This window comes from Ceratotherium simum, chromosome 15 (genome assembly GCF_057802395.1).
Source record: "Ceratotherium simum simum isolate JZ-2026a chromosome 15, ASM5780239v1, whole genome shotgun sequence".
Classification (NCBI taxonomy): Eukaryota; Metazoa; Chordata; class Mammalia; order Perissodactyla; family Rhinocerotidae; genus Ceratotherium; species Ceratotherium simum.
The window spans coordinates 45,026,839-45,171,017 of NC_141914.1; the positions used below are offsets into that span (position 1 = coordinate 45,026,839).

Genomic DNA, 144,179 nt, shown 5'->3' on the forward strand with positions numbered 1-144,179 from the left:
GCAGAAAGCCCACAGCTGTAAGATGAACCTTCGGATGATCCAGAATACATGCACGGATGTGTCTATGTATGAGAGTGTTGTGAATGCATGTGTTTGTATATAAAAATTGCTGAGCAAATTGAAAACATTAAATTAAAATATTTTTGTGTAGAACTCATGATCGCTAACAATATTTTGATAGTCAGATATTTGGGGAAACACTCAATTGAAGCATATGGGGGTTGATAGTCACCCTCCACATTTTGAAGTTTTAGAGCAATAATTATCCATTTAACATCTAGAAGAGTCCAATGTAGGCCCTATTTGAAGTCGAGGAGTTTTGCTCTGGGATATTTCCATGGCCTCTGCAATCAATTTCTTGTGGCCTGTTTTTCACACTATGTTCTCAGTGGCTCCATGCCACCCCAGTGCTCGCTGTTCCAAGTTGGGATTAATTCCTGGTCAGGCCCTTGTACAGAAATTATTTTTTCTTATCTTCATTTATCTCTTTTTTGATTTTATTCTGCAAAGATTTCTCTTTTCTGGAGTTTCTATAAATGGAATCATAGTTTTATTCTTTTGTGTCTGCTTCTTCTGCTCAGCATAATGTTTTTGAGGTTCATTGTTTTTTGTGTATTTCAGTAATTCATTACTTTTTATTACTGAGAAGTATTCCACTTAATGACTATACCATAATTTGTTTACCTATTCAACTTTGGGTTGCTTCTAGTTTTTGACTATTATGAATAAAACTGCTTTGAACATTTGTGTACATTTATTTGTGTAGACATATGTTTTCATTTTTCTTGAGTGGTACCCAGAAGTGCATTTTCTGCATCGTATAGTAAGTTTATGTTTAACTTTATAAGATGTAGCCAAACTGATTTCCGAAGTAGAATACTATTTTACATTCCTACCAGTGATGTTTGAGAGTTCTGGTTGTTCCAAGTCCTTGCCAAAACTAGATATTGTTGGTTTTATTCTTTTAGCTATCCTGGTGTGTTTGTGCGTTGGTATTTCATCGTAGCCTTAATTTTTTTCCTTTATGAACAATGATTTGTAAATCGTTTGTTAGATTCTGAAATTTTTTTAAATGGGCAGTTTGTCTTGTGGTTATTGAATTGTGAGAGATCTTTGTATATTCTAGATACAAGTCCTTTGTCAGATATATATATCATGTATGATGTCTCCAAATCTATGGCTTGCATTTCATTTTCTTAACAGCATCTTTTAAAGAGCATAACTTTTCATTTTCACAGAGTTCAGTTTACAAATGTTCTCGATTGTGGTTTGTGCTTTTATGTTCCAGCTAAAATTTTTTTGTCTACCACAACCTCATGCAGATTTTTCCCCTATTTTTTCCTAAAATTTTAAGAGTTTCAACTTTTGAGAAATACTAGTCAGGTATATTGTAGGATGCCCCTCTATTGGAATTTGTCTGACGTTTTTTCATAATTAGGCTGGGGTTATGGGTTTCTGGGAAGGAGATCACCGAGGTAAATTGTAGTTTCATCACATCATATCAAGGGTATTTACACACTATCAACAAGATTTACCACTGTTAATGTTGACTGAATCACCTCTTTTTTCCCTCTTTCTATACTGTGCTCTTTGCAAGAAAGTCACTATGCTCAGCCCACATTTAAGGAAAGATGAGTCCTGATCCCCTTCCTTTAAGGTGAGTAGCCACATTATTTGGAATTTTTCTGCACGGGAGATTTGTCTCTTCTCCATAATTTATTAGTTAAATCATTTGTTTATAATCAATATGGAGGGCCGGCCCCGTGGCTTAGCGGTTAAGTGCACGCGCTCCGCTGCTGGCGGCCCAGGTTCGGATCCCGGGCGTGCACCGATGCACCGCTTCTCTGGCCATGCTGAGGCCACGTCCCACATACAGCAACTAGAACGATGTGCAACTATGACATACAGCTATCCACTGGGGCTTTGGGGGAAAAATAAATAAATAAAATTATAATCAATATGGACTCATGAATATTTTATTTTATATGTCAGGTTATAATTCAATACTATTTCCTTTATTTTGATGTTCAAATTGTTCGAGCTTTGGCCACTGGGAGCTCTTTCAGTTGGCTTCTGGGCCTCTTTAATATAATTTCATCAGTGTGTGTGTGTGTGTTTGAACACTTTCTTGGTTATTTTATGGTACTACAAGATGCTACAGGCTTATCTTATCTAACTCCTGCCCCAGTCCTAAAATCAGCCATTTGTTTAAGGAGCCCTGGTCCTGTTTAACGGAGAATGGTATTAGAATCCAAGATCTGGGTGTTAGGTGTGCTCATTGATACTGGAGTTTTATTTCTTTTAGCCCCTCTCAGATGACAGAGCAAGGAAATATTTGTGTGTGTACTAACCAGTATATCTACAAATATTTCTGTATGTAACCATCTATACCTACATTAAGTTAACCACATAGTTAATCTCATACCACATAGATCGCTGTAGCCTGTTTCCCTTGCTTGTCTGTAACCACCCCCTCCAACAGTGAGAACAGTGTTGTTTTAATATTTATCTTTGTTAATATAGACCCTGAAAGCACACACAAGGTGTCTGGAGCGGAGCAGATTGACTATCATTTACTTTACAGCAAATGACAAGCATGTGGTTACCCTGGGCTTCAATTCTTACCCCCAGAGCAACATGATGAGAGCTGGATGGACAAACCTACACATAGAGTCCATATGGTAGGTGAGAACTCCCTAAAAAATGAATCTGAGTGCTTACTTACTTGCTGTCTCCCTCTCTTCCTGAAAGGAGATAGAAAAACCTTTGTTCTTCTAGAAGTATTCTGGGTTCTTACTCCAATCATTTGAAACGTAAATAAATCTCTCTGAGAAAAAGATAACAACTGTTTCCATCTTTACAACCAGGGATGTATCCCTGGTCCCCAGTCTCAGCCTGTATTGAAATGTAGACACACAGCCCTGCGAGATAAATCTCTCTCTAGCTAATCAATCATAAATTACCTTCCAATGCTTGCTTTTAGCTCTAGTTCCAAGTTCAATAAAATTTGCTCAGACATCCCTAACTCTGCAGAAAAGTAAAAATATTTTCTCTATAGCCCCACGTACAAATGAGGAGAGTGAAGCTCAGACAGGTTAAAAACTTTCAAAACTTAGGAGTGCTGAAAGTGGGATGGAAGCTGAAATATAACCGAGTCCAAAGCCCATGTTTCTTCAATCAGTGGCTTAGTTTCGGAAAAGACTATCTTGTCACCTAGATAGTCCCAAATGTTTCAAGAACTTACTTAACTTGGTCCTTTGATCTTGCTTTGTCCATATTTCTTTCTTGGTCTGACCTTTCTGGTCATATTTCTTCATTAGTTTGCTCTGCTGAGTTTTGTTTTCTATTTAATTCCAATATTTATTCAGTAGTGACTTTGCATTTTTAGTACTTTGGTGCATCTCTTAAAGTATTTTTGAATATACGTTGCTTTCTAGAACTTGACAAGGTATGGAACATCTTCTTAAGATCCAGGATATCTTAGGAAAGATTAGATAATACTGGAATGATGCTCTGATAAGCAAAACTGTTATTGCTGTCTCTGAGAGGAGATTTCCCAGTTTAATGTAAATAAATAGCTCATCTTCAGTTTTAAACATACCAGCAGTTTTCCACATATCCTTCTTCCTTGATATTCCAATGCATTTCATGTTTATTCTAACCTCATATTGTGTTATTCTTGTTTCCCTGAATGGTTTGTACTAATGCGATAGTAATAGTTAAGATCAGGGTGTGAGGCTGTAAAGAGTTATTCAGAAGAGTGTAAAAACTCCAATGGTATTTCCAGGCAATGAGGTACAAGACAAACTCCACAGTTGACATTTTTACTAGTGTAATCTCTTCAATCCTGCTACCATATAGGAGACTAAGGAAAACTCTGTAATGTCATAAAGTTTTTAACGCTGCTTTAGAGGGTTTTGTGTGTTTCAATTATAACTTGTATTCAGCACCACTATTTAATTTATGACAATTTCTTGGATTTGACAATTCCTGATTTGGCTGTTATCTATTTTCTTGTGCTTTGAAGAATGAGATGATAAGGCAGACTCCTTTTATAGAATATGAAAGGGCTCTGGACAGTTCTTGTAAGTGTTCACCTGCGTGCTTAATTTCCTGCAGTTGTAGCATGAGAATAAAAGTCCAAGCTCACTAGTCCTGGTTTAGCTAGTTCCTGGAGTGTGCTTTGTCACGGGACATGAATATAGATGGGTAACTAGGGAGGCTCCCTTCCTGCAGGTGAGAATGGCTAACAGACTATAGTGGAACGAGAAGTCTTTTCAAACAGTATATTCAGGCTCCCTGAGGTGACACGGCCCTCTGGTTAGCTGCAGTGGCCATGGTGCCTGTAGTTAACACAGTTTCGTTCTTTGGAGCTCAGACATTTAGAAAGCGGCGTGAAGCCTTTACTCGAAGCAATCCGTAGTCATCATTGAGCACTGTATGATTGTATGGCTGCCTTTGCTGCTGTTTCCAGGAGCTGCCATGCTGATGGGCATCTGCCTGTCATACTTCAGTAAAGTCCCCTCAACACTATTCTGACAATAAGTGACTTCTTGGTTATTCTTTTAGTTATGACTTCTTTCTACTAAAAGTTCAACTACACTTCATTGCCAACTGACTGAATGCTGGTTACCAAAGATAACTGTTAATTTCAGATATATTTCCATCTATATACCCACTGTCACTTTATTTGAAAATCTCACAGTTGTTGAAGGCACATGAAACATATGAGTGTTTCCCAATTTAAGATCATACATAGAGGTAAAGCAAATGGTTCTTTTGAAATAAAATAAAAAATAATACAACATTAAATGTATCCTTTGTATAGAAGAGGAGTTCCTTGGCTGACAAAACTATGTCCCTTCTCTCTACAAGTTAAACACATGGCAGAAATAAAGACTATGAGGAATTTCAAAAATGGCTTACCTTGTTCACAAATTGATAATGACTCAATTTGAATTTATCCTAACAGCTTGGAAGGACTCTGCCAGTATATCCTTTTGGTTAGGGGAAGGATAAACCCTTCTTCCTTATTGTTTGTCTATTCATTCATTCATTCATTCATCAATCAACAAGTTCTAAATGGAAATCCACTAGGCAGGAACTCTGCGAGTCTCAGTCTACAAAGAAGATGAAGACACGGTCTTTGCATTTAAGCATACCTTGATGTTCATGAAATAAATGGATGAATGAATGAATGAGTAACTGAATAACTCTTGTCTCTTGTTCTTTCTGGTAATTGATATTTTGAATATTGGGAGAGGAGAAATGTTGGATATTCCTTAGGATAAGCAGATCAGAGCTTCTACATAAGATGATAGCAACTTCTACATTATATCTCCGTCTGAGTGTATCCATCCACAGAGTCAAAAATAATAATAATAATAACAACAATAGTAATAATAAATGGCAGAAACAGTTTCACAAGGCAGAGACCTGTATAAGTAAATACTCTTTTTTTAGAGCTGTAAACACCTACATTTAGAAAGTTAAAGCTGTCACTTTCCCATCTGCTGTAAACTTCAAGTTCTTACTTAGGATATATCCAAAGAGCAAAGCATTGTTCTTGGTGTCTTTATGATTTTTATATTCTGATTTTGTTCTACTGTAACTAGGAGGAGGAAATAATGTTTTTCAACTATCCAAGGGGTTTACACTTTTATCAGGCAGGTTGACTATGTACAATCCAATTCTTCTCAAATAGTTTTTGAGAATCTCTTATGGGCAAGGTGCTATGCTGTGTTTTCTAGGGGATACAAAAATGGACAGACAGGAAGCACAGTCAAGTAGGGGGAATAAAGAGTGAGTACAGGTGCCTGTAATACAAGATAATGTGATGAATGCTTTGAGAGAAGGGAAAAAACAAGACCTGTTGTTATAAAGAGGAAAGGATATATATTCCTGGGCCTATCAGAGAAGGATTTATGAAAGAAGAAATATTGACCTTGAAATCGAGACTCTTTAGGGTTTATTCAGTTAGATATAAAAGTGGAGGCAATTTGAAGCAGGGCAAACCTTATTATCAAAGATCATTTGTCCTTTTATTAATCAAATATTTATTAAGCACCTACAGAGCATAGTTTCCATCTACAAGTAACTCTTAATTTATCTGAGAGGTTAGACACTTACCTAATAAATACAATGGAATGGGATAAATTTGGTGAAAGTGGTGTGTACTGAGTACATTGGGAGCAAAGAGAAAGAAGCAATTTACTCTGACTAGAAGGGGAAGGAGATTACATTTGACTGAGGTCTTGGGGAATAAATAGGAATTTGTGGTCAATGAGAGAGGGAATGGCATTTCAGAGAGAGGAAAGATCACATGCAAATCATCCAAGCCAGTGTTTCTCATAATGTGATTCTTGAACCTCCTCTGTCAGAATCAACTGGTATGCCTATACATGCAGAGTCCTAGCCCCATGCCAGATGTACTGAATTACAGTCTTTCTGAATGGAACCCAGAATTTGCCTTCTAAACATATTTCTGAGCTTGATAAAGGTTGAAAGTTGCTGATCCAAGGATAAAGTGACGTGACTCATTTGGGGAATGAAGAGCAGTTTGACATTGCTCAAGCTTAAGGAGTGTGTGGCTACATACATATGCCAGCCTGGCCACACAATGACTGTTTACCAAAGTGTGGTGGGTACCTTTGTGGGCCTGATACAGCATGAGTCTCACTGCGTGCCCACTATGGAAACCTTCCCTTCTAGTGAGAGTTGGCTCCAGGACATGTGAAGAGCAAGCACATCCTCTCAGCACACCCCAAAGCACGGCAGGAGGATGCTGCCCACAGCTTGCTTGGAGTCAGTGGGGGTGGAGTGCTTAAATTTTGCCAGGATAATTCACACAGATAATTGGACTTCCACTGTAATTGCAAACATTTTGTCCCTCATTATGGTCCCTGCTGTGCCATGAGAGGGGCAAGCCAACCAGCAGGCCTCTGTGAAGATGGGGAAGTTGGGTTCTGAGTGTGGCCTAGAAACTTCTGTCAAGTCACCCTGTGGTAAAAAGGCTCATTTGACAATGTCTGGAATGGAAATACATAAATTCAAAAGCAAAATGCTAGTCATTTGGAGTATGTAAATCTCTAACGATCCCGCCCAAACCTTTCGGAAGGTTTCCTCACATTTGCAAAACCATCAATGTTGAGAGTGGCTTTTTATGATTTAAACTTCCCAAGTGCTGTTTATGTACAACAAAAATAAATAAATAAGAAAATAGGATTTCTGTGGACAAAAGCCACTCGACATATGAAAACACATGTGAAGGGCACTTGCTTGCCTCTGACTAAAGATGGTGGAAGATGATGGTGGGGAGTTGCCACATGAACACCTTATATGTGAACTGGCAAGGAGTAGAGGAGCTGCCTGCTCTCTGGAGGCCGTGAATGCCCGGGGGATGGTCATTTGGGAAGTAACCGATGCTGTCCATTTAGCCCTTCTATGAATATTGCAAACTAATTGCTACCCTTGATATCTTTGCAGATTCTGAAAGGAGTGCGGAAGTGATGGAGCTCCCACAATGACTGGAATCATCAAATTTCCTCTCCGCCCTACAGGTTGGAGATTACAGATTAAATTTGATTTAGAAACCTAAAGGAATGGAGCATTTATTACACTCTGATTTGTGGCATTTATACATATTACATATATATCTAACACACAGCAATTTACTAAGAACATTCACATGTTTGATACAACCATGACTCACAAAGAGCCAGGAGAGCATAGCCCCATCTTAAGACTGAATAAAGAGAGACTCAGAAAAAGGTCACTTGACTTTTCTAGGGTCACACAGTTGTAATAAGTGCAAATAGAGGCCTGGGGCCCAGGATGCCTGACTAAATCCAGGTTTTTTTCTACCACATGTGGCCAATGCTAATATAGCACACTAAAATAAAATACAGTTATTTTACATGTGAGAAGAAAATCATCTTTGTGTGGGCAGCTCCTGTGCCTTACCAGAGTTGTCACCCTTCAGGGGGCCCTCCATTTGGTCTCTAAAGGATGGTTGTGAATCTGAGAATGTTAGATTTGAAAGCATCTGCAGAGAGCATCTGCAAGTTTCTCAGGTTAGAGTTGGGGAAAGTGGAGCCCAGGTGGCTGGAGTGACTTGACAAATGTCAGAAAGCTGGTTAGAGACAGAACCAGCGCTGGAACCCAAACATCTTGTCTCCAAGCTCAAGAGCCGCTCCATGTCACCGTGAACTCTCCCACCATTGATGAGGTAGCATGAGACACTACAAAACTGTGTGTTGTTGAACAACATCAGCAACCATAACAACATATAACAGAACCGTTGAGTGGGTGTACGAGAAAGTCTGTGCTTCCCTTCAGTAATCAGAAAACTTTCACATTAATATATTTCGTTCTAGAGATTCATAATTATTTATAAAACAAAAGTCAACTACTTAGCTACTTGCTTTGCTAATAATGGCTGTGACATTAGGACTGCCTGAAGAGCAAGCACTGAAGAGGTCTCTTCAGATCGACAGGCTGAGCTGCCCAATTCTTGACTTCTTTACAGTAAAATGTAATATTGATTTGGGCTCTCTCCTAACACATGTCACATTGGGACACTTCAGAGGAAAGAGCACTAAACTAGGAGACAAAATATCTGGGGTCAAATCCCGGTTGTGTCAGTCACTCCTCTGTGACTTTAGGCAAGTGGTTTACCTTTTGGAGCACCCCCTTATCCAACAAATGGGGATGATGCCATGGCTTCCCTGCCTGCCTGACAAAGAGAATATACTATGTTATATATTATAATGCATATGAAAGGACTTTGTGTACTCTGGTTTTAATAGGTGATTATTTAGAAATTCCATAATGTTATTTATTAGAGTGAATGGAAAAGAAATAAACCGGCCAGCAAAGATCTACCAAGCTTCTCTTCCGTGTTCAAGACTGTGCTAAGATTCTTTATATATAATGCATATAATTGTACAACAACCCTATGAAGTAAGTGTCATTACTTCAATTTTACAGACAGAATTTGAGGATCAGGTTACTCAGTTGGCCACATGGTCAATAGTTCTGAGTTATTTCCAGTGAAAGCTGTCCACATTGATGAGGAAATAGAATTTTTCTATCAATTATGAAGGAGGAAATGAAACTACCCAAAATACATTTGCCAAAGTTAGGCCTAAATTGATGTAAAAAATAATCATGCCCAATTCCTTATGTATTTTAATCCTCTTATTATTGTAACTGTAAGACAAACTGTCGTAATAGAAAACAATTTGTCTCTGCTCATTACTGCTGAAGCTATATACGCAATGATGCATTCCACTTCTTTTCATTTGTGACAAAGAATCATTTTCTAAAAGGTCGACAGCTGCAAAGCTTCTGAATATGTAACTATGAAATGATAAGTAGATGGAAAAGTTTGAGTAAGAAAAAGAATTGAGATTTGAATCCAATTTATTCCGAGTCCTAGATCCCTGCTCTCGAGGAGTCCACTGTCCCCCCCTCAGAAGAACCAGGGTGCCATCTGCCATTGGCAGGCCTGGGGTGCTATTCTCCTACAGGAAGGATAGCGCGTTAGTGATTGATTGGCTGACATTAGTGAATGGCACAGGTGGAGATGCTGTGCTACAGCCACAGTGCCCAGGCCCAGTCAGGTCCATGCTCTGGACTTTTGGGCTCGCCACGGCAAATCGCGCGCGTGTTTTTCCGTTGTTTTATCACAGAAACACGGCGATAATAGCCTCCCTTTTATAGCCCCTGTGAAATAAATCTAAGTGCAATGTTTACAAAGATACTCCACTTGATCAATCTACTGCTACAGGCTTTGAGTGCTCCGGCCCTGCAGACAGCACTTGTTTTAATGGCCCAAAGGAAAGAACCTTTTAAGAAGATCAAGTGTGACACCTGAAAAGAAATCTGGTGTCTTAGTCCCACAGGTAGGAAAAGTAGCTTTTACATTTCGATTTAAATTTTGAGAATTGTTTGCCTCTTCAGACTTCAGGGAGAAGAAATAGATTTATATTGGAATTCTGCCTGGAGATGAAACTGCATATTGCCGAATTAACTTAACTGCATCATGGAGAGTGGGGCTGTCTGGTGATATGAAAGTTGGAAAGACTTGGGTTCCCATCCTGGCTATCTCACTCACAAGGTGTAATCTCTATTTAACAGGTGAGGAAACAAGTTCAGGGAGGTTAGTTCACTTTTCCAAGGTCACATAGCTTGTGTGTGGCATGTATACACCCTTGAAACATATATTAAGAATTCAAAGAAGACAAACTCAATTGATTCATAATAGGCCATCAATTGACTTATAGTAGGCTGTCAATTCCCCTGGACCTGTGGACAGGTGACTATAGTTGTAGTTCCACAAATTGGTGTGTGACCTTGGGCAAGACACCTCATTTCTCAAGCTCTTTGTTTCTTAATTGGAAAGAAGGAAGAACTTGGACCAGAGTTTCTCTGAAGTTCCTTTCAGCTCAAACATGCTTTGTGTCTATAACTGATAACTTTTAGCCCTACGACCACAAGAATTTTGGTGGTTACTACTTGCCATACTTCAAAGGGAACCCTTTTCAATGGCTCTGACATTTTCCTGAGAATATTATATTGAGAAACAAAGATCCTATGCAGATAAAACATGAAAACGATACCTTCAATGTATTATCTGGATATTTCAGGTAAGTCTGCATATGACCATGAACTTCCTTGACAACGTGTATCTGTCTCACCACTAGACTGTGTGCAACTTGAGGGCTGGTATCTGTGCCTCACTCATCTTCATGACACATAACAGAATTCTTATCCCCCAGCGATTACCCAATATGTATTAAGTGATTGACTGTTTCAGTTTTTTTTACGTGCATAGTTATTGCAGTTAGACTTGCTTGGTCTAATGAGGAAGAAGCAGTTTGTGGCATTTCCCTAAATGTTTATATTTCTGTTAACTCTAATTTATGTGTTTTGGACTGACTTCCCAAGCATTACAATGGGCTAATAGCAGTGGATGGGCCACACAGGGTGCACATCTTCTCATTCCGAATGTCTCAGCAAGGGCCAAGCCTGAAACTATACTTTGGCAGGTAGGACATGGGTATCATGATTATATGACTACCTGCCCTTCCTCTTACCTCTTCTTTCCTGGCTCAAATTCCTTCAATAACTTTCTTCTTACTACTGTATCAAATCTAACCATCACTTGGCTTTGCTAACTCTCTATTTTGTATCAAACTGGTCTCAATCTTTGCAAAGAGCTCTTTCCAACATACTACATTTTCTCCTGTACAAGTTAGTAAGAAAACACTAACAAAGACTTGAGAACTATTTGGCTATTTTGAGGCTGTGATTTCTGTAACTGAGCACTACCTGAAATTCTAGGGAGAGTTGGAGAAATCACAGGCATGCAATATCATTTATTTTTTTTTTTTTTTGAGAGAAGAGTAGCATTCAGAAAGCTTCCAATGAGCTATCAGAGACAATAGAGTAAGACAGGTTTAGTGTTACACTGAAATGAGCCCTGGTTATTTTGTGAAATCCCCAAACTTAGCACAGATGGTGGTATTTGAAATCCACACAGACGTTGTCATTACAAAGGATGAGAAAGCACTTGACAAAGTCTTTGTGGTTACCATGCTACACAGTGTCCGATCGGGAGATAAAAGAGTTGCTTGTACCATTACAACTTGAGAAACTGAACAAATGTGTAGAGAAGAAAAATGTTGACTGGTGACACTAAGAGGAACTCTATTTTTCTCAAAAGGAACCCAAGAGATCCAAGATCAAAGAACAGACTAGATTTTGATGTTAAATAATTCTTGTTCTCATTCATTGAACAATTTTTTGAGCATCCACTAAGTGCTTGACATCATTCTAGCACTGTGGGGAACACTAAGATGGATAAGACAGAGTATCCGCTTTTGCAGTTAGAAGAACAAAAAATAACACCCCTTTATTCTCTTTTTACCTTTGGAATCAATTGAAAATAAGACACAAGTCATCTGGCAATTAAAATAGTAGCTTTATTACTGATAAAGCTGATGGGAGAACATGGGCAAATGGACTTGTTAATAGTATTCTTTCTAGGTGTAGACCTTTGGACAGCCTACTCTAAGAAAAGTTTTGGTTGGCAGAGTGGACGCACTTTCTTAGAATCATTATTGTCTTGCCTTGGAGCCAAAACTGGTAGTTTTTTAACTGATTAGCTCCATTTCATAAGATTCATAGCACCTACTAGTCAGATAACTTATTTATCCTTTCAGTGGGAAAAATGAGTAAGGAGCAACGTGGAGTGAGACCCGGACTGTTACATCAGTGGAAGTAGCTTCATGGAATCTTTGAGATCAGGGGAATAAAAATCTCCACCTAATATTCTCCAGCTTTTATCTCCTCATTCCTGGGCTTAATCTCTAATTTCATGGTGAAGTAACAGTGTATTTGTACACTTCAGCCGAAGAGATCCTCAGTACATCAGGAAAGTCTTGCTTTAGCCTTTGTGATGTCACTATTTCATTTTGGGTATCTTCCTGGGACCACTGATGGGAAGTTCAGTTTTGGTCCTTAGCAGGCCTTTGAAAAGGGTTAGAATAGTACCTTAGGCTAAAATTTACTTTCTATTTTATATCTCTTCTTAAATTGCATTCTATCATATTGTCCAATATCAGACATTGTGCAATAAATCTAAATAACCAAAGCTGACATCATGGAGATGCCCCCAATTTGGATATAACCCCGTTTTCACTGCTGAGTTCCTAGAGAGAAATAAAATTCCAAAAATAAAATTCTCTTTTCCTTTTAATAAAGTTCAAATTCATTGAAGTTCAAAAATCTGCTTGAGGACCTCAGTAGGTGAGATTTGAAAGTTTTGAACTCCATGTGGAGAGAGGTGACTTCTAGACTTGTACTTGCTTATAGAGACATCTTTGTACACCATCACTTCACCTCCCTGATGTGGTCAATTTGTGATTTTTTTCTACCAGTAGGGTAGAAGTCAATGTAGCTCACCTTTATTGAGTACTTTCTATGTGCAAGGCATTATGGGTAACAGAGATGACTGAAGAGGCAGCCCTTGTTCCTCAGAGGTTTACAATCAAGCAAACTGGGTAGATGGTTGGCATACAAGGCCTCTCTGGTTCAAAATAAAACACAAACATCGTTTCTCATTTTTTTCCTCTCAGTTCCAGCCACACTGAGTCTTCTTATGTTTCCAACACATTATGCTTAATAACATCCCTGTGTCATTGTATGTGTGTTTTCTTCCAGAAATGACCCCTTTTCTACCTTTCAGACATGTAACAATTAAAAGCCTGTCCAAATATCACTTCTTTGGTTAAAACTTTGGTGATTTTCTGGAAAGAGATCTTTAGACCTACCGCTGAGCTTCCAGGGTATTCGTTTCTACCTCCATTATAGCACTTACTCCCCCACCTTTTTTTTTTAGAATAAAAGGATATCGTCTTGTTTTCTCACTCTTCCCTGGTGGATTGTAATGATGGCTTTGATACTTTATCTTTCTTTATATTTGTGCCGTTTACCGTGTGACTTTAACGGTCCTCCCACCAAGAGGCAGAGTTTATTTCCTTGCTCTTTGTTTCCGAGTTTGGCTGTGTGACTTGCTTTGGCCAAGGGGATGTTGGCAGTCATGACACAGAGTCTGGAAAAAGTACTTGAGTATTTCTTGTTGTGCTTTCATGCTTCTTTCATTGCTTTGAGGATATGCCCAGGTTAGCCCCTTGGAGGATGAGAGACTTGTGGAGCAGGCCAATTTGCCCCAATTATACCAGCCAAAGCCAGCCTAGATTAGCCAACAGCCGGCTGACCCCCAGACATGTGCGTAAGCCCAGCCAAGTACAGAAAAACTACCGTATATACACTCCAGACGATAGCACTGACTCATAGGCTTATTGCTTTAATAAATTCATGCTTATTGCTTTATGCCACTGGGTTTTTGGGATTTGATGTCAGATAGCTATTTTGTGGAAATAAATAACTAATATCCCTTCTGTTTCCTCCATTAGACTGTGAGTTTTCTGAGAGTAGACATTATGTAAGATTCATCCTTTTTCTTCCCCAGTACCTAGCAGTGAACAGATATATGTGTTTGCTGAACGAAAGATAGCCTAGATAAATAAATGAGTATTATACACCCAAATTAGAGATTACTCCAAAGTTGATTAAATCTGGCTTTGAAACATACAATAAAAAATTTTTATGGTTGTAGCCCATTTATTTTCCTAAAGCTAACATTTATGGTGTTTATATACCTTATATCAAAATTCGAAGAAGAACAGACGTCTAAGAAATAAAGAAGCAAGAGAAAACAAGTTGGGGACGAAATGAAAATCTCACGGTTAATCAGTGAGCTGAACATATGAAATAAATAATTCACTGCTCCCCGTTGTTGCCCTTCATGTAGCTATTAACCATGATCTGAAAAAATATTCCCAGCTACCATTTTCATACTATTTAAGTGGCTATTGTTGGACACTGAAATAATTCAGCTTATTATTAGAATAAGCCCAAATATTTAATTCTTGCTTCTTTGTGTACAGTTTAATGAGCACAGAGTTGCCAGTTAAAGAAGTAGAATCAAATGATTTAATATTTGCTGGTCTTCTAGTGATGAGGGAGCTCAAATAGCTGGAAGTTGGGTTTTAGGTACACTTTGTCAGTTTTTGATAGAAGCTGAAACATAATTAGGATGTTAATTGGCAAGTTGAGAGAACACTGTGCATAGGAATCAGTTTTGAAGAACGCGTGCAGACAGTAAACCAGTAAACCTTTGTAATTCTTGCAATGTGAGGCTGCCCCTGGGTTGCAGCCTGCCTTGAGCTCTCTCACGCTGCACTCAATGACTAATGTGTCCATCCTGAACATGCCATAAAAACACAGATACTACAGGTTTGGGGAAAATAATCAAGAAGGATCTGTCCCTTCAGGAAAATTCCTTTCCATTTGGCCAACACTGAATAAACTTTGTAGAATTAAGATACTTCTAGCGTATCTTAGAGGTAGGGTAAAAAGAGAAAAGCCACTTTTGGTAAGGTATTAAGAAATATGAATTAGGAAATTTACCTAATAAGTTTCTTACCTATCAAATGTTGTCATGCTGGCTTGAAATGTTCTGATCTGATGAGTATGAACTTTTCAATACAGATGTTGTTTTGAATGTTACTGGGAAGAAGCGCTGGTCCATCCAAGGCCTCCTCCATGTCATTGTGACTGGGTTCTTGATTCCTGTCAAGAAGCCGGAACATCATAGTGTGGGCTGGCATTTTTTTGATTTATCGTTTTCTCACTTTTTGGTCATTTATAGTTAGATTGTACCCCATACGTAACCCATTTGTCAGAACCATAAAGTGAATTCTGTGATTCTTATGGAAAAGCTGTTTACTCCAAGGTTTTGGTGGAGGATGTTGAAAATGGTCATCACTTATTTGTTCACAGAGCCAGTTAGGACTGTTGGTGTTATGTCTTAAGCTAGACAGCAGTCAAATACAAAGGCAGTCTTCTGGGAAGAAACCTGGTATCATGGAAGGAGTGTGGGTTTTAGGATAAGACAGATCTATGTTCTAATCTTTGCTCTGCCACTTACTAATTATGCCATCTTAGCTGGTTACATAGCCTAATTGAGCCTCAATTTCCTTATTTGTGAAATTGGGTTAATATAAGTATTATGGATCAGCACAAGCGAAGCATATGTAGCAGGTATTCAAAACATGTTCGAGTTCTTCCCTTATTCTCCTGTTCTTTTGGTTTCCTCATGTTTAGGTCATTTAAACTGAAGTAAATCAAATAAAACCCTGGTCACGAATGAGAGAATGAAAGCCAAGAGCCCAGAATTAATACATACTCTCTACTGAACTCTGCACTGAGCTCGACCATCTATATAGCTCAATTACAGTTCTGGTCTCTGACTGCTAGGGTGCTGGGCTTGGATTAAAGTCAGCTGGTGAGAATGAAACCCAGAGGTACTAACTCATTAGTAATCTCAGACAGTCAAGCCTTCCACATTACTGTTTTTGCCTCTTTAGGCTCAAGAGGTTAATGACATTTTTTAAAAAATGAGTTTTCAAGGGCTTGATGATTTCAGCTGAGCTGGATATATAATCTTCTCCACCTCTGACTCGACGAAACTATAAACTGCAGAAATGTAACATAATGATTTAACCCCAACTCTCTAAGAGAAATTTAATAAAACACACACACACACACATGCATGTGTGGATGCGTGCACACAAACACACTTTTGTTATTTACATTCAGAAAAACAATTCTATTTTCAATCCGAGATAAGTGCTTCTATATGTAAACTTTATTACCCATTTCATTTCTTCTGAACGTTTAGCTCCACAGAAAAGGATATGGTAAAATCTGTGTTATTTGAAGGAGAAAATATGAAAGATATGGGAAGGAGTCCTCACAAATGGGGGACAAGGATTCTTTTCCTATCAAATTTTGCAGGATGAGATGCAAATCTAATTTCTAGCTATTGCAGCTCATGAGACTAAAAACTATATGGGATGCTTTACTTTTTCCACTTTCCTTCCTTCCCTTAAACTGTTGGCATGGATTCTGGGAAGCCATCTCTGTGTTGCCTCCCACTGCCTATTGTCTACAGAGTTCCCAGCCGGTAAACTGGTCATCTTGCTCTCCCCATCTGATTATGGAGTGCTGTTAGATCTAAGACAAGGACTATGGCAGTAGGACCTGAATGAAGACAGGAACAGTCTGTTTATAGAGGATTTTTTTTGTCATATGTGAAACGCATTTAAGTTCTTGATTTAAATTGTAAGAAAACCAGTAGGGGGTCAGCAAAGACCATTCAGAGAGAAGGGTGGGGCTTACTGTGAAGGGATGATTCTTTTCTACAATGACACAGGTATGTCAAAGTGAATAAACTTTAACTTCAGTATAAACTGACTCTTCAGCAGAAATTCTCCTGGTACAAAGCAAGAGAGCCTCAGGGAAAGGATTTAGGACTGCAAAGGAAGCCCTCGTATGCCATTTTCTTCTCTCTGTTTTTATAGTTATGTCACATTAACTTTAATGAGGCAAAATGTCTATCAAGCTTTAGAACTATATGAGAAATTTTAAGAAGAATGATTATAGATTCAATTCAGAAAAGATACTCTGGATAGTCAGTTAAATCTTTTTTCTTCTTATTAAAGTTGACTTTTTAAAAATAGGAGCTTTTTATATTTTGTGCTATGCGATATAACCTAAAAAAAAAGACTTAGAAAATCCTGTGATAAAATTTTAAAGTGAAGTGTTTTGAGAGGTAAAAAGAATATGATGTGAGAAATCTTTTGACAGAAAGATGACAAGCAGGTAGACAGCAAAGACGTATGCATGCTAGATGAAGAAAAAGACTACCAAAAAAATGATACCTCATATGACAATGGCCTGGGATGAGTCATTTCTTTTTATTTCTTAGGTAAAATCTATTTAATGATTTTAACAATTATCCATTAATTTTTTTTTTCTGCTTGGAATGTAATTCAAATCTCTATATCAATCCTCTGAAGGTTAAGGCAGGTATTTATTTTGAAATAAAAAAAGATTACAGATTTTCAACCACACAAGTCATAATATAGAAGAGACGTGCAGTTGGAGACTTTCTGGGGAAATGTTTTTGTGCCATGACTTCTTTTGATGAAGGCTTGTAATGATGATAAACCTCTTTTTCTACGAGAGAAGGAAAGCATTTCAGAACAAATGTAAAAATTTTCTCCCAGGTAAAAGCAGCCAGTTCTGTAATTTAATTCTACTCTAAGCCAATGTCTCGAATTTCAGGGGGAATGTGAAAAAAATCTCCATGGTGTTGAGTAATTGGTTTTAAAATTTGCCTGTGGGGGATGAAAGGCACTTTCCCCTGAGGGAAAGTTTAGATTATCTTTCTTACCACCTGACTTGGCTGAGTTTGTGACAATAGAGAATGGCATATAAAGGAGCAAGATGGTTTCAAACATTCATGGAGAGTTGTGATGTCAGGATTGCAGGTTTAAAAAAAAATTCTCCACAAAGGAAATATTTGTCATGATGTAGTTCATCAAATTATATTATATTATTCGAATATCTGTTTTTGCAAAAATAGATTTCTTTCCATAATCACAGGGGGTGTGCAAACTCAATGGCTATTCAGAATGTCATGGGCTGACATGGGCATCAGGACTCAGGGGCTTTGATCTCCTGGTCTGCACTGGACCACAGCACTTTCTTGTGATCACAAAATTACAGCCTGGAATATGGGCAATGGGGTTTGTAATTAAAACATGCTCGGGGGTCTCAGAGTGTTAGGCTGATTAAATGTTCAGCTCATTTTGTGGTAATAGTTTGGTATCTTGAGAGCTATAAGTTATCCCAAAACAACTAAACTGAATGACCCCTGGTTCTTCTCAGAACGATTACCATGTTATATCAGTTAATAGAAACTCATCACAGCCACTACTATTTATTGATCAGTTACCAACTACTCAGCATTCTAACAGGCTCAGTTTCCCTACTTTATCTAGACATGAGAAAACAGAGGCTCACAGAGTTTTAAGAATTTACCCAAAGTTATCCAGTAGAGTCAGGAATGGACTCAGGTCTACAGTTTTTCAAAATCTCATGATGTTTCACTGCAACACATTGTCTTCCAAACTGAGAAGAAACATAATAGTTAAGTTTGCCTATTCCAAAGCACCCCAAACAATAGTGACTAAAAGTTTATTTCTCTATTTTGTCGTAGTCCTGATTTACATGTCAGGATCTGTATGGCAACTCCATGGTATTGGGGACTCAGGCTCTGTCTATTGAGTTGCTCTACCATCACTAGGGTATGTTGTCTTTGCCCGTATGGTTCAACAGGACTCATGACTATGGCTGCCTTCAGCCCATGGAAAGTAGGCAGGGGGATGGAGGAGGGGAGGCAGGGCATGATGTTCCTGTTTAATGTCACAGACACTTTTACTCATATGCCATTGACTTGAACTTACCCATATGGTCATGCCTAGTTGCAAAAGAAGATGGAAAATGAAGTTTTATTCTGAATAGCCACAAGAGTAGATAAAACTAGAAGGTTCTATTATTATGGAAAAAGGGAAGAACAGTTATTGGAAGTAAATTAAGGACTGTCACAGGGACTTTTTCATATGTTGGAGTTTACCTGTCTCATTTTAGTGAGGATTCTAAGTTCCAGAGAGACTATGTAAACTAGCCAAGGTTACACACAAGTTGGTGGCACAGCAATTCTTGTCATCAGTTCTCCTGACTTCCAGGCCTCTGTTTTCTCTACCATATCAAATTGGCTCTGCAGCTTCACTGTTGCTGGTGGAAAAAAATATACTGACCAAACTGGACCACTAGCATCTGAATTATAGTCATCAACATATAAAACATTCCCAAATAATCCCAAAGATGCTTTATGCTCCTGTTCCATGAGTTAATTTGAAAAATACACAAATATATGTTTGCATCTGTACTTCTTTAAGTGAAGATTTTTTTGAGAAGGGATTTAAAAAAGCATTTCTGCACAGCTGTAGAAATATAGTATGGAGGAATTTAATGTAATTTTCTAAGGGGCACAGACAGAGAATAAGTTCTGGAATTTATTACACTGTGTATTTCACTTGGATTGCCTGACAGATCATTGGAATTTAATCTTAATTAAAAAATATGGTGCATCATAGCCTAATAATGTATAGCCTCATACTGCCATGCAGTTTTTGGAAAGCAATAGAAAATTGAAATCATTCTTGGGTATTAAAAATGTTTATGTGTTCAGCCCATGGGCCAATTCACAATTTAATTTTGATTCTTGAAAGACCCATGCTTTGTGAGCACGTTAGTTAAGAAAAAAAATTGTATTTGTTGTGACCATCATCAGCTTAGTGCAAAGCTGCCCCTGAAAAGGAGTGGTTGAATAGACAATAGGTTGTACAGGCATGGTGAGCAAAAACAAAAAGCAAAGTGGCACAGAGGACTAAGTCCCAGCTACTACTATCAGCTCCCCACTATCATATGCTTCTGTGCACTGAAGCTTCGCTTGTTTGCTCTTGCCTGAATGTCCTGTGAAAATGTTCATCAATACCAATATTTTCTGTGTATACTGTGCTTTATGCCTTAGAAAGTGCTTTCCTTTATGAGATGTAATTTCATCTGAAAAACAAGCCAGTAAGACAGATGAGGGAGGAGTGATAATTCCCATTTGTACAGATAAGGAAATCAATCATAAGATAAATTATTATGAGATATGTTGGTTGTCGCAAAAGAGGCATAACAGAGGGCCAGCCCCGGTGGCCTTGAGGTTAAGTTCAGCACGCTCCACTTCTGCAGCCTGGGTTTGGTTCCTGGGTGTGGACCTACACCACTCGTCTGTCAGTGGCCGTGCTATGGCGGTGGCTCACATACAAAAAAAAAAAGAGGAAGATTGGCTCAGGGTGAATCTTCCTTAGCCAAAAAAAAAGAAGAGGCAAAAGAGAGAGTCATGTTTGATTATGAGTTTAATGTTGCCCTTTTGCAAACAAAATGTTTTGTGACTACAAATGTCTGTTCCTGGGATGGAGGGGCAGGTAGCAAAGTTGGAGTGATCCCATGAATATGTCTGTGGAAATAGAAACAATATCCAGTCCAGTAGTTGAATGCTTTATATGGTAAGAATTTTGGTTCTGTATGTGAGTTCTATTTTTTTTAAATATGAGAATTTTTGAGAATTTTAGTTCTGGGAGGCTGGAATATCCATGCTAAGTTTTACTTTTCTGCTAGCATCTTTTACCGTGCCCAGAGCCCCTACCATCCTGCTGTTTCTTGTTGTGGTACCTCGTCTCTGCACTCTTTATCATCGCTCCATTTTCAGCTTGACAACTCTACTTTGTCATCCCGTCTCCTGTTTGAAAGCCTGAGCATGATCAGGAGATGTAGATGTAAACATAGTTATAGACAGACACAAACTTAGACATACGCATAGATATTTGGATGCTCAGTTAAGTACTACTTTTCTTTTTTTTAAAGATTGGCTCTGAGCTAACATCTATTGCCAATCTTTCTCTCTCTGCCTTTTTCTTTTCTCCCCAAAGCCTCAGTACATAGTTGTATGTTTTAGTTGTGAGTCCTTCTAGTTCTTCTATGTGAGCTGCAGCCACAGCATGGCTACTGACAGACGAGTGGTGTGGTTCTGCGCCCAGGAACTGAACTTGGGCCAGTGAAGCGAAGCACACCAAGATTTAATCGCTGGCCATCAGGGCTGGCTCTGACAGGCTCTGCTTTTCAATGGAAGGCCACAGTCTGTGTGGTCATGTGGTCAATACAAGATCTTCCTCTTTTTCTCTTGGGAAAGATTTGCCTTTTTCCCTTGGGTCCATTTATTTTGATATCTCAAGTGGTCACACTTAGCCAGATCATTGTAACTGACCAAATTCTATTTCAAACAGTTGGAGGATTAATTTGCTAATACTTTGTCTTCTCAGTGACTGGTATGGACACTGCTCTAACACATTTGTTCTGACATTTTGGCAAGTTTGAATGGTTACATGGACTTGGCTTTGCTTTGGATCTTCTTGATCCTCTTTGGCATGATATCTCAAGACTCTCTGTTTGGTTTGCTGCCAGACTATAAGGCTCAAGAAGTAAGAATTGTTTAAGTTGTTGTAGCCTTGGACAAAATTACTAGCCTTCTATGCTCTCTATCCACCCTTTTCTCCATGCTCGTATCTTTTCAAACAGAGATTAGAGGACAAAACCAGTTTTTCATCTCTATAGACCAAGAACTTCCATGGTACAGAATACAATAGGTCTTACCCTGGCTGTGGCATTGTTAGCTGGCTGGAATTCAGCCTTCACGGAGAGTCTTTAGTCTCCTCAAACTCTAAGGATCTAACTGGTCGCTTCCCTGTTTTACCAGTCAAGGTGCCTGGTGCCCTGAAACTATTCATGAATTTGCTGGTGACTTTACTCATCAACCTTTGGGATAGCAGTCTATGTTCTGCTCTCTGCTTTTTTTTTTTTTTTGTTCTTTTTGGTGAGGAAGATTAGCCCTGAGCTAACACCTGTTCCCAATCCTCCTCTTTTTTGCTGAGGAAGATTGGCCCTGGGCTAACATCCATACCCATCTTCGTTTATTTTACGTGGGACGCCTGCCACAGCATGGCTTGATAAGCAGTGTGTAGGTCCGTGCCCGGGATCCGAACCTGTGAACCTGGGCCACCAGAAGTGGAGCATGTGAACTTAACCACTACACCACTGAGCCGGCCTCTGCTCTCTGCTTTTTGATAAGAGGTGCTTGAATACCAGAGCTTGGCTCATAAGGAGCTTCTCAGGTCACAGCTGAGTTGTTGGAATTGGCACTTCTGGTAAGACTTTCATGGTGGAAACGTTAAAAGCCATTGTGTAAGTATGGAAGAAAGATCTTAGGGTGGATGGCAACTTTTGCCATTGTCTTCAAACCACCCACTAAAGGCTGACCACAGACTCAAGCCATAGACCTGGAATGAGAGTAGTATTTTAGAGTTATATTGTTTATTTTTTGCATGTCTAAGTAACTATATCTGGATATTTTTAAACATATTTATTCTTTCTGAGGACTCAATTTGCTGGCTTTGTTCTGAATTTGTCAGAGAAGGGACAACTCTGTTACCTCAATGAATGTAATTTGATAATTTGTGAAATGAGAGAAAGAGCTATTTTAAGATTTTTTTCTATATTGTGAATAAAAAGATTTTAAGGAATTTAGAAGGGTAAAACCTAATATTTCATCATCAAAGGTGCATCTGAGTAAAAATTGTGACCTGAGCAGCAGCACATATTAAGGGTTATTTTTAGTGGGCTTTTCTTTACAAACAAAAACGATAACAAAATAACAGCAAGAATTTTTTATGTGCTGTTATTAAAACAAAAGAAACTCTGAAATAACTTGTACTGTCTCCATATTGCACCATAAAATCACAAATATAACGCTTTGCAATAAAAGGTGACATAATTCTACCTTTTATTGTTTTAATAAATTTATGAGCAGAAAGTGGAAAATCAAAGAATTATTGCACATCTCTTTAAATTTAGTTCAATGATTTTTTCCCCTTTATTTCTCAGGACCTATCCTATCCGATTAGCGGGTCTACTATACATCTTTCCAGACACAAATTGTGATCTAACAGTAGTGCACTATTTACTTCTAATGATTCTAATTAAGCTTGAGAAAAAGCCAAGATTGAGAATCAAGAAGATTGCTTTCAAATCTGATTTTGGGGAAATCACTTAATTTATCTCAACCTTTTTTCCTCACTAATAAAATAAAGGGCTTGAATATAATGCAGTAGGCGAAACTCTTTTCCTCAAGTGTCAATGGGGAAAGCTGCATTTGGAGATATGATCCTTGCTTTACCACCTGCACTTAAAAGAAAGGGGCAGAACGACTGTGTACAAGAGGAACCTTGGCTTTGAGGCTCTGCAAGAATAGTTCTGAAATTTTAGTGTTCCCAAGAATCTATTCTCTGGGGAACTTATTAAAAATGACATACTCCTGGGGTTGGCCTGGTGGTATAGTGGTTAAGTTCATGCGCTCCGCTTCAGTGGCCTGGGGTTCACAGGTTCCGATCCCGGGCACGGACCTACACACCACTCATTAAGCCATGCTGTGGCAGGCAACCCACATATAAAGTAGAGGAAGATGGGCACGGATGTTAGCCCAGGGCCAATCTTCCTCAGCAAAAAAGGAGAAGGGGATTGGCAACAGATGTTAGCTTAGCGCTCATCTTCCTCACCAAAAAAAAAAGACATACTCCTGGGACCCGCTACAGAGATTTTGATTTGTGAGGTGTGAGGTCTGGGGTGAGGTTTAGTAATTTGCATATTCACCAAGTACCCAGATGAGTTTGATACAGGTGATCCTGGGACAACCCTTTGGGAGCTACTGCCTTAAAGACAGTCTGGCTATGAATGGAACAGAAAAGCATCCACAAGCTACCAGTTGATCAGATGTTTTCCCACAAGTCTCCAGAGCTCAGTAGATTTTGAGCTTACTGTAACTAGCAATGGGTTGAATTTCTGCTGGGTGTGCTTTTGGATGGCGTTTAACTCCAGGGGGAGGGTACGGCCTTAGGGGCAACATTGTATCATCTAGTTCTAGTTAAGGGCAAGTGTTCTGGTGATTCCTTCTAGGAGAAGCCTGGCTCTGTCACTTCTTAGTATGTGATGTGAGACAAGCAATCTTCCCATAGAAGCCTCTTTTTCTTCTTTCTAAAATGGGGGTAGTATAATACATTTTTCATAGTGTCATTACAATGAATACATAAGATAATGCATACAAAGCAATGAGCAGAGTGCCTGGAATGTGGTAGTGCTGAATAAATGTGACTGTTGTTGAAGGCAACAGATTATTTTGATTTAGTAATCAATTTTTAGTACAATTGACCCATAAATTTTCAATTCATTCTTCAAACATCTATTAATTGTTTGTTTGCCACGAATAAAGCACTCTGATGTGGTGGGGTTGGCTTACATCAAAAGAAGAGGTAAATAGAAAGATGACCTCAAAGGGATGTGCAGGTTGGCTTTGGCAGGCCGACATCAGCTAAGATAAGGGCATTGACACTATGGGAAGAGGAGGGAGGCATTCAGCATGGTTTGATTCTGGAAGCGTCTAGACTTAATTCCAAGCTAAGGCTGGTGGGTCCTCTCAGGTCTGAATAAACCCTGGTCCAGGGTTATGGGAGGGACTGCTAGGGAGCTTTCAGTAATTCACTTATAAATTCCCCAGATGTCATATGTATCATAATCTATTTTGATTTTGTTGGATAATCGACAAAATGCTTTTAAAATAAAATAAAATTGAGGAATGATTCTTGTCTTTTTATTTATTTATGACCTTTATTAACCCAAATTTTAAACAATCGGTGGGAATAAAAAAGCAAAACAAAGTCTTAACAAGGGTGGGCAGTGTTATTTATTTTCCTAACTGGTGTGGGGAAAAAGAGTTTCTTTGAATTTGGTGATGCGTTCTTATTGAGTTCTTGCTGCCGGTCTTCCTAATGAGAGAACACTTCCTTTGACAGACTGCTCAATACCTATATATGCACAACATATAGGAATCACTGCCTGGGCTAGAGACATAGACAACATAGATAATTTTTCATGAAAGAAATAATCTTTTTTCTATGTCTTTCAGAAGCCACTGGTGGAGGAGGAAATCATTAAAGTAAGGTTAACTAGGTCTGAGTTTTATGATGCCTGCAAAAATCTGCAACCCAGAGATAAAGAATCCACATGTTATTGTAAAGAGACACAACACTGGCTAAAGAATAGACACAATTACTTCAGTTAGAGACAGGGATCCTCAGAGAGGAAAAAGGGGAATCAGAACCATCTCTATTTCCTGACTGCTTCATTAGCAATGGGGAACATACTACTTCTAATTAAGAAGTCATTTAAAATAATTTGCAAAGAGCAGGGACATGTCAAGTGTGAAAAGTTCCTCATAGAGGAACACTTCAGGGCTAATGATGATGAGACTGACAGCAGTTTGGGACCTCAGAATCTTACTCTGGCAGCTTGAAAGAGCACCTAATTAGCACCTGTGGTTCTGCTAAAAATAAAATAAAGGAACCAATATATGGTCCCGGGCCAGGTAATTTTCAGTGGCGAAAAGCCTCCATGTGCTCCAGGAATCCTGCTCTTCTAAATAAACTAATCAATAATAAGGCCACGTTCTATTGACAGAGAATAAATACTTCAACTGAAATTGCAAAGATAAACGGCTCAGAAAGCAAAAGAAGGTGCCAGATTTTCAGGTAAACAGGTAAACCAATAGCAGGTATTCTCTGAGATCAACTTGGATTTCTCTATTTTGGCTTATTAAAGAATTTACACTGGGTGTGTATGATGTATGCTCGTTCATGGATAAAGAAGGTGACAGTGCCTATCACTTCAGAGTACTGTCATTGAAAGGTCTTGGGAGTCAGAGGGACCAGGGACCTCTGTTCAAATTTTTAATTTACCACTCACTAAATGAGTGATACTGACTTTTTTTTTAAACTTAGCAAAGTCTCAGCTTCTTCATCTGTATGACGTAAACATTAATGCTCATTTAACAGAGCTGTTGTGAGGACTGGTTATGATATATGGTAGGTACTGGAAAAACGTAGCTGTTATTATTCATGTTGTCCTACCTTGGGGATTCATTCACTCAACAAATATTTTTTGAGTGCTCATTATATGCTAGGCTCTGTGTAAGGTCATAAACATCTGTACCATACTGCTTTATCCTCTAGGTGATAATCAATGACCATATATGAAAATGAAGATGGCTATTAATTTTTAATATTTAGTCCAGGAAAATATTATTTTATGGAAGCAGTGAAGTTTCTTAAAATATGGCAAATATCACTATGTTTGTATGCTCCTATAATTCCTTTTCCCACATGACTCTTGGAAGGGTAGAAAATGACTTTCATCCTTAAAGAATAAGCTTTTATTAACACTGAGGGTATTGACCTGGATTGCCACGAATTCTGAAGGAGTTCTCCAGGATGAATTCTCAAATCGGGTTAGTCATGACACTCATTAAAATAATATAATCTTCTACTTGCTATTTTGAGCAAAAAGCCTATTTGGATCTCTATAATTTGTGTTGTTTATTTAAAACTCAGTCTCAAAACACAGCTCAAACCATCAGTGGTATTATTATGGGCAGGGACTCTACTCTGATTTTTGTCTTAGTGGAAGGACTTGGCAAGCAATATGACTCTGGACTAAATACAAACAGGATGACCAACAGCTCATTAGGACTTCTGCTAATTTTCTGGCCAATTAGAAGACTTGGTTATATTCTGCTTTCATTTCCTCATTGGTAATTGGGAAATGAGTATCATGTATCTATAAGGATTTGTGTTACCTGTGTTTTACCTTATACTGTATAGATAACACTCAGTAGTGGTTCTCAGACTTCTGTTGCATCAGAATGCCCTGGAGGGCTTGTTAAAACACAGATTCCTGGGCCCCACCCTCAGAGTTTCTGATTCACTAAGTCTGGGTGGAGCCCAAGAATCTGCATTTCAAACATGTTTCCAGGTGATACTGACCCTACTGGTTTGGAGACCACACTTAGAGAACCACTGGATAAGAGTAATCCAGTATAATTTTTGTTAGGTGCTACAATTACACTAGAAGTAGCTAGTGCTCATATAAAACATGATAGCAAAATGCTTTCCCATACAATCTCATTTTATCCTCCCCGGTAACCCTAGGAGGTAGGCAGTATTAAATTTGATTTATAGATGAGAACTGTACTGTAACCATTTCTGGTTTTTCTTTCCTAATAGGCTGTGACTTCTTTGAGGCCAGATTCCTATCATATTCAATTTTGTATCTTCAACACATAGCAGGGGTCTGGCAATAAATGTTTGTAGAATTGAATAGAGGCTCTGAGTCACAGAGGGAGTTCATAGTAGAGCCCAGTTTTGAATGTGGACTCCTTAAATCTTACTCTAGTGCTTTTCTACTCTTGGATATACAAATCAAACAGCAAATTTGCTGTGGCAGCGTCCCACATACAAGGTGGAGGAAGATGGGCACAGATGTTGGCTCAGAGCCAATCTTCCTCAGCAAAAAGAGGAGGATTGGCAAAGGATGTTAGCTCAGAGCCAGTCTTCCTTACACGCACACGCAAAAGTGGTTTTAATAATCAATGGGGAAAGTTACATGACTTTTTTTGTTAAAACATTAAAGATTATCTTACTGTCAATTATAAATGTATAGGGAAATGAAAAAAAATAAGACTGATATTCATTTAATACACTGCAACATAGAACATTAGAAGCATTGAGAATTGTTCAATTGAGAATTGAAGTACTCTATTTCTTTGTAAATAACTTATCAAGCATAGTCCAAATAGTGCTTTCATCTTTCTCATCATATAACTTATGATATGGAATGAACGTCTTTTCTATGCCTTGGGAAATTGTCTTACTCCTTTCTAAGTTTGGATCAGTTTCCAACATTTTATCCTTTTCACTTTCAACATTGTAAAATATCTCTGGGAGTTCTTTTAATGTGAAGTTTTTTGCTGGCATCACTTCCTCTGGGACATCTTCCTCCTTTTCATCTCAACTACTTTCCTCATTTATATTGATAAATTCTCCTTCATTAAGTTTCTCTGGCTGCATAGCTGGAGTCTCTTGAATGGTGGCAGCGTCTGCATTCCTGTGGTCAGCTATTTCTTCTATATCTCTTTGGAATCTGAGTGTAAATTTCACAAAAGCATCTTTATCTGACCTACAGCTTCACCAGATAACATTAATCAATTCATGCTGACTGATGAAACAGTGAAACCAGCCTTTACTGGCAGTAAATGGCCCTTTTTCAGTCTCCGTGTAATTATAGTTTTTTTTCAATGTGGCAACTAACTTCATTTCTTTGGCCTGAATGGTAGCCAAACTGATTGGGATTTGCTTTTGCTTACAGTGTTTAATCCAAAGTCGAATAAACACCCTATTTCAATCATAAGCGGCTTTCCGTGTCTAATGCAATTTAACTAAAGTACGTTGAAGCGACTTTATCTTGTTTTTTATACTCTTTGGACTTTTTCCAATGTGGGTTATACTGTGCGTTTTTGTAGGCCTAGGTTTCATTCTATCTTCATCAATATTTTCTAATCACACACAATTTCACTTCACTTTTGTGTCTTTGCTGCACTTTCATCTTTGTCAGCCAATTCCTTCTTTTGATTATCCGTTCTTGTAAAATGTTATGTGGATTTATCACTTGTTGACAAGGAGGCAACACAACCACACACTTTACTGTCTGTGTGTGAACTGAATAACAGATGTGGTTTGACGAATAATTGGCAGACTGTAGAAGAAGTGATGTAGTCAGTCATTAACCATGATGCATATTGGTTTCTATGTAGTGATTCGTGGGCTGAAGTGCTGGTAGTGAAGTTGGTACTTTATGCAATTACTATACTCACAGTTAATACATTGTGTTTGAAATTTGAACCACATTATTAGGAGATTAATATTATTTAACTAAAACATGGTAAATAAATTTTGTGCATATTGGAACTGTACAATGTGAAGACTGCCTAAAATAGAAAAAGTTTCCTAAAATAGAAAAAGTTTATCTGCATACTGGATGAAAAATATTTATATAATTTCAAAGCCATCCACTGTAAAATAGTGCCCCAAAATATTTTCTGAGTTGTTTAAAGAAACAACTTTCTTTTGCCTCCAGATGGACTGATTAAATTAAGAAAACCTGACATACATATTCTAATGTAGTTTAAATATATAATGTATTTGAGATAGAGAGAGAGAAAGAGAGAGAGAAAGAGAAAAGAGAGCTATCTATAAACTTCTGTTTGTTTTTTAAGTTCAATATAACTTAAATCAACCTCTGGAGATCATTTACAAGTTGGATGGAATATACAAGGACTATGTTAAGATCTGATTATTTAAGTTTTGTGTTACTCTAACCTTATTCCCATGATGTTTCTGCCCCATGAGTATTTCAGATGTAAATAAACAGACAAAGTGCCCAGCCAGACTAGGTGAGCTAGGCTTTCCAAAGGAAGGGAATTTAGACTGGTCTAAAAGATCATTTGTCTATGTCCCTGAGTTTTCATTTTTTTCTATGCAAGGATTTTATTCACCATGCTATGCACTGTTGTGATGGAACAGCTGGAGAGGTTTTTAGGCATTTATTCATTCATTCATTCACTGCCTAGAACAGTGCTTGGCACACAGTTGGCATTTCATAAACACATATTTTATTGAGCCCATACTGGGCCCTGGGAATGCAAAGATAATTCAGACACTATTCTTGTGGGCACAGAACAGAGCTCCCTGTACCATGCCTTTCTGCTGAATCTCCAGTACTGTACAATGATAATACTAATGGAATTTCTAATTTATTCAGTGCCTGCAATGTACCAGCAACTCTATTGGACTTTCGTTGACATTATTGCTTAGTCATTTGAAGCCAAGATTGGAGATGGAGGTCCTACTTTCAAGGTGATTCACTCACAAGACTGGCAAGTTTTGCTGGCTGTTGGATAAAAGTCTCTGTTCTTCTCTGCTAGGCCTCTTCGTAGGGCCACTTGAGTGGCCTTATAGTATGGTGGCGGCTACCCCCAGAGGGAGTGATCCAGGAGATCAAACCAGAAGCTGCAATGTTCTTTATGCCTAGTACTGAAAGCCACACATCCTCAGTATTCTATTGGTCACACATGGCTAGCCATGATTTCGTGGGGGAGGGCACTACACAAGAGTGTCAATAGCAGGAGTTATTTATATCTATTAGATATAAATTATCATCCCACTTTATAGATGAGTAAACTGTGGCACAACTAGTAAATGGTTGAACTGAGATTTGGATGAAAGCATTCTGGCTCCAAAGTTCATACTCTCCACCATCATGCTGTTGGGTAAATTATAGTTTAATATTGGGTATCATTATTAGATACTGTTTCCATATATGCTGGGTATCTCGGAATTCTTTATTCTGTTTTATTGGTCTATTTGTCATCCATATAGCAGCAGTACCACATTGTTTTTATTACTATAGATTTCTAATAACTTTTTATATCTGGGACAATTTCTCCACTTCATTCTTCTTTATGAGATCCTTAGCTGTTCTTGGATCACTGTACTTCTGTATACATTTTTGAATAGCCTGTAATATTCCGTGAAGAACCTTGTTGGTGCTTTGATTGTAATTGCACTGAACCTATAGATCAATTTGGGAAGAACTAATGTCTTTAAGATATTTTGTCTTCCTATCCTCAAACATTGGATTCTTGAATATGGGATATATGTCTATTGACCTGTCCTATCTTTTCACAGATCCTGGTGACTTCTGTTAGTTCACTTAGGACAGTATTTGGCTAGTTTAGCTTTCTTTTTGTGGCAGTTAATCTTGGAAAGAATTTTTTGCCACTTTAGTTCTTTGCTTGTCCTAGTTTCCCAATTTGGAAAGAAGTGTCGCTCCATTTGTATGTTATTACGTGGTAACCTGTAGTTCTTGGAAAATTCTTGTCATTTTTGCTTTTCTGTTTTTACAGCCCTTTGCATCCTGAAAATGCCCCAAGATCACTTCAACTTTCTGATTATTGTATCTGCCAACCCCAAGGCCCCTTCTCACCTGTCTAGATTATTGGGGGTTTTAAATATGTCTTATCAGATCTGCTTAGAGGAAGAGATGAGCGGAGGTTGGGGGAAGGGAGAGGTATGTTGAGAAGGGTTGGGCTCATGGGTGAAGAGGTAAAGTAACAAAAGCTATTTGGTGACTACTCCAGGAAGCTTCTTTTGGGCACACAGCTTGAGTGTCTTTTCTCCTTGGAGCTCATATTTGTCGTACTTCCCACTCCTCATCTTATGCCTCTTCAGTCTCCTAGGGTGCCTGGTAACCCATGGAAAGCAGAGACTTGATGACCACATATCTGTCTTGCAATATGAAAGCACATTTCTTTCGTTTTCACTTTATGTAAATGGACTAACGGTGCTCCTTAATCTGTCAACTATATAATCCATGCAATTTATTATTTATTATAAAATTAACAAATAAGAAACCCAGCTTTGGAGGAGGTGGACTGAATCCTTAAGGTGACATTAATGCTGTAAGCTCTTAGGTATTGTATAGGTCCCTCTAGGGGGTTATTTAGTTAATGGTACCTCAGTGAACTGAAAGAAGCTATTTAGATCTCAGCAAAAACTTTCTGAACCTTAAATCTATCTCATTCTCTATCGTTCATAAGAAGTCCCCAATGAAAGGGGTCTCTACACACACAAGGCTAGGGTATTTTAATCTTAATTTTGCAAGGGCTCTGATCTTAGCAAAGGTATTTAAAAATACATGTTAATAATGAAACACATATAACCTAGGGAGAGTCCTATGGAGTTCTAGCAGCATAGTCATTGTGGGCAAATTTTCTTGTGAAACTTTAATGCTTACACCGGGAAAGGCACTGAGTATAGTGCTGACTGAAGTGGAAAGTTCTCACTGTGTGAAGTGTACCCATTGCTGTTCGATATTTACTGGCATAGTAGAAGCACTTGGGAACTAATATTGCCTTGTATGTGTTAAGCCTCATTTAGAGCTAAACCTTTCTTCAAATACTCCATTCGTAATCAAATTGTAGGTGGAAATGCAGCAATTCTCTAAAAGGGCAAATTCTGTGTATATTTAGAGGTATTTGCAGAGTTTCAATTTTTTTTTCAAGAGTAATTTTTTTTACTTCTTCAGCCTCTTTCATTCACTTCATATCCTTAAGTGTACCTCTGGATACGTACAGAAAAGATGGAGCAAAGAAATAGTTCCCAGTTTCATGCTTTTGGTTGGATAATTGGCATCAAACAGAACTGAAACGTCAATGCAGCTATTTAAGCAGGGCTTTCATAAATTTGTGTGATTGGGAGCAGAGCTGAAGTTCATTCAATGCAAATTGTCTCTCTCCCCCTTTTTACTTTTGGAACACAGCCCACGAGTAAAAGGTGTGTTGAAGATTACCTTCAGTTTCAAAATTTTTATTTGAAAATCTTTTTCCCTCTCTGCTTCTAGAGATTTTTCTTCTGAGGGTCCTAACGAGATGAGTGAGTTAGGTATCTAGTGCTTCAGTAAATACAGCCCCCTAGATGTAATGCAGATGGAAATGGGGCCTAGCCTTGTCTACTGGTGCATGCACAGGCACCAGGGACCACCCTTGGAAACAAAGAACTACAGTAATTACTTTAAGTGGAATGTCCTTGTGGGACATTAAGAATCGGGATGTAGTTAGTTTTTTTCACTCTGGAAGATTATCTTGTTGCTTTTCTTATCTCCTTTAGGTGAGATTCCATGATTCAGAGCTGGGATATAGTTCATGTACCACAGTCATATTCTTTCCTCCTTCTTAAAGGGGAAGAAAGAGAAATAGGAGAAGAACTCCAAGGGTAAAAGGGCCAAGTGCATGACAGCCAGAATGGTGAAGGGAAGACTGCATGGGTGGGCAGGTGGGCAGATTTTGCGGGCAGTGAAAGATCTGCCTTCTGGTGATGCTGGACAAGTCAGCTAACCCTTGGCCTCACTTCCTCATATGCAGATTTAGGAGTTTAGATTCAGGTCCTTTCTATTCTAAAAGCGTATGCTATCTTAAGTCCTTCCCCGGCCTCTCTCAGATGTCCCCAACAGCCTCGCTACCTCAAATGTCATCTGTGGACCAGAAGAATGGGCATCACCTTGGAGCTTGTCAGAAACGCAGACTGTCAGGCCCCGCCCCACACGTTCAGAATCAGAATCTACATTTTACCAAAGTTGCTGGCTGATCCACTTGCCAATTACAGTTCCAGAAGCTGCTCTATGGGAAGTCTGTGATTATGTGGTTTTAGGTGAAAAACAGAAACAAACACCAACCAACCAATCAATCAAACAAAAGACCATAGAGATTCACCTATACTGAGGTCCCTTCTGTGTTGTAGGATCCTTGGACTGTGGGAGAAATTTTGAGTGCCTATAAATATTCAGTATGTCCCAATATTGTTTGTCCTCTACGCACTAGAGGCCCTCTGGGAAGGCTGTTAGGTTTAACATCCATCTGCCCCCTCAGTGAAAGCATGCAAAGACTGGTCTCTGGTTACCTGGTTCGTTTGTCCTCCTCAAAGTGGCACCAAGTACACAGTGCTAGGCTCATGTTCATCATGTCTTCCCTTTATGGCACTTCACGTTAATGAGCACTTTTAAACCTTCTGTTTTTCACAGGAGCCCAGAGCAGGACACAGGGCAAAGACCATTGCCTCTATGCTAAGAGCTTAAGAGCCAGGTCTCTGAAGGTCAGAGCAGTTGAATAATTGACTGGAGGTCCCAAGGTCTCCGCCTCCAGGTCCCAGGCTCCTCCCACTTCTAGGCCGCCACACCTTTTAGATAAAGAGCATGCACTTGCATCAGGGCTGTGTTTTCCTTTCAGGGGTTCATAAACCCTTTTTCTTGCTAGATAGGCGGGTTTCATGCATTTTATAAGATCTGAGACACAGAACAGATGAAGACCAGTATTAGAATGCAGGCTCCTGAAGATCCCAGGCCCGGGGAGCTCCGCTGGGCCTCACGTCTTCTCTCTTGATATCCAATACGCAGCAGGGGAGCGGACCGCGCATTCCCATCTGGGGCCTCGGCTCCGCACCCAGCTCAGCTACACCAGACACCCGACAGCCTCGGAGCTGGTGGTGAGGAAGCTGTTGGCTTTTTCCCTCTCAACTTGCTTTTCTTTTATCTTCTTTCATCTTAGGAGATATGATTCCCTCCCACACACAGTTCTTTCCCAATCCACATATTTTACTCGTTTTGAGAAGCTAGAATCAATATTTTGCTACCCACCTGTCAGGCTGTGAATACATTTTTATTTCCAATTCTTCCTTCCATATAGGATTCTGTAGGGGGTCTAAATTTTTTTTGCACCAAGAGGAGGAGCATGCAGAGCTGTCTTCTAATCCTATGTCTGTAAGACTGTGGCTGAGATTCAGTTCTGCTCCTTAGGACTGCAATGTTTTCTGGGCAGAGCAGCTGGAAATCGGTCAATTAAAGTGTCTTGTTGGCAAGATGTTGAAACGTGAATCATTAGCAGGTTTGCTGATCTTTTGACCTGCACCCCCTCTAAAGGCTGATTAGAAAGCTATTTTTGGTCTGCTTTGCCTTCATTTAAGCATATATTTCATGCTTCCTAAGTTATGATAATTTGGCATGTCCAGTTAATGAATCTGTCGACATGTTGGAGCAGAGTTGAAGTAGTAAGGTTATGTCAAGTTTTTGTTGCTGCAAAAAACAACAGCAAGATTGCTTTTGAGGCAGTATGAGAGCTGGTGGCTGCTGCGAGGGGTCTTCCCAAGGGAAATCTCATGGAATTCCTGCTGCATATCAAGGAGGACTATTGTAATCAGAACTACTGAATGATCTTGGGGACTAGATTTTGTGGTGAGCTATTTTCTGTGATCCATAGGGTGCTTCTCTGAATGAAAAGTAGACTCTCTATGGCAAGGCAGCATTATTTTCCCTCAAGGCAGTTGTGGGCAAAGGCAGGACAATTCTGTCGTTACTCTCACTGCATGCATGGCCTTGAGTTTTGGCAATTTGTGAGCAATATAGCTTATTTACCTGCCTCGAAGAGACAAATTTAGTGCTCTGTACACAATGGGCATTCTGGAAATGTTTCTGACTAATGATGTAGTTTGTTTCTGGGGCCAAGTTTGGAAAGGAGTTTTGCTAGCAGGGATATGCTATCTAAAAATTATTGTGTGTGCTAATAAAAATTCTAGGAAGCTAAGCCACTTTGGGACATCGTATGAAACAGTGGGTAGAGAAAAGTTTTCTTTTAGAGAATCTGTAGATGAACTCGCTTTAAATAGGTGTTGGCAAGATGTTGATATAGGATGAACCAGTAAAACAGTGAGTTCTCCTTAACTTTTTCCAAGGTCGAGAACTGGTATATTGAGTGAAGACGAGGGGAGACATTATTAGGCAAATATTTTCTTGCAGAATTTCTCATTCTTTTCCCCTGCTGGTCTCCAGATACAAGCTAGGAGACTATAGATATATTGGAGCTGGTGTTATCACTCTTTTGCAATTAAGGTAAAATCCAAATTCTGTAATATGGTCTACAAGGCCCAGTGTGATGTGGTGTTTTCTGACCTTGCAACCTGCTCCTCTACCTTTCTACCTGCTCACTTACTCACTCGCTGCTTTCTGTAGTGGCCTTTTTTCCACTCCTTGAATGGTCTCAGAGCCATTGAACCCGCTGGACAAAGGCAAGTTCAGGACAAGTATCACTTTTTCAGAAAGTATTTCCCAGTCTCCCGATCAGAATTAGTCTCCCTTTTGCACTATCTCAAGCTTCATAATTTTCCTTATAGAACTTATCAAAACTTACATATCTTTGTATAATTGTTCTTATTTCAGGATGAGCTACAAAGAGAAATGTGTGTGTGTCGTCGTGTTCTTGTCGGAGAGTTTGAACCCTGGGAGGTCACTCTTAGGAGGCATGGGAATGCATCGAGGTATTTGGGGCACAGAAGAGGCTGGAGGGCAGTAGGCTGACAGGAGGGTGGTGCTGAGTGCTACATTAACCTGCTTTCCTAATTCAACTCTCAGGCTGCCCCTGTAAAATAGGCCCATGCTAGCTGTCTCGTGAGGCTTTTGTGGGAATGTAATTGGATAAGATGTTTCAAGCATGACAGTTAGTAGATGCTCAAGCAAATTGTCATTTCTTTCAGAGGGCTAGCCCAGCACATTCCTTCAAACAGATGTTTCTTGCAAGGGAAACACAACAAAATACTTCCATGTTGGTACAAAGGTGAACCTTCCTGGTGAAAATGTCACACCTACCACCTTTGTGGATAGCAATTTGGTAATAAGCTCAAAAAGTTTCATACCATTGGTCCCTGTGATTATACCTCTGAGGATCCCTCTTAATTTTAATTAAAGATGTAGAACAAATTTTGTATTTGATGATATTCATTACCACATTATTACAATTACCAACTGAAAATAATTTAAATGTCCAATAGTAAGGAAATGATGATATAATGTGTGGTGCATCTACAGGATGGACTATTATGCAACCATTACAACTAATGCTTTCAAGGAATTTTTTTAATAACATGAGAAAATGATAATAATGTTAAAAAGAGTGGACTACAAAATTATATATATGATCCCAATTTTATTATAAAAATGCAAGGTAGCATACTAAATATTAAGAATGTCTAGCACATTTATTAAAAACTTATCATGTGCTGGGTGTTGTGGGGGGATTTACATACATTAGCCTCCAAACAGGTTCTGTTATCATTCACCTGTGCATGGAAGGAACTCAAGGTTTAGTCTTATTAGCAGTTTTCTCTTAGAGTCTTAATTACTAGAATTGGAGCTGAAATTTGGGCTCCTAACTGATTTTTTACATCCAAGTGTCCTACCTCCTCACCCTGCCGTTCATTCTCTGTCCATGCTGCAGCAGACAAATCACCTTGAGATGTAAATCTGACTATTTGATTTCCTAGTGCTCTTAGGATAAAGACCAAAATTCTTGTCTAGCTATATAGCCTAAGCTCTTTTAACTATGACTGTTCACTATTTCTCAAGATAATAGTGTTGTTTTCATTTTTTCCCTAGTGGGGAAATTACAGATGGTTTTTATTTTCTTCTTTATGTTATTCTGTATTTCCCAAGTCAGTTAACATACATTGTGTTTATAATGGGACAGGGTACGCATGAAGGCAATGGTGGTGATGGTTTCTTATAAACCATTTTTGTTTTTTAAAGAAAGAGAACTCTGAGCATCACGGCTGTGCCCTCGAGGGCCCAGGAGGGTGGTGTTGAACCAGCTACCAGGGGACAGGGGTACAAGGGGTCTTTTGGGGACAACACCAAATGGAAGCTACAAACATTTCACTGGAACTATAGCTGAGGCTTACCTGTGAAGTAAAAACCCCTCAGCCGGAACTGGCTAGTCCAGTCTCATTGCTGACAAGAACAGCAGCTTTAGGGAGGCTTCTGCAAGAGCACTCACTGGAAACCAGAGATGGAAAGCACCTGGGGAGTGCAAAATTGTGTTAGATTTAGGATTCCTCATTGCTGGGTTCGCTACTCTCTCTGTCTCGCGCTCTCTCTCTGGAAGAGGGTCAGCTTCCATTAAGCTCAACTCCCTGGAAGTGTCGTAGAGTTCTCACATAGACAGGGATTTTAGTAATCGCCCCATATTACTCTTTCTATTACAATCTTTCTCATTCAACAAATATTTATTGAGTGAATTCAAACCTGTCACCAATACCCAGATATTTCCCTTTTACATATCTTTTGGATCCACCTGTTACTCTCCATGCCGTAGGAGCCATTCCAATCCAAGGCACCTTCTACTGAATGCCGCGGTAGTGTCTTGCTGGACCTGCCTGCCTCGAAGTGTCCCACCTCCTCACCCGTCCATTCCTTCTCTGTCTGTACTGCTGCAGAGAAATCATCTTGAAGCATAAATTCGGTTATTTGATGATATGTTTCCCAGTGCTCCTAGGATAAAGAATACGATTCTCGGTTCTACAGGGCCTTTTGCAGGATCTGGTTTATGCCCTCTCTCTGTCCTCTGCTCGTAATGTTCTCCCTCTTGCGACCTCTGCTCTGTTTGCTCTAACCTTCTCAGAGTGCGTATGCCATCCTCACTCCCACCCCAAGGACCTTTGTCTGTGGTGTTCTTCTGCCTGGAACACTCTTCCTCATTCTTCTTTCAGAACTCAGTTCAACGGCTACTTCCTCAAGGAAACCCCCTGCTCTTTTCCCCTTTATTCTATTTCATTTTCCTCATTATATACCCGAGTCCTCCTCAGCATAACAGTCATCCCAGCTGTATTTTGACATTGGCTCATTTTGGTGTGATGATTTGGTGGATGTGTGCTTCTCTGTTAGTTTATGGGCCCCATGAGGGCGGGGATCATGCATGTTTTTGCTCACCATGATATACCCAGTCTAGCATGTGGCCCACAAAACATTAGACACTCAATACACATGTGACGGACAGAGGAACAAATGCCTACTATGTGCCAGGAACAGTATCAGATCCTGGTAATGAAACCTGAAGAAGACCTGGTGCCTGCTCCCGTGAGCTCACAGTCTAGAGAGAAAGGCTGTAAGTTAACGTGTTATTCTAGTTGAACATGCTGATTGCCGTGACTGAGGTGTGAATCAGGTGCTGTAGGAGCTCTGTGGAGGTCCATCTTAGGTGCAATGGTGGTCACAGAGAAGATGCTTGAGATGAGTTTTGAAGAACAAGAAGGATTTAATGAGGAAAAGGTCTGGGAAAGGGAGTGTGGGTGGGTGAGGGGCAGGCCCTATAGAAGAACAACACAGGAAACCTGTGCAAATCAGGTCACAGGGAGGGGATGTGCTGAGCAAGTGGCATCTGTTGCCTATTCTCAGGAATAGACGTCTGAACACTTCTGCCCACTGCGTCTTGATATCAGAGTCTCCAAGGAAAGTACAGCATAGTCAAGTACTGGATGGAACACGTGTTACTCAAGTAGATAAGAGACAGCAATATCAACTTAAGTAGTGTGCCTCAGTCCCCTATGGCCAGTGGGTCCCTCCCTGAAGTCGATGCAGGGCAGTTGGCCTGCATGCGCCCCTTTCGTGCGGCTACAGAAGGACCTGTCCCCTCCCCAAAGGGGACAGACATAGCAGTGGGATTGGCCAGATGCCATATGATGCACATGCTTAAGCAGAACAAAGGAGCGCACATTTAATCTGAAACAGGGAAAGGTATTCCCACAGGGTGACAAGACCAGCACAGGCTGTGAGGACTCTTCGTCTCCTGATGAGGGAGTGTTTTAGGCCCGAGTACCATTCTTCTGCGGCCCAGTGGGCTCTAAAGATTGTGTGCTGGGGACTGCTTTTCCCAACAGGATGATGTGCCCATCCCATATTGATCTATCAAATCATCGTTGAGGAGAATTCAGTGTCTTTCTAGGAAAACTAATGATTTTCAAAGACCAAAAATTGTGGAAAGAGCTTGAACTTTAATTCAACTGATTCTTGAGTGTTAGAAAAGGATCTTTGTGTATTTCCTCTGCATAATTAAAGTTTTATTTTTATTCAAAAATACGTGTTGGTATCTAGGTAAACAAACTTATATCATTCTCATAATTAAGTACCCCCTCAATCTTTTAAGTAATTGGAAACTGAATCAACCTCTGTCCATTAAGCTTGGTCTTGCTATTCTGCAAAAAGCAGGATCTACTCTCTCTAGTCTTTAACTCCCAGGTCCTGACCTCAGCTTTGACATCACACACAATTTCAAATACACTGGTTTTCCTGTATTGGTATCTGAGTTTCAGAGAACTTATCTCCTCCATCTGCGCAGTGATTAAAAGCATAGACTCTGAAGCCAGATTTCCAAGGTTCAAAGCTGGGCTCTACTACTTATGAGCAGCAAGAACTTAGGCAAGTTACTTAAACTCTCTGTGCCTCATTTTGCATTATCTTTAAAGTGGGAACAATAACATTACCATATAGAGTTGTTATGGGGGTAAGTTAATAGATGTAAATTTCTTACAACAAACCATGTGCTAAATAAACATAAATATTTAAGTAAGCAAAAGCATTTGTCAAATTTTAGAGATTGTGGACATCCCCACAATCACAAATTAAAGACTGGAATAAGTGTCAGTTCTATACGTAGTATTTAAAAGGATGTTAGGTTAGGTAGTTCTCTAAAAGAAGTTGTTGACAAAGCTTATTAAGATTGAGTTCAAGTGTCTCAAGGTTAGAAGAGGTATCTGTGGGAGGGGAGATTGGTGGGAGCTGAGAGAATAGCAACCCTTCTTGGGAAAGGCAGAAGAAGCGTGGAGATTCACGAGCTAGTCTCATGTACGGATGGGTCAAAATTTCAGGGCTGCAAGTTGTGTGCTGTCTGCATTTGTATCCCAGCATAACACAAGCACGCTGTGCACCAACAGCGTGCCAACCGCTGGACGCTCGAGATGATTAAGGCATGGCATCTGCCCTCACAGCCCGTAATTTGGTGGGGGACACCTTAACATTTACACGAATAACAATTCTAAACCACATACATTGTGTTACATTGTGCTAAACTATAGTTAAAAGCCGTTTGCTGGAGAGATTAATTCCAAGGGGCAGGATATGAGAAAGCTTTGAGAGACAGCACTTGGGTTCGCCTTCCCTTGGATGAAGGGAGAAGATTTCAGTGGGTGCTATCACGACAAGAGGGTGTTAGAGATGCAAGGTCAGCTGAGATAAAGGCCTGGTGGCAGGGAACCGAACAAATTCAGGGAACACAGGGTGAATCAGGCAGCAAGATTATAGGGCTGAATGAAGTTATAATTGTTTGTATATGAAGAGCGTCCAGTATCTCTGTTTGTGTGTGTTTATTTCTGGCACAGGGGTGCAAACCTAACTTGCATAATAACATCTTGACTCATAGATCTCCTTCTTCTTATCATCCGCCCCTTTCTGTTTCTCCTTTCCCTCCACTCACGTTTATGCTTTCCTGGCATCAAGACTGATTGTAATTCTCCTCTAATAGGAGATGACTGGGAACTGACAAGGAGGGCCTAAAAGATTATGTAATCAAAGGCAATAAAAAGATTCATTTGAATGGGTGTCTGAGTTCCCAAAGTGTGCTCTTCTGCAAATACAAAATGTGTGGCTCCTCTAATGTTCTGGGTAGTGTCCATTATCCTATCTGTCTTCCTTTATCACTTAAGTTCACTCCATGGGTAACCACTATTTTAAATCTATCTTTCTTCACTAGAACCGTTTTCTGTTTAACTGGGACAAAGGAATCTCAGCTTACAGCTTCCTGCGAACAGCATGAAAACCTTTTAAATTACACAGTGTTGATGGATTTTTCACCCCTTCCTCTAAATACAGTACATATGCTATCCCCAGGGTTCACGTAATGCTTCCTTACTGATGATAGAACTGCCGCTTGGCTTAGACGAGGGCCCAGCACACTGCATCACTGCGCACTCTTGTTCAGATCGCCGTCTAACCAGTGAAGCTGAAATGGAAAGTCTAAGCCCCTGATCCTGGCGGCACACGGCATATTAAATGTTGTGCTCACTAATGTTTCTCCTCTTGAATGTGAAATACATTTGCTCCTGCCTCCAGATCCCAGTGTCCTAAGTGGTTGGGTGATTCTGAATTGTGTACCGTGGACAAGCTGCAGAGGGCTCAAGGGAGAGGCTTTGAAAGAAAAAATGATGTGAATGCTGAAGTGTTCCACCTCCGGGAGAGCCTTTAACAAGAGAGCCTGCCTGCTTTGGGCTAGAATGAAGTTATGATTCTTTCCTTGCTCCTTTCTGAAAAGAATCGTAGCAGCCAGCCTGCAGTTCTTGTGCTGATTGCATACAATACTTTATGTATGAGAAATTTGACAAGAAATGTTATTAAATGAACATAGGAAATCTTGGATTGGATTGCCGAGAGCCAAGAAAACAAAACAAAACAGACTGAGGAAAGGGATGTATTGTGCCACAGACTCATGTATGCCTGACTCGACCACTTCCAACAGCGTTTTCAGATCCAATAGTATAATGATTTATAATTTGGGAAATGCTTTCACCCACTTTGTCTTGTCTGAGTCTTGCAAACATGTCAGAGAGAGAAGCCAGGCAGAGACATTATCTTCATGGGACTGGTGGGGAAACTGAGGCACAGAAATCAATCAATGGTCCAAAGTTACATGGTTAGTAAGGGGCAACACTATGCCTAAAACTTAGACTTTCTGATTTAAGTCCAATATCCGTTTATCACATTGCCTCCTAGTTGAAACACTACTGCCCCATGAGACTCTTATGAAGAGAAGGCACCCTTTCTAAGTTCTTTTCTGACCTTCCCTGACCACAGTAATCTCCATGTCTGGCTGCTATATTTATAATGTGAACCACCAAATTTGGCAAATATTGTGGATTCTCTGGTTTCCTATTTTTAAAATAATTTTTTGTGTTGACTTGTTAGAATACAAGCTTCCCCAAAACAGGTATGACATTGTTGGACACATAGCAAGCATTTAACGGACACTTCTGATTTCTTGTGTACTTTTGTTGTTATAGTGAAACTGTGTATAAGTGCACAAGGAATGTAACTTTACATTGAGTGAAGTGGTGTATTACGGTGATTTTTACACTTTTACCCTACCACTCTGATTCTCTTAAACATCATCAACATGATGGAATACATTTCCTGACATGTCCAAAGTTAAAAAAAAAAAAAATTGGATAGTGGCCTGTAATTTTTGGGGGGCTTTGAACATCTCTGAGAATATGATGAAAACTATGTTTGTATGCAATTCCAGGATGGGGACAGAAAGAGATCCATGGAAGCCCTTTTTGGGCCATAATTAGGGACTCCTATATTAGAAAAAATAACGTTGTTATGGTGCCCGATAGTGGCCACTTCCAAGCGTAACCCAACTCCAACCGAAGAAAGGAAAAACCTCACTTTCCCTGAGATTCCCATTGTGTTCAGTCAGGTAGATGTTCCTCTACCTTCCCTCTCCTTATGTAAACTCCCCAGCATCCCCAACCTGTTTCTGGTAAAAAGAGGTAATAACATTCATCTAAAAATTCTCCATCTGACCATCCTTTATTATGTACCTACCACAGGCCAGACACTGGGCTGGCTACAAGGAGATACAAATCACTTGAGACGTGTTCTCTGTCCTCAAGAGGCTTGCAGTCTAGAATGTGTGTTAAAAAGTCTGTAAATTCTATCTGAGGGAGAAGGATATGACTTCTAGGTAATCAGAGTTGGGGATGAAAATAAATGGGTGTCCTCCAGGGGAATAAAAGAACATATGGCATTCCAGCACAGCACTCACTAGCTCATGCTAGTGAGTGTCCAAGACACTGCAGGACACACTCCCTTCAGGGCACGGTGACTGGTTCAGCGTGTGCTTAGAGTCGAGTGCTGGGTGAGGAGGTGGGTTGGTGGAAAGGTAGTCAGGGCTCAGATAGTAAAGGGTCTTGAGACATAAGATGTATGTTCTTTGTTTTACCATTGCAAATACCCGGTGGGGGAAGCTAAGATCTGTTTGGAGATCCTTTGTGTTATTGCTGGCTACCCAAAAGGAATTATTGGATCTCGTCATAACCCAGATGCTAGAAACACAACCATCTGAACAAAAAGACCTTCCTGTTCATTGCTAGATGTGTGAACCCTAAAAGCTCTTCAGTGCAATAAGAACATTTCCTTGGATTCTGTGGATGTTAACACAGCTGTGTATAAACACTGTCAATCCACAAGTAGCAGGGGGAAGCCACAGAGTGATTTATCTGGCTGCCTGAGCATTTTGAAAAAAATGTTGGTGACATGGTAGACCGACACTCCTGCTGATATTTTAAGTAGCAGCCAGAATCTGTTTCCAGCTGAATGGACATATAGTCTCTGTCTCTGATTACTTATGCATCATATAGCTCTGTGCTGAATCCTTGCCATTTGCCTGTTTAATTCAGTAAAGGTAGCAGAACTATATTCTTTCTGTTCATTTATTTATTCTCCAGCGTTGGTGGCAGGTCCAAAAGGCCAATGCCTGCATATCAAAGTCTTGTGGGAAAGTGGGTCACACTTTACTGGAATCATCCTCGTCATTGCTTCTTTCTGTAACCAGTATCAAGTTGCTACATGTATTCAGGGAGTGAGTTTTATTCCCTCGCCATTCAGCTCCCTTAGGATTTGGGGGATACGAGTTACCACTGTGTCCCGTCAGCTTTGAGGACACAAGATTATTAAGTTGATTTACCATAGCTTTCTGGATACAGTGTAAAAAATGTCTTGTGGAAGTCAAGTCCCTTAGTCCTGTGGACCTTGTCTCTCCACCAGCTGATTCTGGGGTTAGTGGAGCTCTTTTGGGAGAGGGAGATGATGAAATAAGATTAATGGTCTGGCTTCTTTGGGAAAGTTTGAGAGTGAATCAGTTTTGGGAGGCATTGTGGCCTGGGTATCCGTTCTTGATTCATTTGTCAAACTTCATCTGTAAGATCGTAAGACTTGGAGAAAGCTCAAAAATATTGTCTATTTCACGTTTTCCCCATCTTCCTCTTTTTGTAGATCAGATTTAAGCCACATTAAATAAATGGGATGTTATTCTCTTCCGCAACTCAACAGAAAGGAGTCTACCTTGGTAACTCATTTTAATGTCTCCCTAGCACATGAAATATATATGTTTACTTAGATAGTTTGTGAAATCTCACTTGAAGCCCTCGACCCGGAATATCTTGTTAAAGTTGACCAAAGCCAAATTACTTTTAATTTTCCTCTCAAGCCTTGTTTTCATTTCTTTGTATAGATTTTTTTAGAATTTGTCATTTACTGAGTACTTATTATATGCTTTGCCTTGCAGTAAATACTTGAACATGTGTGCTCTCTTTTACTCGCTCAACAGGTACAATTATTTTCACCATTTTCAGTATGAGGACATTGAGACTTAAAGAGGTTGAATAACTCGTCAGGGTTACATGGCCAATGATTGGCGGAGACTGAATTTAAATCCAGATGTATCTTATTGCAGACGCTGAACTCTAATCCTTGTACTATATCACCTTCAGCCATGTGATTATTCACTGAGTATCACTGCACATGCTTTGCTAATACTTTGCAGATCTTTTTTTTTGCAGTAGTGTTTTTCAAACCATGGGTTGTGGCTCATTAGTAGGTTATGAGTAGCATGTGTTTGTTTTTTTAAATGAAATGGGCTAGAATAGAATATTACAAAATAGAAAACACTAGAATATATTGATGTAATAATAGTAGGTATATTTTTTAGGAAATATTTGTTAGGGGTATATGTGTCATTAAATCACAAGGAAAAATGTATTTATTACTGTGAGTCATGGTAAATTTGGAGAAACAATGTGATGCATGATATAAAAGCAGTATAAGTTCCTTGCTGTCAAGATACTTAGATCTCAGTGGGAAGGGAAAATATGTATATATTAATTAATGTCAGCAAAATACACAGCAGTAGATTATTCACAGCCAAAATATGCATATGTAGATAATGTTAAAGTCATAATCTTCTTCTGTTACTCACCATCTACTGTGATTATTATTTTTAAGAATATGTGAGACACTCTGAACATCTTGGACAAGGACACGCCTTGTTGTTTAGAATCCTCAGCACCTCGAACAGAGAAGGTACTTCATGAGTGCTTGTAGATTGGATGAAAGGAGGAATTAGGACATCTTGCCTCCTATGAAAAGAGCATTATTTTAAAATAGCACATCTCAAGTTTGGTGAAACTTATAATCAGCTCTCTCATTTTATGCCTATTTCTTCCTTTTAAAAATGAATTGCTTTGTACTATATGTGAAAGAACCTGAATAAGCCACAGAAATTTCCTGAGGAAGTGTGTAAGATAGGAATTGTCATGGTGGCTCCTTGTCTATCTTGACTCAGCTGGAGGCCTCTTCCATCAGCTTCTCCAAGGATGTGATAGAAAATGTATTTATAAGTGAATTGGGCCAAGTTTACCTACAAGAAGATATGCTGGACACATGTTCTTTGGTGTCTTAGTTACTTTGTGCCAAGCAGTGGTATTAAATTAAAAGCAGAGCTAATACTTTATGAGTCAAAAGACTTTTTAAAAAATGTCTATTTCTTTCCTTTGTAACAGAGTTATACAAAGCTGTTTTTGTAAAGTTTGCATGATCTTTCCAGATAATATCTTATGCAGTTTTGCCTTAATATTTGCTACTTAAATTTGTGTCAAATGAGTTATTTAACCAAAGTTGCATAAACAAAAATTTAAATTTTAGTTTTTCAGGGGCCAAAGTGTTGCTTTTTAAAAACTAGTGTAAAAATCAATGAGAAGGAGAAGTGAAGTATGACTCAGGGGCTACAATATCTGGGCATACTGAGGAATAGCACTTAGAAATTTGACTTGAGATTCTTTAGTTTATTTCTTGCTACCTAAAAGTGATCTTTATTGACTTTATTTTTTCAAACATCTTCTCTGAACAAATACTTATTGGTTGCCTGATATATATGAGCTAGATGCTGACGGGTCATGGTAAAGGCGATCCAAACCCGCCCTTGTGGTGCTGGAGAGGAAGCAGACAAGGAAAAGGCAGTTCTGGAACAGATGTGTGCACGTCACAGTCAGGGTGAGACGGAGCGTCATGGGTGCTCATGGGGGCACTCCCTCAGATTGGGCAGTGTGGGGCTGCCTCTCAAAGGAAGTGGAATTTAGATTGAGAAGTAAAGAATGAGTGGGAGAGTTCACTGGGGCAAGAGAAGGGCAACCCAAGGTGAGAGAGAGAGAGAGAGAGAAAGTGAGAAAGTTCATTTTGCTTTCTGAAAATTTCTGAGTAGTTCCATAAGGCCAGAACTCAAGAATGTGAGGTGAGAATGTGGAAAGATGTGGCTGAGAGAGAAGGGTAGGGATAAAGGGTTTTCTAAACCACATTCTGGAGTTTTTACTAAATCCTGAGTGGAATGGGGAAGCTTTGAAGGGTTTTCCTTAGAGGAGTGAGATGACAGTTAACTCAGTAGAAAGTAATGGTGCTTTGCAGCAGCACGGGAATCACCTTTCCCCTTTCACTCTGTGGGAGAGAACAGAGCAGCTGAACATTTCCCTCAGCCTCCTTCAGCTGCATTCTCCTGACAGGCTGAGGGGAAGGAGCAGACATGGTGCCTGCTAGACCTGGACACTCTGTTGCTGCAGGCAGAACAACAACAGTCACAACAACACATCAAATTAGATCTCTTAGCATTTTCTAAAACTTTCTCCCTACCTAGAGAAAATTGTTTTTTTCACTCTGATAGAAGATGAAAAATGATAACTGAGCAAGAATACAGTCCAGCGTGACAGCTGGGGAGCATTAAGCCCATTGGCCTTAAAAAATGGCACTGTGATTAACAAATATTTTCTCCACCTTCATTGAAAGTAGAATAAAAAGAAATGAGCTTATGTGGCAACCTCTTTCTTCCTTCTACGATCCTGCCTTGTGTTTCTCCTTATTTTTCCTGTGGCTTCTGTATTAGTCACCCTAGACTTAAAGAGAAGCATAAAATTAGACTCAGGTACAAACTTTTTCAACTTCTGTTATGGTTTTCTGTTTGCTTTATTCTGCCTCATCTGCTCCTCTGGATCACATGGTTCTTAATTGTTCTCACAGGCTTTTACATTCCTGCCTTCATCCATCATTCTTTAAGGGTCTTAGAACCTTTCAGAAAATGATTTTCATGTGTATCTTAAGGGTGCTTAAAAAATCATTAGAAGCCAACATTCTCTTTTGGAAGTAAAATGCTCTTTCCCTTCTTCTATCTTTCTGCACATGTTTTTGTGAATCTGCTTGAAATCTCAGGCACATACAGACCACTATGTGTAGGTCAGTGGATGTTACTCGAATGACAAAACAAAGAAGCAGTTCTCAACACTTGTTAAGGCAAAGGTACAGCAATACATTATCACTCTGGGGAATGAGAAAAGGTCTGAGTACATCATTCTGGCAGAAACCATCACATACACGCAAATGTAGTATCTTAATTAAGAAAGAGAGCTTATGTTGAGTGATTAAAGTACTAAAATTTCTGGTTTGTCTTAACACTCAAGGTCTCCTGTCACTTCTATGTGTCCTAACATCAGCTGTTCAATTCCTTTTGATCTTTTGACCTTTTGACTTGTAGAAGCTAGGTACTTCCCATAGAAGACTGAGATCATCAGACTCTGGTCCTTGCCTTAGGTCTGGCCTGTGCTTGGGCTAACTTTATGCTCTTCACCTTCAACCTTTCCAAGCTCTCCATGCTCTAGCTCCTAGCCCTCTGCCAAAGACTTACCAGTACCTATGGTTCTCATGTAAATATAGTGGCTGAGTCTTACCAAACTCCAAAATGAGAATTTTCCAGGATCTTTCTGGCATGCTATTAATGCTGTTTCTTTTTCACTCTCCCATATTCACATGGCTACTCCTTTCCATCATTCAGGCCTCATCTCTTAAATGCCATCTCTTATGATCATCCTAGTTAACATTTCTATCCCAAACCCACCTAGTTGAGGGAAGCTAAGCTGCTACTTAAAAAAGGACGCATGATGATGATCAATCAAAATTGGTTTATTTTTCATGTAATAGTACTGAGGTGATTGGTCCAGGTTATGGGAAAACTCTACTCGATGAGGTCATTCATGTATCCAGGATCCTCCTATCTTTTTGCTCTGTCATGCCCAAAGTATTGCCATCATCGGAATAATTAAAGCTAGGTTGTTGCTACATTCATTTTCTAGCCAATGGGAAGGGGAACGAGCATGGAGGAGACATGCTCAGTATGTTAAGGGCCAGAACCAAAAGTGGCACACATCATTTCCTTCCCTATTTTATTGATGGGAGCATAGTCACATGGCCATACTTGCTGCAAGGAATGCTGAGAAATGTAGTTAGCTGGGCAGCCATGTGCTCAATACAATTCTATTTTTATAGAAGGAGAAGATGCATTCTTTTGGAAAACTAGCAGTCCCCAAAAGACTAAGTCACTCTGTCACATGACCCTGTCTTATTTTTCTACAGCACTATCATCAGAAATAATTTTTAATGAGTTAATTAGTTCATTTTACTTGTTTACTAAATCTCTCATTAGAATGTAAGATCTATAACAGCAGAACCATGTTCTATTTTGTTTGCCTCTTCATCTTTAGTGCACAGAACAGTGCTTGGCATATAGAAGTTATTTACAAAGATTTAAGGTCCCTGAGACTGAGAAAACCACATGCTCAAGCTGAAAGCTACAAGATTATCATAAGTGGTGCCTCCTCTTTTATATCTGCTAAGAGGCTTACACATCAGGGCAGTCAGGGGGCCAACTTGAGATTTTATGCTGGAACTGCACTTAATTGAGTTCTTGCCCTCTTGGCAGTGACAGACCCCATCTTGAAGTGGGTGTGTTTGATCACTGACTTCTATATGAACATCCAGGTTGTTGGATGAATTTCATTTATCTGGGATACTTAAATCAGGGGAGTAACTAGAGGCTCATTGTATTGCAGAATACTGATGTCATGTCTTTGAAAGATGGGGACAAGATCTGAATTTCCACCATGGTTCATTCTGCTTTCTGGAGGCATCCACCTTTTTAGCAATCAGTTCATGTTGTTCCTGTTTGAAGTCTGCCTCAGGGCCTGCCTGAAATGTACAGATCCTGCAGAAATGCGAACTCTTTTCTAAGAGAGGGAGGAAATTTCTTATCAGATACTCTTCATTAGCAGCCTCCCTGGTTTCCCTACTCCTGTCTTGTCAGCTTTATCGTGACCTCACCTAGACCAGCAATTCTAGTTCTTTGCCTTATACTCATCTTCATGCTTTTCTCCTGGCTTATCCCAATTTCATCTGGTCTTAACTCTTCATCTTGTATTCATTCCCCACTGGTGATTATGATCCTGGTGTTGAAATAAAATTGCAAAAAGGAGGTTAATCTAGACTCTAAACCCTACGTGGGGACAAGGTCTGTCTTATGCATTATTGTATACCCATTACCTAGCAGTACCTGCCACATAGCAGGTGAGCAAAAGGTAAATGGAAAGATAACAATGAAAATATATGCATTATACTTTGAGAAAAGTACAATGAAGGAAACCCTAAGATGTTATGATGAAGTAGATAAGGTACTCAGAGAAGACTGTCTAAAGAAATGATGTTTAAGTTAAGATGCAAAGATCCTGGAGAAGGATAGAATTTAAGGTAGTATAGTATAGGTGCTTAAAGTGCAGACTTGGAATCGTCAGTTTGAGTTTGAAACTTTCTACCAGTTATAATCTGTGTTAGTCTTCTCAGGCTGCTATAAGAAAATATCATAGACTGGGTGGCTTAAACAACAAACATTGATTTCTTATAGTTCAGGAGGCTGGAAAGTCCAAGATCAGGATGCCAGCTGATTTGACTCCTAGCAAGGGCCCTATTCCTGTCTTGCAAACTACCACCTTTTCTCTGTGTCCTCCCACGGCACAGAGAGAGTGATCTCTCTCTCTTCTTTGCTTACAAAGCCACTAATACCACCATGAGGGCCCGCCCACATGACCACATCTAACCCTAATTACCTCCCAGAGTCCCCATTTCCAAATACTGCCACATTGAGGGTTAGGGCTTCAACATATGAATTTGGGGAGTACACAATTCAGTCTATAGCATGATCTATATAAAATTGTTCAAATCATTCCACTTCATTATGCTTCATTCTTCTCATCTATAAAAGGAGCATAATAATAGAACTTATCTCATGGGATTGTTGTGAGTATTAAATGAGTCAATATTTTTAAAGCTCTTTTAAAAATAGCCCAGACACATAGTATTTGCTCTTTGAAGATTTGTTAGTAAATAAAAATAAAGTGCATGCCAAACAGATGAAAGAGCATGTACACACCTTCTGAGGAGACAATGGCTTAACAGTTGATGAGCACAGAAAGGAAGCTGGTATGAGGAGAACAATGTGTAAGGGTGGAGAGAAGCTTGGGATGAAGTGGAAGAGGTGGCCAGGGGCTAGACCAACTTGAACTGTAAGGTCCTGATAAGGGGCGTGGGTTTTGTTCTAAATGTGATGGGAAGCCATTTTATTTTATTTTAATAAGCCTCTATTTTAATAAGAGGATTTACAGATTAGATTTATATTTTTAAAAAATTAACTTGGATAGGGGCCAGACCACTGGCCTAGTGGTTAAGTGCATGAGTTCTGTTCTGGCAGCCCAGAGTTTGCAGGTTTGGATCCTGAACTTGGACCTACACACTGCTTATCCAGCCACGCTGTGGCAGGCGTCCCACGTATAAAGTAGAGGAAGATGGGCACAGATGTTAGACCAGGGCCAATCTTCCTCAGCAAAAAGAGGAGGATTGGCAATGGATGTTAGCTCAGGGCTAATTTTTCTCACCAAAAAAAAAAAAAAAAAAATTAACTTGAATAATCTGTGGGGAATGGATTGTAAAGGGGAAAGAAAGAAAGTACAGATACCGACTAAGAGGCTATTCTAGTCCAGGTGAGGGTTATTATGTAGGCTGGAACAGAGTAGAGGGAACAATCTGGGGACAAATTCAGAGTCTTGAGTAGTAATTGGAGGTCACATTGATAGAATTTATTAATTGATTGGATGGAGGAAGAAGGAGATGTGAGAATCAAGGATGATACCCCAATTTCTGACTTAAGCTCTTGGCTGTAAAAAGGTGTCAAATGCTTAGTTGAACACTGGGAAATGAATAGATTTATTGTGGAGTGGGAATCAAGACTGTAGTTTTAGATTTGTCAAACTTGAGATGCATATGAGATAGCTAGGTGAAATAATTAATTGGTTATATTATCTATACAGGAGTTTGGAGGTGAGGTCTGAGCCAGAGATTATTTGCGGAAATGAATTATATTTGGATGATATTTAAAGTTAAATAATTGATGAGGTCCCCTAGAAAGTGTATGAGAGAAAATGTTGTTGGGGGTTGAGGTGTTGAGGGGGTGGTGGAATAGTAGGATGGGGGTTAGGACACCAAAAAGATGGTTAACATAAAATTTTTTTTTACCTTTTTCATTTTTTTTATTATGAGAAATTTCAAACATACAAAAGTTTGAGCAAGGCTACATGGTACAATGAACAGCCATACAGCCACTGCCTGGATTCAACAATTGTTACATTTTGCCACATTTTGTTTCTCTATCTACCTATCTCTGTATCTACATCTACATTTATATTTATATCCATGTCTATCTACACATATCTTTCCAAACTGTTTCAAAACAGGCTGTAGATATTATGACAATTTATCCCTAAACATTTCAGCAGGCATCTCCTAAAACTAAAGACATTATTCTGCATAACCACAATACCATTATCATATTTAAGAAATTTGGCAATAATTCACTAACATAATTCCTAATTCATAATCTCAATTCTCAGATTTACTCAATGTTCCCCAAAATATCTTTTATACATTTGAGAGATGAACAGGAGCTATGAAAGGGGATAGAGGAGTAAGGGTCTCCATAGAAAGTAAGGCAGGAAAACCTGGTTTCAGGAAGGCCAAAAGAGAAGTGATTTCAAGGATGCTAAATCTGTAGATACTAATGAACTTCTGCGCTTAGCTCTTTGTCTTAGAAAGGTTGGCTATTTAAAAGAGGTTCAACAACATGACTTACTGATATCCCTTCAGACTAATGATTTAAGACCAGCTATGTGTACTCATATCCCAATTGATTTGGTAAAGAATTAAAGATGAGAAGAGATAAAATCCAACGTTATTTAGTGAAGGAGTGTAGGTTGACCTTTGCCTATTGACTTGCACTTGATCATCCCATTTGGTAGTTTTATAATGCTTTCTTCTGGCAACTGATCCAATTTCAGTAATTCCTCTCTAAATTTTTCACTCATTGCATGTTCCATTAAATATGCCGCTAATTTAATGTTATTTATAATCTCAGTTCTTTATTCTTCTCACCAACTAGAATGACTATATAATTTATCTCTCAAATTGGAACACTTTTTAAAGTAAAAGGGGGCACATAAATAAGGTATAAAGTGGACTGTTCCAGGCAAACTAGTTTGTATGGTCACTCATCTATGGATAAATCACCTCCTTTTCTTCTTTCTTCCTCTCTTGCTCCCTCCTTAAGGCCTCTTAACACATCAAGAATGGAAGCCCCCTGGAACACCCTTTGTGAAAAAGCAGTCTCTCCATATAGCTTTCAAGAAGTCATAGAATAAAATTCTCATAACCACCACGTTTCAAAATTTTAAGCACTTTTAAGTGGTCTAGCCATACCTTACTTTTTCTAATATTTCTGATTTCCAAGGTTTTCCTCCCTTATAAATTTGTATTTAATACATCATTTATGGAATTTCTTCATAATTATTTTACTTTGACTAACCTACAAGAGCCTTTACTAAGCCCTTGACTAAAAACTACACAAATTAACATATATTTTATGTATCTGTTACCCTATTTCACATAACTTATCAATCATGTCCTTGCAGTAAAAATAGATTATATCCTAGTAAAAAAGAAAGTCAATTTAATGGAAGCACAATTGTCAAATGTATTTGAAAAAACCTTGTACATAGTAAGTTACCAATAACTTTGTTGAATGAACAAATAAATGAGTGAGCCAAATTATAGTGTTTTGGTTTGTTCTTAATTTGGTAGAATAGTAGGCTTAACTCTTCCCTTTTCTTATAAGAAAAGTATCAAAAGGCAAAGGTGAATACAAAGGAGATTTATTCTTTCCTTCATCCTTTCCGCAGTGATTATTCTTTTAATTTGAATCAAAATAAGTACATAGTAAGTACATACTAAGAATGTCAAAAACAGTGGATTTTTGGGTTTCTCCTAAAAATGGGTCATACTACTACATTCTGTTTTGAAACATGATTTTGTTATGTCAATATGAGGGTTTTTTTTTTTAACTTTGTAGTTTTCAGGTTTTTTTCTCTCTCTTTTTAAAGACTTTTTTAAAGAGTAGTTTTAGGTTTACAACAAAATTGAGAGGAAGGTACAGAGATTTCCCATGTACCCCTTCTCCCCACACACGCATAGCCTCCCTCATTATCAACATCACTCACCAGAATGTTACACTTTTTTAACCAAGGATGAAACTACATTGACACATTGTAATCACTCAAAGTCTATCTTAGGGTTCACTCTTGGTGTTGTACATTCTATGAGTTTGGACAAAAGTATAACAACATATATCCATCATTAAAATATCATACAGAGTATTTTCACTGCCCTAAAAATCCTCTATGCTCTGCCTATTCATCTCCCCCACTGTCCCCACCACTGCTGCAACCACTGATCTTTTATTATCTCCATAGTTTTGCCTTCTGAGTGTTTTTTTTTTAATTGTCAGCAATGTGTCATCTACAAAATAATTTTGAAGGACTTCAGTTTTGGAAGTTGTCTGTCAGTACTCAGCATCCGTTCCCATTGTCTTCTGTGTTCTCTGTATTGCAGGGGCTCGTAAGCTGAACATTACATATCCCCGCCTCCATTCCTATTAGGGTTCTGGATATGATTTAGATTCTACCAATAAAATGTACTCACATGAAATTTAAGAGACAGAAGAGAGCTAGAGGCCATCTTCTTGCTGCTGTGGTGGCCGGCAGCAAGTCAGATGGACATGTTTACTTAGCCAAACTCCATGTGCCATTGGGGAGCTACCATCTTCGTGGATGTAGAGGCAGCAGCAGCAGCAGCAGCAACAGCTTTCTTATCCCTGGTTTCTAGCTAGGGTGGTGTGACCTTGAAGCTAGTGCTCCACTGCTGGCCCCTTGACTTCTCCGCTCCTTCCAACAATTTGTAGGCACCAAATTTCTATATCACACTCCATTATGACTGACATACCTAGAGAAGTGTTGGTTTCCTAAATTGAATCTTAAATGATACTCATTTATAGTCTTCACTTATTGTATATAGCAAGATTTACTGAAGCAGTTCTCTATTGAACATATAAATTGGTTATAAGGTTTATACATTTATAAACTATGCTGTGGGGACCATTTCTTATTGCTAAACATTTCAGTTCATAATAGAAATTTTATAGTTAGCCCTTTAGATATATTTCTGGGTAAAAGAGTATGTGCAATTTAAGGCACACATATATACATATGCATATATATAGTCCATATATATTCATAATTTCCTAAATGACTCTCTAGGAGGGTTGTAGAAATGAATAATTGCAGCAACTTCATATGAGAGTTGAGACAATTTTATTTTATTTTGATGGATAAGAAGAGTAAGGGAGGTAAATGGTGGACCACAGGGTAGTGGATTGCTAAGTGGCATCCTGTGTAGGGCCAATTAAAACCAGGAACATCCTCAGGCATTGAAAATAGGATGGTATCTTCTCCTACCTTCTTTAAATATTTATCATCTATCTGTCTGTCTGTCTATCTATCTATCTATCTATCTATCTATCTATCTATCTATCTACCTACCTACCTACCTACCTGTCATCTATCTACCTCTGTCTCTGAATATATGTATGTGTGCATATATGTCTAAATATATGCATGGAGAGATAAATAGGTACATATTTCTAAAAATTTTTGCGTTTTCCCCTCCATGTTGACTACTCTGATGCTTCAAAAAACATATCAATAATCAAATTCTTTACTTGTCTCTCTTTTGGGCCCCTGCTTTGCTGGTGCTCTGAGCAGGGACATCAGATTGGGAGTCCTCAGTGCCTCCATTAAGGGTCTAAAACAACTTGTGTAGTTGGCGTGAGGGAAGAATAATGATGTATTGAAGAGAACTTTTTACCAGGTTCGCATTTTTGCCTGGGTCTAGCCTTGGCCAGCTGGGACTGAGCACATAAGGAAAGAAGAGGAGGAGTCCTTTTGAGAGGTCACAAATCAGATCTATCAAAGCTCTGCCTGCATCCGTTGCTTCTGGAGCAGGAGTCTGCAGTCTCCTCCTTGTTAGTTAATTGTACGCATCCCATTCTAACTTGTACTCGAGTGAGTTCTCTATCTCTCTTGCCAGGCTCTGACAGAATTCACCCTCAAGCACCTAGCAACATGCTGATTTCTTTCTCTTCAAAACAGGTTTATTGAATAAAGAAAGAAATGGAGATGATACATGCCACCCTACCACCCTGAAATTCCTCCTCCACCATCACATATATATGCCTAAGATAAAATATAGCTCAGTGTATCTCGAACTAGGCTCAGAGATGTGTGTGTACTATCATGAAAAACGTCCTTTTCTGGATTTCTGTTGCTTCACTCCTCATTTTATGTAGATACAGCTGGAGATAGACAGGAATGTGTTCAGAAGGCAGCAAATACCAAAATTATGTAGACATATCTATATTTCATTGTTTTAAAAGATCAGGAATCGTCCTAGTTTCTTGGCATTCATGAAAGCAGTTCCTTTGGTATAATTGGATGTGATCTTTCTAAAGCTTTCTCTTAGCCCTATGGAATGAACATTTATCTCCACGATTTTCTACTCCATCTTTTTTGAGTGAAACTCAGCACATTGTTTTTCTTAACTGAAAGGTCAGACTTTCGATCTGATTATTTCACTAGAATTATCAGCCAATGACATCTCTATTTTTCTACAAATATTGATTTCTCTAATTTCCTTTTCTCTAAATATATCTCAAAGCTAATAATTTTTAAGGTAGTCTTTCTTTTAATATCAGAGTTGCATTTTGATGATTTTAAGGTATATTGGGAAGACTTAGCTGATTCTCTATTTGTCTGCTACATGTTTATTTCACAAATGAAATGCTTTGAATGCTTATACAATAAGAAACATTTAAGAAATATACTTCCCAAATATATTATAAGCAGGTATAAATTTCTTAAAGATTTGTAGAACTGAAGGAGACTCAGAGGCTATTACTGCATATTTTCAAATATCTGGATATGGAACAGAGACTTTGCTTAGTAGGTTTTAAAAAAAAAATTGCAAATTTAATCAGGAGACAATCTGAAATTTTCACTAGTTTAATTCCCAGATTCCCTAACTGGTGCTTTGTAGCTCAAGGTTTCCCACAGTATGTTCTGAGGAACAGCAGTTTTAGGAATGTTAGTAGTGCTACACAAAGAGATGACTGCGGTCAAATAAACTTTGCGCTAAACAAAATTAGATGGGCTTCCTTACGTTAGAAAGTCTCAGAAACTGCAACATGCTTCTGTGCTCCGCATTTCTCCAAAAGGGGCATAAAGTACACAGATTTTCTCAGATATTACCCCTCAAAGAACCACCTTTCTCATAGAGCAATTTTGTGGAATTATATTCTACAAGACAAAATTAGTTTAGACCAAAAGATTGAGATGGACAAAGTGACTTTTGGTTTGATTTTTAAAAACATCTTTGCAAAATAATAAGGAACTTATGTGTTTCTCATCTCCTTTTAACTCTTTTAAAGATCAGATGTGATCACTCATGCATACGGCTCACAAGTAGCCGTGGACAGACAGCCCACTTCCCTGAGCCTCATAGAGGATCTAAATCAAATTCCCAGCGATCTGTTGCTGCCTTCATTTCTTGGTAGAGTCAATAATGGGGAAGAAATTGATCTCTCACAACATGGGACGGTGTTAGCAATATCAGGAGAGCCTTTCTTCCTGGGCTAGCCTTCAGGAGGGTGGAATATAGAGTACAGGGGTCTTTGTGGAATGAAGACTTCCCTAAATAAACTCTAAATTAATTAAGCATCTATCAAATGTAGGGTGCTATGTAAGTGCCGTGTGAAGTGAGTAAAAGTGTGGATGGTGAGTCCTTGTTTTAATCACCTGCTTCGTATGAGCCCTACTGTTCTATAAGGAAATTCTTTTTTTTTCAGCCCTGAGCTAACATCTATTGCCATTCTTCCTCCTTTTTCCCCCCCTTTTTTTTCCTCCCCAAAGCCCCAGTAGATAGTTGTATGTCATAGTTGCACATCCTTCTAGTTGCTGTATGTGGGATGCGGCCTCACCATGGCCGGAGAAGCGGTGCGTCGGTGCACGCCCGGGATCCAAACCTGGGCCGCCAGTAGCGGAGCATGTGTGCTTAACCGCTAAGCCAGGGGGCCGGCCCCCATATAAGGAAATTCTGATTACATTTTCCATTACTGGGATAATTTCCCTAACTATAGAGTTTCAATCCCTCACTAGTACTCTCTTTGTGTTGATTAATTAAATACAAATTAATTCAATACAGATACTTTATATACCTAAGAGTTGTTGTTTACTGGGATGGGAAACCCTAAAAAAGAAGCAGGGATATGGTGCAGGTGAATAAAAAATTCTGTTCTGAACATATCAAACATGACATTCTCCGTCAGATATTAAGATGCAGATGCTGAGGAGGCAGTTGGACACAGGAGTCTAGAGCTCAGGTAAAATTTGGGGCTGGTCATGTACACTTGAGAGCCATCAGTGTAAAGATGATGTTTTAAGCATGGGATGGCTGGAATAATCTATATATGTAGCATTGATAGGGAAGAGAAGAGGCTCAGGGGCTGATCTCTGAGGGCAAACCAGCCTTGAGAGATCAGAAAGAGGATGCAGCAAAGGAGGCAGAGAGAAGTGGCCAGGGTCTTGGAAGGAAGAACTACGAGTATGCTATATTCTGGAAGCCAAGTGGAGACAATGTTTCAGGAAGGAGGGAAAAATCATGTCAAGTGCTCTGGAGTCAAGTAGGATGAGGTCTAAGAATTTTCCATTGGATTTGGCAATGTTGGGGTTATTGGAGACCTTGAGGAAAGTAGTTTCCACAAAGGGAGTGTCCTCTATATATTGCTAGCAGTGGATGGTATCATATAAATTGCTGTTCAAAGGGGGTAGCCATACTGCCTTCAGCCAAAGATTGGCCCCTTATTTCATATAATTGCCTTTGGATCAAAAGCTGCTCATTTAGTCCAGGGAAACATTTTGTTCCTTGTTCGGTGACTACATGTAGATGACTAGAGATAAAATGAGTTTGTTTTTGTGGCTAGCATTTTTTTTTCTTTAACCTTTTGATTTAAGCTTGGTTCATGTACCCAGAGGATATACTGGATATGTGATGAAAAGCTGTAAAGTCAACATTTGAAATGAAACCCCGATATAGAGTTTTTTTCCCAATCTATTTTGTCACTTTAATGAGGCTTTTTTTGGGCACCAAAGCACCACTATTTTTTCCTAGGTTACTTTCTAGTTATCATTGTAGTAACAAAAAAGACTTAATTTATTACACTTTGTAATGATTTTTTTTTATATTGAGATGGCCTTAATTTATATTATTCCCATTCTTTACTCTGGGAGTTGATTTAAAAATTGCAAGAAGGGGCGGGCGGAGTCACGATGGCGGTGTAGGCAGACTCTGAACTCACCTCCTCCCGTGGACACAGCCAATTTACAACTACCTGTGGAAAAATTACCCCTGAGACAGAACTGAAAACTGGATAAGAGGAACTCCTGCAACAACGGACAATCCTAACTGAGGTGGAACAGGCGGAAACTCCCTTCTGGAGAGAAAAACGCCGCCTTCACAAGCCTCCAGCTTCACGGCCGCCCGGGAGCAGCTCACAGGTACGCAGCCTCCCTGGAGATGCGGGGCCCTGAGTGGGGGAGCGCCCCCGCTGTGGGCATTTTGTGGACCCAGCACAATCGAGACGAGCGGCAGAATATCTGACTTTGCCTGCTACTAAAGCATTGGGGAGCACCCCCAGAAAACCCGGTTCACAAAGAAACTAAAACTGGCTCTTAAAGGGCCCACGCGCAAACTCACCCATTTCAGAAAGCAACCTAAAATCACCAGAAAGAAAGGTGTACAGTGCTTTGGTGACAAGAGACTCACCTAATAGGCCCTGAGTGCATCTCGGTGAGGGGTGAGACCTCTCCAGGGACTGGGACATTGGCGGCGGCCATTGTTGTGGCCTGGTGTGGGCGTGCTGACACAGACGCCATTGGAGTTCTCCCTGAGACCTGCTAGCCCAGGGTCTGCCCCACCCGCTAGAGCACCGATTTAATCCAGCTCAGCCAGGGCAGGCAGCCCACCCTAGAGACTGGCCCCACCCAACGACAAGCCCTCAGGAAACTTGTGGGCCTGCATAGATTGGTGACTGGATTCTCTGCAGCCTGACAACTCAGCCGACTTGAGCGGGGCAGGGTGTGCACAAGGAGCGGATGGAGAGTGTGGGGCGGTGGTGGAGTGTGTGGGGCTCCTGCCATGGAGAGACTGGGTCCGCTTGGGGAGGTCCGGGCGCTCACACGGGGCAGGACTGTGTTGACTGTGTGTGTGGACTTGTGGGCGGCAGGGCTTGTCAGCTGCAGAAGACTTGTGCTTCTCAAAGACCCACATAGGAGGTTTGCCCCACCTTCCAAAGCCTGAAACAATTGGGTGCTCCTGTGCCTGAGGCCAGCCCCACCCAGCTGCAATCCTCTGAGAGCTGACAAGAGACCTAATAGGCTAGAGGCTTACAGCAATTGTAAGGCCCTGAGCCTAACAACCTGCCACACTGGGGGCCTACTCACTTAAAAGAAATACTGCAACACAAATGTGGTATTAGAACTTACAGCCAACTGTGCTGGGGCTCCCCACACCTGATAAAGAGACTGAAGGGCCCACAACAACTACAAGCAGCTGAGCATTACAACAGCTGGCCAGGAGCATAACTCAGCCTCCCTGGGTGCCTACAGGGAGACCAAAAAGGCCACAATAGAAGGACACACGTAGCCCACATAGGGGTCAACCCTGGAACATTGAGAACTGAGGGAAGCACACTGGAAGCCTCCTAAGGCATCACTTACATAAGGTCACCTATCTAAGAGCAGGAGACGTAGCTGACCTAATATGTAGACACAAGCACAGGGAAAGAGGCAAAATGAGGGGGCAAAAGAATACATTCCAAGTAAGGGAACAGGACAAAACCCCAGAAAAGGAACTAAGTGAAACAGAAATGAGCAACCTACCTGACAGAGAGTTCAAACTAAGAGTGTTAAGGATGCTCACTGATCTGGGGAGAAGAATAGAGGAACTCAGTGAGAATGTCAACAAAGAACTGGAAGATATAAAAAAGAACCAATCAGAAATGAAGAATACAAAACTGGAAATGAAAAAATCATTAGAGGGACTCAAAAGCAGAGTACAGGATGCAGAAGAACGGATCTGTGAGCTGGGTGAAAGACTAGAAGAAATTACCCAAGGCGAACAGGTAAAAGAGAAAAGAATTAAAAAGAGTGAGGACAGTCTAAGGGACCACTGGGACAACATCAAGTGCACTAACATCCATGTTATAGGTGTCCCGGAAGGAGAAGAGCGAGACAAGGGGGCAGAGAATCTATTTCAAGAAATAATAGATGAAAACTTCCCTAAGCTAAGGAAGGAAACAGACATCCAGGTACAGGAAGCACAGAGAGCCCCAAACAAGCTAAACCCAAAGAGGCCCACACCAAGACACATCATAATCAAAATGTCCAGAATTAAAGATAAAGAAAGAATCCTAAAAGCCGCAAGAGAATGTCAAGTTACATACAAAGGAAACCCCATAAGGCTATCAGATGACTTCTCAGCAGAAACCTTACAGGCTAGAAGAGAATGGCACGATATATTTAAAGTGCTAAAAGGAAAAAACTTACAGGCAAGAATACTCTACCCAGCAAGGTTATCATTCAAAATGGAAGGAGAGATCAAAATTTTCCCAGATAAGCAAAAATTAAAGGAGTTTGTCACCAAGAAACCAGTGCTACAAGAAATGTTAAAGGGACTGATTTAAGGGGAAAAGAGAAGACCACAAGTAGGAAAAATTATCTATTTCCATGATAAGAGGGTAATGGATACAAATGCACAAAAAAGAGGTTAGATATGATATCAAAAACATAAAATGAGGGAAGAGGGGAGTTAAAGAGTAGAGCTTTCAGACAGAGGTCAAACTAAAGAGACCATCAATTCTGTATAGAAGAAGCAAGGAGCAGAGAAGGACTACTAAAACAGTCAGAAAAAAAAAGTTAAAAAATGGCAGTAAGTACATACTTATCAATAGCTACTTTAAACGTCAATGGACTAAATGCTCCAATTAAAAGGCATAGGGTGGCAGATTGGATAAAAAAACAAGACCCATATATATGCTGCATACAAGTGACACACTTCAGACCTAAAGACACAAACTGAAAGTGAAGCGATGGAAAAAGATACTCCATGCAAATGGCAATGAAAGGAAATCTGGGGTAGCAGTACTCATATCAGACAAAATAGACTTTAAAACAAAAACTGTAAAAAGAGACAAGAAGGGCATTACATAATGATCAAGGGAACAATCCAACAAGAGGATATAACACTTGTAAATATCTATGCAACCAATGTAGGTGCACCTAAATATATAAAGCAATTATTAACAGACATAAAAACAGAAATAGACAGTAACACAATAATAGTAGGGGACTTGAACACTCCACTTACACCAACGGATAGATCATCCAAACAGAAGATCAATAAGGAAACATTGGCCTTAAATGATACACTAGAACAGATGGACCTAGTAGATATATACAGAGCGTTCCATCCAAAAACCAAAGAATACACGTTCTTTTCAAATGCACATGGAACATTCTCCAGGATTGATCCCATATTAGGCCACAAAGCAAGTCTCCATAAATTTAAGAAGATTGAAAAAATACCAAGCATCTTTTCTGACCACAACAGTATGAAACTAATAATCAACTATAGGAAGAAAATCAGAAAAGCCACAAATACGTGGAGATTAAACAAAATGCTACTGAACAACGACTGGGTCAATGAAGAAATCAAAGAAGAAATCAAAAAATACCTAGAGACAAACGAAAATGAAAATATGACATGCCAGAATTTATTGGATACAGCAAAAGCAGTTCTAAGAGGGAAGTTTATAGCAATACAGGCCTATCTCAACAAACCAGAAAAATCTCAAATAAACAATCTAACAATGCACCTAAAGGAATTGGAAAAAGAAGAACAAACAAAGCCCAAAATCAGTAAAAGAAGGGAAATAATAAAAATCAGAGAGGAATAAATGAAATAGAGACCAAAAAAACAATAGAAAAAATTAATAAAACCAAGAGCTGGTTCTTTGAAAAGATCAACAAAATTGACAAACCTTTAGCTAGACTCACCAAGAAAAAAAGAGAGAAGGCTCAAATAAGTAAAATCAGAAATGAAAGCGGAGAAATTACAACAGACACCTCAGAAATACAAAAGATTATAAGAGAATACTATGAAAAGCTATATGCCAACAAATTCGACAGTCTGGAAGAAATGGATAAATTCTTAGAATCATACAACCTTCCAAAACTGGATCAAGAAGAAGTAGAGAATTAGAATAGACCAATCACCAGTAAGGAGATCGAAACAGTAATCACAAACCTCCCCAAAAATAAAAGTCCAGGACCAGACGGCTTCCCTGGTGAATACTACCAAACATTCAAAGAAGAATTAATACCTATCCTTCTCAAACTCTTCCAAAAAATTGAAGAGGGGGGGAAGCTCCCTAACTCATTCTATGAAGCCGACATTACCCTGATGCCAAAACCAGACAAGGACAACACAAAAAAAGAAAATTACAGACCAATATCACTGATGAACATCGATGCAAAAATCCTCAACAAAATACTAGCAAATCGCATACAACAATACATTTAAAAGATTATACACCATGATCAAGTGGGATTTATTCCAGGTATGCAGGGATGGTTTAACATTTGCAAATCAATCAACATGATACACCACATTAATAAAATGAAGAATAAAAATCACATGATCATCTCAATAGATGCAGAGAAAGCATTTGACAAGATACAGCATCCATTTATGATAAAAACTCTGAATAAAATGGGTATAGAAGGAAAGTACCTCAACATAATAAAGAACATATATGAGAAACCCACAGCTAATATCATCCTCAATGGTGAAAAAATAAAAGCTATCCCTCTAAGAACAGGAACCAGACAAGGATGCCCACTGTCACCACTCCTATTTAGCATAGTACTGGAAGTTCTAGCCAGAGCAATGAGGCAAGAGAAAGAAATAAAAGGGATCCAAATTGGAAAGGAAGAAGTGAAACTGTCACTATTTGCAGATGACATGATTTTATATATAGAAAACCCTAAAGAATCCACCAGAAAACTTTTAGAAGTAATAAACAAATATGGTAAAGTTGCAGGATACAAAATCAACATAGAAAAATCAGTTGCATTTCTATACACTAACAACGCATTAGCAGAAAGAGAAATTAAGAATACCATCCCATTTACAATTGCAACAAAAAGAATAAAATACCTGGGAATAAACTTAACCAAAGAGGTGAAAGATCTGTACACTGAAAACCATAAAACATTGCTGAAAGGAATTGAAGAAGACGCAAAGAAATGGAAAGATATTCTGTGCTCTAGGATTGGAAGACTTAACATAGTTAAGATGTCCATACTTCCTAAAGCCATCTATAGATTCAGTGCAATCCCTATCAAAGTTCCAACAACATTTTTCACAGAAATAGAACAAAGAATCCTAAAATTTATATGGAACAACAAAGACCCCGAATAGCTAAAGGAATCCTGAGAAAAAAGAACAAAGCTGGAGGTATCACACTCCCTGATTTCAAAATATACTACAAAGCTATAGTAACCAAAACAGCATGGTACTGGTACAAAAACAGACACACAGATCAAGGGAATAGAATCGAAAGCCCAGAAATAAACCCACACATCTACGGACAGCTAATCTTTGACAAAGGAGCCAAGAACATACAATGGAGAAAAGAAAGTCTCTTCAACAAATGGTGTTGGGAAAACTGGATAGCCATATGCAAAAAAATGAAAGTAGACCCTTACCTTACACCATACACAAAAATTAACTCCAAATGGATTAAAGACTGAATGTAAAAGACCTAAAACTATGAAACTTCTAGAAGAAAACATAGGCACTACGCTCTTCGACATCGGTCTTAGCAACATCTTTTCAAACACCACGTCTGACTGGGCAAGAGAAACAATAGAAAAAATAAACAAATGGGACTACATCAAACTAAAAAGCTTCTGCACAGCAAAGGAAACCATCAACAAAACAAAAAGACAACCTAACAATTGGGAGAAGATATTTGCAAACCATACATCTGATAAGGGGTTAATCTCCAAAATATATAAAGAACTCATACATCTCACCAACAAAAAAACTACCAACCCAATTAAAAAATGGGCAAAAGACCTGAACAGACATTTCTCCAAAGAAGATATACAGATAGCCAACAGACACATGAAAAGATGTTCAAAATCACTAACTATCAGGGAAATGCAAATCAAAACTACAATGAGATATCACCTCACGCCCGTCAGAATGGCTATAATTAACAAGACAGGAAACAACTTGTGTTGGAGAGGATGTAGAGAGAAGGGAACTCTCATACACTGCTGGTGGGAGTGCCAACTGGTGCAGCCGCTATGGAAAACAGTATGGAAATTCCTCAAAAAATCAAGGATAGAACTACCATATGATCCAGCTATTCCACTGCTGGGTATTTATCCAAAGAACTTGAAAACACCAATTTGTAAAGGTACATGCACCCCTGTGTTCATTGCAGCGTTATTCACAATAGCCAAGACTTGGAAGCAACCTAAGTGCCCATCAAGGGACGAATGGATAAAGAAGATGTGGTATATATACACAATGGAATACTACTCAGCCATAAGAAACGATGAAATCCAGCCATTTGTGACAACATGGATGGACATTGAGAGTACAATGCAAAGTGAAATAAGTCAGAGGGAGAAGGTCAAATACCATATGATTTCCTTCATTAAGTAGTAGATAATAACAACAATAAACAAACACATAGGGACAGAGATTGGATTGGTGGTTACCTGAGGGGATGGGGGGAGGGAGGAGGGTGAAAGGGATAATTCAGTACATGTGTGTGGTGATGGGTTGTAATTAGTATTTTGGTGGTGAACATGATGTAATCCATGCAGAAATAGAAGTACAATGATGTACACATGAAATTTTTACAATGTTATAAACCAATGTTACTGCAATAAACAAAAAATTAAAAAAAAAAAAATTGCAAGAAGTTAAGGTAATGTGGTTGCCATCATGTCCATCCCCTACTCTCTAGACGAGCCACAATTAAGGAAATTGTATGAGCTAATTAAACATCCTAATATTAAATATCTCCAGGAAAGGAGATTAGAAATGTACTAGGAAATTGTAATAGCTTTTCCTGAAACATTCAAGCTTTTTCTTATAAAGATTGTAATTTCAATTTTAACTGATTTGAGGTCACATGGAGCAGTCAAAAATAGCTTCTTAATACTATTTGTATATTCTATGTTTCTTCCTAGCTCATATTTTAGTCTGTGTCAAAATGGAGAAAATCAGTTACCTTGTTTCTCCCTTTCACTCTCTCCTTTTTTCGAAAATAAGACAGCCTGCCGATAAACTAAGCTTTTCTTTTCTTTTTTTTTTAAAGATTTTATTTATTCAGTTTTTTTCCCCCCAAAACCCCAGCAGATAGTTGTATGTCATAGGTTCACATCCTTCTAGTTGCTGTACGTGGGACTCGGCCTCACGTTGGACGGAGAAGTGGTGCCTCGGGGCGCTCCCGGGATCCGAACCCGGGCCGCCAGCATCAGAGCGCGCACACTTAACCGCTAAGCCACGGAGCCGGCCCAAACTAAGCTTTTCAAGGTCAGTACCTTATGTGTCTCTGTTTCTTCCTTTGCAAAATGGGCTAAGAGTTTCCCCTTGGTCGTGTCATCTGAGCGTTAGGAAGTCTGATTAAATTATTAGACTCATTAAGTAACCTCCATGTCAGTTGTCTCCTTGTACTAGGAGAAAGATGGGTTGCTTTGTGATTAGAAATCTATAAAAGAAAGACTCTTTTGTTGCATTTGCTATTTGAATTCTGTGAGGGAGTTCATGTAACATACATCCAACTAGCTTCAAAAGAATTTGGTATCAGGTACAAAGCTTGATCCTTAATGTAACCAACTGTAAACCTCATCCTGATATTAGCTTTTCTTTCAGCTCCTTAGCATTTACCATGGTAGAGTCTTTGGGTAAAGCCCTGATGCAGTTCCCAAAGATAAAGAGGCTATGGCAAAGTCGACTTAATGCATTCTTCTTTTTTGGTGAGCTCTGAGATTACGAGATAATTTGCAAAATAGCAGTGCCTGGTAGGATAATCAAATAGGACTGATTTCAGACGCATACATTTTCAACCCCAGTGATTTCCAGTTTTGATTGCAAACAGATCTTTAAAGGAGTGGTAGAATTTTGTCATTTCATATCCTGTAGATGGCAATGTTGCACTTGAAAAATAAACAGGTAAATGCTTAAAGAAAGTCTATGCTTCTCAGATGCAGCATTGCTTAATAACCAGTAAACAGGAGCTTTAATGCCAATTCAAGGTATACTGTTTGGAAAATATATTTCAGATGGAGAGTACGCAGGGCATAGATAAATATCTGTGAGTGCCAGCATTTACATTTGAAATTGTGTATTGTTTTAGAGAATGTTTTGTTTAACTGTGCTCTTTCCTCTAAGTGGTCTGATTTTTCTTTTAATAATGCTTTCTTTGAGGTCTCAGTGGCTTTCACATTGCTGAAAGATAAAGAAGAATTGTCATTGCTAAAACCTACAGATTTTTAAAATTACGCTATTCAGTGATCCACTGTAGAACCAGGAAGACAAAGAAATCAGGGATAAACACACGGTGGTCATCTCCTTCGTGTCCAAGGAGAAACACATGGTGGCCATCTCCTTGGTGTCTAAGGGCATTATTGCTTTCTCTGGGCCTGAGCCCTGAGGAGTCAGGACTGAGGTAGGAGGCGAGTGCTTCCTCAAGCAGCTCATTTTGTTATTCCCATTCGGTGGATTTGATTTCAAAAGAGCCAAGAGAGAGCCAGATGAAAAAGTTTTAATTAAAATATAAATCTTCAGTAAGGCAGATATGCTAAATCACTTGCTTTTAAATAGAGACAAAAAATTCCAATGTATGTAAAGGTATACTGCAAACTCCACAGGAAAATGTAAACTGAAAATATCAACTTAAAATAGAAACCTAGTATCTTTCCATTTGGACCTAAAGGTACCTTCTTCCATGACTGTAGACTGAAGGCACATGAAGAAATAGAATCATGGTCTTGTTGTAGCCCACTTTCCTCCTTCACCATGAAATCCCTGACACTATTATTATGGCTCTGAATAAAAATTTTTTGGTAAATTTAATCCAGACAAAGAAGCAATTATTTGCTCTTTGGCAAGAATGGGAGAAGAAGAAAAATGGACTGGGATTGTGGAAAGAATTTTAAACCATGATTTAAAAAGTTTGGTATGGTATCAGATTGAAAGATAATAAGCAAATTTAAGAAGAGAATATATGCTAGTCTTATTTTTTTTTCCCCTAAAACATGCCTTTGGTTAATGAATATTAGTTTTAGCAGTTAGAAACTTCTGGTCAAATTCCACTTGATTGTATATTTATGCTCTTGCTTCCGTTCTTTTATGAATTCATTGACAGCGAGAGGAGGAGTTGTGCAGAGTGCAGCTGTTGAGGGTGGCCAGCCCTGAGGTGACACTTGGCTGTGCCCCCCTCAGCCTGGTGACTTGGTGAAAGTCACTTGATTGTGATGAACTTCAGTTTTAATCAATAAAATAGTACAAGTATCTGTACCCATCTCTTAGGTATTTTGGCTCATAATAAATATTCAATAAATGATGGCTTTTACAGTTTCTTTCTCTGAGAAATGAGCTTTTCTCTCATCATTTTTTTCCTTTCGGCAAAAGAAAAGCTATAGAGTAACTATTCAATAAATATTTGTTAAAATGAATAGCTGAAAGAGTGAATTAATTAATTACTGAAGAAAGTTTGTTCAGTGACATTCATCTCAAAAAATTTTCTTCAGCTTCTCTCTCTCGACTCAAGCATGAGACAGAGAGTAACCATGGCTCAAAGGTCTGTGATTAAATCATACAAAAGAGAGGAAGCAAAGCAAAAGAAAATCAATATATTTAAAAATTTATTATGGCATGTCAAGTAGAATCATAGGATTTTTCCTATTGAGGAGAATTTCTAGTGAAGTTCATGCTGGACTCTGAATGCTTTAGCTTATGTATGGGAGCCCATTTTAGCTTTTGCATTATGACCAGGAAAATAAGCAAAACCTCAAACTCAGTATCAAAAGAAAGGTTAATAATTTGTCTGCTTATTGTATGTATGTGTATTTTTTCACTTTAAAGTGAAGAGACTGCTGGGGTTCTGTTTTATATAGTATGTTTAGAGAGCCTCACTGAACACATAGAAAACACTACTGAAGCATCCCAAAGCTAAATGTTTGGGTCTAATAAGATTTCAGAGGATGCAAATCTTTGTAAATGAGTTTTTTACTATGAAGTGAATGCTTCAGCTAATGATGAAAAATAAATCTAATCCTATATAACTTGGGGTCCAGCTGAGAAGTCTGTGATTAAAAGTTGGATTCCAGATATAAACCCCACTTCCTTTCCCCAGTTCAATGTATTTTGTGAAACGGTCTACCAATAAAAAATAATGCATTGGGATGACTTGCTTTTAAAGCAAAAACATAAGGCAGGCCTTTTAACTTTTGAAATAAAACACTGTTTCATGTACATGCCTGATATCTAGAATACATTAATTTCTATCGATAAAGAACATTGAGTGTCTCTAGCGTTGAGAATGCTCACTAGGTATCTGGTGTTATGTTAAACAACTTACGTCGTTGATCTTTCCATGGTTACTTTACCCTGTAAGTAAATACCGTTATTATCATCAACCTCATTTTAAAGAGAAATAGACTGCTGGAGAGGTTAAATAGCTATCTACTGTTTCCAGCCAGGAAGTGATATGCTTGGGCATTAAACTCATGCAGTCTGACCACAGTTATAGTTTAGAGACTGGACTCTGAAACACTAGACCTCTGTAGCTACTTTTCTAGCCAACACTTTTCTATGGTGCTCTTGTCAGAACTCTAGCTGAGAGACTGTCCAACAGGAGTAGCATAGGTCTATGCTTCTTTATCTGGGGTATGTTTGTCTCTCTGGTTATGTTTCTTTTATCCCTCTGTTTCTACGTTCCTTAGTCTGGGACATACTATGCTTCTTCAGAGGTTATATTGTGACATAGAATGAATATGACATGCCTCCAAAATGAATCATTTTACTTTAATATAGTGGGGCAAAACATTATTACTATTGCATGTTTGTGGCATGAAATTATTTCCAGTGGAAGTAATTGAAAAACACTTGTAATTGAGAAAGTTCTCATCTTATCTTCTGTTTTAATATAAACTTGAAGACCAAAAAGAAACAGCGTGGCTATATCCCTCTGGTTGTCTTTAGAACTTTTATTATCGAACTCTGTTTAAGTATTGTAGCCTCAGCTTTCACAGATGGTTTAAAATAATAGGAAACTTTTCTATAGCATTAAAAAAAAAAAAAAAGAAAAACACCTGCTGTTGAGGTCTTCATTTATTACCTTATTCAAAGTTCCTTGTAAAAAATCCTTGTGACAAATTCTTCCAAGAGCTGGCAACTTTCGCAATGAGTTCCCAGCTTGATGATGAGAGATATGTAACTCATTGTGTTGTCCTTTGACCTGGATTGTGAGAAATTTAGAGCTAAGGTTTGAAATCATTTGTTATATTTTTCCCCAATCAAGACTTCATATAATTTTTCTCCTTAGATCTTCTGCTACAGTTCTTTTTAAATCTTTCATTATGAATTAATAGTCTTGGGTTTGTTTGTATGCTTTTATTCCAAATTGCTGCAAGTCTCTTGTGGAAAGGAAAAGGGTACAACAGGGGTGACCAAGAAATATATATAGAAAGAAACATTGTAAGGTGTACATTTATTTTTCCAGTACATGTAGGTAGAATTTTCTTCAATAGAGTAAACAAGGTAATAAAATTTCAATTCTTTTTTGCTATTTTTAAGTTTTTCCTATTATTTATTTCTTTTTTTTTTTTACTATTTTTTATTTTTGATGCTTGATATTATGGCTATAAAATGACCTTCCACAAACCAGACTTTAAAATAAAAAATATTTTTTATGGTCTATTAAAATTTTGATTAATTTTACAACCATGAAGGTGATACTGAATGTTTGGACAGAATAAGCATTAACTAGATGTGTTAATCCTAAAAAATATTCTAAAATCATGATAAAAGGAAGAGAAATGGAGTATTTTGTATTCTTTATTGATTGTGAAGACCATGTCTCATTCTATTAAATTTTCTTTCTCAAGAAGAAAGTATCCACAACTCAAGGGGGTAACCTAGCTTTCTACATGTTTTTCTTAGTTAAAAATTGCATTTCCCCACTCAAGTTATGGAAAATATGACATTTTTACAATATTATGAAGATCTGTTTTTTCCACAACTATGTATGAGATAAGGGCCAAATCTTTTTGCCTTTTAAACCAACTTACATTCTGAACTCCTCAAGATTCAGTTATTATTTTCCATTTATTATTTACATGTATATTTATTTAATTTATAATTAAATCCTACTGATTTTCTAAAACTCTTAAAGATAATGGTTTTCCACCTGTTGCTCGAATTGTCTAAGTGTACACTGTTTAGAAAAAAGTTATAAATATCCAAAACAAAATTTCAAAAGGTGCAACAGAAACCAATTCTAAAAGTGTCATGACATTGGGGGATGTTTGCAATAAATTGGTATTTATCTGTGTCATCAATGCTTCGTGAAACTCTGACTCACTTCATTAGTAGAAATATCTATCCAGAAAGTCAATAGTGCTGAGAGCATTTGTGAAATGCCATTGACTTTTGCAATTGCAAGAAATCCATCTCCCTAAACATGAATTGTGCTATGTCCGTGTGTCTTCCAATAACATCTCCCCGTCAAATAATTTCAATGTCAGTAAATAGAATGGAACATGAAAATCCCTTGTGTCTATTCTTCCTTTCAGAACAAAAACTCTGACCCTGCCACATCTATAGAAAGTTAATATACCTGGAAAAATTCAATACGTCTCTTTTGGCTAGAATTGTAGCTTTAGTTTACATTTTGGAAGCTATAAAAGGTAATTTGATGTCTTTATTTAAAAAAACCACATAATATTAATAATTGCAGGAACACATGTGAAGGAAGTAATCATTTTCAATCAAATTCTTGAGCTTTTATGGAATGCCTATTTTGTCTTTAATGACTTGGAACCATTTTCCTCTTCCTAGAGAGGACATTATGCTTTTGTTAGATTATGATTTTTTTCCCCTCGGTTGTTTCCTCCTCTCCTAAGCGCCAGAAATGTCCTGAAAAGAGAAAACAGAGTACATTGATGCCGTTTTCTAAGAGTATATTGTATAAAGCGTCTTTGTCATATGGCATTTTGTTATCTTTACTTAGGACAATATTCTTTTATCTTTACTATGTATTTATTTCCTTTAGTACATTTGGAAGTTGGCGGCATTATTTTCTTTATTTTACTGAGAAAGGATGTGAAGTTACAGAAAAAACTATTTAGAATGGTCTCCTATTACCTCAAAGTATAGAAGCAGAATAGATGGCTGAAAGCTTCTGGGGATCATTGGTTCATTGTAAGAAAAGATTTTGGACTTGACTAAATCTTGGCATTTCCAGACCCTGGGGGAATATAGTAAAGGGAACTCAAGTATCAGATTGGTGATATTGAACGTTCTACTCCGATGTCTAGAAGGCTCTTTCACAAATTCGTGTTATAGCTAATGTCTATTTTTCATTTACAGATCAGCTTGAATTTCACCCCCACTGGGAAGTTTTCTTGAAATGACTCCTCTCCCACCCTCAGGAACATCTCTGTGAGCCAGTAGTACCGTGTATTTGTCTCTATCACAACACATGTTACTCTCCATTGTTGTTGTTAAATTACTTGCTCATACTTGCCACTAGTCTTAAGTGGCTTGAGAGTAGGGATCATTGCTTATTTGATTTTGTATCTCTAGCATCTAGCACAGCTCCTGGCAATAGCAAAGTTGAACGAATGAATGAAAATTTTTGGACTCTTTCAAATATGTGATTTGGAAAGATATTTGAAGGAAACCTAGCTATAGTGTGTTAGTTTCTTCGGTTTCATTTTTGTACCTTCTACAAACTCATAAAAAGTATCATGTTACATGGTGAAACATATGTGTACAGTTGCTTCAAAAGACAATTTATTTGATAATCCCTTATTGATTATGAATACATCTGTTAGGATCACAGAAAAGACATTTTGCAAGTTTATTGTTGTTATTATGGTTGAAAAGTCACTGGATGTCAATTTTTACATCCATTTTGTTTCTTGTACCAAATATTTGAGTGGTAGTAATATTTATTTATTTCCTTCACTTCATTGTTTCCATTGAGGTTTTAGATAAGAGCTTAACAATGCATGGAGCTAAAATGAAAAAGATAGAAAATGCCAAGTGTTATTGAGGATGTGGAACAACTGGAACACTCAGGCACTGTTGGTGGAAGTGTAAATTGCTATAAAATATTTTGCAAAACATGTTTGCTAGTACCTCTAAAGCTGAATATATGTATGCCCTATGACCCAGTAATGCCACTGTTAGGTGTATGAGACATTGAAATGAAGACATATATTCATCAAAATATATACATAAGAATTGTTATAGCAGCCCTATTTGTAATAGCTCTAAATTGGAAATAAGCCCAATATCCTCAACAGTAGAATGGATGATTGTTGTATATAAATACAGTAAAATGCCTATACAGCAATTAAAATGAATGAAATACAGCTACATGGAACAACATGGATGGAATCTCACACACACAACAATAATAATGTTGAATGAAAGAATCCAGAACTGAAAGACTACATACTGCGTGATTTTATGTATGTAAATTTCAAACACTGATAAAACAAATCTATGGTGGTAGCAGCCAGGAGAATTTAGGGGTAGGGAGACAATAGTGATAGGAAGGCGGGCACGAGAGGGGCTTTCAGGGGGTTGCCAATGTTCTATTTCATAATCTGGGTGGTGGCTATCCTGGTGTCTTCAATTTGTGAAAAGGTTTTGAATTATACCCCCATGATCGGTGTCTTTCTGTATATTATACCTCACTAAATTCTTAAAAATGAAACGAAGTCAGAATAAAAAGTCAAAATCATGATTTAGCAATCAGTCAATACTCCAAATGGATGTTTTCTGTCTTGAATAGAAATTTCATGATTCCACCATTCTTTTATTAAACGTGTAGAATTTGGCTGTGTTAATGTAGCCGAATATTCCTGAAACTCTAGGCTTTTGGTATTGCCATTCTATTGACAGAGAAATATGGACATCCAAAACCCCTTGGACAGTAGTGTTAAAAACAAGACAACAGGCCCAAAACAGAGTCACTTATTCTAAGCCCCACGTCACCAAACCAAGACTTAACTTAATTACAGTTAAGTTAAGCTTCTTCAGGAATGGAATCTTAAACCAGCCAATCAGGAATTGCCTGATCAGCACTAGTTAGGTAATCTGCCTGATAGACCCCTGCCACCCTGTAAAGAAAAGTAATCTTTCAATAACAAACCCACTTTTTTGCCTAGTATAACTTCCTTGTTCGTGCTCCCTTCTGCCTATAAAAGTCTTTCATTTGTACAGCTTTTTGGAGCTCCTTTCCATCGGCTAGATTGGATGATGCTTGATTCATGAATCATTTAATAAAGCCAATAAGATCTTTAAGATGTAGTCAGTTGAATTTTGTTTTTTAACAGTAGTGATAACGTTTCCCCTTCCCACCACCAAAAAAATATTAAATAAGAAAAGAGTAAACGTATCTTATTGGGCTATCAAATAATTTCTGATCTTTTTGACACACATCTCTTCAGAAAGTCTTTAAGCTGCTACACAAGAGACCTATTGTTCAGGCCATGCTAAAAAAGTGGCTCAATTAGTGATGATGCTAACATAAAAAAACAGAGCTTTGTGTACATGGTAAATTGATTTGTATTTTTTTGAGAATATGCATATTATTTATAGGGTTTCTTTTTTAAAAAGAAGAAATTATTTCTAGTTAAATAGAGCAAATACATGTTATTTTTCCCCAAAGTCAAATTTCTGTGTTCATATTTTATGGACAGGTAGCAACTAAGAAAACAATTAAAATTGTAAAAGACTGACCACCTTTAAGGAAATTGATAACATTTGTATTTACTAGCTAAAAAAGAGAAAAAGGTAATAAATCTGTTCCTTCCTTATTTGTCAGGGTCCAAGGAAAGAAAAGCTTTCATTAGCCTATTTGTCAGACAGGCGTGAAATGAGGCAGAAAACACTAATATAGAACAACTAGGAGCAACCTAGAATATGAAGTTTTGGCAGGAACTTAGATGGCTTCTCTGTGAAGGCTTGAACAGCAGCTTCTGACAAAGAAAACAAAAAAAACAAGTTAGGGAAAATTATGAAAGTGGTAATGTGAAAAATGATGATACAATCTTTGCAATTTAGCTTGGCCTTTGAGATGTGCCATATTGCATAGTTAAATTTTGAAAGGCCATTTAAGCAGAGTTAATTGCCTCTGTTAAAATGGATAGTCAACAAGGTTGTTCAAATGCTTGGTGCACTTTGGGCTTCAGAATTAAAACGAAGAATTTAGTCCTTCTTAGAACTGGCCTGATATGCAGGAGTCATAAATGCTTCCAAGTATTACAACACCAGAGAGAATAAAAGTCTAACAACATGACCAGATAAATATTGTCAAGGGATGTGAGTTAGAAATGCCTACCGTTATAGTAGTTTGTAAAGAGAGAAAGAGAAACGAAAATTATAGTTATGGATTCAGATTTCTACACGAAGTATTATATTAGATATACATAGTATTATGTTAGTATCTCCCAAAGAAATTCTCTGTTCAATTTAAGTTAAATTGTTGAACTATTATGTTGATGACTATTGTTTCAACTACATAACCGTTGATTGGAAGATACATGCTTAGTCCTGTCATTGGTTAGCAACACAGTAATTTATATATTTGCATATATTAGGGGCAGTTAGGATGCCTAATGTACATTCAATACATTAAATGTATTCATATATATCCTGAGTGATGGCAATATGGGAATTTCCAAAATCAGTTTTAGGAAAATGTGGGCTGCATGGAGATCATTTTCCATTATCTGTGATAATGAAGATTCGGTATAATATAAAAATAACATTTGTGTTTTAGTCTATGGTTTCAGCCTCTTTACTAATAAATTTTTCCTACAGGCACTAACAAGTGACAGATGTGGTTGACTCGTCTCCTTCCTCTTTCGACTCTCTAATGAGCAATTAAATAGCCTGAAGTAGAACAATCAAAAGGTCTGAAAAATCCACACACTAGGTAATCGGTTTTTGAAAAATTGAGAGTTAATGATATTTAGCTTTGTTGTTAGTCAAGAATTCCCCAAGCGTCTTTCTATGAATGGCTCTGAAAAAAGGGACACCCAATAATAGCATAATTTCATAATTTACCAGCATCTTTTCGAATACTGTGTTAAAGGAAGGTAAGAGGAGGGCATGCGGTCACATATGCTGTGCTAATTGAGAGGACCTGGTGAAATTCTGATATCCTAGGTTAGCTTTCCTAAATATTCCAGCTCTAACGGCCCCCACTATTAATGGGTTCTTTCTTTGGATATTAATCCTCTTTAGAATTTCCTTCCTTTCTTCCATCCCTCCTCCTTCTCTCTCTCCCTCCTTCCTTTCCTTCTTTCCATTTTTTCTTCACTCCTTTCTTCTACACACATTCGGTGAGTGCTTGTTATGTGTCATACCCTGCTGGGTGTGGACATATGAAGACAAAAATTTTGTTCTATTACTGAGAACTATTTTCAGAGACAGTCAGAAATATAAATGTCTAGTTACAAGTCATATGGATGGTTCAGAGATAGAGAGATGCTTGGGGTATTTGGGGGAGCATACACAAAGGGCAGGTTAGGAGTGGGGCTGGAAGATCATTCCAGCAAAGAAGATAGCAAGAGCAAGAGCAGATGCTTGAGAAAGAGCAGTGTCTATGAGGGAAATAACAACAATCCAATGTTTCTGGACTGTATGGTGCAAGGTAAGTATGTGGTGAGGAATGAGGTGGGAAAGTGGGGTAAGAGGCTTATAATTCATGCTAAAGACATTAGAATTTTTCTGATCAGTTTCAGAGACTCATTGAAGGTTTTTAAGCAGAGTAAGAATATGATCGCCTCTGCATTTCAGAGTAGCACTCTGGCAGTATTGTGGAGATGACCAAGACAAGAATGGTGGCTGGATTGTGCTTAAGAAGCTGATGCAGTGGTGCACATTCTGACATACTCTGACACAGGGCCGTGGGAGTAGGGGTAGAGGATTGGTGATGGTTTCAGTGCATATCTAGGAGGTCAAATGAAAGATACTTGGTGATAGATTGAGCACAAGAATGGGAAAGGAGCAAAGCATACTACCTATGTTTCTGTGAAGACTCTGATGTCACCAGCTGATTAAAATAAGAGGAAGGCAGTTTAAGGTTCATGTGAATGGAAGTGTACATATGCTGATTTCAAGTTGTATTTAGGATAAATCAACTGGGTAGTTTAGCAGAGAAGTCGTTTTATAAGTCTGTACTTTAAGGGAGATATTTGTGCAGAAAATATACATGTGGGAATAGGGAGCATTTACATTTCAGTTGAAACTATGTGAGTGTGTGAAATTTCTCAGGGACTGAAAGAGTGTGGTGACAAGAGACATGAGTCCTGGAATCTCCTAAACACTGATCTGTAAAAGGCAGGCAGAAGAAGAGCTACACAAAGAAAACAGAGAGTAGGCACAGCGGAGTCAGAAAAAGGACACTTAGGCCCTAGTTACTTTTTAAAAATTAAGAGAACGGGGCATGAAGGGATTGGAGAGTTTCAAAGATAGTCCTTAGTGCAATCAAGTATTGCAGAAAGTCCCATTAGTCATTTAGGCACTAGTTACTTTTCAAAAATTAAGAGAACGGGGTGTGAAGAGAATGGAGAGTTTCAAAGATAGTTCTTAGTGCAATCAAGCAATGCAGAAAGTTCTATTAGTCATTTTACAAGGGATATTTGGTGGGGACCAAGGGTCCCAAGAAAGTTGGATTCTGCTCTGTTACAACAACCCCAGAAGTTCTGGAAGATTAAGTATGAAAGACAAGGCCAGGCCATAGCAAACCCAAACGAACGAAATATTCTATTTCTAGGTGGCGTATTGGCTTCAAACTTCAACAAGGGACTCTAGTAGGAGTTTGTCCACACTTAGAAGGTCCTTAAAGACTCTTTTCCTTAGAATAGGCAGGCCAAAGGCAGGCTTGTTCTAATTTTTGAGGCTCACACCCAATCTCATCTTTCCGTATTTTATCGTTCAGATAATGAAGAAATGTACACCCAAGGAAGATCAGGTCAAGTAACAGGGGAAAATTTGAGTTCTCCGTAAGGCCTAGGGTTTCCTAAGGCTCACTCCAAGTCTTCTAGATGAAGATTTTGTAAACTAGAGGCAGTTGCAGATAATCTAAAAATTTTTTGTAAGAGAGAAAGAATTAAAACTAAATCCAATGTCTGAGATAAAGAGAGCAGAATCCACCATGGCTCATCATGACATAAACTCTGTGGTCCGAATAAATGCCTTAGACCTAGACCCACCAAGCCAGGAGTATCCCCTAGAGATCGGCATCTTTCCAGTAAGAAAATCGGTGAAATACAATCATGTATTTATAATTGATAATTTATTATAATTTATAATTATATTTATACTTATTGGGCTGTTCTATTTTTTAAATCTTTTATTTTAGACCAGTTTTAGAATTGCAGAATTATTGTGAAAACAGTACAGGAAATTTATTAACTAAAGTCTATACTTGGTTCAAATTTCATCAGTTTTTCCCTTACGTTCTTCTTCTGTTCCAGAATCCCACCCAGGATGCCATAATACATTTAGCTGTCGTGAATCCTTAGTTCCTCTCAGCTATGACAATTATTCATAATTTCCTTGTTTGGTGACCTTGGGTGTTTGAGGAGTATGGTAAGATCTTGGTAAGGTCTTTTGTAGAATGTCCCACAATTGGGATTTGTCTGACGTTTTTCTCATGGTTAGAGTGGGGTAACATGTTTTCATGAGGAAACCACAGATGTGAAGTGCCATTCTCATCCTATCACATCAATATCACTTACTGTTGATGTTAACCTTGACTACTTGGCTTGCAGTAATGTTTGTCAGGCTTCTCTACTGTAAAGTTACTCCCTTTTTCTCCCTTTCCATACCATATTCTGGAAGAAAGTCACTATGTGCAGCCCATACTTAAAGGGTAGGGAGTTAGGCTCCATTTCCTAAAGGGTGGAATATCTATATACATTATTTGGAATTCTTCTGCACAGATTTATTTATTCACCTTTAGCCATTCATTCATTTATTTATTTATTTCATTGATTTACATCACTATGAATTCATGGACATTATTTTATATTTTGAATTATAATCCAATACCACTTTATTTTATTACTCAAATTGTTCCAGCTTTGGCCATTGGGAGCTCTTTCAGTTGGTTCCCATATTCCTTTGACATAATCCCATTGTTGTATTTTTGTGTCTTTGAGCATTTTCTTACTTTCTGGCACTGTAACATGCTCTAAGCTCATCTTGTATATTTTCTGCCCTTATCCTAGAATCAGCCATTTCTCTAAGGAGCCCTGGTTTTTTTTTTTGGGGGGAGGTATGAGAATGGTATTAGAAACCAAGATTTGGGTGCTAGGTCTGCTCTTCGCTACTGCAGTCTCATTGCTTCTAGGCCCTTTGGGCCAACAGAACAAGGAGATCTATGCGTGTATACTAATGCATATGTATATACAAATATTTCTATAGGTAACAATCTTTATATTAAGCTAGACATTAATTCATAATGATGTCTCCAACTCTGACTCATTACCACATGGATCATTCCAGCCTCCCCTTCTTGCTTATCTGTAACCTCTGACTCTATCGTCCACCTGGCTCCTGTCATCCACCATTTACATAATTGTTTAGTCCCAGTATAATTGTATAATTTGTATACAATTTGTATAATTGTATAATTGTATAACTTTTTGGAATTGTTAGGCTGAATCTCCATAGGAAATAACTTTATCAGCTTGAGTACAGTGCTAACTACAGTTCCTTTTGCCTTTATTCTTTCTGAAGTTACTTAGGTCAGCACTTTATTCCTCCACCCCTTTCAGTGAGGTTGATTCTATCTTGTGATTTCCCCCTTCCTAAATGAATTTTTAAAAATTTGCATTCATTCACTTTCACTTTTTGTGCTATAAAGTTCTCTGGGTTTTGACAAATGATCAATATCTTGAATATTATAGTATGATATAGATAATTTCACCACCCTTAAAAAGCCCTGTGCCTCACCTGTTCAAACCACGCCCCCACCCCACACCAAGCACCTGGCAAATACTGATCTGTGTACTGTCTCTGTAGTTTTGATTTTTTTCCAGAATGTCCTAAATTTTGAATTATAGAGTATATAGTTTTTTTTATACTAACTTCTTTCACTTAACAATATGAGCTGAAGATTCACCTGTGTCTTTTTATGAACTGATAGCTTATTTCTTTTTATTACTGAATAATATTCCATTTTATGAATATACTACAGTTCATCAATTCACCTATTAAAAGACATCTTGGTTGCTTCTAGTTTTTGGTGACTATGAATAAATCTGCTAGTATCATTCACATGCAGATTTTTGTAAGATTTCCAATCAGTTGGGTAAATTCTGAGGAATGCAATTGCTGGATCATCTGGTAAGACTATTTATAGTATAGTTCTATAAGAAATTATCAAACTGTCTTCCAAAGCAGCTGCAACATTTTGCATTCCTACCAGCAATGAATGAGAGTTCCTGTTCCTCCACATTCTTGCCAGCAATTGGCAGAATCAGTAGTTCAGATATTAGTCATTCTAATAGGTGTATAGTAATACCTCATTTTTGTTCTAATGTACCATTCTCTAATGAAAAATTATCTTTTCTTATGCTTATTTGCTGTCTGTTTATCTTCTTTGGTAAGGTTTTTATTCATATCTTAACCTTGGGTTGCTTGTTTTTTTCTTATTAAGAGTTCTTTGTATATTTTGAACACAAGTCCTGTATCAGAGATGAGTTTTGCAAATAATTTCTCCAGGTCAGTGGCTCCTCTTTTCATTCTCTTCTCAGTGCCTTTCACTGAGAAGTTTTTGATTTTAATAAATTGCAACTTACCAATTTTTCCTTTCATGGATCATGCTAATAGTGTTTTATTTAATATTAACAAACTCAAAGTCATGTAGATTTTTCTGTTATGTTTTATTCAAGAAATTTTATAGCTTTGAATTTCACGTTTAGGTTTAGGATCCATTTTGAGTTAACTTTTGTGAAAGGTATAACATCTGTGTCTGGATTCATTTTCCGGCATGTGAATGTTCAGTTGTTCCAGCACCATTTTTAAAAAAAGACTAATTTTTCTTCATTGAATTGTCTTTACTCCTTCGTAAAAAACCAGTTGACTATATTTATGTGGGTGTATGTCTGAGTTTTCTATTCTGCTCCATTGAACTATGTGTCTATTCTTTTGCCGATATCACACTGTCTCGATTACTTTAGCCTTAAGTAAAAGCCTTGAAATTTGATAGTGTGAGATGTCTAGGTTTGTTCTTTTTCAGTATTGTGTTAGCTGCTCTAGGCTTTTTGCTTTTGCTTATAAACTTTAGGATCAGCTTGTTGGTTTCTACAAAATAGCTTACTGGGTTTTTGATTGGGATTGCATTGAACCTGCAGATCAAGTTGGGATGGATTGACATCTTTACAATATTGCATCTTCTAATCCATAAACATGAGATATCTTTCCATTTATTTAGATCTTTTCAGATTTCTCTCATTAGAATTTTGTAGTTTTGCATATACTGCTCTTATAATATTTTGTTAGATTTATACCTAACTTTAATTTTTTGGAGTGCTATTGTAAATTATATGGTTTTTTAAATTTCAAATTCCAAATATTCATCGCTGATTGTGGTTAGACATAATAATGGCTCCCCAAAGATCTCTGTGTCCTAATGTTCAGACCTGTGAATATTTAACTTTACACTGCAAAATAAACTTTGAACATGAGATTAAGTCAAGGATCTTGAGATGGGGAAATTATACTGAATTATCTGGATGGGCCAAACGTAATCATTAGGATCCTTTGACTCATGTGTTATTTAGGGGTTTGTTGTTTACTCTCCATGTATTTTGGAATTTTCCAGCAATCTATCTGTTATTGATTTCTAGTTTAATGCCATCATGGTCTGAGAGCAAATACTGTATGATTTCTTTTCTTTAAATTTGTTAAGATGTGTTTTATGGTCCAGAATGTGGTTTATCTTGGTGAATGTTCTATGTGAGCTTGAGAAGAATGTGTATTCTACTGTTGTTGGATGAAGTAGTCAATAGATGTCCATTATATCCAGTTGATTGATGGTGTTGTTGAGTTCAACTACGTCCTACTGATTTTCTGCCTGCTGGATCTATTTCTGATAGGGGGATGTTGAAGTCTCCAACTATGATAGTGGGCTCATCGATTTCTTCTTGAAGTTCTATCACTTTTTGCCACATGTAGTTTGATGGTCTATTGTTAGGCGTATACATGGTAAGGATTGTTATGCCTTCTTGTAGAGTTAAGCCTTTTATCATTATGTAAAGCCTTTCTTTCTAGTTGATGACTTTCCTTGCTTTGAAGTTTGCTCTGTCTGAAATTAAAATAGCTATTCTTCCTTTCTTTTAATTAGTGTTAGCATGGTATATTTTTCTCCATCCATTTATTTTTGATCTATAAATGTCTTAATATTTAAAGTGAGTTTCTTATAGATAATATATAGCTGAGTCTTGTCTTTTGAACCACGCTGACAATCTCTGTCCTTTTAATTGATGCAACTAGAAATCTTTGCCCTAGAAGTTTGAACTGAAGCATACTGGGAAAACAAAAGAATAGTCAAATCTGAACTTGAGGATCCTTGTACCAGGAATTCAGAGGTTAAGATCCAGGGGTTCTGTGAATTTGAGGGGACGGGTATTTCTTTTTAATAATTTTTTTAAACTAATCTCACACTGAAATTTAGCATTTCTTTCAATTATAAACATAAGCAACAAACCACAATAGAACTGGCTGTATCTATGGCATTGTTACCAAGAGAACTCACACATATTTTCATAACACATTTACAGTTTTTGCCAATAATCATGATATCACTCATGCTCAACATTTTGAAAAATACACTAGTTGGTAGACTGACCACTTGATCTTATTATTTATTACATCAATGAAGAAGTACATATGTAAATATATCACAAATTTGTTTTAAAAAATTTTTACTAACTGTATTTAGATATGATTGGTTTCTTTTTCAATTCTGTTTTTATTTTATAAAACAAAAATTATTCTGAGGAGGTACGGCAGGCAGAATGATGGCCCCCAAAGATGTCAATAGCCTAATTCCTTGTACTTGTGAATTTGTTACCTTAGATGATAAAAGGGACTTTGCAGATATGTTATGGTTAAGGACCTTGAGATGGGGAGGTTATCCCAAATTATCCAGATGGGCCTAAAGCAATCATACAAGTCCTTAAAAGTGGAAGAGAAAGGAAGAATATTGAGTCAGAGAGATGTGACATGAAAAGGACTGGACCTACTGTTGCTGGCACTGAAAATGGAGGAAGGAAACCATGAATCAAAGAATGTAGCAGGAATTCTCAGTTACAGACAGCAAGAAAAAGGGGATCTTGGTCTTACAACTGCAAGGAACTGAAATCTTCCAACAATCCAAATGAGTAGGAAACAGATCGTCTCCTAGAACGTCTAGAAATGGATGGAGCCTGCCCACATCTTGATTTTAGTCTGGTAAGACCCATACTGGACTTCTGACCTACAAAACTGTAATACCATATATGTTGTTTTAAGTCATTAAGTTTGTGATAATTTGTTAGAGCTGCATTAGGAAACTAATACAGAGGGGATTCCCATGCTTCATCAAAAATTCCAATGGTGTCCGTGGCACAAGATAAAAGTTAAGAACTGTTCTGTAATTTAAGTCAAGATCACAGTCTCAAAATCTATTGAAAGGTGAAAATCGTGAAATGAAATAACTGATGGTCATTAAGACACCCCAAATTTTGGCACTGAAAATGATGATTCCATCTATGTCAACAAAGGCAAAACAATTGTACTGGTCTTGTCCCTGCTCCCTTTCAATTTGGTTCCTTCGTTTTCTAACACCAAGTCCGTGGCTGATTATGACAATTCAATTTTTTCCCCCAGCTATTATACTGTATATGTAAACTCAGGCATCTAAGAATAGCTTTTAAGAAATTGATTGCCGCAAGCAATCATTTGAATATAAACTATATCACTGAAGAATGCATACGGATGGGAAGATTGTGCCAGCAAAATCTAATGAGGAAAATGATGTATTAGAAATACAGAAGAGTAATGGCTTGTTCTGAGTATGCTTCTCAGGTTGGAATAAATTACATTTTGTTATAATCTCAATATCCCTTGGTAAGAGTAACTATGAAAATGTATGTTTGGTGCTAAAGCAGCATCACTGTGTATTTTTTATGAGAATGCATTTTTTAAAGCAGTGATCAGAGGACCATGAAACTCTTTAAACACCCATTAGAATTAGGGAGTGGTAGAAATCTAAATCATAAGGCTGCTGGAATACTGCAATATTCCTACCAGATAATAGAGAGTCCATAGGCAGTTATGTGAGGAGATGATCCTTGAAAAACAAATCCTTAGACTTTTTCTTAGAATATAGTTTTTAATTAGTTTTACTTGCGCACCTTTCTTACAAATTGCCAAAATTTACACCATCTTTTATTCATAGCTTTTTGTTCCCAGGATTGTTCAACTCAGCTCCTAAAAGAAAATAGTATTGCTTTTCTAAGCATCTGCTCCTAGAATTGGCAAGTTTAGGTGAGAAAAGATGGCATGCCATTAAAAGTGACAGCTTGTCATCTTTCAATCAGTTCTCATTTTAAGGTGAAATTCCACTAATTTTACATGATCCAGGTAAAGACTGACTTCCTTAAGACATTTGTACTGCTTTATCCCACTGTGGTTCGCTTCCTTCTCTGAAAATCTCAAAGTGTTTGGTATCTATAAATGTTAACTTGAGTCTCAAGAATTCATTCATTCATTCATTCATTCAGCCATCCATTCATTCAACACTATTTGATATCTGCTGTGTGCCAGTCCTGGTGCTAAGTTCTGCAGACACTTTGGTGAAAGGGACTCTGACCACGTCCTCAATCTAACAGGGAAACATATGTGAAAATAGATGAGTATAGTCCACTATGATAGCATTGTCATAGAACTGGCAAGATTCTATCACATATAGAATATTATATAATTATGGAGATATGTCCTCTCTTTAGCTACTATTTAAGCCCCTAAAGTGCTTCAAGCTTTGTCTTCCACTATTTACTACACTGATCTGCACATAACGCCTGTTCTTAATTGTCATCTTAATAAAATGTTTCTCTTACTGTGCTCTTCTCTTATTTTTTTCTATTCTTCCAACTCCTTACTGTACACATTTCTAATAATAAAAGAAGGCATTTCTTATTAGTCAACCCAGTACTATTATTTTGAGTTAGTAGAGGGTGATGGTTAAAAATACAGGCTCTGGAGTTGGATTATCTGCTTTTCAATCCTGACTTGGCCACTGGATAGCCTTTTAACGTTTGGCGAATTATGTAAACTCTCAGTGTCCACATTTCCTCATCTGCAGAATGGGAATAATAATAGTACCCACCCCATGAGACAATACGTGTAAAGTGGCTGGCATACAATAAGTACTGCATAGATAGTGGCATTATTGCTTGACAACAGAACAGAGGCCAGCCCTTTCTTCAGTTTATAATTTAGGGCCAAATAGAAATGCTATTAATAATAGATTTATTGTTTTTATTTTTTATTGCACATGCCTGCCAGGGGCCTCTGTAGCGTAGAGAGAGGGGTCCCTTAACACGGACCCAAATGGAAGGTCATGAAAGGATGAGTCCCAAATCGTCAACACCTGGGAGAGTGGAGGCGGTGTCTGAGTTGCCAGTGAGTCTGGACCTTGCTCATCACAGAAGAATCCCTGGGCTTTGACTTTTCAAAGACAGGTTGTACGTTCTAGAAAGATCAGCAGCAGATCTTCTAAGTGGTAGAACTGAGATTTGAACCTATGGCTTTCTGACTTTAAAGCCTGGGGTTTTTCTTCTATAACTAGAGTGTGTTCCCAATGGAACAAGAATCCAGTGAGCACACAGGAAAGTGACTAGCACAAGAAATGCTGTGGTCAAGTGGTCTTAGCAAGAATTGGGAGTAGAGATGTGGACAGAGAGTGTGGAGTTGTCTAGGGCAGCAAGAGTGGAGAACAGGGACTGTATTTCTTAGTGGTACTGCCATGTGCTTAGACACATCATAAGCATTGTTGGTGTGAAATAGTCTTTAGGATGCTTGATTGTTGGTGAACCATGCTAAATATTTGCCTTTAAATTATACTACGTTAATATTCCACATTTACTCTGTGGGAGTATCATATAGGTTTACTTTCTCCTCTCAGTGCTGTGGCACTATATTGTCTTAAATTTAAATATGATATTAATGTTTTAAAATAGCCTACCATTTAATATTCATACTAATGAAATCCTGTTGTTAAGGATCACACACAGGGATGTCAAGATAGGGCAGAATTTTCTGCACAATGCGCTTCCTACACTGGTCCTGGTCAAAGGGCTCTCTCCACCAGGAGGGCCCTGGTACAACAGTCTCATCTTCCCACATTCTCACACCTGGACTTCAAGGGCTGCAGGAGAGCCAGGCTCCTGTGTGGCCTGAATTTCAGAGAAGTCAGACAGCCAGGGTTCTCGGTGTGATAAGAATTGTGTGATGGGTTGTAAAAACTCGATATGGGATATATAGTTCTGTAGTTAAAGATTTGATGGGGCTTTATTTTAACTATTTTAATCCTTCGGAGGGATTTGAAAGTGAATTGAACGCTGGTTTGTTATTTTCCCCTCATGATTCTTTGTATGTCTTTATACCATGGCTTTAGAAATCCTTTCTCTGGTGATGTTTATTCCTTTTCTCTTTGGGAAACATTCTAAGTCTCGCTGTGGTACTTCTGGCACCCCATCACATCTCCCCACCTCTGATCCTCCCCTCCACCTTGATTTAAGAAGAAGAAAAAGAAAAAGAACCTGTGTGCACCTGAAGCTTTGTCAAGACTCTTTGGCACAATTCAGTGTCTGCAAATGTTACAAGATGGTATACGGATAGATGCAAAAGGGCATTTGTCAAATTGGGAGAACACTAGTCAACCGAGACTCTCATTTCTAGCTCTCCGCTGTGGAGTTGTTTTGAGAATAATTAAAAGCGAGCAGTGTTTGGATCGTATGGTGGCCTGGCCAAGGAAAGAAGATTCTGGGAATAAACAGCAGCTAAGTAGCACAAGAGCCAGCTGTCTGTTTAAATAATGCTCTGTAAATGTCTGCAGGTAGCCTGACCAAACTCTGGGATTTTATTTTATTCAGGGCTGCTACCCACCTCTCTGTACCACCCAACTGTGGAGGAGAAGCCTTTGAGTTTTCCTTTTTTAAAAACTGCTTCTCACCCCTCCCGTCCACAACCACTACCCCAGTTGTTTTTTTATTATTTCTGGCTCTTTTAACATTTGCTATGTGATTAGTTTTCTTTCATTATTTGCTGGCCATAAATGAATCTGGAATCTTTTAAATATTCATATACACTACATAAACGTATGTAAATACATGAGCTTTGTTTCATAGATAAATCTCTTGTTTTTCAATCCAAATGACTTGAGCTATATAGTTTATGCAGCACTCTAAATCCTAATCTCAATTTCCTATCTTCTAATTAAAATCTTCTTAAAAAAAACAAGAAGAGAGAGAAATAAAAACCCTTTTTAGATGATCCCAGGTTGATTTTGTACAGTAGGAAAGTGCAGGTGTTCACATGTATTTGCCCAAATTAGAAAAATTGGTTACGTCTTCTTGTTTTTGAATAGAAATACAGAATTGCTATCTTTAACTTTCTGGAAGAGAGGGCTGGAGTGACAAAATTTATTTGCCAATGGAAGATCTCCACTATCTTATCCTTTTTGGAACTTGTTTGCCAGATTTCAGTGAAGCGTGGATGGAACTCTGCCTTCAGTCTCCATGGGCCTTACATCTCTGCTCTCTCTCTTGGCTTTGGAGAATTGTGGAGTAGATTTCCTCCTACTTCTGCCTTCTTGGATGGCTTGTCCACTTCTGTTCACTTTCTTATTTTACATTTTCTTCAGTGTTCACTCTCATGTGCTTCCCTTTCCAATATGCCATCAATTTTGAACATACCTATTTTTATGGCTTCAGAGCTCATTTTTATGTCTCGCACCCTGACATCTCTCTTGAGCTCCCAGTTTATATTTTCACATACCTGATGGAATTTTCACCTCAGACCCAACCTATCTACCGCTGAGCTCCATCTTCTCAGCTCCGTCCTGTGACATGTTTGAGCTCACATTGTTGTTCCATGTACTCAGGCTCCAGAGAGGTTTGCTGAGCTTTCTATGATTTATCTTGACTTGTGCTTGATTTTAAAAAACGATTTGAATGATTTTTAAAAAATCTTATTTTAATTCTTTTTCCTCGTGGGTGTGTTTGAGCTCAAGAGTTTCTTTTGTTTTGTTTTTTCAAAATCCACAGTCTAAAAATTTTTGTTTACATAATTGCTTTGAACTTTTAGAAAAACTGCAAAGTACTTCAAAATATACAACTTTCTAAATGACTGAAAGGATCTTGGAGGTCACTTAGAGAAAGTATTCATTACATAGATGGAAGTGAACTGGCTTTCTAGGCCTTTAGTGAGGCCATGCCTCTACTAAATATAATGAGAAAAGTATGGTTCTTAACTAATTATGTATTCTATATCTCTCTAGGTATGTTCACCTCCATATCTTTATTCATAACATTTTAAATCTTCAGATCTACAACAGTAACATCTTCTGGGAATTGTATGCTTTATGTTTGTAGAAGTCCATGTTTAAAAGTCTGATCTTGGGGATGGCCTGGTGGCTTAGTTCATACGCCTGGTTAAGTTCACACGCTCCACTTCAGTGGCCTGGGGCTCGCAAGTTTGGATCCCAGGCACTGACCCATGCACTGCCTGTCAAGCCATGCTATGGTGGCATCCCATATAAAGTAGAGGGTAGAGGAAGATGGACACACATGTTAGTCCAGGGCCAATCTTCCCCAGCAAAAAGAGGAGAATTGGCAACAGATGTTAGCTCAGGGCTAATCTTCCTCAAACACACACAAAACAGTCTGATCTTAGTTTTATCTGGCTCAAGTATATTGATTTCATCCAGGGTCCTTGATCAAGTGTCTTTGGGCCTCTTCATACTTCGTTTACTGTGAGTAGAGACACTGTCTCAGACCTGTCATGTGGCCAGTCTCAAATAATTAGCCAAGTTCAATCTTTGCAATAATCAACCCAAGAATAATGACATAATAATGGGAAATTAGTAGCTACATAAATTATCTTAGATTTAACAAATCACGTATTATGAACATATTAAAGAAAGAAATGCTATTCCACTTTTAGAATGACTTTATTATGTGACGAAAAAGAAACGGAAAAAATGTAGGCCCTGTAACTTCTAGAAGTAAGGGAAGTACACTTAGATATGGGCATAACTCGGTGAGGTGAAATTTCTGTCAGTAAACTCATAAAATTTGATTCACTTCTCTAAATGAACATCTCTAAATAGATCCATACAGTAATAAGTACCTACTGGCTTATATACCTGTAGTTCCTCATAGTCATCTGAAATGAGTCTGTGATGATGGTTTTCAGCTAATATAATTATTATTTTTTCCACTACAGGCAAAGCAGAGTTCCTTTAGGACTTTTGAAATGCCTTTTCATATTCCTTTCAGGGGGATAAAATGATTGCTTTATCAAATCCAAGTCCATAGGAAATGTATTCTTTGATTAGATCAAATAACACTTTCTATGGATCAACTTGTCTCAGTCTTTACTTCTCTTAAGAGGAAGGAGTTATAATGACCACAGTAGAGAGTTTTCACACTATTGGTAAAGGATGAATGCTGAAAGAGGGTATAATCATGACTCTCATACAAATGTAAAATGAATACGTGTCAAACATTTTATTTAACTCATTAATTAACGAAGGAACTGGAAAAGATATTAAAACTAATCAGTACAAAGGAGAATCTAAAGAGCCACCTAATATGTAAGTTCATCAGAAAGGATGGTATAAATTTTCTTAATAGAAGCAAAATTGGCTTCCTCAACAGTGAGAGAGAGAAGTCAACTGAACCTCCAGCGGATTTTTTTGCATGCGTATAATCAAGAATTATTTGAATAACCATCAGTGTTCTGCAAGTTACAGTCTATCTCTATAGAATTATAAAGTAGCTAAAGACAATGAAAGGTACAAACTCCATAGACTTTAGCTCTGGAAGTATTCTAAACAATGCATTGAAGATTCCCTTTCATGATTTGGTTCATTTAATTAGCTTTACAATTTTTTTCTACAGAGTGCCATATTCTTTTGACTTTAATTCTTTTAATGGTTTTGGGGGGAGGTAACACCCCTATTGATGTTGCAGAATGATTTTTATTATCTCTGCCTACGCTCACCATTTCCTTTTCTCCAAGTTCAGTTTAGACAACTCAGTCATAAATGTGTACTGGAGAAGACCATATCTTAAAATTGGAAAATGATCCAGAAGAACATTGGAAAATGATCACATTTGGCTCATTTAGTGAAGCTGTCATCTGAATGGGTAGAGGGGAGTGTTACACATTTTCTAATGCATTTCAAGAAAAATAAATTTGTGATCTTTTTACTTAGCATTATTATTTGCTATGTATTTTATGGTAGTTAATACAATTATCCTAAATTATAGCAGGAAGTTTATCAATTATATATTGTGAAACATTAACATTAGTTGAAGGTCACATGGTCCAAGCTACAAAAAGTTTTATTATTACTTCACTAATGAATTAATTCATTTATTCACTAGATGATAAGCTTTGTAAAGGTAGCATTTCTGTCTATTGACTATGTCTCCCCAAGCCTTGCACAGTGTCTGAGGCTTAGTATGTACATGATATATATTTATCCAATAAAATTTTAATAACAATTTTTTAACCTTTTTGTCTGACATTGTGCTAGGTGCTGGGGATTAAAAATACATACTTAAGTTATGGTATAATCCATGTTTTAGAGAAGTTTATGATCTTTTCTCCAAAGGAGTTTATCCCTGATGAGAGAATTGCAAGCAATATGGCAGACTGACAGGGGAATAGTTTGGGTTGGTCCCCAAATCACACCATACAGGCAAATCTCTACTTATTTTGAACATGTGCTTAACATTATCTCTAGTGAGATCTCTCCAAGCAACGTTCTTGATGTCATCAAGATAGGGACATTGGAGGTTACAGAGATATAGACATTGGCTTCAGTAGCTGCTTTTCCTCAGGTTTTTCCAGCAACACTTTACCATGTTTCTGAGGCTGATCAGAGGCTCTTTCCATTTCACAGCAGCCTGAGAAGAACACCACCACAAATTATTATGTGCCAAAATTCAGGATAAGTACTTTGTAGTTGTTATCTCATTTAATCCTTATTGCCATCCTAAGAAGTAGGTGAGAGGTTGAGGATTATGACTGCAATAGTACAGCTAGTGGGTGGCAAAGTTAGGACAGGAATTGCGGTCTACTTGAATTCAAAGACCATATCCTTTGACACTAAACCGTGTAGCCTCCATGTCTAGAACTGACAGGATGAAAATAGAGCTGAGTCTGTGTTGAGTGTCTGTGTGTGTGAGTGTGTGTGTGTGCACACACACATGTGTGTGTATAGGAGGAGCAGGGTGAGGTTTTCCCTATATCATTGAGCAGTCAAGAAAAAAATGTGCATCATCCATTTTTGCTCAGCTTTAGACTTCTCACCATCCAGGCTTCTGTACAATGAAAAATTGCATAGTGACTCTGACAATTGAATCAATACTTCTATTAACTGCAACATGCAATTTGAAGGTTGAGGAGGTGATTGGATTATGTTTTGTAGAATTATTATCCTCCATTGGTGGAGTCACTGCTGCCATGGAGGGACCCAGGAGTTTTTGAAATGTGACTAGACTGCAGAGAGGTCATTTAGTCTCTCACACAATGGCACTTTGGCCCTTTCACCCACCCCCGGGCCCGAAGAGTTCAGACATAGGTGCTGCCTGCCCATGATCAATCCTTCAAACCTTTGTATATACAGGACAGCTTGGCATTTTTCTTTTCCTCACCTTTCAAAATTTCCAATACCCTTAACATTTGATTTTTTTCTCAGAATTTTCTCCTCCTAAAATGTCTACATTTCTACTTTCTTTAGTTTTGCTTCCAATTTTGAACTCAGCATGCTCTTCTGAAGCCATTTTCCTCCTTCTAATTAACCTGACTCTATTACACACACATTCCCTATTCTTAGCTTCATTGTATCATCTACATAAATTACCAAAGTTATTTCAGCTTTCTCTCAGACCTCCTTTAACACCTTCTCTTCAGAGTTCTTGGTTTCTTGCCATTATCCCTGATTAGACTCACATCTCCTGTTTCTGGTAATGACCTGGCAAGAAAATAAGTTTTTTAATGTTACTTTCACCTAATTTAATTCTTTTCACCGAGGGGCCTATATGCTTAGATCATAGTGCCACTCTGAATTATTTTGATTGTATCTTTCTAATATCCCACTAATGTGAACTGAAAAAAAATCAAATGTGTAGGAAACTAGAATAAATGCTATAAAGATTTACATATTTATTGAATTTTTAAAAATATACTTCATCTAGTTTTGTTGGTCTAAATTCTAAAAGGTACCCTTCTGGTAAAAAATAATTACACAGATTGCATATTACAGCAAAATAACTATTTTCAAGAGTTTAATTTTCAATGTTTATTTGATTTGTGATTACTCCAATACAATGTTTTATGTATTTTTTTATTTTAACTTTTCCTTGTGCAAAATTTCAAACATTTTTGAAAGTAGTATAGTATCATTAACCATCACTCAGTAGCCATCACTCAGTTTCAACCATTTTGAACTCATGACCAATCTTGTTCTACCTATACTCCCAACCACTTCCTCCTTCCCCCTGGAGTGTGTTGAAACAAATTCCAGACATCATATCATTTTATATGAATATTTCAGTATTTATCTCTAAAGGATAAGCTCTCTTTTGGAAACCATAATACCATAATCACACTACCATAAACACAACCAAAAATTTTCTTAAAATCAGGAAGTAATAGTCAATGTTCCAATTTCTTTATCTCACTTCTTTTACAGTTTGTTTGCTTCAATCAAATTGAAGTAAGGTCCGGAAATTGGATCAGTTGCTATACTTTGTGTCTTTTGAATATGTAGTTTCTTTCTCATCCCTTTATTTCCACCAATTTATGTGTTGAAGAAACCAAGTCATTTGTCCTGTAGAGTTTCCCATGGTCTGGATTTTGGAGATTTGTGTGTTTAAAACATTTCTTTGGCATTTATATTTTCTCTAAATTAGTAATTAGATCTGTAGGCTTGGCCAGATTCAGGTTTGATTTTTTGGGAAGAGTATCTCATAGGCGGTATTGTGTACTTTATCAAGATGTAACACAATGGCTGGTTGTCTCTCTTTTTGTGATGTTAGTGGCCGTTGCTTGTCACAACCTACATCTATGAATTCATAGTAGTTGCAAAGGAATGATATTTTTGTTGTTCCTTCTTCATTTATTAGCTGGCATAGTTTTGTAAAGAAAAACTTCTTCTCATCTATTGCTTGATTACCCAAAGAGGAAGGTTTCCCATGACAATGCTCGATTTTTTCCCTTTATTTGCCACTTTCTAAAATAATGAGCTTGTTCCCTAGCATTAATTGGAAGTAACATATGAGATTTTTCTGTCTTTTTAAAAATTATTGTGAACTCATATGTTTATGTATATTTGATGTATGTCAATTCATTGTAATTAATATCCTTATGCATATTATCAAATTTTAATATCTTCTACCAATGGGAGCCTACTCCTGGGTCCTTTTGATTTGCCCTAGAAGTCTTTTATAGCTTCCTTAATTTCAGGTATAACAATGTGTTCCATGTTCATGTTATACATTTCCTTCCCCAGGTCTGGAATCAGACATTTCTCCAAGAGGTCCTGGCTACTTTTTGGAGGAAATGGTATTTAAAGATTACATGTATTGAGTCTTCATTCATAAAAGTATATTTGTCTACAACATTTCTCTCAAGCCTCTTTATTTTGACCCTAACTGTTTTTGCTAAATCAACACCTACCCACCCGGAAGATATACCTAGACATAAAAGCAAATTATAACAACCATGAGCATAGGAGATCAACTCAATACACTTTTTCAGATCCATCAGCAATTAGATTTTTCCTTGACCTCTGGTTCTTAGTCTAGCCATTCATACTTGCCTCGGGACCTCCTTGGATTCTGGATTCATTTTAAATCCTTTCCATACTATTTCAGTTTTGCTTACTCTTTGGGTCATGGTAACCCTGTTGTCTTAGCCTCAAACTCACAGAATCCCAACCAGATAAGTTGAGATAAATCTATATAAATTTTGTAAGGGGTCAGTTTGGACAATATCAGAAGAAAATATTTGGGAGGATATTTCTTCTCTTCCTTTATATCAAGCACAAGTTTTCCTTCTCTATTGTTTCCAGCATATGAAAAGTGGAGCCTTCATTGTCAGAGATATTTATTAGATTGTGCTATACCTAGTGTAAGCTAAATAGACATTTGCTAACAAAGAAAACTGTACAATGGTCAGTAAAATAACTCTAAAGGACAGACAGTAGATTCAACTACATCAGCTGTGTTCTCATTTCTACTTTCTTATTGTAGTGTAAAGCAAGCACTTCTAATTTTTCTGCTGCAAATCCAAGACCAGAAATACTACTAAGGGTAGGAAGAAGCCACAAATATTATCCTTGGCTGTGTCCCAAATAAATAAATACACACATATATATACACACACATCTATATCATATATATAATCCTTATATAACCTGTATATTTCCATTTTTTACAAATAAGGAAACGAGATCAGAGAGGTTGAGACAGATTCAATGTCCCACATCCAGTAAGCGGCAGAGTGGGGAAACAAATCCAGGACTGCCTTTTCATTACGCTATGCTGCTTCACAAGATTAGGAGTCGGCTTCTAACTCAAAGCTTTGTAATCTAGTTAATTTTGGCTCTGATCAGACAATAACTGCTTAAATTTCTTCCTGGATAGATTTTCCTAATTCTACTTGTCCTCCCTTATTTCCTGTTACCCAATCACGCTGCCTGGGTTCTTCCCCTCCATGCCAGTTGATCTCAGCCCTGACCTGATCCACTGGATCCTCTCCCACCTTCACAATCTCTGTCCATCTGGCAAGAGCTGTGCCATGCCTCACTTAGCCGTGTGGCTTGGTCCCGGCTCCCCACCCTTAAACTTCATTTTGTTAACTCTTTTGGCCTGATCTAATCACCTTGGCTGACTTGCCAAAAGTTTCTCCTTGGCTTTATTAAGGGTGGAAATTTTCTTTATAAACGTAGAATGGACATATTCTGAGCATGACTACTTATGTGGGGGGGAAAAATCTTATTTTCTCAGCTTAGGGATTTTTAGTTGGTTTCCATTTCAGTGGGAAGGTAGGGAATGGGCAGATGGAAGGAGAAAAATAGAAAACTCAGAATAGCCTTCGGTGGGGAAACAATATTTTTATCATTCATTTATCTGGGTCTAGTTATCTATATCATTTTATAGCTTTATTTCTTATTTATTTACATATTTTTGGAGGAATTAAAGCCATTTGAAATAAGAATATAGGTAAGATAATGTTAGTGCAGAAATAAAAAAGGCAAGTCCAGAGAAAACATAAAATAAAAATAGAAAATGAAGTCAAGAGAAAAAAGAACATGCATATGCAAGTAATAAGGATTTATCAGGTTGTTGTAAATTACCTTTAAATTTAGCTTTCGGTTTCCTAGAAGTAAATTTGAAAAGGTATAGTCAGTGGCACAATTCTTGTTATCAGAAAAGAGGATGCCTGTCACTTGCTTAGGGGAAGTCATGCTTCTCCCAGCAATAAGTTAGGAAATATGTTTCTCACTTAGTTCTTTATATGGAGGATGGTGAGTGATAGTGATACTTTGGATAGTGTCCAAACCAATATTTTAATAAAAATAAGACAGATAAAATAAAATAACCATTTCTTTTTACACTAAGATGAATGTTGGCCTCATGAGATTACAAAGCAACTGAACGAAGATGATTTAGTGAATGGTTAAGACAATAAATATGTTCTAATCTGTAGTCATCTCATGTTTTGCTTGACGTAAGCATAGAAATTAAGATTAAGCCTCCAAAAAAATATCACTTTGTTTAACCAAATTTTCAAGGACACAGATAATTTGAGATTACTGTATTGTCAGTGAGGCCTTGGAATGCTTGTATCTGGAGTTATTAGTTGAGAGTGCATGTATATACTTTAGAAAGCTGATGAGCAAGTTGGCACTCTCTAGATAAAACGAAAGACCTTAGCTAGATGTACACCAAGTTGTTGTTGTTGTTGTTGTTGTTGTTTTGGGGTGTGGATGGCCTTGATACAAACACAGTAAGCTGTCAACAATGGTTGCCATTGGTGAGAGAGAGTTGGGAGAGGGAAGAAAGTTTGTAATTTCATCTTATACCTTTGTCTACTGCTTGAATTTTCTCCATCACTATCTGGATGGCGGGGTTGTGTTCACTTCTATTTCTTCTTTGTTTTTATATATTTAAAAACCTAGTAAATGCTAAAGTGAATAAATGAATAATTAAATTAAATTAGATTAAATTAAATAATGAAGATATTCAAGATGCTTACGTGGATGGAGATGCTTCCAATAGTAAACATGGTACATAGACACCTGCCAGATGGGGAAAAATCAAAATTAGGATGTAACTCTTATAAAGCTGTTTCACCCTTGAAAAGGTGGCATAAATGTGCAACATAAACAATTATGCTTTAAAAGCATTGTCTCTAAAGAAAGTTTGTTTCTGTTTACCACAGTGATTGCATGTTTACTAGGCACTGGGGGACACAAGAGAAAAGATCATATTCCATTTTAACATTTCCCACAGGGCTTTCATCAATCCTATAGAGTGGGAGAGGGGCCTCTGTTCACGCCCCAGAGCACACCACCTACAGGCTCTCAAAGCCCTGAGGCCTCAATGGCTTCCTGGAATCCTGCAGATGAGCTGCCTTGTGCCCTAACCTAAGCTGAAGGCATCCTGCTCAAGGCTGCTCTCTCCTATCACAATCCCTCCCCATACCCCCGCACTGCTCCATCTGCTCTGCGCTATCTACAGAGTCTCTGGAACCTCCGACCATTGATTTTTACCTCTTGCCTTAATTAAGCCAATTCCCCCAATGACTGGGCTCTCCCTTTTGGCCCTGTCAAGGGAGAGATCGATCTTACTTCCTTGATCAAATTCCCCTTTAGAGGCCTGAGGCTCCTTCTAACTCTGAACTTATAGGTAAAGATTTTTCTTCTCTCCTGGAAAAAATATAAATTTATAATGGTTCTGTTAATTATTGTTTTTAATAGACTACAACAATATTTGTGTATATATTTCCCCAAAAGATATATTTTACATTATTGCAAAAAATGGAATATATGTTTTCAAAGTTCCTGCAAGAATTTTCTAGCCCCAAATTGTTCTAGCTGGCTAATGTGGGACTCGACCCATGAGCCACTTCAGATGACACAGGGAGTTGTGACTCGCCTCACTGCACTCAGTAACTTATGCCCCAGAAGAGGAAAGGGCTACAACAGCCCTTAAAGCTGGAAGAAGCCATCCTCAGTGCCACTCTCCATAAGATGTTGGGTGGAGAAAGGTCTTGGTCTAAACAGACAGTTGAAAAGAAAAAAATAGAAAAAAATGTAACGAGCAGAGTGCTAAAATCAGGGTGACCATTGTGAGAGAATAGTAAAAGGTGCACCACTTATGAACACATTTAGCTTCAAATAATAGAAAATCCACCTAAAAGACCTGTATCAGTAGGTGTTTATTCTTTTCATAAAACAAAATCTCCAGAGGTGGGTGTTTTTGGTATTGGTTCAGTGGCTCAAGTTATCGTCAGAGACCAGGATGCTTTCTCTTCTTTTCTGCATCTGCTGTGTTGATCCTTCTTTCTATGCTTGCTGCCTCTTGACCACAAGGTGGCTGCTCATGTGCCAGGTATTATGTCCACTTTGACAGAAGAAGGAGGAAGAGCAGCCAATGACATCTGTCCCTTCTCACCAGGAAAGCAAAAATTTACAGAATTCCTCAAGGAGACTTTTATTTATGCTCCATGGGCTCAAGCTGCAGCCTGTGGGCACCTCTAAATGCCAGAGAAGCTGGAGATCAGGAAGCAGTCGTTGTCTCCCCTGGGACTGGGCACATGGCTGCATTAAACAGGGACCTAGTAGCAAGGACCAAGCAAGGGGTGGGGGTGGGGGTGGAATTAGAGATAGGCAACCATGAAGGATGGCAGAATAACTGACCGTTGTTATCTACCGGACGACAGAATGTCTCACTGTTCTCTAGGCCTCTTGGAATCCCAGAATGTCTACCTTCACTGCCTGTTTTAAAAGATTCTAAATTAAGCTCAGACTAGAGTATGGAGTCACCATTGGTTTTCACATGTGCGTTAGATTATTTGACAATGAGGGGTTTAGAGAGGTGTGGAACTCGAATGCTTTACCCAAATAAACTCTCTTGTATTGAGCTGTGTGGGGTCTGCAGAGAAAATTGACATGAGGTGTTAGAGAGAGCTTATTTCTTTCTGTTTTTGGAACTGTCCAATCCAAATGCCTATCTCCTCTTGCCATGCGGGTATCGTGGGAAAAGTAAGTCACTCATATGTAATCAAGTGTAACTATAAACTTTTTTTTGATGAATGTTAGTTAATTTTTCTGTTTTCATCTGAGATTCTGAAGAAAAATCTGTGACCTTGGAATTCTTTACCTTGAGCAAACATAAAAGAAGCTAATTAGTTACAAATTGTGTTTTATGGAGATCAAGGTTAAAAAGAGTTGTGTGGAAAAGGCAACTCCTAAACAGATAATTTAAAAAACTTAATTAATAATAGAGATAATCTAAGGTTAAAACATAAAATTCTCTTTTAAAGATTTTGATTGAGGGGCCGGCCCAGTGGCGCAAGTGGTTAAGTGCGCACGCTCCGCTGCGGTGGCCCGGGGTTTGCCAGTTCGTATCCCGGCCGCGCACCAACGCACTGCTTGGCAAACCATGCTGTGGCGGCGTCCCATATAAAGTGGAGGAAGATGGGCGTGGATGTTAGCCCAGGGCCAGTCTTCCTCAGCAAAAAAAGAGGAGGATTGGCAGATGTTAGCTCAGGGCCGATCTTCCTCACACACACACACAAAAAAGATTTTGATTGAAACATGATGGGGTACTTGTCCTGGAAAAGATGAATAATTCTGTGTGAAAGGTTAGGAAGAGATCCATGTCATTTCCAAGATGCATTCCCACTCAGTGGACTAAAATGCTGTTATGAATTCCATCCTCAGTATCAGAATATTTTTTAAGAAAATCTGCCTAGACCAGAGGAAATGCCCTTTTATTTGCCAGGATCTAATTAATGAATTGGGTGTTTTAGAAAGCAGTGAGACATGCAGTCAGAACTCTAAGAGATAGAAATCAATCAAAAGAGAGATTTGTTTACCAGCCAGGTCCTTCCATAATTATTTTCATAAGTTAGAACTAATATAATACCCTCTTTCAAAATCTAGATGAATGACAGTGAGGACATCCAATCATAACTGTTCTTATTTGGGGCATTGTGATGTGTGGGAGTTTTGTATGAAATATTTTAAGCAGTAAGTGTATATATATTTTCCTGGTATAAGACATCTATAAAAAAAATCTCAGAACATTACATAAGTCATTTCTATTCCTTGTTCTAAAATGAATGAATTATGTTTTTGGATGAAACAGGGCCTGTGTAGTTCCATGTGTCCCAGAAACACTTTTTGAAGGACAACTGAATGTTTCTAGGTTGGGAGGCAGGTTTACTAATCTATATTGCACATTGCTGTGCACACCATTACTCCTCCATCCAAGTGGAAAACTCCTGCCCTGCTAGCTCAGCCCTCTGGTCATACTCTAGTCTCTGCATCGTTGTCATTCATGAACAGCCAGATGCCATCCATTAAAGTCTTAAGCATTAGACTCATAGTTATCATTTCCATTCCACATCCTTTCATCATCCTGGTTCCAACTGGCCGTTCAATCCTTGAATGCCAGTAACTTTTACCTCTGCCTTATTTCTGTCAGTGTTGGGTCCACATGTACTTTACAACTTATTTGGGCTTGTTGAGCTTCCTTTATTCTAGAATCTTCTCTTTTTGGCATTTGTGGCACCTCCTAGTTTTCTCCCTGTCTTCTAGATGGTTCTTCTTAGTCTCCTTTTAAGGGTCCTAATTCTCCACATTTCCTTTGAATCTTGTTTCTCAAGCTGTCTCATTCTACATGCCTTCCTTGGATTATTTCATCCCTCACGTGTCTTCAATAAGTGTCTACACAGTGATGAAGACAAAATCTACAGCCCTAGTTCAGAACTCGTCCCTGAGTTCTAGGCCTGTATAAATCTTCATACTGGATCTCTCCATTTGGAAGTCTCAGAGAGGTCTCAAACTCAACATGTTCCTCATGCACACGTTGCCTTCCACAACGCCCTTTCCCTATTGCTTATTCCACCTTTCTGGGGGCATTTAGTTTTCTTTCTATTTCATCTATCTCAGTATTGGCATCTGATTGCTCAAGCCATAAACTTGGAAGCTATCTTTACTCTTTCCTTTCCTCCTCATTTTTTTATATAAAATTAATCGTCCTATTGTTCTCCCTTCTAAATATCTCCACAATGTTTCTCAAATGTGCTTATTTTTTTATCCCTCCTGCTATTACCCATTTATAGTAGACTAGTATTTTTAAACAAGACTACTGCAATAGGTCTCACTGCCTCCAGCCTCCATCTCATCTAAGCCTCCTTACCCCAAAAAGCCATTATAATTATGTTACTCTTTCAGTAGTGTCCCATTTTTCTTAGCCAAAATTCATAAATACCTAATAATGTACTACACCCTTCATTACCTGGCCTTTGCCAGCTGGCCTCACCTCCTGCTGTTCCTTTCCTTGGCAACCTGTAAGAGTCAGCCCATGCTATTCACTCTATTTAGAAAATTCTTCCATTATTCTCTCCTCTGTGCTGCTACTAGCTGTGCCTTCGAGTGGTTGACTCCTACTTACCTTTCACTCATTTCCTCTGGGAAATATCTCTTGTCCACTCTTTGTCCCCATAATTGATCACCTCTCATGTTCTCCCCTGGTTATAGCACTTACTACTCAGTAACCGCCTGTTCACTTGTCTTTTATACCCATTACCTTATGAGTCCAGGTTATGATTCACCTTGTTCACCATTGCTTTATCGCTGCTCAGAAAGTGATTGGAATGCGGTAGGTACTCAATAAAAAAGGACAGAATGAATAAATTAATAGGCAGCATTGCTGGGAATCCAACAGCTCAGGTCTGGAGTCCAGTAATTGTGTTGAAATCTCCTCTCCACTCTTATTAGCTCTGTGATATTTGAAACATTAACTAGTTCACTTAAAAATATGTATAGTGCATTTCTTCTTGTTATCCATCATCCTCATGGAACGACTATGCTAATGGAGGAGATAGATAATGAACACATAAATAAATAAATAAATAAACCCAAGATAACATGTGAGAAAAGGGCTGTGGGGAAAATGGGATGCGCTAAGAACTAAGGAAAGAGCATTCTAGGATGAAGGCACAGCAAGTGAGTGTCTCTCAGAACTTCGTGCTTACCTCCCTCATCTGTCAATTAGGACAGTAATAGGAACTAGCACATAGAATGGCTTTAAAGTTTGAATCAGATCAGCTTATAAAGCATCTGTCCTACTTTCTGGTTGATAGTAAGCACTAAGCAAATGTTTTTTAGTAGTATTATTAAGAATAAAGTAGATCAAGTTGTCCTTTTATGAAAGTCTTTAGTTATGTGAATTTTACTCTACACACTAAACCAAATTTATTTCACTTATAATGTCAAATCAATCCCAACAAATTATTATTGAGGACCTACTATGTGTAAGGCAGTATGCTGTATGCTACGGAAGGCTAAAGAAATATCTAGTAACTAAGATCTCTTTTTTATATTTTACATTTCACTTCTGTTATCTATTACTGCTTTGTCTCTCTATTGTAGAAGGTACTTCCCAAGTGGGTGCACTTGCACACACACACACACACACACACACACACACATCTGTCTCCTTATATTTTCCCTCTGTTTGGCTACTTGGAAATTCAGGATACATGGCTTTTCTTGGGTGATGACCTTATAAATCATTTGAATCACAGTTGGTATTTCTGAACATTTGAAATGCTCACGGCAAGGAAGCTTTCACATTTCTGAAAGAAAGGCTGTCACGAATACTGAACTTTATTAAAAAAGGAGCCAGATGCTAATGGAAAATATAAATGTTAGCCAAGAAAAGTTTTGCATTTATATATTAAGAATAGTTTTTGTACCTAATAGCTACATGTGGTTACATTTCTTTTCTTCATATAGGTGTCTACTTCCAAGGAAATGATGACTGAAATGTTAGAAATGCAAAATTAATTAACACCTTGTGTAGTTCATTTGGCTCCTGCAGATTCTGTAATGGCTTTATTTGTATATAACTGTGTCTGTTGCTTATTTTTGACAAGTTTGGACAAAATATCTGCTTTGCACAATTTCTGGGTTTCTGATGCTGCTGAGAATAACTACAAGGATAAGAGGGAATGAAAGATGGTAAAATGTTATTGTGAGGGATTATGCTTTTATTTGCACTGATTATGTGTCAATTCTGGGTTTTTATTAAAACTGAGAGGACATTTTATGGCTAATGGCTTCTTTTATAGAAACAAAGTTGAAGAAAATGATATTTTAATTACAATTTTTAAAAACATAAAGATTGTACCTTTAAAGATGTTTTTGTAACTTGATTGCAAGAGACAATGTCCTTCATTTATGAAAGACTGATCTAAATATGATATCTGAAAAAGGGGCCATGAGAACTTACCTTTGCTATTATTCAATTGGTCTTTTTTTTTTCATCTCACTTATTTTTTTCTCTTTAGACAAAACAGTGCCTAAACTATCCCAAACAGCAGGAACTTATTCTTTGAACATAGATTTTGCCTGATAAAACACCTGTTTGTTATATGTATGGAATAAAATAAAAGAAAATTTTTGTGTGTAGTTGTAGGGCATATTGCAAAACAAATTTCATCAAGTTTAAAGCTTCATGACTCTTCAGTAAGACTTATTTCTCTGATATGAGAACAACCATGTTTATATGTGTGTATATACATGTGTGCATACATATATATGTGTGTGTGTATATGTGTGTGCATAAATAGAAAGACATATATATTAAGGTGGTGTATTTATGTGTGTTTAAACTGTAAGAAGGCTTATTGATTATTTGTGGGATTTATAAATTATTTTTTAAGTGGTGTTACTATTAGATTTTCAAAGTTATAGGTTGGAAATAGTTAAAGAACAGATTGGTTCATGAGATATCAGAATTTAATGTTGTGAAATTTGAGGTGAATTCCTGTAGGTAATTGTCTTTGGAAATACAGTGTGTTGATCAATCTATTGATAGATCCTGAGAGCATTATTGGAACATTGGAGAACAGCTAGTGTTTATTTATTAATTCAATATGTATCGAGTGCCAAGTACTCTGATGAATTCCAGAGTAGCAAGCTGTAGTTGCTCTGTTTGCAGCTGCTTATGCCACAGCCATATCCTCTCTTTCTCTTGGTATCAACATGCTTCCTGCACAGCGGCCTCATCACCTTTTAGCCCTAATGGGGCAATGGTCATGATGCCTTGTCCCCTGAGCCCACAGGCAGAGGGAATTGACTTGGGCTGAGCTAATCAGGGTACTTGGCATATAACTTGGTGATAAAGTTATAGGCGAACCTACGACTTATAGGGTGATTAATCTGTGGATGTATGAGAAAAAGATTTGCTTTCCTTTGGAACTGCTAATCTAAGATCATGTAATCCAGAATGCATCAGTTAGTAAATCATGGTTTCCTCGTAGTTTCTTCATTGAAACTGGATTTCTACTTTTTGCAGTCAAAAATCTGGATTGACAAAATTGTGGATGCAGACATATAAAATCAGGTTCTAGCCCTGAAGTAATTCTACCTGATCAGATTGACTTACAAAGCAATAGTTCCAATATAATATGGAAAGCATTGTTTGTGGTATGTACACATTCCACTGCGTAATGGAATCAGAGAGAAGAAAGAAACTTGGCTATGGAGACTGGTGAAGGTTTCAGAGAGTGATATTCAAGCTGGGTGTTAAATTATGCACGGATAGTCGCCAAGGCAAATGAGAGAGGAGGGCTTACTAGAACCAAAGAAATAGCATGTCAAAGCATAGATCAGAAAATACATGATGTGTTCAGGGATTGTAAGAAGTTCTATATTTCTGCTGTTCATAAACCATGAAGAGAAGTGGATGATAGGTGAAGATGAGGTTCCTGGTATGTTGGGTGAGTTTGATAGAATTTGAAGGGTGTGTACCTGTGGAAAAATCTGCCCACTTCCAGACATAACAATCATATTGGGAATTTTAGAAATCCTGATATAATGAAGAGTTTTAAAATGATTAACATTTGAGTATTAAAAACCTCCCACCACTTCCTTGCCTTCTCCTGTGTATGTCAGCCGGGCTATCAGACCTTTCACATGCTGACCAGAGTAATGGGTGAAGCAGGAAACTGGGAAAGGCAGAAAGGACAAATTACGAGTGATGGAGAGATAACTGGGGGAGCAAAGCCTATGTTTTAATCAGTTCAGGCTGCTATAACAGCATTACCATAGACTGAGTGGCTTGTGAACAATAGAAATTTATTTCTCACGGTTCTGGAGGCTGGGAAGTTCAAGATCAAAGCACCAACAGATCTGGTGTCTGGTGAGAACCTGCTTCTTGTTACGTAGACAGTTGTCTTCTGGCTATGTCCTCACATGGTGGAAGAGGAGAACTCCGGCCTTTTCAGCTCCTTAAAAGAGCACTATTCCCATTCACGACCCTCACGACCTAATCACCTCCCAAAGTCCTTCACGGCCTAATCACTTCCCAAAGGCCCCACCTCTTAATACTATCACAATGCGGGTTAGGATTTCAACATACGAATTTTGGGGGACACAGACATGCAGTCCATAACAGACTACTTCCGGAAAAGTGAAAGAATGGAAAGAAAAAGAGAGGGAAAAAAAGGAACCAGTGAAAGCTGAGTTTTAGGAGTTTTTGAGGATTTTAAACACATGAGCCTAGAAGCTAGAGACCAGAGACTAGGTAGCTATGATATTATGTGAGATAAACAACCGAAGATTGGGAAACTGTATATAAAACCATTGCTGTGTGTTTTGGATGTAGTTCCCTTTTTCTGCCTCTTCCAGAGATATTAGTAAATATTTTTTCAATGATTTTCTTTCATTGTTATTGAATATATGTTTCTTCTGGATGGGACACCTGATAAAACTGTCCAATTTTTATCAGTTTCTATAAAAATAAGGGACTTCTCTACAAATTCTGTTTAGAAAATGTTAAGTATACATTTTAAATCTTGAGCTTAGTGAGGCTAATTATGTAGAAGTGTGTGATGATTAATTTTATGTGTCAACCTAGCTAGGCTGCTGTACCTAGATGGGCTGTAAGGTATTTTTTAGATGAGATTAACATTTAAATCAATAGACTTTGAATAAAGCAGATTACCATAATGCAGTTGGGCCTCATCTAATAAGTTAAAGCCTTTAATAGAAAAAAAGATTGTGGTCCCCAGAAGGCTTGTGTATTTTCTCTGATGCCTATACCCTCAGCTCAGTCTTGTTGATTTTATGACTCTGATGATGAGAGCAATCAAGATGAAAATTCCAAGGAAAATATTTTAAGGGAACGTGGGAATGTTTCTTCCCTTGGGTCTCAGTAGCTGGTCTAAGCACCTTCTGAAGAGGGAGCCTCTTTTGAGCGGAAAGTAGACCCAGCCCCATCTAAATAAATTTGAGAAGAGAGAATCAAAATAAGGTGAGTCCAAAATGAGGACAAATTCAGGAGAAGGAGCTACCTGAACTAAAATGATTTAAATGTCTTCTCTCTAAACAAGAAAAGTTTAAATCCTTGGAGTCAGCACTTTGGTCTAATAATGTTGTTTTTAATCTTGATCACTATTAATGTTTCTCTCACAATCAGAATTTATTGGTGGGTTCAGAAGGATGGGAGAAGGAAAAGTTTTGTATTCCTTCCAGAATTCGAGGTAAATTATAGTACCTGGAAAAATCAATATGTATCATCTGCTTTCCTAAAAATTCTATGATTCTGTAATATTCTTAAAGTTTCTTTTGATCCACAACAAATTTTTCCACATTGCCTTTGACTCTTATTCCTCTTAACAATATTGACAATATAGAATGGGTCAGAAAGAATGAAATTAATTGAGCACTCTTCCTGAATTCACAGCCGAGCTTGAAATTTTTTTTGACTGTGTCTCGAGTCTTCTAAGAAACTCAAATCAATAAGCTCACATCACCAATGTCTTTGAGACAGCTGCTGAGTCATACCAAGTGTATTTATAGATATTTGAAAAACACAAATGTAAGACAATATGCAAACTCTGTGTAATTTGTGGCAATGAAGCTGGATCCAGTATTAAACAAGGAGTAGAAACAGACAGGAAAAGAAAGCTAGCCTTCCAGAAGTTTACATTATTCATCTCTATATCTTCCACTGCACTTAATGCAATCTTATACCCATAGTATGCACTCAGATATTTTTGGAGTGAAATTTTAAAATAAAATAGTTCATAATTTCAAGATGATGCTGGTGGTTTTTATACTGATAAGGAGATTTATCTTCTGAATAGCACTGTGTACACACTCAGAATTTTACAGTATGCTTTTTAGTGAAATAAAAGAACATTTTCAGTACTCTAATGATATTAGCAATCAAAGCATATTTGCTGGATCCTCACGTAAGCACTTCTGTAGCATCCACTCTTTGCCCAGCTGGGAATGAATGGCTTTATTTAGGAAAGTTCCTGAAGCAATGCTGACCCTTTATGACCTCTTAGAGAGAGAGGAACAGCAAATCTCTGTGTTATTATTATTAGGGAAGAATACTGGTGAAACAATGCAACAGACTTTCTCTTCAAAGACAAAATAGACTCATAATTGGAAAAATGTTTTGGCCGTTGTTGACCCTAAAAAAGATTAAAATTAAAGTCTAAAGTAAAAATGACTCAAATCAAATAATACTTTAAAACATTTTGTTATCCCATTTGCAATCAATGTTCTCATAGACATGCTATAAATACTATAAATAATTATGTAATATGACAATAATATTATTTAAACATAATCAATGTAGATATAATAATCGCTGCCATTTTTGAGTGCAGACTATGTGTAGGGAAAGGTATTATATCCTTTATATATGTTATCTTATTTATTTCCCTGAATAATTATATAAATTTAAAAAAATTATATAAATTTTATCATCCGCATTTAAAAAATGAGGGGACCGAGGCATAGCGAGGTTAAGTAACTTACCTAGAGCGATAGTAAATTTGTAGGGCTGGAAATTTGAACCAGGCTGTTTATCATCACCACCATCTTGGATGACATGCAAAACAAACAAACAAACAAATAAAATAAATACCCTATATGCAACACAATAGATACATTTTTGTTTATCAAGTAAAAAAGAAAGAATAAATTTTTCAGAAAGTGAAAGTTTACTGGATGTGCTGGTATACAAAAAAATAACAAAAAAAGCAAGCTATGTATACCTAAGTTTTTGACATTGGATACGTTGCTGGTGACCTTAATTTGGTGAGTTTACTCAAAACAAAAGAAAACTCAGCAAATCTTTTATTTATTTGTTTATTTATTTGTTTTTTGCTGAGGAAGATTTTCCCTGAGCTAACATCTGTTGCCAGTCTTATTCTTTTTTGTATGTGGGTCACTACCACATCACGGCTGACAAGTGGTATAGGTCCACGCCCGGGATCCAAACCTGTGAACCCAGGCCGCTGAAGTGGAGCATGCCGAACTTAACCACTAGGCCACAGGGCAGACCCCAAAAAGTCAGCAAATCTTACTTTTCAAAATTTGAAACAATAGATGCTAGTACTAAGAATAAAATATTTGGTGACTTTTTTCCATTTTTACTTGTTTCTATTATCTTCTGAACCAAAGAAGGTGTGTTTTTCCAGAAATACGAGAGTCTACTTTTATTAATCCATGCTTGTCTTCTGAGTGGGATCAGATACTGTATGCTGCTACTGTATTTGAAATTCATGCTGGAATTCACTTCAGGCTAAGCCATGTTATGCAGTTGGAACTATATACAGTTGGGCATGCTAGATGACAACACTGTAGATGGGTATAAAATATGGATATATTTTAAATTCCACAGCAAATAGAAACCATGCTATGGCAAGAAGGGTACTGATGAATAAGTGTTTCAGGTTTGCACAGGCTATAATTCATTCATTCAATCATTCATTTTTATGCATTCATTCATTTAATAAATATTTATTCAGCATCTACCAGGTACTAGGCACTGTCATAGGCACTTAGGATACACTAATGAACAAAATAGACTAAAATCTTTACCTTGTGAAGTGTGTCTTCTGCTAATAAGATATGTCTTAAATGCACCAAACTCCTGTTTAACATATGCCTAGACCAGGCAGGGGTCAACAAACTTTTTCTGTAAAGGACCAGTAATAAATATTTTACACTTTGTGGGCCGTATAGTTTCTGTTGCAACCACTCAGCTCTGCCATTGTAATATGAAGCCTTTACAATGCAGCCATACCCAGTATGTAAACAAATATGGCTATGTTCCAATAAAACTTTATTTACAAAAACAGGAAGCAGATGTAGACTATATATGATGTGGTTTAAGCCTCTAACTCTGATAATTTGGAAAAAGCAGGTACACAAAGCTTCATAATGTGAGAAGTTACTTTAGGAGTTAATCCAGTAAACTTCATTTTGTAGATGAATTAAATGAAGTCCTAAGAGATTGAGTGATTAGCTCAAGGTAACAAAGTAAACTAGTTTTACCAGCAAAACCAGGTCTAGAGCCTGTAACTCCTGACTACTGATATATTTTCTTTCTACTTCACTATATTGCCTCTACTGTCCTGGGAGTAATAGGGTTTACTATAATATTGTTGTAATATGCATAAAGGAGCATTTTTCTTTAATTTCCTGGCATCCAGATACCACGAGTGTTAAAAACTCACTCATGCACTACTTCTATTACTCTCTACTCTACTTCTGTAGAGTAGAGTACTCTCTCTCTACTTCTATTACTCTCACCATCACCACCATCACCATCACAACCAGTAGCATCCAACGTCACCAACATCATTACCGCCAACATCACCAACATCAACAACCAAAGACCACCAGAATACACCCATAATCACAGAGTCGGGTTTACTTAGCTTGGCGCAGCAGGGTCTGAGGATGCAAGTGTAGTGGTGAAAGTATCTCAGTAAGGGAGTGTTGGGAGGAGATTCTTACAGGTTTATGTTTGTGCTGATGATTCTAAGGATGGATTATAAAGCAAAAACTCATTCTGAATTGATAATGTGAAGAAACAGGGACAATTTGATGACTGGATTTCTTAATCCATTGTATCTAATAGGTGAAAGGAACACAATGGGGCCCGAGTTGCATTGGTAAAGAAGCAGCATCACTCAGGTTAGTCAGAAGAGGAGCAACTCATCTTGTTGGTGGTTGTGAGTGGCCTTGTCACTATCTCAGGCCAAGCATCTGTTTTTCACTTTTTTATTTGCATTTTCTTATTTCTATAGCAATAAATATCCATTATTGAAAAAATATAAAATTCAGAGAGTGAAAAGAAGATTAAATCCACTGTCCAGAGATAACCATAATGAACACCTTAGTGTGTATCACTTTTCTCTATATAAATGCACATGTATAAATTTGTACAGAAAATAGGATTATTCTATCCATTCCAGCGTGAATTAGGTTTTCCACTTAATATATGAGTAAATTTCCATAAAAAACAGCATAATTTTTAATGGTCTGAAAGATATTTCACTGTGTGATTATGCCATAATTTATTTAACCATTTACTTTTTATTATGTATTTAGGAGATGGTTTCCAGCTTTTTGCTATTATTAAAAACATATGCAAATCTTTGTACATATTCTAAATACTTTTCTTGGGATTCATTCCTAGAAATGAGAATGTTAGATTAAAGTGTATACATATTTTTTTAGACTTTTAAAAATCTTGTTGTTACCATCAGGAACTTTGTATAAATTTTTACTCACGCATGCAGTATATGAGAATATCTCCCCACATCCTGTTTTGTTTAAAACTGACTATAGTGTAACGTCCTAAGAGTATAATTTTGCTTAGCTCTTGTTACGTAGAATTCATTCACATTTCCAGTCAGTTCGATAAACTTTTATTGAGTATGTAGCGTGGACTAGTCACTGTGCTAGCTGCTGAATACACAAAGATGAATAGTCTGTGATTTTTCATAAAGTCAGAATCTTGTCACAGGCTGGACACATGGCCATCAACTGCTTATATAGAAAAAGATGAGAAGATAGGTAAAACTGGTTATATAAGCTTATAATGGAGGAAATTGAATTTATTTTGTGGCACCTATTGCAATCAATCTTTGCAAGTAACTTATCATCATCTTGAGTGTGTGACAGAAGGATTAACATTGCCTCCAAATATTTAAGTCCTATATTTGAGATAGGTAAATATAACTTTTGTCTGATCCATTCTTACCACTAATATTTATTGGACTCTTAGGAAGGTATGAGTAATCCCCATAAAATGCATCACTGGCGCAGGGGCAAACACTGAAGTGATTATTCTGGACAAAAATATTTGTTGGATTTAAGTCCCATATCCTTGTTGTTGTACTGTTCAGGTAGGCCCATAGGTCAAGATGCTACCAAAAGAAATAGCAATATAGGTATTAATAAGTGAGATTGCATTGGTTGTCTTGAAAACGATGCTTCATGTTACAAGGCAAAATTAAAATTGGTATAGAAAATTGCAGACTTAGACAATTTTTTCTTAAATTTCATTTTCTGCTTCACTTTCTGAGATTGGGGAGTGGCTCTATTGTTAAGCCAATTCTTGCTTCCTACTAGACAAGGGTAAGCTTGAGCAATATAGAACTGTCATGAAATTGAATCAAATGTGTGCACTTTTCATTTCACTATAATATCTTATTTTTCCAACTCAGTGCTTGTCAATAAATACTGTTAGACTTTTGTACTAACAGCTGTAGCTATTTTTTATTTATTTATTTTTCTTTCCTATTTTTTTAAATTTTTTGTTTATTGCAGTAACATTGGTTTATATCATTGTATGAATTTCAGGTGTACATCATTATACTTCTATTTCTGCATAGATTACATCATGTTCACCACCCAAATACTAATTACAACCCATCATCACACACATGTGCCGAATTATCCCTTTTGCCCTCCTCCCTCGCCTCTTCCCCTCTGGTAACCACCAATCGAATCTCTGTCTCTATGCGTTTGTTTATTGTTGTTATTATCTACTACTTAAATGAAGGAAATCATACGGTATTTGACCTTCTCCCTCTGACTTATTTCACTTTGCATAATACCCTCAATGTCCATCCATGTTGTCACAAATGGCTGGATTTCATCGTTTCTTATGGCTGAGTAGTATTCCATTGTGTATATATACCACAGCTTCTTTATCCATTCGTCCCTTGATGGGCACTTAGGTTGCTTCCAAGTCTTGGCTATTGTGAATAATGCTGAAATGAACACAGGGGTGCATGTATCTTTATGCATTGATGTTTTCAAGTTCTTTGGATAAATACCCAACAGTGGAATAGCTAGATCATATGGTAGTTCTATCCTTGATTTTTTGAGGAATCTCCATACTGTTTTCCATAGTGGCTGCACCAGTTTGCACTCCTACGAGCAGTGTATGAGAGTTCCCTTCTCTCCACATCCTCTCCAACACATGTTGTTTCCTGTCTTGTTAATTATAGCCATTCTGACGGGCATGAGGTGATATCTCATTGTAGTTTTGATTTGCATTTCCCTGATAGTTAGTGATTTTGAACATCTTTTCATGTGTCTGTTGGCCATCTGTATATCTTCTTTGGAGAAATGTCTGTTCAGGTCTTTTGTCCATTTTTTAATTGGGTTGGTAGTTTTTTTGTTGTTGAGATGCATGAGTTCTTTATATATTTTGGAGATTACCCCTTATCAGATGTATGGTTTGCAAATATCTTCTCCCAATTGTTAGGTTGTCTTTCGTTTTGTTGATGGTTTCCTTTGGTGTGCAGAAGCTTTTTAGTTTGATGTAGTCCCATTTGTTTATTTTTTCTATTGTTTTTCTTGCCCGGTCAGACATGGTGCTTGAAAAGATGTTGCTAAGACCGATGTCGAAGAGCATACTGCCTATGTTTTCTTCTAGAAGTTTCATAGTTTCATGTCTTACATTCAAGTCTTTAATCAATTTGGAGTTAATTTTTGTGTATGGTGTAAGGTAAGGGTCTACTTTCATTTTTTTGCATATGGCTATCCAGTTTTCCCAACACCATTTGTTGAAGAGACTTTCTTTTCTCCATTTTATGTTCTTGGCTCCTTTGTCAAAGACTAGCTGTCCGTAGATGTGTGGGTTTATTTCTGGGCTTTCGATTCTATTCCCTTGATCTGTGTGTCTGTTTTTGTGCCAGTACCATGCTGTTTTGGTTACTATAGCTTTGTAGTATATTTTGAAATCAGGAGGTGTGATACCTCCAGCTTTGTTCTTTTTTCTCAGGATTCCTTTACTTATTTGGGGTCTTTTGTTGTTCCAAATAAATTTTAGGATTCTTTGTTCTATTTCTGTGAAAAATGTTGTTGGAACTTTGATAGGGATTGCATTGAATCTATAGATGGCTTAGGGAAGTATGGACATCTTAACTATGTTAATTCTTCCAATCCAAGAGCACGGAATATCTTTCCATTTCTTTGTGTCTTCTTCAATTTCTTTCAGCAATGTTTTATAGTTTTCCATGTACAGATCTTTCACCTCTTTGGTTAAGTTTATTCCTAGGTATTTTATTCTTTTTGTTGCAATTGTAAATGGGATGGTATTCTTAATTTCTCTATCTGCTACTTCGTTGTTAGTGTACAGAAATGCAACTGATTTTTCTATGTTGATTTTGTATCCTTCAACTTTACCATATTTGTTTATTACTTCTAAAAGTTTTCTGGTGGATTCTTTAGGGTTTTCTATATATAAAATCATGTCATCTGCAAATAGTAAGAGTTTCACTTCTTCCTTTCCAATTTGGATCCCTTTTATTTCTTTTTCTTGCCTGATTGCTCTGGCTAGAACTTCCAGTACTATGCTAAATAGGAGTGGTGACAGTGGGCATCCTTGTCTGGTTCCTGTTCTTAGAGGGATAGCATTTATTTTTTCACCATTGAGGATGATATTAGCTGTGGGTTTCTCATATATGGTCTTTATTATGTTGAGGTACTTTCCTTCTATACCCATTTTATTCAGAGTTTTTATCATGAATGGATGCTGTATCTTGTCAAATGCTTTCTCTGCATCTATTGAGATGATCATGTGATTTTTATTCTTCATTTTATTAATGTGGTGTATCACGTTGATTGATTTGCGAATGTTAAACCATCCCTGCATACCTGGAATAAATCCCACTTGATCATGGTGTATAATCTTTTAAATGTATTGTTGTATGTGATTTGCTAGTATTTTGTTGAGGATTTTTGCATCATTGTTCATCAGTGATATTGGTCTGTAATTTTCTTTTTTTGTGTTGTCCTTGTCAGGTTTTGGTATCAGGGTAATGTCGGCTTCGTAGAATGAGTTAGGGAGCTTTCCCCCCTCCTCAATTTTTTGGAAGAGTTTGAGAAGGATAGGTATTAATTCTTCTTTGAATGTTTGGTAGAATCACCAGGGAAGCCGTCTGGTCCTGGACTTTTATTTTTGGGGAGGTTTGTGATTACTATTTCTATCTCCTTACTGGTGATTGGTCTATTCTAATTCTCTACTTCTTCTTGATCCAGTTTTGGAAGGTTGTATGATACTAAGAATTTATCCATTTCTTTCAGATTGTCAAATTTGTTGGCATATAGCTTTTCATAGTATTCTCTTATAATCTTTTGTATTTCTGAGGTGTCTGTTGTAATTTCTCCGCTTTCATTTCTGATTTTACTTATTTGAGCCTTCTCTCTTTTTTTCTTGGTGAGTCTAGCTAAAGGTTTGTCAATTTTGCTGATCTTTTCAAAGAACCAGCTCTTGGTTTTATCAATTTTTTCTATTTTTTTTTTTGGTCTCTATTTCATTTATTTCTGCTCTGATTTTTATTATTTCCCTTCTTCTACTGATTTTGGGCTTGGTTTGTTCTTCTTTTTCCAGTTCCTTTAGGTGCATTGTTAGATTGTTTATTTGAGATTTTTCTGGTTGGTTGAGATAGGCCTGTATTGCTATAAACTTCCCTCTTACAACCGCTTTTGCTGTATCCCATAAATTCTGGCATGTCGTATTTTCATTTTCATTTGTCTCTAGGAATTTTTTGATTTCTTTCCTTTTTTTTTTTTTTTAAATTTTTTGTTTATTGCAGTAACATTGGTTTATGACATTGTAAAAATTTCAGGTGTACATCATTGTACTTCTATTTCTGCATACATTACATTATGTTCACCACCAAAATACTAATTACAACCCATCACCACATACATGTACTGAATTATCCCTTTCACCCTCCTCCCTCCCCTCTTCCCCTCTGGTAACCACTAATCCTTTGATTTCTTCATTGACCCAGTCGTTGTTCAGTAGCATTTTGTTTAATCTCCACGTATTTGTGGCTTTTCTGATTTTCTTCCTATAGTTGATTTCTAGTTTCGTACTGTTGTGGTCAGAAAAGATGCTTGGTATTATTTCAATCTTCTTAAATTTATGGAGACTTGTTTTGTGGCCTAATATGTGATGAATCCTGGAGAATGTTCCATGTGCATTTGAAAAGAACATGTATTCTTCGGTTTTTGGATGGAATGCTCTGTATATATCTACTAGGTCCATCTGTTCTAGTGTATCATTTAAGGCCAATGTTTCCTTATTGATCTTCTGTTTGGATGATCTATCTGTTGGTGTAAGTGGAGAGTTCAAGTCCCCTACTATTATTGTGTTACTGTCTATTTCTGTTTTTATGTCTGTTAATAATTGCTTTATATATTTAGGTGCACCTACATTGGGTGCGTAGATATTTACAAGTGTTATATTCTCTTGTTGGATTGTTCCCTTGATCATTATGTAATGCCCTTCTTTGTCTCTTTCTACAGTTTTTGTTTTAAAGTCTATTTTGTCTGATATGAGTACTGCTACCCCAGCTTTCTTTTCATTGCCATTTGCATGGAATATCTTTTTCCATCCCTTCACTTTCAGTTTGTGAGTGTCTTTAGGTCTGAAGTGTGTCTCTTGTATGCAGCATATATATGGGTCTTGTTTTTTTATCCAATCAGCCACCCTATGCCTTTTAATTGGAGCATTTAGTCCATTGACGTTTAAAGTAGCTATTGATAAGTATGTACTTACTGCCATTTTTTAACTTTTTTTTTTTCTCAGTGTTTTAGTAGTCCTTCTCTGTTCCTTCCTTCTTCTATACAGAATTGATGGTCTCTTTAGTTTGACTTCTGTCTGAAAGCTCTACTCTTTAACTCCCCTCTTCCCTCATTTTATGTTTTTGATATCATATCTAACCTCTTTTTTGTGCATTTGTATCCATTACCCTCTTATCATGGAAATAGATAATTTTTCCTACTTGTGGTCTTCTCTTTTCCCCTTAAATCAGTCCCTTTAACATTTCTTGTAGCACTGGTTTCTTGGTGACAAATTCCTTTAACTTTTGCTTGTCTGGGAAACTTTTGATCTCTCCTTCCATTTTGAATGATAACCTTGCTGGGTAGAGTATTCTTGGCTGTGTTTTTTCCTTTTAGCACTTTAAATATATCCTGTCACTCTCTTCTAGCCTGTAAGGTTTCTTCTGAGAAGTCAGCTGATAGTCTCATGGGGTTTCCTTTGAAGGTAACTTGACTTTCTCTTGCGGCTTTTAGGGTTCTCTCTTTATCTTTAATTCTGGACATTTTGATTATGATGTGTCTTGGTCTGGGCCTCTTTGGGTTTATCTTGTTTGGGGCTTTCTGTGATTCCTGTACCTGGATGTCTGTTTCCTTCCTTAGCTTAGGGAAGTTTTCATCTCTTATTTCTTGAAATAGATTCTCTGCTCCTTTGTCTCGTTCTTCTTCCGGGACACCTATAACACGGATGTTAGTGCGCTTGATGTTGTCCCAGAGGTCCCTTAGACTGTCCTCACTCTTTTTAATTATTTTCTCTTTTACCTGTTTAGCTTGGGTAATTTCTTCTAGTCTTTCATCCAGCTCACAGGTCCGTTCTTCTGTATCCTCTACTCTGGTTTTGAGTCTCTCTAGTGAATTTTTCATTTCCAGTATTGTATTCTTCATTTCTGATTGGTTCTTTTTTATATCTTCCATTTCTTTGTTGACATTCTCACTGAGTTCATCTATTCTTCTCCCCACATCAGTGAGCATCCTTAACACTCTTAGTTTGAACTCTCTGTCAGGTAGGTTGCTCATTTCTGTTTCACTTAGTTCCTTTTCTGGGGTTTTGTCCTGTTGCCTTACTTGGAATGTATTCCTTTGCCTCCTCATTTTGCCTCTTTCCCTGTGCTTGTGACTACGTATTAGGTAGTCAGGTACATCTCCTGCTCTTGGATAGGTGACCTTATGTAAGTGATGGCTTAGGAGGCCTGCAGTGTGCTTCCCTCAGTTCTCAATGTTCCAGGGTTGACCCCTATGTGGGGTACGTGTGTCCTTCTGTTGTGGCCTGTTTGCTCTCCCTGTAGGCACCCAGGGAGGCCGAGTTATGCTCCTGGCCAGGTGTTGTAATGCTCAGCTGCTTGTAGTTGTTGTGGGACCTTCAGTCTCTTTATCAGGTGTGGGGAGCCCCAGCACAGTTGGCTGCAAGTTCTAATACCACATTTGTATTGCAGTATTTCTTTTAAGTGAGTAGGCCCCCAGCATGGCATGTTGTTAGGCTCAGGGGCTTATAATTGCTATAAGCCTCCAGCCTTAGGTCTCTTGTCAGCTCTCTGAGGATTGCAGCTGGGTGGGTCTGGCCTGAGGCACGGGAGCACCCAATTGTTTCAGGCTTTGGAAGGTGGGACAAACCTCCTATGTGGGTCTTTGAGAAATACAAGTTTTCTGCGGCTGAGAAGCCCTGCCGCCCACAGGTCCACACACAGTCAACACAGTCCTGCCCCGTGTGCATGCCCCGACCTCCCGAAGTGGACCCAGTCTCTCCACAGTGGGAAGTGGGAGCCCCACACTCTCCACCACCACCCCACACTCTCCATCCGCTCCTTGAGCACGCCCTGCCCCACTGAAGTGGGCTCAGTTGCCAGGCTGCAGAGAATCCAGTCACCAATCTATGCAGGCCCACAAGTTGCCTGAGGGCTTGTTGTTGGGTGGGCCCAGTCTCTAGTGTGGGCTGCCTGCCCTGGCTGAGCTGGATTAAATCGGTGCTCTAGTGGGTGGGGCAGACCTGGGCTAGCAGGCCCCAGGGAGAACTCCAATGGCGTCTGTGTCAGCACGCCCACACCAGGCCACAACAATGGCCACCGCCAATGTCCCAGTCCCTGGAGAGGTCTCACCTCTCACTGAGATGCACACAGGGCCTATCAGGTGAGTCTCTTTTCACCAAAGCACAGTGCACCTTTCTTTCTGGTGATTTTAGGTTGCTTTCTGAAACGGATGAGTTTGCGCGTGGGCCCTTTAAGAGCCGGTTTTAATGTCTTTGTGAACCAGCTTTTCTGGGGGTGCTCCCCAATGTTTTAGTAGCAGGTAACGTTAGATATTCTGCCACTCGTCTCGACTGTGCTGGGTCCACAAAATGCCCCCAGTGCAGATGCTCCCCGGCTCAGGGCCCCGCGCCTCTAGGGAGGGTGCGTACCTGTGGGCTGCTCCCGGGCGGCAGTGACGTTGGCGGCTTGTGAAGGCGGCGTTTTTCCTCTCCAGAAGGGAGTTTCTGCCTCTTCCACCTCAGTTAGGATTGTCCGTTGTTGCAGGACTTCCTCTTATCCAGTTTTCAGTTCTGTCTCAGGGGTAATTTTTCCACGAGTAGTTGTAAATTGGCTGTGTCCACGGGAGGAGGTGAGTTCAGAGTCTGCCTATGCTGCCATCTTGACTTCTCGCTGTAGCTATTTTTTATATTGAAGTAATCTCATAAAAGTTTATACTTTAAAAAGATAATTTTATTTGACATTTATCTATATTCAGAAATCAAATATATCTACTAATATCATACTTAGATTGTTTTCTCAATTCTTTCTTTTGCTTTTTGAATTGTAGTTGATTTCTTTCACATGAAACTTAAGCTGTAATGATCTGTTTTTAAAACAAATCATGATAATGACTATAATTTGTATTCTTTACAAGTAGTGTAATTTTTAAAGTAGCATTGAATCACTTTACCAAAATTTGTGTTAAAAATAAAACATAAAATGCACTCAGCATGTGAAATATTGTTCATTTGATATACTTTAATTGTGCCCACGTTGTTCTAAAGCAATGCTCTGTATTATACATTCATCAATTATAATAAAGATCAATTTTAATATGTCCAGAAAATCATAATCATACATAACATGAATAAAGTCTTACTCTTCTTTTCTACTGTTATGCTTTTTAAATTGCTACTTTATAACTTCAAGTGACAACAAAAATTATCATTGGTTGTCCTGAATTTAAACATGCTAATAGCTTAATTGAATGGACTTTGTTGAGTTTATGTAACTTACCAAGTTTGGTGTGATAGAGTGGTAAAGTTCAAACATCTTGATCTGAATCTTTATTGAGTTAATTATGAATGGCATTCATTGTTTAATTTTGGTATTTATATTTTGCAAATGAAGTTAGTTTGAGGTAACTTGTACACTCTGCTATTCTTTTAAGTTATTCATTTCAACTTAACGAGCACTTATTGAATAACAGGCACTCTATGGGGAAATGGCCCATGCTTCCCATACTTTCATATAAGATCATCCTTTGGCAAAATCTCTCTCCTTCTCTTTTTATACACACACAGTTTATTGTGCAAAAGTAAATATATAATCACTTTTTAAAGTTTTTCTGTCTTTATTTTTTAATTCATCTAATTTACAATAAACTTCACCAGCCCTGGTGGTCTAGTGGTCAAGATTCTGGGCTCTCGCCATCACGGCTCAGGTTCGTTTCCCCAGTCAGGGAACCACACCACTTGTCTGTGGGTTGTCATGCTGTGGCAGCTGCATGTTGCTGTGATGCTGACAGCGATGCCACAGGTATTTCAAATACCAGCAGAAGCACCCATGGTGGACAGGTTTCAGTGGAGCTTCCAGACTAAGACAGACTAGGAAGAGGACCTGGCCACCCACTTCTGAAAAAATTGACCATGAAAACCCTATGAATAGCAGCGGGGCACTGTCTGATACAGCGCCAGAAGGTGAGAGGATGGCACAAAAAGACTGGGCAGGGTTCCGCTCTGCTGTACACAGGGTCGCTAGGAGTAATAACAGTAAATTCCTTTTTCTTTTTTTCTCTTATAGTGCTATAAGTTTTGTTAATACATAGAATCTTGTGTCCACCACCACAATCAATCAAGATACAGAGGAGTTTCATCACCAAAAAAAAAAAAAAAATTTCCTCATGCTGCCTCTTTGTAATCAAGCCTTCTTCCACTCCAACCCCTGGCAATTGTTTATCTGTTCTCTGACTAATGGTTGTTGCCTTTTCCAGAATGCCACGTAAATGAAATCATCCAGTGTGTAGTCTTTGGGTCTGGCTTCTTTCACTTGGCATAATGCGTATGGAATTCATTCACATTGTTGCACATATCAGCAGTTTGTTCTTTTTTATTGCTGAGTAGTATTGCACTGAATGCATGTACAACAGTTTTTAGTAATTGAGGGACATTTTGATTGTTTCCAATTTTTTAGCAGTTGTGAATAAAATACTTTTCAATGTTATCTTACAGCAGTTTTTGTGAACGTAAGTTTTCATTTCACTTGTATAAATATCTACAAGTGGGATTACTGGGTCATGTGGCAAGTGCGTATTTAACTTTATAAGAGGCAGTCAAACTGTCTTCCAAAGTGGCTGTACTATTTTGCATTCCCACCAGCAATATGTGAGAGTTCCAGTTGCTCCACATCCTTGCCAGACCTGATACTGTTAGGGTTTTTTTTTTTTTGCTTTTGGCTATTCAAGTAGGTGTGTAGTGCTATCTCATTGTGATTTTAATCTTTTTTTCTTAATGACTAATGATGTTAAGCTTATTTTCCATTTGTATATCTTCTTTGGTGAAGTGTCTATTCAAATCTTTTGCCCATTTTTTAAATTGGGTGATTTTTTTAATGTTGAATTTTGAGAGTGCTTTACATGTTCTGGATACAAGTCCTTTGCCAGATATGTGATTTGTAAATAAATTCTTTTAATATGGCTCATCCTTTCATTCTCTTAACAGCATCTTTCACAGATTAAAAGGTTTTTTTTGAGAAAGCCCAATTTAACTATTTTTATTTTATGGTTCATGTTTTTGATGTATCTAAGAACTCTTTGCCTAATCCAAGCTCTCAAAAATTTTCTCCTATCTATTCTTGCAGGTGTTTTTTAGGGTGACAATGTTTAAGTCTACCTTGCTGATCTGTTAGATTCTTGAATGCTAAATCTAAATTCTAGGTTTCTATGTTGATTCTGAAACCATATCTCCAAGTGAAAGTGCTTTGTAAATTCTAGAGTGCTATAGGTTTTTTAGCGGTGTGATCTTCTACAGGTCAATTAACCTGTCTGGACCCCAAATTCCTTATGTATAAAATCATGTAAGCACACGATGCTGTACAAATATATTGTAACCACAGTTTTGTTCCCCATTCCCTGAGTTCCCTGCACCTCTGTTCTTTCTAGCATGCAGAATAAAGAACAATACTTAAGAGTTCTGGAACCAAGTAAATCTGCTTTCAGATAAATTGGGCTCTGGCACTTACTAGCCGAGAGAATTTGGGAAGACTGGGTAATTCAAATACCAATTTTCTCACCTATAAATTGAGGCTAGTGCTTTATAAATGAGCTGATTCTCAAAGCATATTAAGTACAGGGCTTGACCTTCTGTAGTCTTTCAGCAAATCTCTGTTGTTAGCGGTGGTTGGTAATGGTTCCTATTTTTATTGGAGCAATGGCTTGCTCCTTCCACTTTCCTCAAGTCGCTAAAATCACATCCCTACACAACAGTCCAGGAGCTGAGGTCCTCTCCTTATTGGCAGTCTTGCCTGCTGTTGACCCCTTTCCCAGATACCCCATCACAGTGCACCCTCTACCTCCAGGGACTTCATCCTACCAATTACCTCTCTGATGACAATCATCACCAGTCCTGCCACGAGACACCATATGCTCTAGACACTAAACTCCACCTGCCCAATCTGCCTCTCCCCACCACCCACTTTGCCCTGATGTCCCCTCCAAGTTAGTGTTTACACCTGAAACCCAGGTCCTAGCTCCTTCCAGTTTGCCTGAGCTCCTCTCTCCAGTCCTGAAACTGTCTCTAGTACATCTGTTTCCTCTCTTTTCAAAGCTTTGATTTAAGTTGTCAATTGTTTTTGTAAACTTCTTAATTAGAAAAACAAATAAACAAAGAATATCATAAATTCATCATTGGTTTCCACTTGCCCAGAATAGCAAATCTTGCTTAAGTCTATGAAGTTCCCTTTTTTTTTTTTTTTAAGCTGAGGAAGATCTGCCCTGAGCTAACATCTGTGCCAGTCTTCCTCTACTTTGTATGTGGGTTGCCACCACAGCGTGGCCGCCGACGAGTGGTGTAGGTCCGTGTCTGGGAACTGAACCCCGGCTGCCAAGGCAGAGCACACTGAACTTAACCACTATGCCATGGGGCTAGCCCCAAGTCTAGGAAGTTCTTAACAGACCACATATGTAACCTTCAGCCCCTCTTGATTTAAGTGGCTACTATGGAGGAAAGTTGGATTGCTTAACATAGGATCCTTTTACTTTCTATTTTCAGTTGAATGGAATCAAGGAAATTATGGGGTGGCAATAATTTGAACACAATGGGTATTAGAAAGTTTCAAGTACCAGAACCGAGGGTGTGTGAAAGCAAAGCTCTACTATTTTAGCTATAAAACCAACTGCTGAACTGTACAGAGGTTTTTTTCCTCAGGTCACATAAGATTTCTTTTGTGAAAGATCTTTTATTTATTTGGGAGTTGGAGATATTACTTGCATTGCTCTGCAGTGTTTTGAATGCCACCATTTTCTTCCTCTGTAAAGACAGGAGTTTTCTGCGTGTTATGAAGTCTATTTTCATCTTCTTTCATCTCTTCTCACTCTCAAAACTGAACTAAGGATGTGAGAGACGTACCATATCCCTTTGCCTCCCTGCCTTAGAGCTGTGATTTTTCAGAGGAAGAGACAGAACTGCCCTTTGATTACGGTGAAGGGGCAATTGTGACATCTTCCTGGAAAGTTAAGCACAGGGAGAGATCAAATGTTCCGGTTTGAAGCCCATTGTGTGTGTTCACAGCACACGTGAGAAAAATGTAAAACCAAAGAAAAATCACCTGTATAGAAGTAAACTAAAGTTCAAATGATAATGGAGCTAAAGCAAAATACTATAGAAACTTAAGGAAGAAATTACATGCCCTAAACTGCTGGAAGATGGATACTAATCATTTATCATCAAGTGTATTGATATGTTAAAAAGTGCCAGCTAGCATCCACTTCTTAGGCTCCTGAACTTACCATGCAGTGAGCTCCTGCCTGCAGTTTCCTGCAGTCTCTTTTGGAACCACCTGCTGCCTCGTGGCTGAAGGCAGAGTCAAAGTGGATGCCAGCCACCTTGTTGAGTCAGTGCTGATGGAGAGCCAGGAAGTCACATTATCAGTCCAACTATTTGCTAAATTCATTCATTCAATCTCCTACCCTGGGGAGAGTTAAAAATTGTGTTTTTAAAACAAAATTGTGCCCAAGCCATTCAAGTCTTTGGTTAGCCCAGTGTGGCCTGTGTTGCCCTTTTATTTGTTCTCCTGGGCAGGGCTCTTATTATTCTTCAACAGCTTGTGTTCTCCTTTGGGCTGTATTTATGATTATGAAACCGTCTGAGCTGTGATTTTTATGATTCACGTCATTTTGGTGTTTATCAAAGCTGCATGTTGAGGAGGTAATATCCTGGTGTCTGGGTGAGCAGAGCACCTGGCTCTATCTTGGGTATTTTGCCAATGCCAATGAGCCAAGACTCTATGATACAGGAGGGCCGGCCCCGTGGCTTGGTGGTTAAGTGCACGCGCTCCGATGCTGGCGGCCCGGGTTCGGATCCCGGGTGCGCACCGAGGCACCACTTCTCCGTTCATCCTGGGGCCGAGTCCCACATACAGCAACTGGAAGGATGTGCAGCTATGACATACAACTATCTACTGGGGCTTTGGCGGGAAAAAATAAATAAATAAAATCTTTAAAAAAAAAAAAAAAAAAAAAAAAAAAGATACCAGGAGCCCTCAGGGAGGTAAGATACAGAATGAGACCCACCACACCATTGGATAAACATCTTAAAATCGAGCGAAGGTCACAGATGCTGGTTCCTGCCTCTTGTGATGATGCCTCTACTCTTAGGACAGGTTATCAATTGTAAGGGATTTGGGAAATATTTAACAGTATAGATGGTGTGCTTTACATCTTTTTCTTTAACTTCTCCTGAGCGCTGTGTGCCAAGCACTGTCTAAGTGCTTTATATACATGAACTCACCTAATTTTCTTAAGAACTCCAAGAAGTTAATACTACTCCCATTTTGCAGATAAGTGACTTGAGGTATTGTATTATTTAGTTCAAGAGACAAATAAGACCTAATAATCGCCTAAGGTTCTACAAGCCACACTGGCTCTACTCTCCCTACTTTTTACCTTAGCGCTCCAGGGAGATCACATCTAATGAGATGGGTCCTAGTACTAATTACATCCTACCCTTGATTGTTCCTTCCCTGAATCTGTTAAGATGGCAGAGCTCTCACCTATGCTGCTTAATAAATATGTGCTCATAAGGACAGACTGAGGCAGCTAGGAGCAAAGGCAGGAAGTATCAAGATAAACTTGTTGTCTCCCTGGGGTGAGAATTTGTTCTAGCACAATGATTATAGAAGGGACCGTGTGCCGAAATGCATTAGAACTGTCTATGCCTTATTCATCTGTCTTCTACCCCTACCACCCACACACTGCATTCTTGTCTACCATATTTTGTTTCACTTTCTGACTCCCAACCTTTCCTTGGCTCTGCTCTTGTCTTTGATCTAGGAGTGATTCCTGACTCCTCTGGCCCTCAACTTGGCTTTGACACTTGACTTTAGGTTTCTGCCTCAGCTAAGTAATGACCTTAGCCCCATGTGAATGCTCTTAGCTGCTCCTGCTGCCCTGCCATGTGGCTGTCCCTGGAATTCGAGTCAAGCCTGGCATCCAGCCCAGTGCTTCAAACATGAGTCTCTCATGAATGAATTTGTTTTATGGTTTTGCTAAAGACCAAAAAATTTTTCACCAAACTTTGCTCATTACTATTAAACTGGCTTTAATGTTGTGAACTCTAGAGGCCTTCTTACAGAAGAGGAAATGAGGATAAGAACCGTGGTTGGCAAGTGAGATCATAGCCTCCTGTCTGGTTGGCTCCAGCCATACGCCAAACCTAGTCTCTGAAGTCTTCTGAGTGGTTTCATGGGGATTTCAAGTAGCATCCAGAATTCATGCCCTCTTACCAATTTATATTCAATAAAGGAAGGAAGGCAGTGCTTCTATCATGCAGATCAAGACCAGATTAGCTTATTAATGAAGTGATTGTAGGACTCTGTCACTTACTAAATGTGTGACCTTGGGCAAATTAATTTACCTTTCTTTGCTTCAATTTGAGGAAGTATGTAAAGTATATAGAAAGAAAAAAAACCCATGTGCCTAGCAACTACTTATTAAATGTCAGATTTAATTCAGCCAGGCAGAGAGATAGGAAGCCCTAACAATGACTGGAAATGTGGTATAGGGGGAAGATCTCAGGCAGGAAAACAAATGGATTTGAGTTTAAATACTGGCTCAACCTCATGGTAGCTGTAAAGCCTTGTTAAATTATTTCATCTAGTCTTAGTTTCATTATTTGTAAAATGCTACCAATGTGGTCACATTTTGGTAAAGATTAGAAAGCTAAGATATATGAAGCACCTATCTTAATGCTTAACATATAGCACCCGTTCAGGAAATAATAGTTGTTGTAATTATTGTTGTTGACACAGTTGGACCCACCGTGAGGCGATGCTTTCAGAAAGGGGCTCTAACTCCCTTGTCATTGTGCTTGGTACTAGGTGGAGAGAGAAAACAATGTACAGTCTAGACTTGGGTACCAGCTACTCCAAGGAGTCCAGACAGATATCTTGCAGCTGGCGACCAACCCTCATGAATATCAAATTCCTGCTCTGATAGAACCTGGGCATCTTGTGCCAGGTTGAAAACCATAGAAACCTCTCCTGTTGCAGAATGAGGAGCCACTAATCTCAGCTAGCTTCTTCCCAGGAAACATGGAGGGAGCCTCCAACATTACTTAGCAAAAACTCCTGTTCCTCTCTCCAAAATAATACATGAAAAAGAATAATGGAGTAAAAGAACAGATGTAAATTTCTGCAATCGTTCAGAATTCGGTATATATTTAGAAGCGGATAAGTTTGTGGGTTTAGTGGGGGAATTGAGGCAATTCCAAGCTGAAGTTTTCTATTTTCTTTATGAATAGCAGGTCAGGGTATTGGCAGAGGGAAGTGAGTAGCATCAGGTTCAGAGGTTTGAGGAAGGTGGAGAAGTTTAAAAATAGTCACTGTGCAGAATAGGAGAGAGATCTGCCTAGAGCAGAATTGTAGGATTGCTGGACAGTTAAAGTTTGAGGTCATGAATTTTTAATGGCATCAAATCTAAGTAGTTGTGTAATTTTTCTCTAGGAGTAATGGATCACCAGTCCTGGTATAAATATGGGAAAAAGCCAATTTTGGAGAGAAGTGGGGTTAGAATTTTATCATACAGGTATGATAGAGGGAAAATAGGACAAGGAAAGAAATTTTGGCAAGAGAATGGTTGGATAATGAATAGAAACTAGGCTGGAGAAGGGAAGAGTTAATGATGGGGTAAAAAAGTAGGAGCAAATAGGAATGAGATCAAGGACCAAGAAGTCCCTGAAATATGGAAAAGCAGGAATAATGAGAAAAACTTAGCAAGCATGCTAAAAAGATAAGGCATTGTGGTCAGTGTGGTTATTCTAAACAATTTAGATATAGGACAGTTTTAATGAAAAAGCTATTTAGAGTGTGGCCATAAGGTTTAAAGATGGAAGTGGAATGGTGTAATGAAATGAGACAGTGAAAAAGCTGTCTGAGAAATGTGGCTTAGACACTCAAAGTAAATGAATGAAGAACTTCTTGCTGGAGAATGAATCAACCATGAGTGGGAATTAGGATGTATGTAGTAACTACACGGCAAGCTGGTATATTATTTCAAGGTTATTCTTGTGAGTTCCTCCTTTTACTTGTACCCCAAAGGCCTCTTCTTTCCTACAGCTTGAAATGTGTTAGAGCTAGATGGACGTCTGGAGTCTCCACTGAGGAACCACGATGGTTGCAAATACGCAGTTACAAGCACATTTCTGTTTATTGTACTTTGTGTTATTGCACTTCACAGATATTGCATTTTTTACAAATTGAAGGTTTGTGGCAACTCTGCATTGAGGAAGTCTATTGGTGCCATTTTTTCAACAGCATGTGTTCACTTCATGTCTCTGTGTCACATTTTGGTAATTCTTGCAATATTTCAAAGTTTTTAATTATTATTATATTTGCTGTGGTGGTCTGTGATCAGTGATCTTTGGTGTTACTATTGTAATTGTTTTAGGGCGTCCTGAATGGCACCCATTGAGACAGTGAACTTAATTGAGAAATGTTGTATATGTTCTAACTGCTCCACTGACCAGCCATTCCCCATCTCTCTCCTTCTACTCAGGCCTCCCTATTCCCTGAGACACAACAATATTAAAATTAGGCCAATTAATAACTCTACGATGGCCTCTAAGTGTTCAAGTGAAAGGAAGAGTCACATGTCTCTCATTTTAAATCAAAAGTTGGAGATGATTAAACTTAGTGAGGAAGGCATTTGGAAGCCAAGATAGGCTAAAAGCTAGGCTTCTTGTGCCAAAGAGTTAGCCAAGTTGTGAATGCAAAGGAAAAGTTCTTGAAGGAAACTAAAAGTGCTACTCCAGTGAACACAAGAATGATAAGAAAGGGAAATAGCCTTATTGTTGATATGGAGAAAGTTTCAGTGGTCTTGATAGGTCAAATCAACCACAACATTCCCTTAAGCCAAAGCCTAATCCAGAGCAAGGCTCTAACTCTCTTCAATTCTCTGAAGGCTGAGAGAAATGACGAAGCTGCAGAAGAAAAGTTTGAAGCTAGCAGAGATTGGTCCAAGAGATTTAAGGAAAGAAGCCATCTCTATAACATAAAAGTGCAGGTGCTGTTATAGAAGCTGCAGCAAGTTATCCAGAAGCTGTAGCTAAGATAATTAATGAAGGTGGCTACACTAAACAACAGATTTTCAATGTAGGTGAAACAACCTTCTATTGGAAGAAGATGCCATCTAGAACTTTCATAGCTACAGAGGAGAAGTCAATGCCTAGCTTCAAAGGACAAGCTGACTCTCTTGTTAGGGGCTAATGCAGCTGGTGACTTGAAGTTGAGGCCAATGCTCATTTACCATTCCAAAAATCCTAGAGCCCTTAAGAATTAGGCTAAATCTACTCTGCCTGTGCTCTATAAATGGCAAAACAAAGCCTGAATGACAGCACATCTGTTTACATCATGGCTTACTGAATATTTTAAGCCCACTGTTGAGACCTACTGTTCAGAAAAAAAGATTCCTTTCAAAATATTACCACTCATCAACAAAGCACCTGGCCACCCAAGAGCTCTGATGGAGATGTATGAGGTGAAGGTTGTTTTCATGCCTGCTGACACAACATCCACTCTGCAGCCCATGGATCAAGGAGTAATTTCAACTTTCAAGTCTTATTATTTAAGAAATACATTTTGTAAGGCTATAGGTGCCATATGTAGTTACTCCTCTGATGGATCTGGGCAAAGTAAATTGAAAATCTTCTGGAAATGATTCACCATTCTAGATGATGTTAAGAACATTTGTGATTCATGGAAAGAGGCCAAAATATCAACATTCACAGGAGTTTGGAGGAAGTTGATTCCAACCCTCAAGATGACTTTAAGGGATTCAAGACTTCAATGGAGTAAGTAACTACAGATGTGGTAGAAATAGCAAGAGAACTAGAATTAGAAGTGGAGCCTGAAGACGTGACTGAATTGCTGCTATCTCATGATAAAACTTTAATGGATGAGGAGTTGCTTCTCATGGATGAGCAAAGAAAGTGGTTTCTTGAGATGAAATCTACTCCTGGTGAAGATGCTGTGAAGATTGTTGAAATGACAACAGAGGATTTAGAATATTACATAAGTTGAGTTGACATAGCAGCAGCAGAGTTTGAGAGGATCGACTCCCATTTTGAAAGAAGTTTTACTGTGGGTAAAAGGCTATCAAACAGCATCGCATGCTGCAAAGAAATCATTCATGAAAGGAAGAATCAATCAATGTGACAAACTTCATTGATGTCTTATTTTAATAAATTGCCACAGCCACCCCAACCTTCAGCAACCTCAGTCGGATCAGTGAGCAGCCATCAACATTGGGACAAGACCCTCCACCAGCAAAAAGATTAAGACTTGCCAAAGGCTCAGATAATGGTTAGTATTTTTTGGCAATGAAGTATTTTTTAGTTAAGGTATGTGAATTTTTTTTAGACATAATGCCACTGCACACTTAATAGACTACAGTATACTATAAACATAACTTTTATATGCACTGGGAAGCCAAAAATTCATGAGACTTGCTTTACTGCTATATTTGCTTTATTGTGGTGGTGTGGAACTGAACCCACAATATCTCTGAGGTATGCCTGTTTTAGGCAAAGTAAGTGTGATGCAAAAAAAAAAGCAAAAGATTCAGATTCATAGATGCAGATGGTTTCCCACTCAGAGAAATTAGTTAAAAAGTAGCTATAAGATGGAGAAATTAGTTAAAAAGTAGCCAGAAGACGGGGACATAGGAGTCAGGCTCTCAATAAGAGGAGAGAGTGAAATGAAGAAATAAAAAGACCTTGAAGAGGGAGATGGCCTCCGGTGAGGCCGGCACAGTGCCATGGTTCATTGCTTAGCTTATCTGTACTTAATGACTCTGCCCAGGCCCAGTCCCCGTGAAGATCCATTCACATGCACAGCGTCCCACCTGGATGTGAAGGGCATACATTAACTTCTCCATCTCCCACCCTTGCACATCTCCCCACCCTAGAATGGAAAGTGGAGAACCTAGAAAGGTGATGGTGGCATGAAGAGAAAGTCGTGCTCTAATTGTAAATTAGTTGATTTAGTCTAACTAATTAAATTAATTTTAAAATTTCTTCTGAGTTGTGGAGATCAGAAACTCATAAGACTCTTGCAATCAGAATTATTTTTAAGGGTAGTTTTGAGAAAGATGGTTTGGGACCACACTATAGAAAATCTTCAGTTTCAAGATAGGAAATTTAGACCTCATTCTAAGGTTCTAGCTTCTTTCCCTCAGGGATAGAACGGTGGCATGATGGAAGTAGCACTTTTAGAAGATTCATCTGGTGTTGATGTGTGGCTAGGTTGTATATTTACAACACCTTACATCAATGGAGAAATGATCCTCTGTCCTTCATAGCTTCACTGTGACCTTCACAGCTTCACTGTGAACAGACTTTGTAGATTCTTTTAAAATATATCTTAAATATGCTTCCATTGTCTTCTGTTCTCAGCCACTGTCATTTTATGTTTTTCTCTCATTTGCTTTCAAACCCCCCAACTTCTCTTCTGTTAGTTCTAAAATGCCAGAGTTATTTTTATTTCTCAGTAACTTTTGTTGATGAAAGTCACCCATTGAGCTACTCAAAAGCCTCTCTTGGTGTTTTCATTTCAATTAAATCAAAATCACCAATTATAAGTTCAAGGTTCTCTTGACCCTGCCCTGTCTAATTTAATTTCTTTAATTTCTTAGGATTGCCTCCTCTACTGTGTGTTTTCCAGTGAGACAAAGTTTCTGTTATTCCCTTGTTCATGTTTCTGTTTTCCAAATTCCCAAACAATAAAAGATACTTCTACAGTGACTTGCCCGTGAAATCTCAGCTACTCATTAGCAGGTCATGATCAACAATCAGCTGAGGAGATGCACATACACTGGTCTATGCTAGAACAAGAACGGCAAATCCCTGTGACCAGAAAACAAATTCTCATATCTCACAGTACATTATTAAAAGTTCACTTCCACAGGTATGCTAGAATAAATTGAACTGAATCAGGGATCCTACTTGTGTCCTTCAACTTTCATAGTTTGTCTACTGCGGTAGGGTTTGAATACACGTCTGTATCTAAATTTCAAGTGCTTACCTGTTGGCAGTCGACCTGGAAGTCAATGAATTGATCTGGAGAGGCCTGTGACCTTCCTAAAATTGAACATGAAAATTTTGTTTCTATATATATATGTACTTACGGCATTATTTTTTTCCTAAAGAGATAACTTACACTTTTATTTTTTAAAGGTATTTCTACGTCTTTATTGTTGTGAACCGACATAAGCTAATTTGGCTAGATACATCTCAGATTCTTTGGGTTGTGAATAGTAGTAGGCGGTGAAGTTTGATGTGGTGAGGGTTTGTAGTGCCCCTCAATCTAACTACTAGGTCATAATAAAAAGAACCTCAAGGGGCCGGCCTGGTGGCGTATCCGCTGCACGGCCCGGGGTTCGGATCCCGGGCGTGCACTGACGTACCACTTGTCAAGCCATGCCGTGCTGGCGTCCCGTGTAAGTAGAGGAAGATGGGCACGGATGTTAGCCCACGGCCAGTCTTTCAGCTAAAAGAGGAGGATTGGCAAATATTAGCTCAGGGCTGATCTTCCTCACACAAAAAAAGAAAAAAAAGAACCTCAAGATCAAATTCTTCCCCACATACAGATATTTATTAAACAACCAAACATAAATAAGCAGGCAGAAACAGCTTATATAACCTTTTCTGTCAGCTTAATGAAGTCCAGTTTTCTTTTGTTTTAAATGCTTCGACCTCTATCTTGGATGAAAGGTTCGGTCAAGGATGACATGACAGCTTTCCTGGAGGCATGGTTTTGATAGTCTCATTGTTACACTGATTCACAATGGCTGGACATAGGGCTGCTTATTGCTCAAGCTTTGATACCTTCCCTAAGAATTCAGGCTACACACCACTGTATTCTTATGTCTTGTTCATGCAAAGAACTAGAGGGAGAAGGGTTCTCAAAGTATTTTAGCCAATATACATTTCCTGAATACCTTTAATTTTACCAATGAAAGCCCCATTCCAACAGTCACCATGCTAATTAACAAGCAAATAATTACACAAATAAAAATCCTTTTCTGACATTCCTTATGTTCAGGTAATGATCAGGATAATGAAAACAGAAGCACCTGTAATGGCCACTTTTGGTTTATTGACTTCGGATAGAAGTCTATATAACCTTCACTGGCGTACGGATGTATAATCAGGGCAACTGACTGTCCTTGGAGTGGAATCATAAAATAAGTTGTACATACATAATGATACCTGTCTATGCCAAAGGATTTTAAAGTTAATTACAGGTATCTTAACATTTATACATATACCACTCACACATATTCCATTTTATATAAATGCAGAGTTGTCATCACATATATTCTATTTTTAGTGCAATTTTTTGTTTTTCTTTTATTTTAGTTCTTGGTTGCTCTTGCTTTCATCTCCTTCAATTATTTGTTTTGCAAAAAAAAAAAGTAACAATGGTATCATTTTATGCTTGCTTTTCTGCATCTTCCTTTCCTTTTTTAAATAAAATTTTGTGGTAGCAACTAACCGCAAGTGGCTATTTAAATTTTTTAAAACAATTTTATTGAGATATAATTTACATACTATAAACTCACTAATTTTAAAGTGCACAGTTCAATGATTTTTAGTAACTTTACTGAGTTATACAATCATCACGTAATCCCAGTTTAGAATATTTTCATCACCCCATATGATTTATTCTGCAATTTACAGTTGTACCCCTTCCCACCCTCAGCCCTAGATGGCCACTAATCTACTTTCTGCTTTAGACAGATTTGTCCATCTTAGTTTTCTTACTATTATGCAATGAGAATTCTTCTAAGTCAAGTGATGTCTCTAATTTGTTGTTTTGAATTTCTGCATATCTTTCCATGTACGTGGATTATAATACACATGGTGTATAATATACACAATAATATATTCAGTTTTTCCCTGTTGATGATAATCAGTGAATTTAAGCATATTTCCCATGTTTTTAAGCCTTTGGATATCTTTTCTGTGCATGTTCATTCATATGTTCTGCCATTTTTTTTTTTGTTGGGATATTTTTCTTTTTGAGGTTGATTTATAGGAGCTCTTTGTATATTATAAATATTAGCCTTTTGTCTATTGCCTGTATTATACTTTTTTCCAGATTTATTAATTTCTAGAAAATTAATTGTATTGGATTATGTCCAAAGAATGGCGACGTGGTCTTTACTTTTAAAGAATTTTATTAAGATTGTCTCTGTGAACAAGATTACTGATTGTTGTAAATATTCCATGAATATACATTTACTGACATTCTCCTGTTTCTTTTGAGGAATATATAATTCTATGCATATGTTAAGTCACATTAAATGAATTATATTATTCAATTTTTACATGACCCAAACTTGTGTCCACTAGATCTGTCTAATTCTGACAGAAACATATTGAAGACTCCCACAACAGTTGTTTTTTTTTTTCTAGGCTATCCAGATACTTGAAGGAGTTTTGGCTTTGTGAGTTAGCAGCTGTATTGGTTGTTACATACAGATTTATGATTTACATACCCACACTTTTTTTTTTTTTTTGGTCATTATTGTATAGTAACTGATTATATTTCCTATTTATATTACATTTGTTTTTATCTGATTAGTGTATTTAATGTTAAATTCTGCTTTACCCTCCTCCCCTACCCCTCTTTTTTCCTTTGGTTTCCCTTATGTGATATCTCTTTGCCTATCCTTTTATTAAACTTTTTAAAAATCACTTTCTTTAAAACAGTCTATAGCTGGGCTCCCCCACTGCCAAACCAATGTTAGAATCTCTTAATTACTTAGATTCTATTTTTATTTCATATGTTTTTCTTTATTGTTTCTTTGATCAAGTTCCTATTCAATCTACCCACCTTTCCCCTTATTAATTTGGAAGTTCTTTTCCATCCTGTTTATTGTTACATTTGGATTATTTTTACTATTACTTCTCCTACCTAATTACTTGTTTTGGGCAAGATAGTTTAGAAACAATAACTAACATTTATTGATCTTTTCCTTGATTAGAAATTTTTTTCCAGTGTTCTCCTCAGATGAAGTACATAGGTGATATATTTTCTGAAGTTTTGTGTATCCTAAAATATTTCTCTTTCTTTTTTTTTTTTGTGAGGAGATCAGCCCTATGCTAACATCTGCCAATCCTCCTCTTTTTTTGCTGAGGAAGACTGGCCCTGGGCTAACATCCATGCCCATCTTCCTCCACTTTATATGGGACGCCACCACAGTATGGCTTGACAAGCGGTGCGTCGGTAGCACCTGGGGTCTGAACTGGCGAACCCCAGGCTGCCACAGTGGAGCGTTCGCACTTAACCTCTTGCGCCACTGGGCCGGCCCCTAAAATATTTTTCTTTAACTTCAACCAGTAATCAATATATTGCTTGGGTGTAGAATTCTTGAATTATAGTCCATTTCTTTCAGTGGTTCTGTGGATGGTATTCCACTGGCTGCTAGTTACCCCAGATTGAAGTTGAGATGTTTGGTACCAGTCTGACTTTAGTTTTCATCTTTGCTAAGTTATTCTTTCTGTTGGAAAGTCTGCAATATATTTTTTAAAAAATTTGTCTTAAGACTTCAAGAATTTGGCCAGCCTGGTGGCGCAAGCGGTTAAGTGCATGTGTTCCTCTGTGGCGGCCTGGGGTTTGCCAGTTCGGATGCCGGGTGTGCACCGAGGCGCCACTTGTCAAGCCATGCTGTGGCGGTGTCCCATATAAAGTGGAGGAAGATGGGCGTGGATGATAGCCCAGGGCCAGTCTCCCTCAGCAAAAAAGAAAAGAGGAGGATTGGCAGACGTTAGCTCAGGGCTGATCTTCCTCACCAAAACAACAGCAACAACAAAAAAGAGTTCAAGAATTTTACCAGGGTGAGCTTAGTTGTGTACCTTTTCTCATTAATCCAGCCCTTGGTGAGCTCTTTGAATTTGCAGACTCAGGCCTCGCCCCATCATGGGGAAGTTTTCCTTCTAATATTTATTTATTTGCTTTTCCTCCATCTGTTCTTGTTTCTCCTATGGAACTAGTAATATTCTCCTGTAATGTTTTCTGAATCTACCCTTAAATTCTCTTATTTTGTCTTCCTTTCATGATTTTCATCTCTGTAGTTTGCTGCGTACTTCAAGATAATTTGAGATTTCTTACACTTGCTCTTCCAAGTCACTAATTTGAGTCTCAATAGTGCCTTATCCTTCAACTCATCTGTTGACTTTTTAAATTGGGAAATTGTATCTTTTGGCTCCAGGAAGTCTTTATGCTTCACTTGAAAAATTCTCAAGTGTGTATATTTTTATTCAGATCTTCCTTTATCTCCTCTAGCAGTTCTATGTCACAGGATATCTGTTCTGATTGTTTTGCCTGATCATCAACTCTAGCTTTTCAGACCTTTTAGCTGAGTTGACATTTTGCTTGGATTTTCTGGGCTCAGTTCTATCAATTATAGTATTTTAAATAGCAAGAATCTTGCTATTAGAATATGTAGAATACCCGCATTATGGGTGCATAATTGTGTAGGTTGTCAGGGCCTGCTGGATTGCTGGTAGAAATTCCTCTGATTGCTGGTCTCTCTGTTCTCTCTTCATTTCAAAGGTTAGCCTTTTTATCTCCTGGCCTTCTGGAATCAGAAACCCAGCGCGCTTGACTAAGTATATGTAGATCCTTCTTTTTAGAAGCTTCTGATTTCTGAGAACCAGTCTCTTCCCAGGACCACAACTTGTTGTTCTTGGTTCAGAGCTCTGAAACTATTTTTCAGATGCTTGTCCAGGCATAGAGAATAAAAAGTTTTTCATTAATACTTTCTACTTGGAACACAATAGAGTCCAGATCTTATCAATGTTATCTCCAAGTCTCAATAGGCCAGAGACCAACTTAGGCATGATCTGGGTTTTCTGAAAAAAGTCATTATATATAACATCATTATTTGTGGAAGATAAACTAATTTCTCCACATACTGTATGACTTTAGACACAAGTCGACTCTAAATGATGTAGAATTGGAAAGGGATGAGAAAGGAGCGACTTTCATGTTGTCCTGTGTTCATAATTCCATGTCCATTGCTTTGTTGGATTCTCAAAGGATTCTGTGACCTATAAAGTAACTGCTTCTCTAGATAATAAAAGCTTAAGCTGCCAAAGCTGTAGGTTCTCCATAAATGCATTTATCTAGGGATGACTGTATATGGATGACAATGACTATCTAAAATTCATAGGACTGTTATCTGTTTGTCTGATCTACTAGACAGTGGGATGTAGTTTCTATCCATTGCAACTAATTTTTTTCTTGTAGGGCACATCATAAATCCAGCTTACTACATGGACTCTGCTGGATACTTATCTCTTTTTAGGAAAAAACACGTATATCTCAAGCCCTCTGTAAGTCTTGATCTTTAAAAGTATCTGTATTCTAATGGCTTAGCACTATAAAAAATTGATGAAAAGGCTTTCTATCTGCTAGCACATCTGATTGTTGAAAAGAGACTGATTTTTAAAAAATTAATGCTGAAATCCTTCCTGTGTCTTAGCACCCCACATCTCAGGATTTGAAGAAACTTTAAAGATCTTTTAGTCCAATTTCTCATTAATGCCAAGTGGTTAGTTGGATTCTGCCTTACTTCCCTGGAGAGGATAACCCAATACCCTGTGGGCAGCCAATCCATTCATTGGAAAACTCTGACTGTTAAAAAGGTCTTGATATATTGAGCTTGGATCTATCTCTTTGCAAACTATGACCATTAATCCCAGTTCTACCTTTAGAACATCTATTTTGTAGAATAATGCTACCTTTATAAAAACAACATTTCATATTCTAAAGAAAAGCATACATGCTTACAAAGTTTCTAAGGAGGCATCTGTGCTTAAACGCTATGTTAACTGGAAGCTTAAATACTATGTTGACCATTCATGTAATTTTAACTTTGAATATTCTGAACCTGTTGGCCAAGATAAGCATATATACTGAATCTAATCTTAAGAAATTTTATTATAAAACTTTGGGAGTGTAAATTAGTCCAACCACTATAGAATACTATATGAATTTTCTTCAAAAAATTTAAAATAGGTCTACCATACGATCCAACAATTCCACTCTTGGGTATATACTCAAAGGAAGTGAAAATAAGATTTCAAGGAGCTATATGCACACCCATGTTTATTACAGCATTATTTACAATAGCTAAGATATGGACACAACAAAGATGCCCATCAATGGATGAATGGATAAAAAAGGATGTGGTATATATACACAATAGAATATTATTCAGCCATGAGAAAGGACGATATCTTGCCATTTGCAACAACAGGGATGGAACTTGAGCACATTATGCTAACCAAGAGAGGTCAGACAAAGACAAGTACTGTGTGATATCACTTATCTATGGAATCTAAAAAAACATCAAGTGAAAAAACAGAGAGTAAAATGGTGGTTACCAGGGGATGGGGGCGGGGGGGATAAGACTGATGGTGTTTAAGGTTATAAACTTGTAATAAGTAGTAAATAAGCCATAGAGATCTAATTCACAGTATAATGAATATAGTCAATAATACGGTACTATAATGATACAATGTGATAAAAATTGCTTTAATGGCAATCATGTTATAACATATAAATGTATCAAAGTAACATGCTATACACCTTAAATTTCCAAATTGTAACATGTCAAATTTATCAAATTTAAAAAAAAGTAAAGAATGGTGGGAGGAAAAACAACCAACCAACTTAGGCTTTTAGTGCTGGAAGGAGCTTTACACATAAACCACCTAGCCCATTACCCCTATTTAATATGGGAGGATATTGAAGTGCAGATAACTGAAATTTCTTTAAAAAGTCAAGGCCACTGCTGCCCGAAATTCAAATCTCCTTATCTCTCATGTAAGAGTTGATGAAATCACTAAAGAATAATAGAGATTAAAGAAATACAAAATAGATGTTAAAAGGCGGAAATCCACGAGTAAAGGAATGATCTATAAAAGTCAGAGGCCAGGGGCCAGCCCTGTGGCCTAGTGGTTAAGTTCAGCATGCTCCACTTCAGTGGCCCAGGTTTGATTCCCAGGTGTGGACCTACACCACTTGTTGGTGGCCATGCTGTGGCAGTGACCCACGTGCAAAATAGAGGAGGATTTGCAACAGGTGTTAGCTCAGGGCTAATCTTCCTCAGCCAAAAGAAAAAAAAAAAAAGTCAGAGACCAACCTGCACAGACTTTAGATGCCGAAGAAACAACAAATATAACATCCTTATTTATGGAAGACAGACTAGTTAACTGCCAGGTGCTATACTACTTTAAAAATAGGTCCATTCTAAATAAATCCTGTCCATAGGAAGCTTGGAAACTTCTTATGGAGATAAAACCCAGGTAATTACCTAGTATTTGAAGCTATGTAGACCTCACCCAAGATGAAAAATGACAGAGAAAAATAATCTTTTAAAATTCACCATGGCTTGAAAATTAATAATAGTGCTAAAACGACTGCACTGCTGAGTTATTAATTTTTTTGACAAGAAAGAAAATCTAATGCTGGAAGTTAAAAATAACTAATAAAAAAGTTTCTGTTAATAAAAAATAGGTAAGAGACATTTTAAAATGTAAATGAATCTTAATTAATGACTCCAGATAACATGTGCCCATGTCATTAAGGGAACTTACCTGCTGAATTATTTATGGATGAAAAACCAGGAAGAACCAGAAAAGGTTCCAAAGGAGACTATAGAGTGTAAGATAAAATAAAACTCTTTTTCTTTTGCTTCTGGAAGCGCTAAGGGAAGATGATTCAAAATCTGTTTTTCTTGGTGGGGATGTTACTCCTTTTAAGATATCTAAGGGACGGCATTCCTACTGGTGGTTGGATATGCATCCAAGGGTACACTCGGCCCTTCAACAACATTGTCCTTTTTTTGACAGACTGTGAAGTGTGTCTAGTCTGTCAGCCCACATATTGTGACATGCAATAATACAAACTGAAAACTATTAAAATGGAAACACACAGCAGACTTTTACCAAAATAGTTCTTTATTTTGATTGTAGGATACAACCTCTGTATTATAACTCCTTGGGGGCTGGACCCATGTTTTATCTGTCTTTGTGTTCCTTTTGAGTGTCATGCTGAGGCCATACTTTATGTTCAGTCTCCATCTTTCCTAGAAGCGTTTGAAGAAGCACTGGCCAGGCAGTTCAATATTTATTGAACAAAACTAAAAGAAATAAAAATGAACAAAATACTTATATAAGGTATCACCCCACATGGCACATAAACAACCTTCCTCCCTTAGTGAATGTAATATTTTAACTACGAAGAGGTAACCAATTGCAAGACTATTTCTCAGTTATACTAGTGGGTATAAAAATACCATGTGCTTTCATTTTGTCAATGCAGTGGACAAAGAAGAATTATTGTTTCTTTTACTTTGTGGCTCTAGTGAGTCCTCAGGAAGTGTAGTTGAAAAATCAATTTTCCAGGATGAAGTCTTTGCTGGTCACAGTTCAGGGATTAGAGAAATCCAATTTGAGGAAAATATTGGTCTGCCTAAAGGCACCCTTACAGTTTATCTCTTTGAAGTGCTAACATGGCTTCCCTTTTGGGTGAATATACAAGTTAGGATTTTCATCTGTCAATATAGAACTTCTCCCTTGCTCCTTATATTATAGGTAATCAAACCTATGAATTTTTTCCTTCATTCAGGAAAAAAACGCACCTGTGCTTCACCAGAGGGTTAAAATGTTTCCCAATTCCTGTCTAGGTCCTGCTAAGACCTGCTGATACAGGTTCTATTTGAAGAACTTTGGTCTAATGCATGTGTTCTCCATCCACTTGTCCAGGAAGACTAATTTCCATCGTTGTAGTGTAATTTAGAATATAACCTACTTGATCATAAATAAGTCTTGGTAAGACCAAATTTTTTGAGAGGGTCAAAGGTAAGATTGACTTATTAATTTTGATTATTTTGTGCATCAAAATCTTTAATAGTTAGGCAGGGTCCATTTCCTAGACGATTCTGTAGATAACTATGTCTAGGGGGAACTGGTTGAGCTGAACTGAGCCCACATTCTGAGTGTAAATTATATGTAGCTTACTCTTCATATAAGCTGTGTTGTCCTTGTTAAGTAACTAAAAATTGTCCAATATCCCTCCTGGATAAACAGAGCTTCTACTGGTAACATACCCGGGCTTTTCTCAAGACTATATTGCCAAGACCTAGCACAATGTCAGACAAAAGAAGTTGTTCAATAATTATTTGTTGAATAAAGGAAGAAATATATCCTAGCATTAGTTCTGTAAACATTTACCACATAATTGATGAAAGAGTCTTTTATTTTCTTTGCATATACTACATCCCTAAGGAGCAACTGGTTCACAGTCCTATCATGGGATGCTTGAACCTAATGCAAGAATATTAGGAACAAGTGTGTAAGAAAGACAATGGCCTCTTAGCATACATTTTTCTCATAACTACAGGTTTGTTGAACTGATCTGCGTGTACAGTACAGCATTATGAAGCACAATATAGCATTGTTCTCTCAACTCAAAATCCCTACCCTCTCAGAGGGTCAAGTTATTAGCTACAAATGATCTGGGCAGTATTGCAGATCCTTTTCTTTTTGTGCTTTCTGGATCCTACATTGTTCTGTCTTTCCTGACCTGCATTGTAACTGCTTCAAGGTCTGGAACAGACTGAGCCCTTCCTGGTTTTACTCACCCTGTGTCAATTGCTGTGATTTCGTTTCTTCTTACTCTGCAAATGCTTGGCTCATTCCTTAAAAATTCGATATTTCCATTACAACATTCACAATGTGAAGTCATTTTTCTTTTGACATTGGAAGAATTTGGGTAAAGCAGGAATTCCGGTGTTGCTGTGTAGCACCAAGATAGCTCCCCTGGGAGCTGTCCACATGACTGCATGGGGAAGCATCTTATAGTTGGCCACGGTTTTAGGAGGGAGTCTGAATATTTTCTGGGCTAAGTACTCCCTAGAAAGCTTTCTCCCATTGCTCAAATGCTGACTGAACCTTTTCCTCAAATGGTTCTTCCCTGTCTCTCACCACTGCATCTCCAGAGAAGAAAGGGAATGTTGTTCTTGGGGCTGTGGCTTAAACAGATATATGGCAGGTTAACTCTTTTGTACCTGCATATCCAGTTTGCATGTATGTACTCTTTAAGTGTGCATAAGTGAGAAATAAGCACACTGCTAATAATCTAAAGTAACTAAGAGGGTGAAATCAGTAATCATAGTTGTAATCTGCTATAAGGCTGGACATCACACCATGGTCACCTATTCCTCAGTGTTCCAGAAGATATATTCCTCAAGAGTAGTGGCAATCTCTCTAAAATTTTTCCAGATGGGAACCACCTAGAGCTTTACTTTCTGTAGGTTGTATCTACTTATTGCCTTCATTTCCTTTTGTTTCTTTCTGTTAAAGACTTGCCTTCTCTTCTCCTGCCTCTGCTGCCCTCTCCTAGAAAAGTCTTAAAGCCCAATTCTGATCCAGCTAGGAGGTTTTTTTGTTTCTTTTTTGTAGCATTGCCACAGAAACTGAATTACACTCCAGGGCCAGGAAATTCTTCTCGAAGTTCAGTTGCCTCTGATTACACAGAAGTCACCTCACATAGTGTAGCCCCTCACATAGTGAGATGCCCATTCTCATTAGCTTTAGAAATCTCTCCTCACCTGGCCATCTTCTTGTTTCTCAAAAGTAGGCTGGGGCATTTCCATCTATGTTCCTCAAAGTCTGACAAAGCGCACCAATTTATTTACATGGATCACTGGATGTTTATTGACAAATACTGATATTTCTTGTGTTTCAGGTAAAGATGTATCTATAGGAGCCCGTGCAACATATATGTCTTCACCCTGCTTCTGATTCTCTGGAATTATTTTCATTCCACACCAGACTACCTGGAGACACACAGCTGGTTATTAGCAGAATAAAAACTAGAATCCGGCTCTCTACCAGTCCACGGCTCTTTTCACAGCAAATAAGGCATTGGCTGCTGGCAACAAAATTTATTTAATATATAGACATAAATTATACTTTCAGGATACATGAGTCATAAAACAGGAAAATGACAGAAAGCATCTGGTCTATTATGTTTCTTTATTGTTCAGTTTCACTGAAGATTTTCAGTTTTTGAAAAATGGAGGTGTTGTATAGAATTCACAATGAAGAGATAATTTTGTTTTGTGTTTTGATTGAGCTGAAATATTCATCTACCTTAATTTTAAGCTCAAAAGCTCCTAAAGTGATCAGCAGCTGTTCATTCAAGAGTGTACTGCCTCTCTGAGTACAGAACAAAATATATTTGTTTTTGAATTTCAGGACAGTAATAGGAGAAATAATGACTGCTTTGTGGTGAAACGAACACATCCTGGTGTGAGAAATCTGATCAGTACAGCTTGCTGAGTAGTCTTAATAATCAATATGCTCCGTTTCATAAATGATATGCCTCTTGAAATCCATTTTGTAAATTGCTCTCAATTCACCTTCTGACCAATTTTATCATAATGCTTTGCAGATACTGATATTGACCATACATAAACTTGCCTTTAAAAATAGAGAAAAATCTAGTATGATATATGCAGTGTAGTTAAAAGCAAATATAACTGGCTTCTTTTCTTCCCATGTCTAGGCTAGTCAAAAAATATTTGCTAAAATGAAAAATTAATTTAGCTTAAATATCTGGTGAGTAGAACAAGAATTGTTTAAAACTGCATTATCCTTTTAACAAATGAGTACAGTCTTCTATACAATCACCAGTTTCTAAACCACTGAACAGTATAGACAGGAGTTGCCAAATTACAGCCAATGAGCTGAATGCTTGTTTTGGTAAATAAAGTTTTGTTGGAACACAGACAATTCATTCATTTGTTTATTGTCTATGGCTGTTATAATGCTACAATGGCAGAATTGAGCAGTTGCAAACAGACTGTATGGCTCACAAAATCAATATCTTTATTATCTGACTGTTTACAGGAAAAGTTTGCTGATCTCTGGTATAGAACAGTGATTTTTATAAAGTATTGTGTTTTCATTGACATTAATATTATTCTACCTGTCATTCTCTTAACTATCATTATCTTTTCTTTAAACTGCTAAATTACTCCGTAAATAGAAATGAGTTCATTAACCATTCCCAGCTGTAAACATGCCTATTAACTGCTTTTTGTATTCTTTTGACCACAAAAATAGGTCTACATAGTCACAGTAAGGTACATGTTGTGCTTTTCTCTACTGATGAGAATAAGTAAGAAAATGCATATTTAAGGACTGATTTTACTAGATTGTGGACAAAACCTTATAACTGATTAAAAATATACCTCATGGTGTACTTTGTGTTTCTTGAGGTCCAATGAGGTCAGTGATTAGCTTAAAGTCGCACCGATAACAAGACCAATACAAGTGCAGTGTCTTTCTTGTTCATTTATGGGCTGGGTCACCAGGCAACTGTGACTTCCTTCAGTTTGTGCTCTGCAGAGACAGACACGGCATCTTCCTTTAGGGCTGTGAGGATGCTCTGTGAAATGCATCTCAGAAATCTGGGCATGTTTACTGAGAGTGTTACTGCAGGGTTTTGGAACAGGCCCAGTCTTCACTCTGCAGCACCCTCTGCTCTGCCAGCACGACGCAGTGGGCCCTGTTGGAACAGTTGTGTGCCAAGGATGTTTCCATTAGTGATTGGATATTTATGGTACTTATGGTATTTATTGAATATCTGCTCACTTTCTCCTCGCCAATAAATTTAGAGTGTAACCAATGTATTGGGTCTGCAGATGTTATATTTCTCAGGGACATTTAAATATATGTGGAAATAAAATAACAGCAATGTTGTCTCAAATTGAATGTGACTTCCTGTGACTGATATTTATTAATTTATGGATACTAACTTGTATTAAAATTTAAGATTCTGTGTATTTATGCAGTGATTGTCTATAAACAGAAAATACTGTTTAAAATTTGGAAGCAAATTTAAAGTTTACAGTACCTAAACTCTATATCTCAGGTATTCAGTGTTGTATTTTGAGATCAGGATTAAATATTTCAACTCCCTAAAAATGATGCTATGCATTTAATAATTACTAAAAGCAGCAGTACTTTTAAAAAAGAATGTATATGAGAAAAAAGAAAAACATGTATTGATCTGGTGTAGGTTTTGAATGCCGTAGGTTTTGAATGCCCAATATATGTACCTTTGTGATCTAGGACTACTGAAGATGAAAATAAAGAAAATAAAATAGTGCCGTAGATTGAGTGTTTGACTCTCCCTAAAGTTCATACGTCATGACCTAATCCCCAATATGATGGTATTTGGAGGTAGGGCCTTTGGGAGGTGATTAAGTCATGAGGGTAGAGCCCTCATCAATGGGATTAATACCTTTATAAAATAGACCCCAGAGAGCTCTCACCCCTTACGTTAAGTGAGGACACAGTGAGAAGACAGCCTGTCTACGAAACAGGAAAAAAGACCCTCCCCAGACACCGAATCTGTAGGAGCCT

General features: G+C 38.0%; 1 long non-coding RNA gene across 1 annotated transcript; it reads left to right on the forward strand.

Annotated features, from left to right (window-relative positions):
- The first annotated feature begins 1,580 nt into the window (after window positions 1–1,580).
- Window positions 1,581–7,624, forward strand: LOC147915198 (uncharacterized). Its single transcript, XR_015554393.1, has 3 exons — window positions 1,581–1,657; window positions 2,585–2,681; window positions 7,486–7,624. It is a non-coding gene; the product is annotated as an uncharacterized LOC147915198 (long non-coding RNA).
- Window positions 7,625–144,179: the final 136,555 nt, after the last annotated feature.